This window comes from Phalacrocorax carbo, chromosome 1 (genome assembly GCF_963921805.1).
Source record: "Phalacrocorax carbo chromosome 1, bPhaCar2.1, whole genome shotgun sequence".
Lineage (NCBI taxonomy): Eukaryota > Metazoa > Chordata > Aves > Suliformes > Phalacrocoracidae > Phalacrocorax > Phalacrocorax carbo.
In genome coordinates, this window is record NC_087513.1 from 92,439,328 (window position 1) to 92,561,626 (window position 122,299).

General features: G+C 40.4%; 4 protein-coding genes across 8 annotated transcripts; 3 read left to right on the plus strand and 1 right to left on the minus strand.

Annotated features, from left to right (window-relative positions):
* Window positions 1-15,929: 15,929 nt before the first annotated feature.
* CCDC80 (coiled-coil domain containing 80) lies at window positions 15,930-38,006 on the plus strand. Its single transcript, XM_064466798.1, has 8 exons — window positions 15,930-16,586; window positions 16,962-18,868; window positions 22,808-22,964; window positions 27,869-28,005; window positions 28,644-28,792; window positions 32,048-32,151; window positions 33,779-33,859; window positions 36,591-38,006. The coding sequence occupies exons 2-8, from the start codon at window positions 16,973-16,975 to the stop codon at window positions 36,935-36,937; spliced, it is 2,871 nt and encodes a 956-aa protein (XP_064322868.1). The 5' UTR covers window positions 15,930-16,586; window positions 16,962-16,972; the 3' UTR covers window positions 36,938-38,006.
* Window positions 38,007-42,174: 4,168 nt separating this feature from the next.
* Window positions 42,175-53,958, minus strand: SLC35A5 (solute carrier family 35 member A5). 3 transcript variants are annotated; one of them, XM_064466809.1, is made up of 7 exons: window positions 53,802-53,958; window positions 52,507-52,659; window positions 51,607-51,705; window positions 49,849-49,982; window positions 46,569-46,636; window positions 44,441-45,236; window positions 42,175-43,241 (listed from the first exon to the last, which is right to left on the minus strand). In XM_064466809.1, exons 2-7 carry the CDS (start codon window positions 52,634-52,636, stop codon window positions 43,173-43,175), a joined length of 1,296 nt encoding a protein of 431 aa, XP_064322879.1. In that variant the 5' UTR covers window positions 52,637-52,659; window positions 53,802-53,958; the 3' UTR covers window positions 42,175-43,172. The 3 variants fall into 3 exon arrangements, with proteins under 3 accessions (XP_064322879.1, XP_064322886.1, XP_064322895.1); XM_064466816.1 differs by lacking the exon at window positions 53,802-53,958 and adding an exon at window positions 53,483-53,791; XM_064466825.1 differs by lacking the exons at window positions 49,849-49,982; window positions 52,507-52,659; window positions 53,802-53,958.
* Window positions 53,959-54,256: 298 nt separating this feature from the next.
* On the plus strand, window positions 54,257-78,577 carry ATG3 (autophagy related 3). 3 transcript variants are annotated; one of them, XM_064466841.1, is made up of 12 exons: window positions 54,257-54,419; window positions 57,294-57,335; window positions 60,548-60,597; window positions 61,834-61,904; window positions 63,672-63,779; window positions 65,778-65,827; window positions 67,824-67,905; window positions 68,418-68,452; window positions 69,213-69,368; window positions 70,040-70,167; window positions 76,562-76,630; window positions 78,355-78,577. In XM_064466841.1, the coding sequence occupies exons 1-12, from the start codon at window positions 54,348-54,350 to the stop codon at window positions 78,434-78,436; spliced, it is 945 nt and encodes a 314-aa protein (XP_064322911.1). In that variant the 5' UTR covers window positions 54,257-54,347; the 3' UTR covers window positions 78,437-78,577. The 3 variants fall into 3 exon arrangements, with proteins under 3 accessions (XP_064322911.1, XP_064322907.1, XP_064322916.1); XM_064466837.1 differs by lacking the exon at window positions 54,257-54,419 and adding an exon at window positions 54,542-54,670; XM_064466846.1 differs by lacking the exons at window positions 54,257-54,419; window positions 57,294-57,335 and adding an exon at window positions 58,011-58,097.
* Window positions 78,578-86,248: 7,671 nt separating this feature from the next.
* On the plus strand, window positions 86,249-121,659 carry F5 (coagulation factor V). The gene is made up of 25 exons (XM_009505012.2): window positions 86,249-86,503; window positions 89,589-89,680; window positions 91,080-91,202; window positions 92,454-92,666; window positions 95,526-95,669; window positions 96,772-96,993; window positions 97,768-97,933; window positions 99,677-99,854; window positions 100,877-100,979; window positions 101,363-101,574; window positions 102,340-102,490; window positions 102,902-103,114; window positions 105,033-106,965; window positions 108,797-108,959; window positions 110,047-110,283; window positions 110,755-110,965; window positions 111,987-112,166; window positions 113,603-113,719; window positions 114,177-114,248; window positions 115,349-115,440; window positions 116,790-116,945; window positions 117,806-117,950; window positions 118,105-118,253; window positions 119,031-119,213; window positions 119,985-121,659. Exons 1-25 carry the CDS (start codon window positions 86,343-86,345, stop codon window positions 120,171-120,173), a joined length of 5,805 nt encoding a protein of 1,934 aa, XP_009503307.2. The 5' UTR covers window positions 86,249-86,342; the 3' UTR covers window positions 120,174-121,659.
* Window positions 121,660-122,299: the final 640 nt, after the last annotated feature.

Here is a 122,299-nt window from a genome sequence, read left to right on the forward strand (position 1 = left end):
GCCACAGTAAGGACATAAACTCAGGGTGCTGGAAGACCAGCTTGGCTTGGCCTGCTGAAGTAGTTCACAAAGCAATCCAGCATCACACACAGTTAAACTTTTTGCCCAGGTAGTAAACCAAGAGAAAGGATGGATTTTCTATCAGATGTCATGATTTAACAGATGGTTCCATTTCCTCCAGAACTCACCCTTGTCCTGAAAAAGAACAAGTAAAATGAAAGAGGATCTCAGATATGTCTGAGTTATTTCAGCTAGCCAGCTCAACTGAACAGTACACCAGGCAAATGAGAAGCTACTCTCTTCTTGCTCATTCTCACTTGCATCACTCAATATGTTAATTGATACCATCACAAACTAGGAGATTTGCGCTGTGAATATGTATCTTCAGTGGCTCCTCCAAAGAGGAGAAGCTCTCAAAATGTTCCTCCAAAGAAGAGCCACAGAATCTTCTTGGGTTATTACTTATTCACATTCTGTAGCCTTCCCATTTGCCTCTTCCAAGCTCTTTATAAACACTAAGTCTTATGAATGCTTGGGAATCCCTCTAGCACCTAGTTCAACTGACAGGAAGAGCACTGGAGGTGGATGATGTCTTTAGGCATTTATTCTCACTGGCATCTGCAAATAGTCTGAGGAAGGCAGTCTGAACCCAGTGAAAACACCACAGAGGGGTTTCACTGTTTGCTCCACGTAAATCAGGTAGCTGTATCTCCCATCATCAGTAACAGATTATGCCACAGATTCAGCGTTGATTCAGCGAAGGTCCTCAGTTCACCTCACTGCTTGCAGGCTGCTATTGAAGCCTGCCAGTTTCAAGAGGTGTAGGGCTATCCCTTGCAGGCTTCCCATTTCCTTCTTCAATAGCTGCTTCCTTCAGCTTGAACCTGCGCAGTGGCTGGTCACAAGTAGCTACTACATTTTTGCTCCCTCCCCTGAACAGTTCTGTTCATGTTGATATTTTGGGACATTTTTTTTTACAGTTAGCTTTGTTCTCTCACAGTCTTTCAAATAAGCTGGAATCACATGTTCCTTAAACCACTCTGCCTTTAATTAGAGAATCGCTATGTCTGAAGAGCTATCTGTGGCCACCAAGGCTGCATATTGTACCACAATGTACCTACAAATTCCTTCTTCCTTTTCTGGTTTTGGGGACAAAACAAAATTCTCTCCTCTCTCAAATCATCTGAGATCACAGAGCTCCATAGACATTGCCAGCACCCATCCCAGTACCTTATATATATCACAGCATTCCCTGGGGGAAAGTGTTCCCTCACACAGCTGTGTGCACAATGTTCAGCAACCAAGGAAAACATAACAAGCTGTTGCTCTACAGAGGATACCAGCGATTCAGCACGCCATGCCTGCTCTGCAGGATAATGCCTGGGATGTCTGAGCTCCAGAGAAGGTTGTGGGCACAGGGTTTCCGCTTACATCTGGAATTCACATAGTGCAGCACACAGCCCTTGTCCTCATCCCTGAGTCTAATCTTTCTCTTGACCTATATAATCTCCATAGGCAGCAATGCAGACTCCAAGGTGTGATTCAGTATGGGTGCTTTTACCCCTAATATGAGCCTACATCCCCAGTATGATTTTTGAGGTTCTGCATCTGACTGAAAAAGCAGGACTGAGTTTTACATAAGGAAGAATATAATGAATTACTAGCAACTTTGGATACCCAATTAGAGATGCCATCACAAGGGGCCTAGCTTTCCAAAAAAGTACTAGATTCCCAGTTTTATGAGTCAAACATCTTCGATAATATGTTTCCTGTACAGTAAATGAATGAGGCAAACATACCCAAGGCATTTCTGCAGTTTGCAGACCTGGTCCAAACAAATGTGAGCTCTTTCTGAAGTCAATTGCTTAGGCCAGCTCTCCAACGTGCTCTTTCTCCTCTTCCTCATCAAAGCCTCTAATTTGCTAACAGCTAAACTCTGGACTTGGAGGGACAGGCTTCACACATCTGGGATTGTCATTGCCACCTCAGACGTGTCATGCTGACAGTGGGTGCTGCAGGCAGCAGTTTAAGATGTGGCCATTGCAGAAGTGGAACTGCAATGGGCAAGACAAGTAATTTGTTGACTGATCATGTACAAATACACCCAAAGAAGGTTGTTTACTTCCACAAATAAAGGAGCTGCTTACTGTTCTGATTTAAAATCAAGACAGTGGACATTTTATTTTTAAATATCACAAAGGTAGAAGCAGCAATGCATAAGCATTCATAAGCAAGTTTAAACTCCAAGAGAGAGGGAGAAGGGGGTCATATCTCATGGAAGAAAGAGAGAGCTGCCAACACAATCAGAAATGCTACTTTTAAAACCAAAGGAAGAGGAAAACCCTCCCAGCCAAGGTAGAAGTGAAGGTGCTGAGAAGGGAGGGTTTAGTGGTGAGCTGCAATTTGTATCCTCCATCCTGCCATCAACTGCCAGTCCATCAGCCACAGCATTTATGCTGTGGTAGGCAAGGCCATGCTCTCTCATTCCACTTTGCCTGGGTGAGCCTAGAAGTTGCTGCCTAGCTTTGAAGCTTGTCCTCTGCTCTCCCCTCTGCTTTCTTAGTGTGATCTTGGATCTTCATTCTTTCTGGTTTTCCTTTTCCGCGCACAGCTGCCTGCCAGGCTTGCTAAACTGTAAAAACCTTCCTTGACATCAGGGCTGCAGAGTCATTAGTATCCATGCAACATGCTCAGTAAATGGGGGCAGGACACTTGGGTTTTTCAATAAACACACAGCTAACACTGAGGCATTCTATGGGATGGAAAAACTGCATAAATGGGAATCCTATCTTTTGTGGCTAAGGACAGGAAAGGCAGAAATACACAGATGGGGTGATGACAGGCCCACTAGTAGCAGCAACAGAAAAAAAAAAATTTAAAAATAAATCGTACGTTCCAGGGTTCAAAACATGCGGTATCCTAAGGCTGACTGCTTTTAACAAGACATTATGGGTTTTTATGGCCCATGCATTTTAGAATTATAATTGTAGAACTTGTGTCATATCCTTAGGAAGCTTTTCAAGGTAATATACAAGAATGCAAGATTATCCAAATGTTTGTTCATGTACTTTTTCCCCTTTCTGCAGAGTCCATCACTTCATTGACTAGAAGAGCTGATAAGAGATACACGCAATTTCAAGAACAGCAGGTCTCAGTCCATGCCCTGTGCAGACAGAAAGGGAAGGGGAGTCAACATTGTTGAAAACTACTCCCAATAGAAGGAGTGACAGATCAAGCCACTGAAATTTCCTACACCTTTGTTTCTGTATTTGCAAACTGTGGCTAACATAAATGCTGTCATGAGGCATAGGTTGTGTTTCAAAAGTGCCTTGCAGAGGCTTGGGTATTGCTAAATGTCAGCCTTCAGTTCTAGGATCTCAAATAGAAAAGAATAGATATAGACAACATTATCCTCTAAGAGAGACCTCACAATGTGTGAAACAGGAGAAAAAATGGCATTGCCATAACATCTCCTTTGTGAATGGTGCGACAGGGACTGAGGCTTGTATTTATATGAGTCTGTACAGATCCACATATAAACACTGGCCTGAGAGGGGTCAATGAATGTACTAAATGAAGGCACCATGGCATTGTTCTGCATTGTCCCACTTGATTCTAACAAAAACACTTAGCAATGCCTAGCAACATGTATTTCTGACCTGCTAGACAGTGTGTTATTACACTTGCTTCCTGGAAAAACAGAAAGGGAACTTACCTTCTACAGAAATGGATCTGTGGGCAGAGATTGTATGACTAAAATAGGCTTATTGCATAAATAGGGCTTCTAGTTATCCATTGCACCCTCATAGCTTCTGTTCAAACTACAGGCTGCCTTCTAGAGGACACCCAGTATTTAGCACGGGTGATGGAGAATTCCCCTTTTACCCCCATGGGTGAGTTTGGCCTGTGCTGGGTGCCGCTGAGAGAAGAGCATATCCCTTAATCACACAGTCCTCCAGCTGTAGAGTCAGCTAGAGAGGCAGATGAGGGAAGAGATGTCTGTTTCAGATTAAGGGATTGTTCCAAAATTTTCTGTTCAATGCAAAAACCACAACACCAAATGTTTGCACTATGAAATGGCCAGAATCCTTCAAAAGGGATAGGATGGGAAGAATATAGCAGATGCAAAGGAACTTCGCGTTATGACCTGTCCAAGGATGGCAAATGGAGAACAGAGTAAGAATGATCATTAGAAAGGGTGGGAATTAAGTTACAAGCTTGCTGCAGGATAATAAGGGCTTCACCATTCCTCAGAATTATTACATTTTTCAAACATAAGGTTTTCATTATTTTTTTTAAGTAGAGAAAAAAGTATCAGTTCCAAAGTTAAAAAATCCAGCAATAATTCAACACTTTCCAAAATATTAAAGTTTGAAGAAGAATGGGGAAAAAATGATTTGTGGCTTTCTAGGCAGCTAAAGATTACAGAAGGAGGTTACTGGCTTTTCTGTGGCTCTGTATCATGCTTTTTCCCCTCTCATTCCTCACAGATTTATAAACCTTGGAAGCTTACCATGTAGCAGGCTCATCAAATGGGGAACTCATCAGTAACTTCTCAGCATGGCTTCCATTTTAACAGGCCTCTGATTAAGGGAACAATATTTTAATTCCCTCTAAAAGAAGAGCACCAGTATAGTTTACATACTATGTTTATTTGGGGCATGAAACATAAACGGAAGTGGTTTTTCATTTATATTAAAAGCAGAGGCAAAATCTGAACACCATGAGGCCTCACACTGAAACCTAAAGCTGGGGTAGGACTCTGAGTGACAACCCAACTTCAATACTGCCTGGGAACAGGTTATCACTTCAGTGGACAATTTTATTTTTCATTTAGAATAAACTAATAGCTCAGACTCTACAGATCAAATGCTCCTCTCATATCTGTTGGCTTGTCACTGCTGTTAAGTGTAAACATTTCTTTTCCTTTCAAAGCCATTGGCTGTTCAGTTCAGTGCAATAAAATCAGACTAAAGCAAGTTTGTATGGGTTTGAGACATCCATACGTGTCACTAGATGGCGTTGCAAAACAGTTACGGTATAGTTCAGTGGCAAATTGCAAGGTTGTGTAACAGGCTGCTGTGTAACGCCCCGGAGAAGCTGTTTATCTATACAGGATCACTAAAACTGGCTTGAGTATTAGTTCCACCTCTTTTAAGCTTGTTTAACTCACATGTGAGTAGACTGAAAGAATCAACACACAGAGTTCATCAGTTTTCTTTCTCTACAGCAGCCCCTACATGCTGCTCATTCATACCAAACTAATCCACTGAAACCAGGGACAGTGGCAAAGTTAGGGCTGTTTCCATACTGAATGAAGCCCTGACTTGGCAAATCTGTCAAGCGCGTTTCTAACGTCAAGAAGATGACTTGTTCAATGCCTTCCCTTAAAGCCAGTGGTGTAGCTGATTTTCTAAAAATGATATGGGGAGGTGTTATGTCTATTACTGTTTAAGATCAGCTCATCAGACCTTAGCAGTTTAAAAAGTAAAGGCTAGAAGTTACCTGGCCACGCTGCTGGGAGCCCTGGGAATCAAGCTGATATCCTGTCTCCCACTTTACCTGGACCAGGGCTGTCAGCTGAGTTTAGCTCTGAATTATAACTGCACTGCCACTTGCCTTCCAGGTCTGCCTTCAGTTACAGCTGCGTAGCTGCACTGGTGGCACTAGAATTGGCAGACACGAGAGGGCAAAACAATTCAGCTGCGCCTTTACAGTTTAGCTAATGAGTTTGCTGATGATGTGTGAGCCTAGCAGAGCCTAGCTCCCTTGCCGAGAGCTGTGCCTGTTCTGTAGGGCCAGTAGGTTCATGTTTACACAGGATCAAGTCACACCTGAAGCTCGGGTGGGCTCTTCCTATTTTCCTTCTTTCTGCACGGGACGCGTGTGTGTATCCAATAGTCTCCAGAACTGGAATGCCAGAATGAGATGGAGGAGATGCAAAAGGCCAGTACAGTCATCAAAGACTTACTTCCCTGCCTGCCTAGTCCAGATTTAAGTGACTCAGACACCGTGAGCTCTTGCCATCTCCCTTGAGAAGTTACTTGCAAAGTTTTAACACATTTCCTCCTTAGCCTCAAAAACCTTACCCTAGACTTGCCTTTGTCCTGTGATCCCATTGCCCCAACCTTCCCAGTAAAAAATGTCCTGCTCTTTGATTCTTCATATCACAGCCTGGTGGCTTGTCGTTTGCCCAAGCTTAATGTATCTACTTCTTTCACTATCTCCTCATAAGTCAGTCTCTCAGTCTCTCAATCTCTTGTGTTGTTCTTCTCAAAGAGAATTAAATCCCTCCCTCTATAAATAGTTCTGGTTGGTGTTCCAGTCTGTTGCTGATCTTTCCATTACCAAAACTTCTTGACATTTTATAGCCCACCATCTGCTGTGCATGATGGCATGCAGATGTTAGTCATCCAGATGTCAGAAATTTTTGGCTACCAATACAGCAATAAAGAAATATTTCTCTAACACAAAAACTTGACAACTTGCCTTAAATGAACTAAGTAATGAAAGGTTAGTTCTGTACTGAGTTCCCTTTGCTTCTTGCTGTTGACGAATAAAATCTTATTTTGCCACTCACATTTGGGTAAAAAAAAATGCTCATTCTTCTCCTTTATATTGTTCCTTAAAAATCCCTAAAGCCTCCCCTTTGCTAAGTTGTCCCCACATCACTGCCAGTTTGGCACTGGTGAACTACCATAATGGCCTGGCACTCCTGCCTCCATTCCCTCATTGTCCCTTGAGCTCTCGCATCCATCTATCCACCTATTATCTTCAGCAAAGATTACCACCTTCCTGAAGAAGAGATTTTCTTGATGTTCCAGATTTTTGATGGCAGGTCATTAGCGTCCTGGCCATCACCAGGCTACTAATGGCCACTATGGATGAAATCATAAAACCCTACTTCTTTAATGAATTCTTAGCAGTTAACAAGAATAAGATTATATCAGATGTAGTAGTATAATTCCAAGGGTGAGATTAACAGCAAATAGTCTTGGGGTGTTGGTCACAGTTTCAGCATCAGACAACTATTAGCAATAGATATTTGCAGACAGTTTTCCAGAGCGGGTGGTGGGGCATTAGTGGAGGTGTGAAACCAGTACATTTCAGTAGGTAGTTTTTGATAAATTGCAATTATATTAGTCCATAATAGGATTGCATTGCTTTCTCTGTTGGTTTCAGGTTTTTTTCCCTCTGGGATGGGTAGCAACTGTAATACTAGTAACACAAATGAAAATCAGAGAATAGTGTGTGTGGAAAAGGAACAAAATGGATTTGGCATCTGGTCATCTGCTTTGTAACCTGAAGAGATGTGATAGATCCCAAATGGTTTTGGAGAGTACAGATATGTGGCCTCACGCTTCTGGAGTTTAGAAAATCTCCAGATTTTCACTACGGCAGGTAAAGTGAGTTGGCTACTTTATAAGCATCATGCGACCATTTATTCGCCACCTCTGTAGAAAGGACACTGAAGAAAACTAGAGGTCCAAATGCAAGTGGTATTTCCAACAGCAGTGGATGTTTATCAGTGTAATGTCCTTACTCCAACAATGTGACTTTCTGAGAGACCTGCAAGAAGTAAGATATCTAAATCACCATGCCTACATCACTGTACGTTACTTGCTACTTAAGACAATCTCTTCTTGATAGACAGCAGTTTTCTGTTCCTTGCTCTCCATTTTGAGTGCATGGACACACTCACAAAATTTTGTATTTGACTAAACAATGTCTGCTATATCTTGATTCTCCCAGTGCTGACACGTGTAAAGCAGCTTTAACACTTCTGGTCATTTGTGTGTTAAATTTCCATTGCTACTGGAAAAATCCCAGGTCACCTCCCCTCAGTGGAAGCAGGAGCTTGCTATAGTAATTATGGAAAAAATAACAACATCCAGACATGAACACTTGGACCAATTATTTCACCTGGGATCTCTTTCACAACATATTTGCTTTCTCATTTCTTTCTCTCTCTTTAATTTTTGGAAGGCTGTGATCTCCCTTAAGTTTTCAGCTTAATTGTATCCTATAAATACGAGCAAAATCCATGAGTCTTCACCAAAGACAGGGATTTTGCCATTGCTTTCAAGGCAGCTGGGTTCATATATCAGGAACACATGTGGGTTTACATATAAGACTGCCTTTAACATGAGGATTAGAAAGCAAAACCAGCAATGGAAATACCAGTCCTTACTGTGTATTTCTCCAAAGAAATCTGTTATACAGATTTCCCTCTCTTGTTTTGTTCTTTTTGGAGATCATGAATTGTCAGGGAGATTTTATCATTAATGATAAAATCACCTAAGGTGAGGTGACAGGGAAATAAACACACTTCTTTTGGTCTTCCAGGTTGCTCAGCACAGGCCTCCTGCCACTCTTTCTTCTGTGACTCAGCCCATTCATTGGAAAATGCTGACAAGATTGGACTGCTTTATCCCATGTATTTAGACGGAAGCTCCTGTACTGGGAAGTCATTCTCTAGTCATACCATATGTACAGAGGTACCAAACTCAGTGGTAAGAACTTACTGCCCTATGGTAATACTAGTGCTTCTAGTACATGGGCACTAAAGTGCTCCACAAACAGCCCACAATAATGATCTACCAGAAAAGGGCAGTGACAGTTTGTCTCTGAATGCTTAAAAATAGCAATATACATAGTCTCTGTATATTGCAAAGGAATCAGATCCAAAAAATAAACCTTGAAATGCTATCTAATGTATAGCCTATCAGATGTGTCATTTCAGATGTGAGCCTCTACAGGGATATAATCCAAGAACAGCAGCAATATATTAATAAAACATGCTTCAACCACATTTTTTTCTGGCAGATAGCACTTTTGCACTGGAGCCCAAAATATATTAATGAAATCCAGATCTCACTAGTTGCTGGAATGTCCTTTGTCAATAACTGTGAAAAATGTCTCTCACCCTGCAGTGCAAAATTGAGCTGTGGAATTTATGCGCATAAGTTCTTCCACCCTTAAAAAGTATTTTTTATCCTGAATGAAAATACTGACACTGATTGTGCATGGCAGAGACCACTCACTACCTCTGCTGTATATCCTAATCTCCTCTGCACCAATTTTGTTTATGTCAGTGTATTGCCTGTGAAGTAGACTACCTCAGAAACCTCAAACCCCCAGATTTTCTATTATTGTTTGATTACAAATCAATACCAGTATTAGCAAACAGGAAAGAGATGCATATGTACATCTCCTCGGTGTGAGACACTGTATCGTGGACCAGGACCCTTTTTTATTCTTTGCTTTTTCTGCTAGTGAAACCATTAGAATACAACTAACATTGCTAGTTTTTGGCCTGGTGGAAAGCTATCCACATGGCACCTGTTTGGGTTTGGTTCTGACCTGAGCTGAGATTGGGTGACAGACCTTAAGAAAACAAAAAACAAAACCCCTAGTTCCCAAACCCTTTGGACCAATGTCATGGCTCAAGACTTCTCACACCATTTTGCACCCTCTTCATATGTTTTTAGTTGAAAGCACCAGAGTAGTCAGAACTGTTCTATTGCCAGCTGCTGACTACTGACCATCATCTCATGAATTATGGTTTGAGAACTAGCTGCCTACATCATTCTGTGCCTATTTCTACTTCCAGAAGTAGCACAAGAAGGTCACTGGATTCATGTCCCTGTAGCCTGGTTGAATGATAAGACTAAGCAAATTAGCCATCTGCCTCCTCTCCCAGGTGAGTAGGTTCTGCCAACCAAAGGGAAAAAAAATATTCTGCAAGGAAACAGGAAGAACTGTATTCACCAGCCAAACAGCGTATTGAGGAGGCTGGCATGGGCCTTCCCAAAGCAAATGAAACTCGTTAAAGGAGGCTGGGGGATTTTCATCCCACTCTACATGATTCCACAGCTTTTGACTTGGTTTTCTAAATACTCGAGTTTAAGCATATACTTGCCCATTTCTTCTCTGTCTCCCCAGTGTTCTTCTCCAAGGTTTGGGTAGTGGACACTGGTGCTGAAAACTAGTTCAAGGAAAGAACTTGAGAGCTCTGGGCTTCCAACTATTTGTACTCCTTTTCCCTGTTTTATGTCCCCTTGTACAGGTCCCTGGCCTGTGGAGCACTTGACAGTAGGAGCACCCACCACAATGGGTGTCCCCCTCCTCTGTCACACACCAAGGAAAGATTCCAAAAGTGTCTGGCAGAGAAGATCTAGTTCAGCCCAAAGGAGACGAGACAGAGCCACAGGCTACCATGAGCAAGACACAGGAGTGCCTATTCACACAAAGGAAAGAGAAAAGGGTGACTCTACTGAAGATTAAATGCCATAACGCACCTGATAGCATATAAATAAAGGGCCATGAATGCCTACAAGTAAGCATAAACAGCGTGACAAGAAGAGGGGTACATTATCTGCATGTGATAATATTCCCAGCTGTCACTTTCAGGCTTGAACTGTCTTCTGTCTAATATGAAGCAAAGGGACATAAAAGTTAAATTCTTGTTCTACTTGAGTCTTTTACCTTACCTTGCCTTGCCTCCATATGGCCATGCAAGCACCAAAGTGAGGTGAAACTTCAGTATATGCTTAAGTGCTTTTCTGACTTAGAACAATCAGAGGATTTGAATCTTGTCCATTGACTAGTAATGAATGTTAGGACAAGAATGTGCACAACATTGTAAGTAGTAATTTTTTATATTCATCCCCAAAGCATTCTGACACATAATCACTGAGAGTAATCACAGAGCACAGCCCTGTTTTGGAAGGCTCTTTTATTGCTGAACCGTAGCACAGTCTGGTTTTTAAACATGATCCTCCTCCATTCCTACCCCTTCAATTTCATAATCAAAACAAGCCTTTAAAAAACAAACAAACAAACAAACAAACAATTTTTAAATTTAAATTACAGGGTGCAAGAAAAATATTTGTAAGCCAGAATACTTTAGGACAGATAATAAGGCCTACAAACATGTAAGGAACAACCCCCTCTGAATTAGTGGGCTCTGTTTTGTGGCAGAATCTCATTGAAGTTCCTCTACCAGTGCAGAGGAGAGATGAGTCTTCCCCGATAAGTGAATGAGCTGACTGTATTGCAGAACAACTTCTACTTGATCTTCTTCCAAGTGTGCAAAGCCATAAGTGATTTCATTTGGACAAAACGGTCGTCAAAGAGATCAGACCTGGGATCTCTGCATTAAGAATCCAAGTCCTAGTATTTGTGCAAAGAGAGAAGTTGCACAAGCACCAGCTTCCATCCTGCCCATATCTGCTTTGTACTACAAACTGGGGCCATGAGAGCCAGGAGAGAATTCCCCCTCTGTTCAGAAGGGCTCAACATCTACTGGCAGTTCCCCAGACAAAGGAAGGAGAAGGACAAAGAAAGCATGCCAGAGAAAGAGGTGGCATGGATCAGTGTTCAGACCTATGATAGCATAAAGTCCTCTTGTGCAGAGATGCAGAAGTGAGAATTCAGGCCCTTGCAGCTGGTGAGTTGCAAGGCCAAATTCATGTAGCTGCGTGGGCATGTGATCTGGGAGAGGTAACCAACGGCACTTCATGGGACAATCTTGAACATCAGCTTCATGAGATGCTGGTAGTACAGCTTCTCTGTGGGGTTATACTGCTTTAAGAGAGGGATGTTGGCCCCACTCATTGATGATTTGAGCTAATCAAGTCTTCTCTTCCTAATAATTTAAAGAATTATTTCTGCGACTGACTGTCTGTAACTATCCCAAGACTATTTCTGTGGTTTTTTGAAAGCTACACCTCAGCAGCTGTGTCACTGAGAAAACAATTGCAGCATACTGCAATGGCTTTATCACTCCCACTGGCTTGTGACTAGGCAACACTGTTTGCAAGGCCGGCAGATGGCAATCTTTGTATTAATTTGCTCTCATGTATAACACTTTCATCTTAGTGTACATAACACCAGTTGCATCAGTCAGTTTGGGGTAGAACTTCTGTCAGTCCTGGCCAGAAGATGTTTTGTTCTCCCTGGCTGACGTTTCCATCACAGATGTCAACCAGATGTAGAACAAGAAATGGGTCTATGAGAGAGCCGTCCTCTCACCAGGAAGCTCTGTAAACCGGACAAGGAGAGGTGCTAAACTCAAGCTCAGCTCGAGCACAGGCCAATAATAACAACACCCAGACATCAGAATTTCACTGTGTCTCAAATTTAGCCTGAGCCTTTGGGACTGCAACCCTGTCAGTACCTAGGACGCTTAGCCTCAGTTTAAAACTTTTAATTTTAAAGTTTATAATATGAGTTTTTAGAGCCTGAAGTGCCACATTGCATCACCAGTTTCTAAGCGACATTCCTGGGGAGTCCAGTGAAAAATGCGTATTTAAAAAGTGAAGACTCAAATGAGGCCAACCTATTTATCAAAAGTGCCTTTCTATTTTAGGAGCTTGGTCTGACTAACCAGGCACTGCTCTTTTTATTATGGGTCACTGCTTTTGCAAGCCTCCCTGTACTGACTCCTTTTCCTGCTTACATACAGGGGGCTGCAGCACAGTTCCCCTGTTTACACTATTAGTTGTTATTTCCCCAGCTGCTGGCTGGGTTATGACCCCAGTCAGGTCAGTAATAATAGCCTCCTCCCTTCTCAGGAAAGCAAGGAGCCAGCAGGGTTCAAGAAACCTGTCCCTTCTTAGGGCATCAACAATGTCTGGCTTCACAGGATTCAGGTTCTGGTGCTCTCTACTCTAATAACCCCCCACCAGCATCAGCAGGGGAACCACACCTGCTTATCTGGCTCCCAGTTCCCTAGCACTGTACAAAGCAGCTGATGCCAGTTTTTCCAGCCCCTTGCCTCCTTTCACCTTCCTTGCAATCAGCTTCTCCCCCCATTCTCTGGAGGATTGCCTGGAAGCCTATTGAAAAAGAAAGCTCTTCCCACTCGCACCTCTGGCTGTCTCCTTCTTGCTGCTACCTTATTTCTCCAGGTTTTGTAGGACCAAGAAAGAATCCTAGTTCAGGAGGTAGCTGACTTTCCATTTAATTCCCTAGCAGCTGAAATAATGTAGTTGTGCACGCACCCCTTGACACACTTGATATGTATATTTTTAAGTGTGATACCTAAAGCAGAATACAGAAAGATTCGCAGTACTCTCACCCTTAAACAGATATGTATTTTTTCCCTTTGTGGACATAGCATTAACTTTCAGTTCCTTATTGAAACCCCTCTGAAAGTTACAGGGTTTATACTTTGCATTTCACCTTTCTCAAAGTGCTTGTGGCAGTTTGATGAGCTAGAGAATGAATTTCCATAAGCCTCCAGAGAGCTGCACTCTTCAGGGGTGGGTGCCATTTTGATCTCAAATTTCCCATTTAGATGTGTCCATAGGGATCTCAATCCAGCCTTTCGCCATGACTTCCAGTCCAGCCCAGAAGGTCTTTTAGAGGCTTGATTTGGAGACTAAACAGCAGAAAACCACCACATTCTTGGGGAAATTATCCCAGGGGTTAACTGAGATCATTATTAAAAAACACTGCAAGTAATTGCAATTACTTCAAGTCTCTGCGCCTATCAGGACTTCATTCCTAATCGTTGGATGTGCTTCTGCCTTCCTCTGCTGGATTAAAAAGCTATTTATTTTCAGAAGTCTCTTTCCTGTGTATGCAGAAGACCATGACCAAGGTGGGGCTGTGCCCGCCACAATTTCAATAGGATCATACCCAAACATCAGGTCACTTTTGAAAAGGTTGATGTGCAAAGGTTGATGTGCATGGTAACCACCTTACTGCTACTACATACGGCTTCATAACTTCTCATTGACATGCCAGCAGACTTTCTCCTTGCTGCAATATCACACCAAAAGCTTATTTCCAATGGCTTCTATACTGTGACTTTCAAGTATGTTACGGAATAGCTGCCTTTTAGGATATTGTTCTTTATCTTATGCATGTTTCATGCATTTTTTTGCTTCTTGCTGTACAACTTTGCATTGGCACTTTAAAATATATGTTCACTTTACCAGAAGTCCCATGTTGGTCTGTATAAATTACATACTTTCTAAGAAATTCTGATGCCAAATATTTCCAGCAGTCATTTCGAGTTTATTCCTCACCTCCGATAAAGATACTAAGAAGCTTCAGCCTCGGAAATAATCCCTGTGGCTCCATGACTTGTTATGTGCTATTCTCTCCCTACAGCTGCCTTACAATCTATCATCTTCACTGATCTGCCACTCTTTCACACATTTAAAACAGATCTGTAGCATGCTACATTTAATCAGGTTGGGAGAGCAAAGCAAAGTCCTCACAGAAATTCTTTAGTGTATCTATAATTAGATAGGATAGACAGCAGAGAGAGTAAGGAAATCTGTTTTTTTCCTTTGTTGTCATTACTGAGTGTGTTTTTCTTGGCTTCATTACACCTATGCAGATAAATGATGTTTTGCTTCTGTGCGGTTTCAAACTAGCACCAACAACAAGAAAATTGAGGTAATTTAGCTTTTAAAAAAAAAATTAAATTTACCCCAAATTAAATACTTGGCTTCAGCCTTGTAGGGTCACTTCTTTTTTAATCTTTGTAGCAAAACTGGAGGAAACATTTAAATGAAAACATTTGGAATTATATTTTCTTTAAAAGGTCACATTGAAATGTGTAATGTTTAGAGACTTTTTTTTTCTTGTCAAGGTTAATAAACCAGCTGACCTGCCACTAATTTAAGTGGAAAATGTTACTTACCCTTGCTCCGCAGAGCTCCAGTTTTGTGGTCCTTGTGAGAGGTACGATCCTCTTACTTCCCAGCTGATGCAGGATATGATATTTTGGGAGGGGCTGTGCATTTTTGCACTCATGTTAATGTGAGCACAGGCATTCAGCATCCTCCCCTACCTCCAGGGCAAACCACTGGCCACAGAATGCAAACTGTGGCCACATATTAGCAAAACCACTACTAACGTTTATCAGTGCGCTGGACAACTTAAAGCAAAAATGAAGCAAATAAGGAACGAGAGAAAGAAAATAAAGTTTTTTATCCTAGAAACATTCACTTCAAGAGAAGTAGAAGGTACACCTTTCCCCCCACCCCCACCAAGATAATTGAGGTCATAGCCAGTATATTATCATGGAAATCTAACAGCATCTCTGTAAATAAATGAAATCTTGGAAAACAGTAGAAGTAGTATTAAGGTCTTGTATGTTTTTAGGTGTTACCCGTCAACTACAATTAAGTGGTGTCTTGCACTGAATGTGCTTGACACACTGAAGCCAGTGTGAATCAGCTAAAGACCAGGTGCTGGCAGCATAGCTGTGCCAGTTTACGTCAGCTCAATAGAATGGTGTCATTTACACCATGAAGGGAGAGCAAAGGACGTGACCCTGTCTTTACCCATGTCACTTTAGGTATTTTTGCACCTTTTCTCTTTTTTTTTTACTCTTAGTGCACTCATGGAAAATACATGCACCTCTAATTTTAATACAATAATAAAGTAAACATCTCGATCTCTTTTAATACAATAATAAATTAAACATCCCGATCTCTTAAAAAACTACAAATTAACAAACAGCCATGCCTGTATGATGTTTGCAGAAAAGACTATACCAACACACATGAGGACCTGAAAGAGAAATTGATTGCAAAGTAGAGAGAAATTGGATTTCACTGGAGAACTCCCAGGAAGCAAACAAACAAGGAAAAGGGGAACAGGAGGCAGAAATAATGGGGTTAAAAAACAATAACTCTTAAACACCAGAGGTGTTATTGACACTGATGGGGAAATGTGCTTCTCGGAGGACTATTTTTTATCCAGATTGTGTCCGTTTAATAGGAGGAAAGAGAAAGCCGAGGTTGGGGAGTGCCAAGGAGCTGGGACGTGTGAAGGAAAGGGTTAAGGCTGGAGTCACCCTCTCTGAAGTGCTCTGTGATGCTGTGCAGTGTTTCAGCCCCCAGAGCCTTCCTCCTCCTCCTCCCTCCCTGTGTTGGAGTGGGGAGGAGGCGGGTTCTGCTGAGCTGTTAAATCCTGAGTGAAGTTTCCCCCATTCCCAGTGGCCACCGTTGTCTGAGGCTGGTTGGGAGCAGGGCTGGGGTTACCCTGACATTTCTGGGACCGCGGCCAGCCAAGAAGGGAAAGAGAAGAAAAGACGAGTCTTTTACAATTCGCTTTTGTCAAAGTGTGGAGAAAGGGGAAAGGGAAGCGTCCCTTTTTTTCCAGCATCGCATTCCTGTGTTTTTCTTCAGCCTGGAAAATATATTAATGCTGGTGCTTTCCTCTCTGGAAACAAAGGAGCTAAACGGGACTGAGGAAGCAAGAAGTTGGGAAGGAGGCTTGGGACATTTAAAAAAGAGAGACTCAGAGCAGCCGGGATTTCCCTTTTCTTAAATGAAATCCCTGCCTGTGCGGGTAACTGGTAGAGCAAAAAGCCAGACCTGCAGGTAAATGGAGAAGCAGAGATCCCAAAGAAAATTTCCCCTAACCTCATCTCGCATGTCAAGAAGGTGAAGAAGAAAGAAAGTTAAAAGATACACAGGGAGACAGACAGGCTCTGGGACCTGTTGGGCTGCGTAAAGATAAATCACCAGGCAGCAGCAAAGCTGTATGGCATTGCTCTCCTTTTAAAGGAAAAAGACGTGAAACCTTGCCGCTGGAAGGGGAACTTCCCTGAGAGTGTAAGTCTCAAGTCAAATTCTTGGCTTTCTGCTCTATGTACCAGACACTTTCTCTGTGCATGTTTGCATGTGTGTATGTGAGAGCGTGAGAGAGAGAGACAGAGAGAGGGAGAAAGATGCAGATCACAGTGTCCTTTTGGATAGACAGAGTCATGTTACAGATGGATGATCTCATTTTTTGTGTAAAATGATCCATTTTGTGCTTTTCCAAAAATAACTGTAAACTGTACAAAGCCACCACGTCAGGACTGAGGTGTAATCAGCACTTTTAAATCACAAAAACTAGCCCGCCTGCGCTCTGCTTTCTTTATCATTCGCGCAAGATACCATAATTCTGTTAACATCTAACTTTCTCTTTCTCCTCCTCCCTGCAAGCGGATTGCACAATGAACTGGAGGCCAGCTCTCAGCTTAGCCCTGCTGTGGGCAGCGTGGCTAGCGTGCGGCTCTGAGAAGACGAGAAGGCTAGCAGAGAGAGGGAGCCATGGAGTTAGGAAAGTGCCCCTGGCTTACAGGGCACCAAGCAGCCTCCTTAGAAGGTCTGGAGCACCGCTGAGGAATTCAAGCCCAAATCCGCAACAACCCATCACTAAGAGGGATTCTTCAGCACCTCCAAACACATCTGCCCATCTCCTGCAAGAGGAAGTGCGTTCCCAGGCCAGGGGTGTGGGGACCAGAACAAGACGGGTACAGAGACTCACAGCTGCAGCCAAATACTCCAAGTCTGAGATGATTAAGGACGAAGGGATATCCTCTGCCTCACAGTCACGAGTGGTACGCTTCCCTTCAGGGTCAAGTTCTCCCAATGTCCTGGCCAGCTTTGCTGGGAAAAATCGGGTGTGGGTCATTTCTGCCCCCCATGCCTCTGAGGGCTACTACCGGCTCATGATGAGCCTGCTGAAAAATGATGTTTACTGTGAACTGGCTGAGAGGCACATCCAGCAGATTGTGTTGTTCCATGAAGAAGGGGAAGAAGGGGGAAAAGTCAGAAGGATAACGAATGAAGGAAAAATCCTGGAGCAGCCACTAGATCCTGCCCTCGTACCTAAGCTCATGAGCTTTCTGAAACTGGAGAAGGGGAAATTTGGCATGGTGCTGTTGAAGAAAACTCTGCAGGTGGAGGAAAGATACCCTTATCCAGTCAGGCTAGAGGCCATGTACGAAGTTATTGATCAGAACCCCATCAGAAAAATTGAGAAGATGAGGCAGAAGGGCTTCATCCAGACATGCAAAGCAGCTGGGGTGGAGGGACAAGTGGTTGAGGAAAGCAATAATGGGGGCAGCACGCAGCCTACCCCTGGAGGTGGACATGTCCAAGTGTCAGCAAGGAAAGAGGAGCCAAGGAGGAGCAATAATCAGCCAACAAGGACCAAAACAGTGAGGAAACCAATGACAACCACGGTGGCCACTCCTCTGCCTACAGTAAGGACCACTACCTTCCCTCCCACCACCACAACTACCCATGCCACCGCCCGCACAGTGACAACAGCAAGCCGGTCTACAACAACAACTACACCCCTCCCCACCACGCAGAGGACCTGGGCCACAAAGTCACATTCCACCACAGAGTACCACAGGCTGCCAGTAGCCCCTGATGCCACCACAACACGAGTCACAGCATCTGAGGATTTCTACTCTCCTGTGTGGAAGGTAAACCGCAGACACCGGCAGCACAGCCACCCAGAGAAACACCCAGTGGCCACACGGAAACCAAGCAAAGCTGCCCGATATGACAGCTTCACAGAAGTCCCAACAGCTCCCTCAGTGCACTATACAAAGGCAAATATGGGTAGATTTAAAGATAACCGAACAGACAGGAAGGAGTATAACCATAGGGACCTGAATGTCACACCAGGGCAACACAAACCAACTAAGACTAAACCACCAAAAAGGAAGGCCCAAGAAAAGATACTGAGCAATGAATATGAAGAAAAATATGACCCGAGCAAGCCTGCTAGTTCCCATTTAGAGGAAGAGATTGCAGTGGGAAATACACCCCCAAAGAAAGGAAAAGAATCAAAGAAGCATGAGCGAATGGATAAATCTGAGAAGAAGAAGAAGAAGGACAGACCTGACAAGCTGCAGAAAAGTGAGAAGCAGTCCAAGAAGGACAAAGCTGAGAAAAAGAGCAAGCAGGAGAAAGACCGTAGCAAGAAGAACAAGAAAGGGAGCAGGACTGAGAATGAGGACTTCCCCAAGCCCAACAAGAAGCCTTTCCTACAGCCTCCCAGGAAATCAGTGACTGACCTCCTGGAATATTTTGAAGGCAAAAGGCGGCTCATTGTAAGTAACTTGTTCATCTGAATCTTATTACATAAGATTAATTCGTATCTCCCTCCTAGTAGGAATATGTGGAACAGAAAGTTTATGGTGGTTTTGTATTATTCTTTTTTGGTGCTTTTGTTCAAGAGGTAAAATTTCTAGACCCAAATGATCATTTCCAACAGGGAAGGTTTCGCAGCCTCATATTGGAAATCTTACATGCAGTATGAACATCAGTCAGCCAGGAACAAGGCTAAAACCTCTTCCCAGTCACTTCCATGAGCCACCATATAGCCATCAGATTATTCTGTTTCCATTAGGTGTCTGGATCTGTATAGTTATGATCGATAAAATGAAGTCCCAGTGTGGATTACATCCCTTCATCGCTTTGGGGTACTTGCCAATGTTACCACATTTTGATGCTCAGCATGTGCTGCCAGCTGGCACACCTGTTTTATATTGGTGCTGGTGTCCTAAAACTGGAAGCAAGCCAGGTGGCTTGGCAGTACTAGTGCATGTCTGTCTGAGGATATGCACAAAGGCATATGATCAGATGCCCGGAGGTAGGACTGTTACATTTGCTATTCTTTCTGCTGGGAATTTGGCATTTAAATCACCTAGACATCTTCACAGATCCCGTGCAAACTCTATTTTGTTTTGGGGTTTTTTTCCCTTTCTGTTTTTATTAAATTATAACACTATGGTAAGTTTTCAAGTCTGAGAAACTCAGCATGGTCTGGAGTTACTTGTCCCAGGGTTTAATAGTGTTGTATGTTTTTCCAACTACTTATCTAAAAAAACACTTCACCTGGGACAGGAAACAGTTTTAGCTGTAGTACAAATGTTTTTTCTGGCAGATGGCACATACCATGAAAGGTACACTTTGAAAAACAGTTCTTTAAAAATATTACTGGGGGAGCTGGTTCCTTGCAATTATTCCACTGTAAGCTGGCCTGTTTCAGTTATTGTCCAACAGTCAGTGTCACAAACATAGCTTTGACTTTCATGCCCCATATTCCAATACAAATAGCTAAGATGCCAAACTAAGATTCCAACCATTGGAATTTAATTAATCGTTCTGCTGATGATTCACAGACCTGAGCAGAAGCCAACTTTCTTCTCCCCCTCCCTGTTCCTCCAGCTGTAGGGGCTGTGCAGAGCTAGCAGACTTGCATTCCCCAACATGATGGAAATGGAGAAGAGCCGTATAGTTGAAAATTTTGAACTTGACTGAATTCTGCAAATAATGCCTATTAGTTACTTGTTAACTAATAGTTAACCAATTCAAAAGCTCAGAGAGAGAAACTGCACCGAAGTTTGCGATCTTTGAAACTTGGTCATATATCTCAATGTTGTGGCTTCCAAAATATATGCAGCATCAGAACAAATAAAAACAAATTTGAAAAAAAGAGCCAAAACCAGAGCTCACAAATGTCCAGCTGCTAACTAATTACACCAACACAGTCCTGGCAACTTAAAGGCTGGTCTGAAACATGAACCTTCTGATACTAGGCCACCTCTCAGCTGGATCTCCAAGAAAAGAGTTGCACAATCTCAGGTTGTCAGGCCAAAATTCACTGAAGACAAATGATTATGCCACGTTGCACTTCGCTTTTCCAGTATCTAATACCACCCTCAGCCTGCTTGCTCTGAAGTTTCTTGGAGAATAGCTTTGATTTGGTCATTAGTAAAAGCAGAGGCTGAACTCTACTATCTCTTTGCCACACAAGACACTTATGGAAAACAAGGAATGTCTTATGTTTCTTTGAATCCACACACACGCCTATTTGCATCCCTTCTTATCAAACTCTTCAGCTCCCTTAGGGTCAGTCCTTCTTGCTAGATGAACTCTGCCATTCATGAGTCTTCAAATTCTCTCTTTAGAGAATTTGCCCACATTGCTGCAGAAGTGGCTCTGCCTGAGTTATTCCCCATTGCTTTGCTATACTTTTGCCCTTCAGCTGCTTTAATAGACTGGCTCCCAAGGACATTGTTTCAGTCCTCTCCCAAAAGTCTTGTGAGAGAGACGTGGGTTTTTAAGACCTACTCATCGTTAAGGATTTCAGATTGCAGATTTCCGTGTGAATTTCAAACATCAAGAATTTTGAAGGCTATTCTGGGTTAAGTTCAATCAATGACAAATATAGGATCCAGCTGCAGAAACTGAAAAAACATATGGCTTTGAGTCCAGCAGTCCCACCTCTCTATAATGGGGCTTTTATTGCAGTCTTACAAATGTTGAGAAGTCTTGGCTCACTAGTTTGGGTTTTTTGTTTATTTTCTGTGGTCATGAAATGCAGACTGACAGTTTATATATAACACTCCATTTATACCCACATGCACATATATGCACATGCACATACACACGTGTGCATGCAAATGCAGATAGATACAGTGTATATACCACCTGGGTTAAAACAGTCCTAGCACAAAGCTTTGATTTTAAGTTAGCATTGCCTCTTAAATGCTCCCTGCTTTGTTCTACAAGGTTTGATGAAGTAGATCAAATTCAGACTTGACTGCACATTCCTGCTTACAGCCTCCAAAACTAGCAGGACAATACAAGTCAATGGTCTGGTTTTGATCTCAGTCCTCAAATCCTTTTCCTGATCCTTTTTTCATTTGAAGCATTTCTATGAAATTTAAAAGCATGTATGTGTTATGGACCAGAAATCAAATCCTCTTTGTGTCTGACTCTCACTCACCTTCATGTCCCAATGCTGTAGTCACGCCAGGGGGCCTTTGCATAAATGCGTGAGATCTTATAAGCCCAGAAATGCTCTTACATTTCAACATATTGATGAACTGGATTTATAAGGAGTATATAATAAAAATTAGCCTCCAGGCCCTACAAACTTAAGAAAGCAGCTAGAAGATGATTGCACCTGTTACAGATGAAAATGTAAGTTTGCAATTGAAGGATTCTGGTGATTATTTATGACCTTAAACCGTAAAATTTGGACCCAGATTTCAACTCCGTTTGTGTTTGGGGGATTGGTGGCAGGTGTTTGAATGCAGTTCACTGCTGCCAGTTAGAATGATTACATTGCTAGAGCTGTGGCATACACCTTCACCTTCTGCTGGAAACTGCTGTATAGGACCACTGCATGTTGTTACACACACACCTTCCCTGGAATATTTGCATCTCAGTCATTGATTAAGGATCTAAGTTGTGTACTTCAAACTTCTTAAAAGTTAAATCTTTGCAATTTGTTAGGAAGCTTTGAGATATGTACTATAAACTGTAGAGATTTTTATACTTTTGTTATTGCAATTGTTCCTCCTCTCTTCCCCCATAACCATGCCTTCTCAGCAAATACAAGTCCCATAAGACATCAAAGTGGCTTAGAACAAACAAAAGCTAAATCAGCAATTTTTAGATGAGGTCACAGTGGCCTTAGCAACTTTTCAAGGTCTTCTTGTATGGGCATCAGTTACATAAGTATTTGTGTAGCCCTAGCTGTACTCACCCCTTGACAGTCAAAACAGCCACGAGGAGCCCTGCCTGGACAACGGGATGAGGCCAGAGCAGCTGCCATGTTCCCAGTGTTCCCACTGTTAGTGAGTAGAGGGAATCCTAGATTCATGGCACCACTGAAGGCTGTGAGGGACACCTGGTGGCACCGACTGTGCAAGGGATGATAGGAGAGTACATGGTTTTCTGTAAAATCCAGTGCCATTTCTTCTGTCAGCACTGTAGAGAGGCAGCGGAGGAGCTGGTGCCACCAGCTGGCCGTGCTTCCTAAAGTTTTCCTGTGGCTGGTTGAACACCTCTGGGACAGGCCTGGGCCTAAAGGTACACTTCAACCACAAATAAATAAAATAAGACTACAGAGCTGTCAACAGCTCTATGGAAAAGAAAGCCCAGTTTGTGGACAGTGACTAGTTCTCCTTCAGTAAAATACTCATCTATTTAATTCCTTATACTAAACAAGCTCTTTTGTTTCTGCCACCAACCAGCTGATTACGACCCCCAAGGCGGACAACACCATGTATGTACAGCAGCGAGATGAATATCTGGAAAGCTTCTGCAAGATGGCAACGAGGAAGATTTCAGTCATTACAATTTTTGGCACCATGAACAACAGCAGCATGAAAATTGACCACTTCCAGCTAGGTTCTTTTTTTTTTTAAATAATTTCTTTCCATCTCTTGGGCACAATACAGAGAGCAAAGGGAGAAATCCCCCCAGCTTGGGTCAAGATCTAAGCAAGATCATTTGTTGTGGTCCAGTTGCATTTTCAAATCCTTTCCTGCTTCCATGCCAGCTACACCCCTTCCGTATTTACATGAGCGTCTCTGGTATTTTCCATGTTTAGGCTTCCAGTGCTGTAATTTGAGCACCCTCGGCTTTCTTTGTTGGAATTCTTAAAGCCAGTAAAACAGTGAAACAGTGAAAAGACAGAAAAATGTGATGAGGGCATGGGACAGAAAGAAGAAATTAGGCTCAGCTCTACCGATATCTTGAATACCAACCTCACTGTCTAACTGAACGGCTGCCTTAATACAATGCCCCTCCACCCTTGGTTTTTGCAGGACATCAGCCGTGGGTGGCTAGATACTAGCTAGCACGATTTAAACACTGTTGAAAGAAACTGGCTGTTGTCATAGAGCGGAGATTGGGGGCAGGAAATGCTGAAGGGAACTGTTTGAGATTATATTCAAAACTTGGCCCGAGTTAATCCTATTTTGAAGTTCAACATCATTATCTCCTCACTCTGCCATATAACATTTTCTCATGCCTTTGCACTCCTCACAAGGTCATGCAAAAAGCTTCATTTTTCAGGGGCACAGACTGGCTAAACCCAGGATAGAGAGAAGCGTGATAGTTAGACCCCTTGCTGTGAGTTGCTTTCCTACCCAGGATCAGCTTTCCTAGGTTTAAGAGCTGATTTTGAGATGTTCACAAAGTATGTATTCTCCTCCACAGTAAGGGAAGGTTCAGGAGAATTTTCCCCTCTGTACTGGTAGACAAATATTAATTTAGAAGATTTCAACCATAGCCTCTAGGTATGGACAACCTTACAAATTTGCACCAGCATACCTGATATTAAAAGGTTTACCATTTGAAGTCTTATCACCTCTCTTTACCCACAGAGCAAGACACCTATCAGTGCAATTACTTATTGCTAGCTATTGTAAAGAGGTTCATCTCACTGAAGCCAGAGGGTTTGGAAGTACTATAAATCAGACTATGAAGGACTTGAAAAGCAGCTCATTCAGCCATATTTAGTACCACCTTCTTTACATACAGATTTCCCATATAGACAGGTGACACTGGGCATCCATCTCTCTTAGGCAACTTCGAAACAACTGGTGTCCGTGTTCAAGTTCTGGGGAAGAACCCACCAAAGCCAGTGAGAACTTTTCCTTTCATAACAGCAAGGTTTGGACAAAGACTTGAGGTCCCAGTCCAGCAAAGCACTTAAGCTTACGTGTTTCTTGAATCATGTAAATAACCTCATTGCTGTCTTCGCCTAAAGGTTAACACCACCATAAATGCTTCCCTAGACAAATGCAAAGAAACAGTACAAAAGCTGCTAGTTTTGCTTATAAGTCCACCACATCTTTCCTCTGGAAGTTCATCTGGTTTTACCAGACCTTGGGAAGAGATGTGTGATGGAAAAGAAAGCTCAGGACCACACCACCTCCAGGGTATTTCAGGTCTGGCATCCAACAGGCCAGAAGACCACAGATTTGCTTCTGGCTTCCAGCTGTGCCAGGGAGAGGACCTAGCAGGGGACCAGGAGCCTAGTGTCCCTGAGTGACAGTGAGTCACGAATCCTGCCAGAATGTCCATTTGTGCACCTCCTTGACGAATCTGGAGCAGTACAGGATTTTCCACAAGGCCATGGTTACTCAAGGTCACTTTTTGTGTACCTAGACCCATCTGCCTGTCAGTGTACTGTTTAGGATTATATTTAGCTCCAGTCTGGCTAATAAACAGACATTCACTCTGACATAGACCATACTCTTTCAGCCTGTTCCAAACTTAACCTACACCCAAACTTTCTCCAAACCACACAAATGTATATAACAGCTGAATTCTCACAGAAGGAATAAACTTGTTGAAGAAAAGCAGGAGTCTTAGAAGAGTGTAAGTTAAACCTTACATGAAGTTCACCTTACTTTTTTTTTCTCAAAACACCAAATCCTGAGCTTTTTAAAAAGTTTAAATAATACAAACATTGTTCTATTCTACCTCTCCTTTTCCTCTATCCTTCCTGCTTTCACGGCCTCTTCATGGCTCACTCTGTCAGCACCAGAGGCAGCAAAAGCTCCTAAGAAATGTTTTGTTCACAGTATTTATGCTGTAGTGAGAAGCCTTAGCACCCAGCATGATGAGGTCTACTTGTAGTGCTGCATCTTGGGACTGAGATACAAATGATGACAACAGAAAAGTTCACAGAAAGGACTTTTCACTTGAAATTTCAAACACATTTAGTAGTTAATGAAAGAGAGCTCATTAACGCTGTTTGGTCAAGATCAGCTCATAGTGAAACCAAAGAGCATCTCCCAGTTTCCCACTGGAATGACACAAAAGCTGAGTGTCGCTGCAGAGGTATTCTCTTCACCCTGAGTTAGCCATGTGGTCTCTTTACCCCAGCTCATTGGAACAGGGCTTTAGTCAACTAAACACCAGCCCCAGGCTACCTACCTTACCATTAAAGCCAATACCTAATCTATTAGGCCACTGTACTGCTACAACAAAGTGCTGAACTTCTTTGCAACCTCATTTGATTGATTTGTAAAGACTAACTCATCTTCCCAGCCTGTCTAGCTGCTGAAGTTGTATGGAGAAAAGTTTCCAAACTCTTTCAGTGACCTTTCCAGAAAGAACAAATAGAGTGAGGACTTCATGGGTAGCAGCAGCCAGTCTCAACTCCTGTTTTTCTTCATGCTGATCCCAGATGTCCTTTATGAGGTGGAAGTCAGGGACAAGTAGTGAATTGGAAAGAGGTGATTAGATTAACTTATTTTTTTTATCCCTAAAAATCACTTCCAAATCTGAAAGGCAGGCCAGCCTTTGTGTCATTATTTTTTTCCCCTGAAACTTTTCTGTACCACTCGTTATTTAATTTTCTTCTTTACATTCTAAGTTTTGAAAGAAAAACCTCCTAACAATGAAACTCTAAAGCACTATCTTCACATTGGTATCTTCTAAAGCAGAAGAGCGCCTTGGGTCAGTTGGTCTAAGGTACTGCACCATACAGATGTTTTCCATCACATTTCATGCTAACATCTCTTGCATTATTCTACCTCCATACAGGCCAATAAGATAGTCTTTGCTTTTGTAGGGAATTGTTTGCAGGCACAAGTACGAATTTTTGGTCTACGTGCTAATGGTCATGCTTGCCATTAGTAACATGTAAATCTTACTTATGAAGCACTGATGCACGATTTACATATGTTTTACAAAGTGAATAGCTAATCAGCACACCCAGCAACCCACCCAATGGGGAATTTATAACATTGCCTATAATCCTTTACAAAATTTTCAACTAAGGTGCATATAACCATGTAAAACCATATAAATTATGTCTATAGCTTGATTAATATAATCAAATTTTAATGTGTGCTGGTTTGGGTTTTTTTTCTGTAAAAAGTGGGTCCAAGGTGTGAAACCTAAAGGTCACATTCTGATTCAGACATTTTCCCAAAATTTTATTTCAGAAGTTTCTTTCAGTCTCTTACACAGATTGGACCTATTGCAAAATTTGAATCAAATCAGTATGCTCCTTAAAGACTATGGATGTTTAGAAAATTACTTAAAATGCCTATTGTATAATGAATCAAATCTTTTCTCTTGCTGTGCACTCAACTGCCCCTGTGGAGCAGGGGACTGGAAAGTTGTACCTCTGGATTCTAGCTCCTGATCAGCTGTTGTGTCTGTTTGACTTCAGGCAGGTCATTTAAGCCGTGGCTGGGATTTCTATGTGATAATATGAATATTTATATCCATAGTGGTGTCACAGGGCATAAGCAAGTAACATTTGTAGACAGCTCATTAGTGCCCAGGTGCCATTTTGCTTTCTGTGTGATTTAGTGTGTCTTTAGCTTTCCAGGCCCACAGTTGCATACGGAGGCCTGTTCCAGCACTGTTGCACTTGTATAGCACCATGCTGGATGCTAGAGCTGAGGCTGAGCTGATAACACGTAGGTTTTCAGGACTTGGCCCTACACCCTGGTTCCAGGGGAAGTAAGGAACGTCAGTACCTCCACAGGCTTGTCTTGTACATGCTTCAAATCTCAGTCTTCAGAGGTCTTTTCTTCCTCCAGCGTTTCTTAAAGTTTTCTCAGGCTACAGCAGTGAGCAGGTACAAATCATTCTCAAAATTAAGTTTTTTCCTGTCAGAGTACTAGAATGGGAAATGAGCATCAGCAAGCACATGGAGGAGTGCCACAGCAGGGTATGTAGAGAGAGATTAAGAGCTAGGACTGCAGTATTCAAGACACATTAAACAGTTTCTGGTTTCTTAGATTCACTAAACCTCCCATGTAATTTTTAAAGACTGGAAAGATTAACTCTAGTGTCCTGGCCAACCTCAAGTTGTTCTAGCTGTATTTTACTGGCCCAAATTCTCTGTGCTGTTTCATCTGGATATGGTGCTTTCCATCTCCTGTCCTAAATTGTTGAACAGTTTCTATTTTCCTATTCCAAAAGTGGCTGCATTTCAGGAGCTGGGGAAATAATTAGTACATGCATATAGATGTATAAGCATATTGAAAGATCCTTCCAGGAGAGAGCAGGCAACCAAGATTTTTCAAAAGCAAGTAGAAATGTTGAATACTGAAGTGCATGTGCCCTAGGATAGACTGATTTAAAAAAAAAAATACTGGGATTGAAAACTGGACAGTTGAAAGCCATAGTGCCATACTGATGTTTTTTAATATCTTGCCTATGCAGCAGGAAGAGGGCTTCTGGGAAATTAGTTTTCCCCTTTCTTTCAAGGTGAAATTAAAGGCAGAGTGCTGTGTGATTCCATGACTATTTTAATGTCTCCTTTGTCTCACATTAAGACAATGAAAAGCCCATGAAAGTGATAGAGGATGAAGATCTTGTGGACCAGCAGCTCATCAGTGAGTTGAGGAAAGAGTATGGGATGACCTACAATGACTTCTTCATGGTGTTGACAGACACTGACATGAAGGTCAAGGTGAGGCTTCAGATTCTTTGAAAGAAAAAGCATTGGAAAAACATGAAAAAACCTGAAAAAAATTTCAGGAAATTACACTGCAGGCTTGCACGAGAGGCACATAAGAGACTGATGTAGGACTTGGTCATTGCTGGAGGACAAGAAAAAGGGCAGCAAAAGAAATTTTCAGGGATTAGGTAGCTATCTTCATTTTCTGCAGTTAGGGGAATTTGGGAATTGTGGGTTTCTTCTGGGATGGTGAGCTGACACCATAGGAACAGGACCCCCACGGGCAAGGGTTTTAATGTAGTACCTGGCATTCTAAAACACATAGTTTGTCTGCTCAATAGGATGACAGCACATTGCATATGGACAATGCGCTAGTTGAATGGCCTTACAAAAGAATATTATGACAATTCGTTGCCCACAATGGCCTGGCCTTATCACATTGGACAAATACTGAAAATGTGCCATTTCCAAAGAGCAGTCTGACTGCATAACCAAGAGTTTTTTCCATGGTTTCTAATCTGTTTTAGGCCTTGCTACTCATGTGTAAATAGGAATACTTGAATCTCTATATATCCTACAGTGCTATGATACATGCAGAAAGGCTGCTAATACATGCATCCTTTTATCCACCTGTTCTTTTTTCTTAACAGCAATACTATGAAGTACCCATAGCAATGAAGTCTGTGTTTGATTTGATTGACACCTTCCAGTCACGAATTAAAGACATGGAAAGACAGAAAAAAGAGGGTATTGTCTGCAAAGAAGATAAGAAGCAATCCCTTGAGAGCTTCTTATCCAGGTATTACCTTCTGTTCTTACCTACTGCTAGTTCTAATAATTATTGTCTTATTGGAAGAACACCCATCCAACTATTTCTGTGATTTTTAAAATATAGATTTCTCGATTTACAATGTTAAGCAAATACAGAAATGTAGCCATAGCTGCATGCAATCTTGTAGAGAACACTGGAAGTCAGGATGCACGTTGTGTTTCTTGACCGACTGCACACTCTTTGGACTCTAACCTTCTGCACCTCAGTACCCTCTTCATGACATGGAGGTAATAACACTGATTTCCATTAGAAGAACAAATAAGGATTAATTCACACATGTTAGATCAGTGTTTTGAACGTATGAAGCACAGTCTTTATGTGTTTCAATCATCAACCATCACAATCTCATTAATTCCATTCTGATCACTTCCATGTAGCTCAAATCAGTAATTAGTTATCTGTAACTTCCTCCTTACCCTGCCTGAGGTAACAGCTGGTCTTTGCCAGTATTAGTCTTGCATATTATTAAAGGTCTTGCAGATGTCTCGCAAAATCTTTGAGAAACCTTCTGCAGAAAGACAAGTTTTGTTTATGCAATCTCTATATGCCATGTTACTACCCTACCTGCGAGTCCTAAATTCCAGGCAATAAACATGTCTGGACTGTGGGAATTCAGATCCACAGAAGAGCTGTGCAGCTATAGCCCTCTCTGTTACAGGATAATTTACATGAAAATATAATGGGCTAGTCCACCACTCTAGGCTTTACCTGTTACTACTGCATCCTCCTCACCTACTATCAGAATCCATGGGAATACACTGTTAATGCCAGATGGCTATAAAAGTAACTGAGGTGGCATGATGGATTATGACTTGAGGGGGAAAGGAGCAACAGGTAAATGAGTAGGTTGTTGATTCATAAACATTTTAAACTTCAATGGCCACTTCAACAGAAAGAGAACCTTTAACAACAGCCACCCCACCCACTTCACCACCTCCTGTTTAGGTCTCAGTGATTCATCTTCAAGACCACCAAGAAGAACCACAGTTTGGAAACAGCTGACCAACACAAGAAAGAGCTTGTATGCTGGAAACTGACAGGCCCCCTATCCTTCTTTGCTTGCAAAACAGCCCTAGTAATAAACATACATTAGAAAAACAGCCAGGAAAAACATAGAATGTTGCATCTATAAACAGAGCTGCTGCTGCACAAAATGCATTTGTCATCTGTGAAACAAGCATCAGGCTTTAAATAACGGGTGGACTTCACTAGCCAAATTAACTCCTCAGCTTCCCAGCAAGATTCATTCCAGCTTTGTCCAAGATTATCTTCCCAGCTGAATAAGAGTCCTGGCATCATCTCCCTGGTGTTGCTCATTGGGGACGTCAGTTATAATAACGCAAATATTGTTCTTAACAGGCCTGGCTGGCGTGAAAGGAGACCATGAGAGCCAGAGCTGTCTCGAGTAATGCTTAAAAACCACATGTATCAGGAGAAGATCCTTGGGGGAGGGGTGGGGGTGGTGGTGTCCCTGTAACACCAAGACACTACACTGGCTGTGCCTGCTGTCTGGGCTCACAAACAAGAACAGGATGCAAAATAGGTAGAAGGGGAAGAAAGGACGCACACAGGGAAGGGCCTGGCAGATTTGTCAGGACAGCAGCACTGGCCTGTGGATTCTGACATCAGAAATAAGGCATAAATATGTACATCACTAATGTGAAGGACCAACTGAATTAATTTCTCCGTAAGATGTAGCCCCAAACAAGCATACTACGTATAGGAATTGCCTGGGGCAGGGAATAATCAGCTTGAACAGCTTTCAACCCTTTTCAGCTCTGTGCACCTCCAAAGGAGATACTCAAAAAACCAGAAAGGAATGAGAGTATCTTAAAGCAGCTCACAGATAAGATTCCATCCTGATTTATGCTCTAGGCAAAATATGATCCAATGGTTACATTCTCGGTCATTGTTTATAGGCAGCCAGGTCTTTTTGCTATACAAAATGTCACAAAGATTATTTTCCCCCATTTTCAGAATAACAGCATGAAATTTTCCCCCTTTCCTTACGTCACATACGTGATTCTTAACGCTTCTCATTCCTACTCACGTACCTGTATACACATGCCCATGTCTTTGCTGTTCCTCCTGGGCAAGATTAAAGCTGGGGAGCTTTGCTTTTTGAGGATTCACTTTTTTAATTCTAAAAATACATGCAGTATCAGACGGTCAACAAGACAAAGACATTGTCATCCCCTTTTCTTTCAGTGACTTCTTCTGTGACTTTGAGCAAGTCCCACCATATTTTCTGCTTCTCTCAAGTGGAACAGAATTGATCCATTACATTAGCCTTTATTTTGAGATCTTCCCATGGTGCTGCAGAAAGGCAGGCTATTATTATAACAGAGTAACATCTGCATCCATTTAAAAGATCATTTCCTACTATAAAAATATCCCTGCAGCTTTGCAAATTCCTTTAAATCTGATTTAGTTAGGTTTAATGGAGAAGTACCTTTATTCAAAAAAGGGGTTGTTTGGAGAGATTAAAAACCCCTACAGTTAGAAATTTTAAAGGTTTCAAGTGTCCTTATGGCATTGCCTTTCTTTGGGAGGACAAGGGAAGGTGCTTCTTGTGCAAAAGACTGGTTAGGTGGAGCATCCCATATCAAATAAAAATCAAAGATTTATCTTATTGCCCATGCATGCCTTATATAGCCACAAGCTCACACAGCTGCACACATACAAACAAGCTCAGATTTAAAGCCATGCTAAAGGTATTTTGAGCAAGTGTGGTACAGAAAAAAAGAGGCCAGTGAATATTTACACAGAAGTATGAGTTATGTCTGAAATGAAGATACACCCTAATTCTCAGACAGCCCTTGGACTGCAAAATAACTGTGCAGTTCCAGCAGTGGTGAATGATGTAAAAGCTACATGTCAAGTGAGGAATTCTACAGGAATCTTTTTTCCCCTTCAATATACACTCCACAGCATTGTTTTAACTACTGAAGGGGGCTTTGAGCAAAGATCATAAGCTTTGCAGTGTTTGTTTGGCAAAGCAGCAAAACTGCAGATGTTTCCTTGAGAGTTTTGGAGTTGTAAAATTCAAAACAGGCTTTACCCTCTCCCAGTGATGGATAGAACTGGGAAGATCTCCCACCCAGCTGTTATTTAGAAGTTGTGAGATGTATGACATATTTCAGACTGCAAAGAACAAAAATGCTGAGAGAGCTCAAGTCACATGTCATGACTGTGCCCTGTCACACTCTCTTCTCTTTCCAGGTTCCGATGGAGAAGGCGACTGGTGGTAATCTCTGCTCCCAGTGATGAGGACTGGGCTTATTCCCAGCAGCTTGCTGCTCTCAGTGGGCAAGCCTGCAATTTTGGTGAGTCAAAAGAAATTATACCCTTGATCCCCAAAACCACATCCTTCCCGGTGATGTGATAGATTCCTTTGCTCAAGTCTGACCCTAGACAGTCTGAGGAGTCTGACAACTGAAAAGTTTGCCATAGCTACTCCAAATACAAATGGAAAATACTGTGCTAAGCAGGTACAGCATACCCTGACAGCTAAGACAGCTAAACAAAATGTTCCCTGGAATCATTTGTGTGAGGCAGAAAAGATTAGCACTCTGAAGCTTCTCTTTGGGCTTGTACTTTGGGAGGTCAATAGTATTTTCTTTTTCTTACTGCACAAATTAATGACGTAAGAACAAAGCTTTAGGAAGGGCAGATCCTCTTATACACAGCTCTGAACTGGGCCAGGTATCAGGAACATGCATTGACATCAGTTTCTTTTTTTTCCTTTTCCTTCCTGCTTCATTGCCAAAACCTGTAAGAATATTCATGGAAGCCACTTTAACCCAATAAGGACCATCCCAGCCTCCTAATTAGGTACTTAAGATCCAACTACATAGTCAGTGGAGAGAGATGGGCTCCTCCAGAAGGCAATTTACAGCAAGACCCAGAAACGCTCTTCTGCCTTTCCATTATGAAACCCTGAGAGACTCATTAACTTAGGTTCCTAGCAATGCGAGTACCACACAGGGCCTAGACCTGACTCCTACAACAGACTGTAACAGGTTCCATTCAAAAGCCACTATTTCAATACACTTCAGTTATGCCTGGAGATCTGCACAGTATCACTGCTACACTGTTTATTCATAATCGCCTCACTTTCATTCAGAGCATCAGCATCATCTCATTTGGTAACTACCAAAGTAAACTGTGACATGGACCACTGTAAAATGCTTTCTGAAGAATGGGATGTAGCCAAACCAGTTAATTCTCCACACCCTTTGTTAGGGACAGCTTGAAGGAGATCCAGTTAGTTCCTGAAGTATTTGTCCTCAATGGGTGTTTTAACTAAGTGCTACGTTTCCAAGTATCTCACCTCCAAGTTGTAAAAACAGTTAAACCAAAGATTTTGTAGATTGTACAGATTCATGTTGCACAAACAGTTTCTACAGCCCCTAAGGTCTTTCTTCAAAGCAGAGGCAACAGTGCAAGCCTCTCCCGAGAAAAAGTGAAAGGAGCGAATGCCTGTCCTAAGCCATTCTCCACAGTCATTTGGAGTTTAACTGTGATAGGTAATATTGCCTCTAAATACTTTGTTGCTGTGTGTATGTATGACAAGTAAAAGCTTTACTAGTGAACAAAACACTGCAGAAACATCCTGAATTTCAGGAATGGCCTCTGTAATTTACTGGTGTGCTCGATGCTTGTATCCCTATGCTACAGAACTACACCAAATTATGTTGTCCTTGGGATGCTAGCAACAGCTTTTATGCATCTGATATCACATTTATTTGACACAATAGTTTATCCCTATGTTTTGGACAGGTGATATGACTGGCAGAGGCTCTAGGGGAATCAGTAACTCTTCTGCCTAGATGGCTGCTGAGACTGGCCCCTAATTTAGCATGTACAGACCTGGCTGATTAAACTGAAATCTGCCTGAGAACAAGCAGAAAGCCCCAGTCTGACACAAAACCTCCTTAATTTCCTCCACAGGTCTGCGCCATATAACTATCCTCAAATTGCTAGGACTTGGAGAAGATATTGGTGGTGTCTTAGAGTTGTATCCAATTAATGGTAAGTGACTGTTTCCAGCTTCTTCAGTACTACCCATGAAGGGCATTACATAGTGCTGGGTGTTTCTTTGCTGTAATTTCTTTAGAGGATATGACTGTGTTTTTCTCTTTTGTTCTGTTTCTTTTAAGAAACAAGAAGACACAAAAGCAAACCTAAGTTTTCTTGGTGTTCCTGTGCTAAACATTATATAGGTTATTCAGGACAGAAAAGCCCAAATACCACCTGGAAGTCACCTCACGTCTTTATCTCCCACTTAAACATACAGTCCCAAATACACTCCTCTGCCTGCCTTGCTGTCAAAGACAAAGGGATGTCTGTGACTTTTACATGCTCAAGAGTTTGCAGTGCTAGTAGAACACAGACCCAGCAGCTTCTCTTATATCGGTCCCTCATTCATCTTCATAGAATGGTTCAGGCTGGAAAGGACCTTTTAAAGATCATCGAGTCCAACCCCACTGCCGTGGGCTGGGGCATCTTTCACTAGATCAAGTTATTTAAAGCCCCACCCAACCTGGCCTTGAAGGCTTCCAGTGATGGGGCATCCACAACTTCTCTGTGCAACCTGTTCCAGTGTCTCACCACTCTCATCCTAAAAAACCTCTTCCTTATGTCCAACCTAAATCTACCCTCTTCCATTTTAGAACCATTACTCTATGGGCCCCGGCAAAAAGTCTTTCTCCATCTTTCTTACAAACCCCCTTTAAGTATTCCGCTTGCATCCCAGCAGGCTACTTCACATAGCTATTCTTAGGATATCTCACTGTCGGGGGGCATTTCAAATGCTACAGGTTCCTCTACTACCTAATCCCAACGACCGCCTCCAACAGTGGAGGGACAAAGACAGGAAGGGGCTTATTTATCCCACTGCCATTCCTGCAGCTCTGTACATGAAAGCATCTTGGTCCTTCTACCACATACAGACATAAGTCCATGCCTAAGAATATCAACAGCGGATGCAGATATCATACTTCTTCCATCAATACTCTTGCAGCCTCCACTTACTTTTCACTGAAGGACTTCATGACCTTGGTTACAGTTCCTATATCTTAAGATCAACTGATCTCTTTTCAATTCATTTGTCTGATCTCCCCTTGAATTCACATTAACTCCTAGCATGTGTCCTCCTGTGAGAACCTCTACAGATCTGCAAGGTACTGTTTATTTCTCCTGAACATGGCTCCTATAGCTGTTTGACAACCCTTATCTCTTGTGTGGGGACAAAAGATAAACATTTAATCCCTATCCATCCCTGCAGTGACATTCACTATCCTGTAGACCTTCCCCAACCCATTTATTTTACAGAAAGCAGTCTTCACTCACTTGGTCATTTCTCATACAGAATTTATTCCAAACCTATGATGAACCTTGTTGCCTTTCCAACTTTTTCCCCCCAGTTCTACCATATTTTTTTGAGGTGAGAGAACCAGAATTGCATGCAGTGTTCAAGATGCACACAAACAACAGATTTCCATTTTATTATTTTCCTCATGGTTTATAACATGTTTTGTCTCGGCCACTAGGGGACACTGAACTAGCCTTTCATGAAACTCTCTTTCATAGCCCTAAGTTCTCATTGCTAAGTGGTAATGGTCAGACTTCACCATTTCTTATGTGGAGTTAGTAAAATTCTCACCATGTGCATCATTTTACTTCTATCTGAACAGAATTTCTTCCATCATTTTATTGACCAGTCACACAGACTTACAAGGGACTTCAGCAATGCTTCACAATCATCCACTGCCCCTACAGCTTTGAGGATCTCCACACTGTCAACACAATTCCTCACCTCCAGGCTCATACCTTACACGTCATTCACAAACACATTGAGCAGCACCAGTCCCAGCACAACCATGGGACTTCACTGATGACCTCCCTCCACTCCAGGAATTGGTCATTTGCTCCCACCTTGTTTCTGCCTTTTAACCAAGCTATCAAAGTTCCTTTTAAAGCCTTCTGGAAATCCACATAGCCTGCATCAGCCAGACAGCCCTTAGCCACCTGCTTGCTGACCTCCTTCACAGAACCTCAATAAGTTTGTAAGGCCACTTTGTAAGAGTCCTGTTGCCAAGCCAACTATGCATATGGCTATGTGTGTGTGTATATATACATAAAAATAGAGGTGTCCACTGATCCTAGCTGTCTTATACTTTCTACTCATTTACCCAGCACAGACTTCACATTTACAAGCCCGGAGTTCACCAGATTTGTGCTAGAACATGTATTTTAAAGTGGACGTGACATCTACCATGTCCCTTATCTCACATATCAATAACAGTTCATGTGTGAGGCTCTGTACTGCTATTTATGACTGAGCAAATTCATCCTGAAATTCTTCACACTATCACACTTCAATTCCAGGGATTTCTTTCACAGTGACTGTTTTTCACATACACCTTCTGCATTATGTGAACCAGTGACCCAAGCTGCATAGAAGCCAAAGAAGTGCATGTATGTTGGGTGACAAAAAGGTGTGCCACACTCTCCTAGCTTCAGCCTAGAGAATAAAGGCAAGTTTACTCAACCTAACAAAACTGCTAAAAATACATCTTTAGCTCACAGTGCAGCAGTTTCATTTCAGAACTAGGAAACCCTGAAATTGTAAATGACAAGAATCTTACACTGTCAACTACTGGGCTGTATCCTATCCCATGTTGCCAACTTGCGTAACCTACAAACCACCATCATTGCCTAAACAAAATATCAATGCTGTTTTTATGTGATCACTTTCTAGGAAGCTCTACCGTAGACCGAGAAGATATCCCAGCTAATTTGGTGAAAGACATTCGAAATTATTTCCAAATTAGCCCAGAATATTTCTCCATGCTTCTAGTTGGGAAAGATGGAAACGTCAAATCCTGGTATCCTTCTCCAATGTGGTCTATGGCGATTGTGTACGATCTGATTGATTCCATGCAGCTTCGGCGACAGGAAATGACAATTCAGCAGTCGCTTGGGATGCAGTGCCCAGATGATGAGTATGGTGGGTATGGTTACCATAGCTACCACCAGGGATACCAGGAAGGTTACCAAGATGATTACCGTCACCACGGAAGTTACCACCACGGGTATCCATACTGAAAAAAGCAACTTAGCCTCCGACTGCCCTGTGTCTGTCTTCTAATAGCTACCCAAGCAATAGGTGGCCAGTTGCAGAAAGTCTCGACAGGCCACCTAAATATCCATGCCTTGTTCTTCCACTGTTCAATCAAGGGACTTTGGTCATTTGCCTTCTCAAAAACACAGAAGCCTTTACAGTGAAGCAATTCAGACCAGTAGTATTGAAGCTTTAAACAATAAAGACTCCTTCATATTTTTAAACCTTTATAAACAAAGGGCATCAGCAGGTGCTATTTGTATTAAAACCAAACAAAAAACCCACACAGCCCCAGTCCATGGACACTACTGTAGGGCAGGACACGAACTGTCCAACAAATATTGCAATGCTCTTTTTAGTATTTTTTTCTAAGGAGAAAAAAATAAGTATATTTATTGGAAAGTGAGATTGCATTGTGCTTGCAAAGACAAACAAAGAATCACACTTCAGGACTTTCCCAGAAAGGAAAATTTAAGAAAGAAGCATGGGCAGGCTCTTTAATAATAACTACAATAGCAATAATAAAATCCTTTTGAAGTACCTTGTCTAAATAGACAGCACCCCTTCTACCGTGCATTAACATTGTAATTAGCTGACTTTGACAATGAAAATAAGAACTTATGGCTGTGGCAGGATTTGTTCCGATACAATACAATGTAAATTCTTAACTACAAAGCTTGCTGCATGGCCATTTATTCTTTTAATTGGGGTCCCTGTTCTCTTAGGTCCTGCCCACCTGACAGTTAAATCCAAGTTAATGAGAGCTAACTGGGAACACCAAACATAGTTAGCATAGTCTGAAATACAGACAAGTGAAAAGCATTATTTTCATCAGAAAAAAAGGAAAAAAATTCTCATTCACATATATGTTAAATGAGTTGTAACTAGCTCTCTATAATATTTTTAATTAAACTACTGCTCTACATTTCAACTTTTCCTCTACCTCTTCTTCTCATACCCTCCCCTGTGAAAAAAAAAAATCTAGACTAAATGTTTATAAAACTATTTGGGAATAATTTGATCTGCTACTAAATGGTGTCTATTTCTGCCACACTTTATGAAATGGTTTTCTTCTCCTTTCTCACTGGTATCTTTGGGCATTGGATCTGTTGCACCACGCTACTCCTACTGAAATCAGTGGCAGGAACTGCATGCATAGCCATGCTTTCAACATCATTTGGGTTAGATTTCAGCAGAAAGATTCAGGAATATCCTGAAGCGAAGGTATCATGCAAGCCTTCATAGTGGCACAGTGGTCACTTCTCATGTTAAAGGCATGCCTGACCAGTCACATTGCTTTTTATAATCCATGACATGGGTGCACTTGCTGCCTATAGACAGATGCAACAGGGCACTCTTACTAGGTTTTGCCATCACATCAGTAGCACAGGAATAGGGAGAAGCCACAGCTCTACGCTGGCCAGAGCATGCCCCAGTTTGAGTTTCAGCATTTTCCTGATTTTTTTTATTTTGGCCCAGACAAAACCAGAACTGGGTAAAGCAACAAGTTCACTCAAAACCAGATGCTTTCTTTAGAAACTTAGTTACAAAAGTTCAGGCCTTGCCTGCCCTTCTGAATGTCAGAAAGGCAGACAGATGCGGAGAGGTCACAGCGCCTGGCCAGTTCTTCCTTAGCTTTACAGACCTGGTCACCCTCTGGAGCAGGCTGCCTTCCATACCACAAGGTCTAGTCTGCACAGGGTACAGCTCCTGACTTACCTCTCTCGGGTGACTGGAGTTAAGTGGGGGAAAGTAGGCATTTGACTTCTAGAACCATTTTGAGAGGACTGCTCCCTGCAGAGAGCTTCCAAGCTCTCACTAACTACAGAACTTCCACAGCTGAAAGCAGTGGACAGAGAAAATCAAAAAACCAAAGAGGAGCTACAAAAAAGAATCACAGAACTGGAAGGTTTCTGGAAGAAAATGGGAGGTCCCATAGCTCAGTTTTAGAAAATAAATGCTTATTGCATCAGTATTAAGGTCAGCTGCCTAACTTTCTTTGCCTAAAGCTAAAGCAGACAAAAGTATACCAGACATCTAACAGCCACCCACTGTAAACAAAAAGGGAAACACCTGTTTTCTTTCAGGTGTTCAACTTCTCAGTAATCTTGTTGTTCACGTGAAGTCTTTAAATGAAAGCCCTTTTTAACTCACATTACAAATCATGGAAATTAAATGTCCTGTGCCGAGCAGGAGCAGATAGTTAACTTACAGAAGAGAGTGTAACACTTGATCGAAATTGCTTCCTGCCACCCCCCCACCGGCTCCAGAATTCAAAGTTGTGCAAGCACCAAATCCAGCCTAGGCATTCTGTGGGAGCTGCATTAAAAAGACAACTCTAAACAAGTTGTCCACTTATAAGGAAGGTTGGGATGGGCTCTTAACCAAAACTACACATTCAAATATTCATAGAATTTGAGGAAGACTCAGTATTATTCTACATTCTGGTGCCGATTCCTACCTTCATTACAAACTGTCTCAGGATTACCAGAAGCTTTTAGCAGTGATTTAAAATCCTGATTTCACAATCTACCTCCCCCTATGGAAAACTTAAAGCAAAGCCTGATGGAACACCAAGCCAGAAAATCCTTTCAACAACAACATATAATTATCTTGAAGACTATAAGCATTCGGGAGCTACAATACTCCAAATTAAGACTTCATTTTGGAAAACACAAATCAAGTCCAAAGCATTGGATCTGTCCCTGCAGCATCACTCTGACAACAGACTTATTGAGACTAAGGCCCTATTTCTAGAGCCTTTAGTGGGAAGATTCCACATGATAGAGAAAAACTTTTTTCTTATGTGTATTTATGGGATTGATTCAGCTCCAGGATGACTGTTTTCATCCACAGGCTGTCTTTCAAGTGCCCTGGCTTAGTTGCTACATTCACAAAGTAGCTGAAATTAACCAAAATAGATATTGCTTTAATTGGCTTGTTATAAACAAGCGAAATATGAACACATCTCTCTTCCTGGGAGGTTTTGTGAACTATTTCCTCAAACTTGGAGGGAGGAATTTAACATCCTCAGCAGCAATTAAGTTCAAACGTTTGGGAATCTGGGCTCTAAATCTTAGCTTAGAAAGAGCTCTCTGCCCAATGTATTCATTAAAGACTACGTACCAAACTAATGCTGCTCTCCAAAAACCTCCTCATAAATTTCTCTATTGTTATTTGAGAAGAAAAATAGTAAGCTTTCCAACATGGAGTAGGTCAACAACCACACAGTGGAAATACTTCATCAAGTGGGATTCATATGATCTGTTTGAAATGTGTAAATCTATATAGAGTAGCTCCCCCTTGCTAACCAGGGCTGCTCTCCAGCTGACAATTGTTTACAGTCACTTCCTCTAACAGATCGCATGTACACACTAAATTTGACTACTGCCATGGATAGTACAGCTGCATAGAACTGCATGGTTATACTGTCAGGTTACTTTACACACCTTTTTATTGCTAAGTTGATGCAAATCCTTACCCATTTTTAGACAGCAGTTAACATTCCTGTTGCTGCAAAGGGGATATACAATTCTTCTCCATTATTAAAAGAAACCTGCCTCTCTCTGAAACCTCCAACCTGAAGACAACAGAAAGATTTCCACATGTTGGACAGGACCAACTCTACAGTGCAACAAAACACATGGATCAACAGATATATACCTGATATCTTTGTGCAATCTAAGACTTTGGCAAACAAGTCAAGCACAATAGCATCAGTGAAATTTATAGAGGTAAAAATCATTAAGAAGGACAAGAGTTGAAAGCAAGAACTAAGTGCACTTTATAGAATCTGCAGAGTCTATAATTTCCATATCTCATTTCTCTTAAGACAGATATTCCAGGCAGAAATGTCAAGCATAAGATTTTTAAGACATTCATCTTTGGTTTGATGCTCTGTCATTAGAGGCATGAGGCTGATTTCTATGTTCTGACTTAATGCAATGCAAAGCTCTCTGGAAAAGCTCATGTAAAAAGCTACTGCTCATGTAAATGCAAAGCAATCTAAAGCTAACAGTACTTTCACTCTTCTGGGAAATTCCTGCTAGAGTTGATAGCCATGACTGAAAAAGACAATGGACTCAGCCAGGTATATATTGCGAAGCTGTATGTAATGGAAAAAAATGAAAATGTCTTATTGCAACTACGTCTTTAAGAGTTTGAGGTTTGGTTTTTCGGTTGTGGGGTTTTTTTTTGCACTGAAGTTTCGTTTCCCAGAACAGGACATCATAAACCAATGAAAACCATGGTTCTGGAATTTACACTGAAATATGCTTTCTTATTCATTCTATACAGATGCAAACAACTAGGATCCTTTTTGTTGAAATGGCCTACTACAGAAGAACTATGAGATCAGCTGTAAAAATTTTTCAGCTACAACAGTAATTTCACTTTGTACAGTTATCCTTAATATATGCTATAAAAAGTTACTACTTCCAGGAAAAAAGTAAGAAATGAGAATAATAATTTTAGATTTATAGTTTATAACTTGACAGTCATTGGCCATATATGGAAACAGGCTACCCCTCTTGATGGATCAATGACAGGTGGTATGTTAATTAATATAGCAATGAGCCATCAATACAGTATGCATAAGTTAGCTGTTATACACAGAGCCTGGAAACAGGATGGCAGAGGGGAACAAAGGCAGGACTGTCTTCAGTCTACAGAGAAATGCATCACTAACTGATTACTATACACTGTGGTATGAGGCTTTGACACTGACCTCATTGCTTATCTTGTTAAGAATTCTTTTGACAGTATCTTTCAACTATGAAAGACACATTTTTGATGGGAGGAGATTATAAACCAACATCTTTTCCACTGTTCTGAGAGAAGAGGCCTTAGGAACATACCAGTAATCTCTTATCTGCATCCCTATTCCCTCCCCACTTTTAAAATTCTCTGAATTATTTGGAACCTGCTTTTCATCTCACTCAAAATACAATCCAGCAGATGCCTCAACATTGATTCCGAGATCACTATGCCTGGCACTCTGAAGAATGATTTCTCTCTCCACAAAATGAATGCACCCTATCATTCTGACAGGGTGGAGCAACACCAAACGATACTATAACCTGCACCTTCTTGCTCAGTGCTCCATATGGTGAACGGCATCACTGTAGCTGCGTAATATTTGTTTTCAGATACTGGCCTCAGTGCACACCAAGCATCTAAGCATAGCCTTCCTAAACACAAAAAAGAACCTATGATGCATTCATACTATGTAACACACTTCTGTTTTATTCAAGCTCTTTCAAAGTAGGACCACATAAGTTGCATGTAAAATTCACTATCTGCTACAAAGGCATTCCAGATTTCCATTTCTCCAGGCACTGGGAGACAGGCACGCAACAGTCTCACACTGAAAACGTGAGGAGAACTAGTGGCTGAAGTCAGTGAAATCTATGCTGTCCTCAGTCACATCAGAAAGAAAGGACTCCACAGGAGTCAGTACAAAGTTACACTGATGTAAAAACAGGAAAGGAGAAAGAATTAAGACCATTCAAACTCAAATCATATTCTAGAGATCTGCCTGCTTGAAGGATCAACATATCCTTAACTCAAATTATTTGATTTATTATACATTCTCAAGCAACAGCCTGATGAAGTTGGTTCAGAGGGACTTTTACTGAGCTAGGGATATGTCAATCTTAATTGCCAAAATACAATAAAACAGTCAGTATGCCTCATTATTTATGAGGTTATTAGTAACGTCTTAAGTCCTGAAAAGAAAAAACTTACTGGAGCAATGTACATTGGAACATTAATCAACGCTCATATCACTTCTGCAAGGTGGAGAACAGTTTTATCTCTGCTTTCCTAACCAAGGAATTCATACAGGGAGTTGCAGTGACTTGGGACAGTCAACCAAAGCTGTTTCGGTGAAAGACATATGGTTAGAGTCGCGGACTGCCTTCCACAATGCAGCACACATAATCCAGACCACTGAGTCCAGCACCCAAGCCTCTTCTTGTTTGCATCAGTCACAAATATTGTTTCTTTCAGCAGATTTTGAATTCCTGATTTGCATGGGTAGGAGGAAGAGGGAAATACAACTCTCCATACATACGGCTTGAAGGTTTTCCTTATCCACCTCTGACATCCAGCCCCAAAAGAGTCTCAGTTGCTCTGCAAGTGAGGAAAAATGACCCTTTTCTATGTTAATATAACATTCTCTCACGATGAGTAATAGCACTCCTCCGAGCCAGCCTCATGCTAGAAGGAATCTTCATCTGTATCGATATCACTGTTTGGTTTGTTCAATCTTTCAAATTCTTCTCCATCCTACAGGAAACAGAAGCAAAGAAGCAAAATGTGAGCAAAAGTTATCTTGTTACTGAGGAAAAAAAAAAAGAAGAAAAAAAAAGAAAAAAGGAAAAAGGAAAAAAGAAAAAAAGAATAAAGTTTATTTCAAAGGCATCACTTATATAAAATCACAACCCTGATTTTAAATCTCTTACCAGTGTGTTATAATCTTGCTCTAGGACACACATGCTTATAAAAAACATCCTCTGTACCTGTAACACTTTTTAGTGACTCACTCCCTAAAACAGCTTGTAGCACATTCCTTCATCAGGAAGCCTGCTCACATGCTATTTGTTTTTACCACAGCTGCTCAACTGTAAGTGCTAAAATAGATTATGCCTGGTATATCAAAAATATATGACATTGTGTTATTTACTCCTCGTTAAACAACAGCCTAAAAAGGTGCCATGTGGCATTTCTGGAAAACACCTCTCCCAAGTTTAATGTTTCTTAGAATTAAATGGGGACAGCACTATCTGCTGGTTGCCACGTGTATTACAGAACACATCTGTACAGGCAGACTAGAAGTACGAGACATTAACCCTTGTGCCTTTGACTGACTGCTCAGCTCAACTGAATGACATATCTAAGAGCAAGCCCTCCCTGCCATGTTCCAGTTAACTAGATTATTATTTGCATTAGGACAAAAAACACTAACAGGCCTGGAGGAAATATTTTGTAAGAAAAGAAGTGTTAAAACTCTGTTTTTAAGCATTACCTTTTTGTCTTCAGGTATCTTTGACTGTCAAGGTAGAACGAATCTTATCAAATACATTAACTTCTTCATGATGTGGGCTCAGCTACACAGATTTATCAGTTCTACTTAACTGCAGTTATTTCCCCAGTATCAATTCCAATTTCTGGACATCCAGGGCCAGTAAAATATTTTGGTTATAAAGGTTTCAAGAGAGGATTTGTAAAAAGCTGAAGTTGTTTACAGAACTGCCTGGAGTCACAGCAAGAAAGCAATGCTTATCTAGGCTTCATGAATTTAAAAAGTGGAACGGTGAAAAGCAATACCCAACCAATTTAACAGATTTTAAGAAATACTGAGGAGTTTTGATGTTTGAGTTGAGGGATGAGTCCGGTCGCATACAAAATGAATCTTTCAAACATTCCATAGCATAAATGGAGGTGAAACAGAAAAGAAACCAGAGACAAGTACTGAAATGCCTTACCCCACTTGACCTCTCCCATGCATCTCCTTTGCCAAGTTTGCCCCTTTCCCGCAGAGTGGCATATTCCAGGCCTCTTGGTTTACTGGCATTATAGATGAATATGGAGAGAAGCACTACAGGAGCTTCCAAAAAGAACTCTACAGAAGGCCTGAAGTCAAAGATGATGAACGAGACAGTGGTGATGATGACAGTGGTGATCTGAGCAGTCATAACATGGAACATATTGTCTCGGAACTTCAAGATGAAGGCTACAGACAGCCCCAGGAAAGCTGTGACAAATATGAGTGCCACCGAGAAGACGTTGTGCCCATAAAAGAAGCCACAATTCCTTATCTGCCTCCGGTCCTTAGCCCGCAGCCCCAGCATAAGCCCATTGAACAGCACCCCAAAGGCATAGAGTTTGCTGTTCTGCATGAAGATGCTTTCAGCAAGCTGATCCCCATCTTTCAAGATCTTTTCATTGTAGATGTTAGCCAGGGCAGAAATGAAACACTGCACCAGAATAAGCAGATGGCCCAGGCTGAGGTGGAGAGGTTTCAGAGCTCCTGCCATGGTACTGGTGACATTCCACTGGAAGCTGGGAAGAAAACTTGGTGCTACGCAGTTGCCCTTTTCCAGGCATGCTTCCTCAGGTCTGGCATAGAGAAGGCAGTGGTTAGATGGACTAAAGAACATATTGTGATGGAATCCATGTGCAGCCAAGCTTTGCTGATGGCCTCCAGTTCCTAGAGTCAGGGCAACGATGGACAGGAATAAAATCACCAGAGACGCCCACTGTACCCAAGAGAGTTTTCGCCTAGGAGTAGACAAAAAAAGCCACCAACTTTAGAAACACAGTGGCACAAATTAAATGACAGGAGAACAAGCTCTATAAAACACATAAAAGACATCACGCTACAGATAAGGAGACAGAGACAGGTACAGAGAAAAACCCTGGCTTTTCAGAATTGACAGTAAAATACCAAAACACAGCATGCTTTTCTGTGGCATCACAGCCTGGTGATCACAGAAATACAAAATGGAGTATTCTGTAGAGATAATTTAAGGGAAGTCTTTCAAGATCATGTTAGTTCTAGGTATTGACTGCCTGACAACTTAAAAGTAACTGTTGTCTTCATGGGAACACAGGCTTGATGGATAAAAAGAAATCACAGACATTCAAATAATTACCCTCTTTCTTTGGTAAGCTTTCACTACATTTCACTTTTCCCCCATGATTTTGTGCCCTTTTCTAGTATTTTATGATGGTAAATCATATAAATCTATGAACATAATTTATAAGACTGTTAGATCTATTTATATTACTTTTTCACTCAAGCAAAGCCTGTTTATCTTGGGGAAAATCAGAAATTTGGAAGATTAAGTAAACTGTGACATCACAAGAGACATAAAACTAAACAACTGAGAAAAAGCATTTCAACTCAGACTATCAGATGCTTTTTTGGTATATTAACACCTGTAGAAAAGGCATCTGTGCTCCATGTTCAACACAAGTCACTTTTTGAGTAGAATGTGAAGTTAATATCCATTTCCCTGTCAGTCTTTTCTGAATCTAAATCACACCATAAGAGCACAAATAAGGCGAAGTGTAACACATAGGACAGACAGTCTGGCTTTGTCACATGAATAATGAAGAAGGCAGATATAATTACTCTTTCAAACATACTATGCAGTCGACTAGAAACACAACAGGGCTGGCATAATATTACCAATCACACCTTTATCTTTCACTCTTACACATATCATCCCCTCTTGTTACATTACATTTACATTCAATTAAGAATTACAACAGACTGGAAAGAAGTACTGCTAATCATGAAATATGAGATTTAATGTACAAGTGAAAGCACACAAACCTTAATTCTGACCATCCAACAGATACATAATCATGATTTCAGTTGCTTTCTATTACAGTTGACCAAATGTGTAGAGATATGTAGGGACTCCTAATAAGTTATTATTTCCTGCACCTTCAGATGTAGAAAACAAAGCCATCTCTCCAAGTTGGTACAGCCACAAGAAATCAAAATTACTGTTCCCATCAGATAAAGAGAAAGAATGTAGCTTAACTTCTTCATCAAGGCTAGGAAGATACAAAATTTCATTTGCTTTAGTAAATACTACTTACTTAAGCACTATCCTGAAGAGAAGAGCTGTTGTTATAATGACAAAATTTGAGAACAGTACAGCCATTGCCTAGAAAGAGAAGAAGGTGAACAATGTTATACTCCAGCCACAACGTGGACATCAAAAGCCCACCAACTTCAAGAGTTCACCTTTCTGCAAGGTGCCACAGTGAAAAGTATCATCTTGGTACTGAACTTTCTTCCTTACCCAAACGGTAGAATAACACACCCCTAAAATGACATTTCAAAATCCCAGGCAAACCACAGGGCTAAGTTCTGTTGTAGTGGGGAAAGCAGTACTGAAATAAAGATGTGAGGAAACCAATCCAGTGGAACACTTACTTAACAAAAGAAAAAATTGTTTAGTTTTCTGTCAGATCAGTTCCCCAACCAGGCTGACCACTCAGCTGCAAAAACAGCTGCCTCAGCACAAAGGAGGAAGTTGCTCCAGAATGAAAATAAGATTAGAATAATGGAAGGTGAGGCTGCTTCTGGCTGCAGAGCCAGCTTGCAGCATTCATGAAATCCCAGGCTTGGACAAGGCACTTGCAGAAAATAAACTTCTTGCATGTCCAGTGCCTTTGCTGTATCTTTTATCAAGGGTAAGGAGGTGCTTGGCTTGAATTTTCAAGATGGAACTCTACAAAAAATTCACCTATTTCAAAGTACAACTGCAGACAACTCTAATGTTCTTGTCTAATTCCATCATTATATAATAATGACAGTGCTTGGAATCCACGGCCATGATCCCAAGCTGCAAACCCCTTGTGGCAAGGATTGTCTTTTTGGTCTCTGTTTTAGACACTCTATACTGGGACACTGGACCGAGAAGAGGCTCTTTACGGCACTGCAGTTACCATTAAAGATCAGAATTTTCCAGCATCAGTAGGGAAAAAAAGGGTTCTTTTTGGGGGGTGGGTATGTTTCCCAAATTCTGCTTTATTCAGGACTGCCCTGTGTAGTCAGCACATGTACAAAAATCTAGGCATCTGAACTCTTTCCTCCAATCCAGCCTTAGAGTAAGATCACTTTTTCCGACAATTTTACACAAAACCGTGTATGGATTCAGAAGTGCAGAACACAGACTTTATCTTGAACTTTCTCACCTGCATTTCCACTTTCTCAATTCTGCAACAGCAGAGCCTTTTCCATTTACCACAGAAAAAGCACAGGGCCTTTTCCCACTACCTTAGTTCACCTCTATTCCAACATACTATCTGCTGAATAATAAATCTCATGAACCAGCATGATGCAGGGTCTGAATTAAGCTAAAGGCTGACACATAAGACATCTGCCGAAGAAACCACAGCTTAATTTTCCACTTTGCAAGATTACAACTCAATAAACATTCACGTTAGCTGTATGCTGTGGAAGGAGAAAAGTATTGAACAAACAAGTGAATCTGGAACTAGTAGAAACCACTCTGGAAAAGAGGCTTGATGCAAGACATGTAAGTGTTCCATGTATACTCTGGTTTTGCCTCACAGTCAAAGCCCCCATCCAACACCTCTGGTAACAATACGATCAAAATCTATAGCAGGTTAGTTACAAGGAATTAATTTTGAGTTGCTTTGTTCTCTGAGGCCTCAAGGGACCTCTGTCCTAGATGAATAAAAAATTAATTCACCATAGATCACCAAGCCACTAACTGACATGTCACAAACACAGCCTCTAAAATGTAAGTCTTATCATTAGATAAGCCACTAAAGAGTATCCATAGTTATAGCTGAAGCTTCAAGAAAAAGAATCTCACCAAAGCAACTCTAAACTTCAAGCAAATGCTCACCCAGGTACTACTTAGTCCCAAACCTACTTAGTTTTGCAAGTCACATGAAACGAAGCTCAGTCAGGTATGGCCGCCCTCTTTCAAGCATCTTGCCTTCGCCTTTTCACTCTCACTTGTGTGTCTTGTACACTGTCAAGGCATTCTATCTTATAGGAATTTAGTTGCCTGTTTTAATACCTTTTTACCACGATAAAGCTACAATTTCAGCTACCCCTCATCAAATATATCCAGTTAAAAGGTAGAAGATGCTGGGAGTTGTAAAAAAGAGAAATCTTAGAGCACATGTTCTGAGGGGAGAGAGACAAGGTGTGTGGAGGTGTATGTGTGCAGAATATCAAAGCTGTGCATTTTACAAAAGATGACCTTAACTGAGCCAAATCAAATTGCTTAAGAAAGCAACAGTGTTTACGTAACCTTCTGAGTATCAGGCTTGCTACTGCAAACATTATAGCTGAATTTCCTCCCTGAAGTAAAAAAACCAAACCAAAACAAAAATCAAAACCAAAACAAAGCCCCAAACACCATAACCCCCCGCCCCCTCCACAACAAACCACAGAACCAAGCACCTGTGCCTGGTATTTTAACACATCCAACTCCTGATTTTAATCAGATTTTTCCAGCCAGGTCCTATTCTAGACCCTGGACTGTCCATGACAGAAATGTACACCTAAAAGGGCAATATTTTAAAGATAAATTCAGAAAGAGAAGGAACAGAAACATTTATACTTATTTTCCATGTCAAACAGGGGCAGCCACAGTATTTTATATCAAGCACTAACCATCTGCTTCCACCTAACTTCAAGCATAGATGCTCAACCAGAAAGAACCCTAACACAAAAATAAAAGAAAGCACAAAAATAAAAGAAAGCACAAAAATAAAAGAAAGCACAAAAATAAAAGAAAGCACAAAACCTGCGCTACTTCCGGAGCATATGTAGATTCATCCAAAAGGCTGAATGTAGCTAGAAGAAAGTACCAATTAAATTTTGTGCTTAAACATAACTAATAAAAAAATGCAAAAATTAAGATTCATACAGTTTCCTTCCTCCCCTCCTCTGTTCCTATTATACTTACTCTTTTTGTGGGATTACATTTACTCGCTTTTCTTTGGAGTCAGTGAGCAAAGAAAACAAATCATAATGTGAAGTCACATACATGAAGTGGTAGAAACCGCACAGAAAGAGCAACTCAAATACCAACAAGATGAGCAAAACCAAAGGAGGGAAAGCGCCAAAAACCTGCCTAGTACTTAAGCAATTCAGCCTATTTCTAAATTACTTCGGACAGAGAAAACACACAGAGACTCCCCTCTGCTGAGAGCTGTACAACACTGACCAGCGGGTAAGAGAATAAGAAGGTCTGGCTGGTCAAGTAACAGATCATTCTTTTACCTGCAAATGTTGCCTTGCCAGTGTTACAACTGTAGATAGCCTAAGTGCAATGTTACCTACCACTAAGACATTGGAAGATACTTTATTCAGTATGTGTGTACTTACTGGCTGGAGGTAGGACAGTACATAGAAGACAATCAAGTTATCCAAAAAGTAAAGAAAGGCGGGAATTGACCATTTCATGGAATTACAAAAATTCTTCCAGGAAAGACATTCAAAGGGATGATCCAAACAACCCTCTGAAAGGAAAAGAAATCAGTAAGACAGACATCTTATTATCAAAAGCCCACTCCTTTATAATAGAAAAGGTACCACTGTTCTGTTTTCAGGAACACCATTGAACTGAAAAAACCACAGCCCTGTGGCAACAGAGAGGACAGATCCAGGGCAGAACACACAGCTAGAGCAGCAATCCTGTGTCTACAGGCATTCACCTCTTTGCTTCAGCAGAGAAAACATCATGGAACCTTCTACCCCCGTCAGAGTGTGTGTCCACTGGGAGCAAAAATTCAATTATCAATCATTCTTTTAGGGCCAAAAAGTACCTGAAAGTCCCCACAGAATAGCGACATCATTACTCAGTATGATTTTCTGATGATTATCAATCAAATCTAGAACTGAAACAATGACACAGACAGTGGATCTGCTCACATAGCACCCAAAGGGCAGCCAGTAACATCAGAAATACAAAATAAACCAGAACTCAGTATCTGTAGCGCACAGCACATGATCTGGGTAAAAAGAAAACATATAGGAAGAAGGAAGAAATAAATGGCAAGGCACAAAGAATGACATTTACTTATGTATTCTAGATTCCTCCAGAGCTGGTGACAGAAGTACTTTGTTAGTACAGATTTAAGACTACGCAATGTTATCTAATCCTCTTCTGAACCACCAACACATCATTTCAGCAAAATTCAGACATCTGGAAGGAATGAAAAAAAAAAAAAAAAAAAGAAAAAAGCGGAAAAGACAGAAACCCAGAAACCATGCAGTCAGAAGTAGCCAGTGATGGGAAACATTGACTGAATATATTTACTATCTTAGGTATATCGGTACTAAACGGTAGAGGCAGAAATTTCATCAGCTTGCTAGAGCCACGACTGCTACATGGAAAAGTGGACAAAACTAGCACTTCAATTTAACATGAATCTCCAGTGCCTGATAATTTAATGTCTGTTCTCCACCATTTTGAAAGGCTACGAAGTTAACCTCTCATCCTTTTTACATCAGGATAGAAAAGCCAAGAAAGAAAAAAAGAAAAATAGCCTGCAATACAAAAGCAGTAGCTAGTGAAGCCTGACACCACTTTTTCTGAACAGCAACCCCAAGACTTGTCTTCACAACAAAGCTACCTTGAATTATAACACTGACATGTTGCTTCTGACTCAAAAATCACTACACACACACAAAGCCCCTTCAGTGGAAGGTGGTGGTGCTTTTAAACAAAAGTGGTCAGAAGAACAGAACGTTAAGGCCAATCCTTGAGCTGGTGCAATTTACAAGCTTCTGTTCAGCCATGACTTCACAGCGAGGCGCCTCTTATCCTGGCATGATGGCTGTGTTAAAATTCTGAAAATGTTAGACAGTGTCTTCATTACACTTTCTAATTCAACTTACCTGTCCCCATTTCAGCTAACATACACACAACTCAAGAACATCTGAATTTACAGCACAAAGTAGAGATATATATGTAAATTTTAGTTATAATTCTGCATGGAAGACACAATTCCAATGAACTACTCCATACTACCACATGTGAACCTATCATTTAAAAAAACAAACAAACAAACAAAAGGTATTTGAAATACAGCGAATCTTAGAAAGTCAGCACATTTTAGCTATTCAAACACAGGTACTTACCTTTTTTCTTAACCCATAGTGCCAATACCACACACAGGACCAGCTTTACTACTTCAGAACATATGTTCACTGTTGTAGGGAGGTAATCATATTTGTTCTCTGTGGGATTCAGCAAATCATAGAGAGTTCATAATCAGATTCTGCCTCCTGCATTCATAATTAGATCAATAAACTATTTTAACTGCTCCAGTCAGAATTTTAGCCACTTTCCATAAATGCAAAACTCAATGTCAGCATTTTGATCACAAATATTCCAATTTTTATGATATACAACTTCCTGAATAATCTCCTTTCTGGCCTGAAATCTGTCTTAATTAGGTCCCAGTTTATAGCAGAACTTTCTGGAAGAACTCAAGAACATCACTGTTTTAAAAAAAATATGTAGAAATGTTTTCGCCAAACAGCAATATGCTGGTTTTTCCCCTCACAAAAAACCAGCTTCCAGGATGGACAGAATCTTCTTCTAGGACTGTATTTTTTCTTTGTTAGCATATTTTGCTAATACTTGGCAAAACAAGCAGCAGCGACACTAGCCAGTTATAGTATGCCCACTACAATATCTACCACATTTCTCCTGTTATGAGACAAATATTTCAGTCAAGACATGTACCATTGATCATGCTTACACAACAATCTTGCCTTTGAAAACCAGCTATAAAATAATTCCCTGCCCCATCTTTTAAGGGTGAATCTCCACCTTGCAACCCAAGTGATTATTTTATGTTAGACCAGCAACTATATAGACATTTTCCAGTATATAAATACGTGCCATTATTTATATAATAGAATGTTTATGCTAAGAACTCTGCAGGTGGAGAACTAGGCTTTTGGGTATCCATGTTACCCCAAACATCAACTCTTTCTTATTTGAGGTATGTTATGTTTATTCCCCAACAGCACCTTCATTGGCAGAATACTTCATCAAGAGGATTCGACTTGAGCCCAACGCAATAAACACTCCTCCAAGCAGAAAGGTATAGATGGTTGTCTTGGAGCAGAACACAAATCGACTGCAGCACTTGGCCTTCATTCTGCTGTTGTATTGTCAATGCCCTTTGGACGACAAGATGAAAATACACTATAAATAGTACTTCCATAAACTGGTTAAACAAGGTGAAGCGTGCGTATTTTACTGCTTTGTGTTATCTTAAAGATTGCAAGCCATGATCTTATTCTACAGTTAATTCTTTATTAAAAAAAAAAAAGAGAGATTAAAAGAGAGAGAAGGATGTACTATGAGGACGAGCAAAGGGGGATGAACAATGTATACACAGTGACTCAGAAGGTGGCACAAAGGGTCCAGTTTGTCAGAGGAGTGCATCTATGGAATACTGATTAACTAAGAGTTAAATAAATTAACTCAATTATGAATTAATAATTAATTTTTCTTAAATATTTTTAAAAGTGTTTTTGTTCCTAATCCCAGGAGGAAACGTTTTACAGCTGTGGCACGAGAGCAACATCGCAGAGATGACCTGCGGCTTACTCAGCACCGGCTTCTGCCCGGGAGACCGGGGAGGCAGGTGGACGGGACGCCAGAGGCAAAGCCCGAGCTGTGCCCATGTCCTCCGGCTCCTAAGCCATAATTGCGCCCCAAGTGTGAAAAACCGGCTAGCAGCTGGCCAGCACCGGCTCCTCTGCCGGGGGAGGAGGAGAGAGCGGGGGCGGGAGCCCCTGCGGGCCGGCTGCCTGGCGGGACCTCCCCTCACAGCCGCGACATGCATTAACGGCCCCCGCGGCTCGCGCCGCTCCCCCTCAGCAGGGCCGGCTGCAGCACGGCGCCCCGAACGGGCCCGGGAGCGGCAGGAAGAGCGGCTTCCACCAGGCCCCGACTGCCGACTCCGCCAGCCCGGGGAGACACGGGGCGAACACCCACCTCGCAGCAGGTGGCGGGAACGCGGCCGGTAAGCGCCGCCGAGCGCTCCCCCGCCTGGCTTTGCTGACCGCTGTCCGCCACGTCGTTGCCTCAGGCCGAGGCGCGCCCGCAGCCCGAGGAGCGGGGCCGCGGCAGCGCGGGGTAAGCCGGGCTCCCGAGGCGGCAGCGGCCGGCGGTAAGGCACCGCGGTCCCCTTCACCCCCGTCAGCGCTCAACACTGGGCTCCCCGCACCAGTCCCTCAGCGTCCCGCACGGAACTCCCCACTGCGCCGCAAAACGGGGGCACCGCCCGGCTCCCGCCCCGCCCCACCAGCCTCACCTGCCGGAGCGAGGCGGGGCCCTCCCGCTCGGCGGCGCGCACCCCCTGGCTGCCCTCCCCGCGCCGCCGTCCTGCGCGGGCACGCGCACCCGCATCCTCTGGGACAACCGGCCCCTCCCCGCCGCTCCGGCCACGTGACCGCGGGGGAACAGCTTCCACCCCGGCGCTTCTGCCTCTCGACCACGTGAGCCGCCCCCGCCCCTTCCCACGGGTGGCGGGGATGCGCATGCGCGCCGATGGGTCCTAGGCATCCCGCCCCTTCTCTGGCAGGACCTCCCCGCCTCGATGCGCACACCAGCTGAGGGGCGGGGCAACCTGCGGCGCGGGGCCGGCGTAGCGATGCGACGGTGTCTGTCGTCACGTATGTGCGACGTGGGGTGGGCGGGATGAGCCCAGGGAAGGGCGGTCGGGCGGTCACGTGACTAGTGGCGGCGGAGAGGGGGTGGGAGGGCGGGGGGCGGTGCTGCCGGGCCGGCCGCCGACGCGGAGATCGTTGGCCGAGGGGCGGGGGAGGCAGTCGTCCTCCTCGCGGGGCCCGTCGGCAGCATGCAGAACGTCATCAACACGGTGAAGGGGAAGGCCCTGGAGGTGGCCGAATACCTCACCCCCGTGCTGAAGGTGCCGGTCGGCGCGGGAGCCTGCTGGGGGGTGGGGCGGGGTGAAGCGAGGGGAGGTGCGCTCTGCCTTAGGTGGTGGAGCCGTTAACGGGGCGGCGGGACGCGCCCGCCCTCTCGTGGCGGGGCGAGGTGCCGCCGGGGTCGCAGGTGGTGATGGAGCGGCCCCGTCCCCCTGTCCCCCCCACGCACCCCGGAGGTGTCGCCCGCAGCGCGGCCACCGGCAGCTCCTTACGGCCTCTCCCGCCTGCGCGGGTATTTCCCCGCTGCCGCGGTGGGGTGTGAGGGGCGCCCGGCCGCCTCGGGAGTCGCTCCGCCTTGCCGGAAGCCGCCCGGCGGCTCCGGTCGTTCGTCCGGGCCCGAGGAAGTCTGTCGTTGCGGTGGCTTTACGCAACCGGCGGAGGGTTTCCGAGGGCACGGTGCTCCCGCGCGGCTGAGGGGGAGGTTGTGCCGGGGAGGCCTTGCGGCAGCAAAGTTATCGATCCCCGTCCTGTGGCGGGGCCTACGGGAGGGAGGGAGGGAGGCTGAGCTAGCATCCCATTAGGGGTGGGAGCGTTCACCTGGGGAGGTGTAGGCCTTCCAAGACCAGGCGTTGCTGGTCGTACAGCTCGAGGAATAACTTATTTGTTGCTGTTTTCTGTTAAAGTGTCTAAACTTTAACTGATTGTGTGACCCGGAATGAGAATCCAAAGGGGCTTATGTACTGATAGGCTTAAGCCTGCTTTCAGGAATGCATTGCAACGGTTATTTTGGATAAGAGTGAAACTTATTCAGCTGAAATAAAAAAAAAAAAAACCACAAACGCATAGTCATGCCTTCATTATGTGAGCAGGTATAAAGTTAGGTAGTGTAGCTTCTCTCTGTATCAGCATTCCTATATTAATACAAGCCTCTGTGCCCTAAAGTAACTGCAAGTAGTAGAAAAGCACTCTTTGCTTCTTGAGAGTGGGTTGTAACAATTCGCTTGTGAAGGTGGGCAGCACATTTGTTATAATTCCTGCTATTGCTTATTTAGGTAGAAACAAATTGTGGTTTTCTGCAGTTGTTAAATGACATCCTATTTCCTGTCTCCTATTTACAAATACCTTTTTTTTTTAATGTAAAACCCAACTTTGTGTGTCAGTGCTTGTCAGCAGTTCTTTCACTATCAATTTTCACGTTCTTTCCTGTTTTTGGAAAGTTACTTCTACTGTAATTGTTTATGAAAGCAACCTCTCTGCCTGTGGTTTTATGGTGTGACCTTCTGTATGGCTTGTACTCTGCAGCTTAGATATTTGGGCAGAAAACAGTGATATTCAATTGAACTTTTCCCTCTGTGGTATGTAGTATGCTCTTGCCTGGATAGTGGGCCTTTCTGGAGTTGCTCACCAGTGTGACATATGTGGGCTGCAGTGAAGTGGTGGTGTGAAAAGGTGAAGTGGTGTGTTTTTACCATAGTACAGTTGCTGTTGCACAGCTGGGGTAATAGTGGAGGAATTCTTGTGTCCAGCTGTAGTATTGGGAGGCGGCAAAAGTAGAACCTCCCGCAAATGGGAGGTGACAATGTTAGGTGTATGTGTTCCCTTTACAAGGGGTTGAAATAAGTGCTTCAACTTGGTAACTCTAGAAAGAAACTAGACCTGTGTCTCTCACTTGCTTACTTACCACAGAACGTAGAGTTAAAGCAAACTATTTACCCTCAGGGAACAGAGGAATGATATTTTACATATTTTCCTTATGTAATTCCAGAAACACACATTTATGCATGTTGCCTACTACTTACAGTTCATTTTGAGGTCAAACAGTAAGTTGCCTGCACTGTGGTGTTGCATAATGTGTTATTGACCATTCTCAGTTTTACAGTAATCCAAATTGCTAAGTTAGGGTTTTTTTGAGTTTCTTTGATTTCTGTTTGCTAAAATATAGTGATGTTAAGGTGTTTGTACAACTGCTGTTTTGCTTATGTTAATCTTGTTCTTAAATGTCACCTCTTTAGAAATGAGGGAGGAATGATGTAATTGGTATTGTATGAAACAGGTGTGCTCACTTCTTTTTACATAGCACAGGTGATAGCATGCACCAGGATGAAGCATCAAGAATGTCCAAGTTAAGTAGATGTCCTTGGTGCTTGAGGCTTTTCTGAAGAAAAAAAACAGAAACAGAAGTCTGAAACAAAATACATTTACTCTAGGCTTGAATAGGCTAAAAACGCTGATCCTTAAACTTCATAGAAGTCATCTTTAATGCAAAAGTACTTCATTTCTTCATGCAGAATTAAATAGTGTTGCTGCTTGCCATCTATTCTCTCCTCCATAAAAAAAAAAAAAAAAGACAAGGTGAGAAGATCAAAACCATTTCAATTGGGGTGCATAATGAAGGCACAGAAATGGGTACCAAAAAAAGATAATTACTAAGTCTTTCTACATAATGTTTCCTACCACAGAGAGAAGTTTGGTCATTCATTTAATGAAGTTTCTTAACTGCAAAACATTGCACTGTTGTTGAGTGCCTAGAACAGTCCCAAAGCCCTGACTGTGGCAATCATGGATTCCAACTGGTTTTCTGTCTCTTACTGGCAATTGTAATCCTAACTGCTGGGGATCTTTTCTTCATTATTGATATAATTGGCTGTGGCAAAAAAAAATTACTTTGTATATGTCATCATCTTCATAATACTCCGCATTCTGCCACAAGTAATTTTGTTGGTCCTTACGTTGTAGGATATGGGAGTAAGCTGCATGTCAACCCTGGCAGAGGTTGCCTTCAAGCTGATTCACAGATCTGTGTGGACAGAGCTAGTTACAAGACAAAAGTAGAGCGGATGCTTTTCTTTACCAGTCAAGTGGGGTACTTTGGTTTGTCAGCAGAGTTCAAAACTTCTAAACTTTCTGTATTGCAGGAGTCCAAGTTTAAAGAAACTGGAGTAATTACACCAGAAGAAGTAAGTATTTAGAAACATCAAAATGTATTTTCAAAGCAATGATTAATTTTACTCAAAATGACTATGTTAAGCAATTCATGTTTTTGCAAACTGATTCTTGAAACAATTTTTACAAAGTGGAAGTTCTAAAAGCTTTCTACTCTACAGATGAAGTAGATTGACAGCAGAATTCCTGTTGACACTTGACATCCAAATGTGGGATGCTTTTTTCCTGTATCACATAATGAAAAGCTTGTAAGGAAGCTCTTGCTGGGTCAACAGCTCTGTTTGTCATAGGAGTTAAGGACTAAAACAGGAATATATTGATTTCAGTAGTCTTTCATGTAAGCAACTCAAAGGGGAACTTGTATCTTGTTAACAGTCCTTGCTTTCCTCCCTTGTTTCCAAGGCTCTGGCTAAATCATTACACATGCTTGTCCACACCAAGTATCCAGTGATTCCCCCCTGCCCCTCCCACTTCTCCATAAGCTGCTCCAGGCTGGTTTTCTTTTGGATTGCTGCCAAGCAGTTGTAGTTTTTTAGAGAATCTGCTGCAAAGAGAAACAAACAGGATTTTTTTCTACAATAGTAAAAACATTGTTTGTACAGTGCTACTTTGACTTCCCTGTTTTGCTTTTTCTCATGTTGAAGTGCTACTGTTCTGAAAATACATTGTCTTTACAGAGGTTTAAGAAAACAATGTTAAGACTGTTAGGTAGAAAGAAAGAAAAATGACGCAGAATGCACAAATGTGAAGAAGAGATGGAATTATCACTGATACAGGTAGATAATGTGGACAGAAGTATTTTTCCTGACAATGATACCTAGCATTTTTCTGCTACGTTGCATGACAAGCAAGCGCTTATGCTTTCTATGATCCAGAAGATTACTGCTCAGAAAAACAGGCTTAGCAACACTGTGTTCTGCTGTTCTGATAACCATACATAATGTATGTATATAAATGTTTATATATTACATAATATATTTATGATCTATCTTGTAAATAAAACAAATATAACTCTTTACAGAGAAAGTCTAGACAAATGTTCTACTAATGCTTAAACCCTTCTTGATCTATAGGAGAAAACTTTGCAATAGTTCTGAAAGAAAAGGTACTTTCTACAGAACATAGCAAGAGCCACACTATGTTACGTTAAACAGTCTGCAGAATTTAAAAACCAGTGAACAGTATGTATTCTCTGTACAAAGTTAGGATGCTGATAGGATGTATAAATTGGAATCTTCAAAGCAGTAGCCAGGGAAGCAGTTATACTGCAAGATTTTTTTTTTGTTAAATTTATATGGGACTGGAGCATGTCTATGCTGATTGTCCCTTTAACAGTCTTTCATTTTCCCTGATGATTTTGGTCTTTATATAGTTAACGATTGCTGAAGAAGAATTGAAGTAATCTATAATGATGCTAGGATGTTATCTTCACATGAGTTTGGATTTTTGGGTAATGAATCTCAATTTAACTGCATCTCAGTCTGAGGTGTTGACTATTTTATAGACTTCGTGGGGTTCCTGTGGCTTGCCTCTGAACATGAATCAATTAGCTATGAGGCTAAAGATGACTCATTAATCAAACACAATACCTACTCCCTCTCTTCATGTATCTGTGTACTTGATTTAATTTCAACAAATTCTTGCCTGTCGTGAGTTCTTACTAGTTAATACCTCAGAAAGATAACACCTGTTTTAGTTCTATATGTAAGTACAGGCAAATCTTAAAAATAATTCTTCCCAGGAGTAGAAATAAGATTTTGTCGTAAAATTGATCTCTTGCCACTTTTGCAACATTGATTCAGGTATGAGATAGCATTAGTGCTTGAGAAATAGAAAGTGAAACCAGCTAGATCATTTTGCTGCCTCAGCTGAAGAAAACGCAAGTGAAATTTCAAGCATTGTTTTAGGTTTTTGCATCTGTCAGACCCACAAAGAACACTTTAAATTTTTTTCATCTTTAATAATAGATTTTTTTAAATGGTGCCACAGTATTCCAGTTCCTGGAACAGAGGACTTTAAATGGTTCTGGAGTTTCATGTGTTATTTATAATTATGTAAAGGGTAATGAGTTGTTTTAAAACTTTCATGTGTGCTGTGAGGGATTACTGTTTTCTTTGAAGTGAAGATTTCACTTTTGCTAGAGGCTTTTATTGGAAAATGGTGAAATAAAGCACTTTTGCAGAGATTAAATATGTTAATCCATATGCAGAGCATGTTGTGGCATTTTCCACTACGCTGATATGCTGTGCTTTGGAGGACATGGTGAGAAAATGGCTGCCACACTGCAAGCCTGTTGTGTCACTCTACAACAGCTTCTGGTCAGCTGGGAAGTATGTTGTTAAAAACTGGTGTTTTAAGACAAGAAAGCAACTCTATCAATAGGTATGCACCTTATTTTCAAAAGTAACTGGTGCAAAGACCACAGAAATTACTGTTCTTAAATGCAGGCATGCCTTCCTCTGTTTATGTGTACAAAAAATAAGCCCACTGGGTTAGACTTTGGGTGAATTTTGAGCTCGTACGCAAGTCTATCATGAGTTGTCCAATATCGCTTTGAAATAGTGATATGATTTTATAAAAGCTTTTGATACTAAGAACAAGTAAAGTGAAGATTTTTAAAAGCTCTTTCTTCAGAACAAAGTTATACGTAAGTTTTTTAATGTACTAAGTACTTTGTTGTCCATATGTAGTTAACATCGGTGGTGAACTATCATAGAGATGGTCATTATTTAAAATGTATCCTGTTTATTCCTCTGTCGAAGTTCTCTCACTGGTTCAATTAATTGATGTCAGTCTCCCTTCTTGCTGCAAAATTGTTTTGGACACCAAAAGAGAATTAATTTTTCTTTTTACATTAAGCTCTTCATTGTCTGTAAAACTTTGAAGAGTGGCAAATAATAAAAGCTTCTTCATCAAAAAGTAAACAATGTTCCTGGGTCTAGGAAACTTTTTTGCTTGTTACAAGACTTTTGAAACTTTATCTGAACTTGCTACTGTGCTTAGGATGCATTTCCTTCAGGTGAAGTCGATTTAGTCTTTGAGTTTTCATGGTTAGCTGAGAAATGGAGTCAAAAGAAAGCATCAAACTGATCTAAACGGTTATTAGTTAAATAATTAATCTATCAAAGGAATATACAACTGAAATATTAATGGTGAGAAAAATTTGAGATTGTTTTTTTACACTATATTTAACAGGACTTTTAATTTTTTTTTCCTGCCTTAACAGTTTGTTGCAGCTGGAGATCACTTAGTTCACCACTGCCCTACTTGGCAATGGTAAGTAAAATCAAAAGAACTGTAGAAAGCTAACATCCCTATCTGCTTTGATGTGTTTCCATTGGATGTAACTACACAGTTGTCTCCTTTCAGTATAGTACATGGACTCCTGCAGTAGAACTTCTGGTTTTATGATGAAGCTATCTTTAAGTCAGGTGGGACTTATTTATTGCTCTGTGTAGCAGTAGTTGAGATGAGGATTTATTTTGGGACTATTTAGTTTTGTTTTCATAAGGCCATGGGGAAATAAGCTGGTGCATACTGTGAGTGCTTTTGGTGCTTAGCTGCAGTAGCAGTTTGCCTCCCTGAGCTTGTCATAGTGTTGGTGGTGGAAAAAGCAAAGGCCGTGTCCAACTGGAATTGCTAAGAACTAGTTGTAATCAGGGTATTTTAAACAAGCATTTGCTAATTACATTTGTTCAAGTTGTCCACATCAGATCACTTTGTGCAGTGCTTGCCCTCAGAAATCCCTTCTCTTTCATGTACAATAAGGCTGCAAATAACATGCTCCCTCATGGTTTGCTGGCATCCAGCATTATAAAACAGATCAGTTGGTGCCTACACGGGCAGTTTCTGTGCAGTTGGTATCATCAGGATTCTTGGCTCGATACTGGGTCAGGAAGAGCTGAAAGAGGAATTATTATCCTTGAATCGTTTCTTGCCTTTTTACTGTCTCCTTCAGAGGAAGCAAGAAGTTGAGTCTGGCCTGCATGCCAGCAGTTTGGAACAGGATATTTAGAATGTTAGGCTCTTACTCCAAACTGAAAACCACTGAAGGTGAAAGCAAATGCTTGAGTAATGTGAGCTTGGCAAAGGTTACTTGAGCTCTGGTGACTCTGGGCAGTTTTTATATTTCTAGAGGTCTATTTCTTGCTTTTTCTGAAGTTGCTTTCTAGAAACACTTGGGACTGTGTCGTTGCCAATCCTAGAAAATTTTGTGTAGACCGGATTGTTCTGTCAACCCGTCTTTGCTTGGCTATCTCAAAGTGAAAGTAGTTTTTGAAGCAGAAAATAGATTTTATCCAAGACTCCATAGTTTAGGGATGGCCAAACTTTTTGACCCCGTACCTACATCAAAGTCTTTTTATAGGCAAAAGTAAAGTCACAGGGAACAGATTCTGAGAATAGGTCAAGAGGAGTATGTAAAATGTTCCTGATATAAATTGAAAATGGAAAGGTTCTTTTGTTTGCAGATCATCAAATTCTTGATCTTTTATGGTGCACTTCATTTTGCAGGGCTTCAGGAGAAGAACTAAAAGTCAAGGCTTATCTGCCAACAGACAAACAGTTTTTGGTAACTAAAAATGGTAAGGCTGAAATTTACATATAAGTGTTCTTAGGATTGATAGCATGGTTGAGTGTGCTATCAACTCTACTGATTGTAGTGACAGGGGAAGCAAATATCTTGCAGTTTGGATGCACTGGATTTGCAATATTTTAAAAAACTTTCTCCTGCACGTCTAAAATCTTTTCCTTAGACCAGTTACTAGTAGGGCTTTACTAATAATGCAGCTTGCCTTGCTGAAGTAGAAATGAAGCATAAACATTATAAACCTCATTTCTGCCTTTCATTTCTCCTGTCCTTCAGTTCATATTCAGTTTTGAAGAGGAAAATATGTTTGTTTTCCTCTTTCTTTTGGAAAACTTGGGCTATTGAAATGTTCCTGAAATGTCTTTTATGGTGAGACTGATGCTTCTAGTTCAGATATGTGACTAATGTCACTATTCCTTTCCATAACTATAATATACAAGACAATTTTAATTTAAAATTTCATCAAGTTCACAGTTGTGTATGTATAATACTTGTGCAGGCTACCTTTTTAATGGATAAGAAAGCTAACATCTTGGAACAACCACAGGGAAATAATTTTCTCAAGAGATCTTGTAGGAAAATGTGTTAAGTATAATGTCATTAGATAAACCTTCAGTACTAAGAACAGCCTGAGGAGATTTTTACCTGCACTGGATTGTATTTTATGCTTTGATTTCACTTGCTGGCTTTTGGAGTCTAGCAGTGAGCTGTCATGGCAAAATGCTTGTAGTAGTGCTGGACAGACTTTCCTAAGATGGTCTCGATGGCTGGATGGCCAAGTGATCTACTTTATTTCTCTTTTCTCCCCTGTTTCCAGGGTCCCACATTACTCTGACCCTTCTAGATCACATTTCAAAATTTGTTCCCTGCTGATAGGGACACATTGGCCTACTGCTTGTGTAACAGTTGTGGCTATGGGGGAGGCCAGGAACTGTTCTACAGATGTCATTTTCAAAGTCTTTGGACGACTTCACTGTGACTTTCATGCATCTCTTCTCCCTTTCTGAAAGATCTAAGAACAATTTACAAATTCTGTGCTTCGTGCAGCAATTGCTTTCCCCACATTAGTAGAAAAGGAGCATTTTTTACATAGTCCTTGTTTATGATATTGGAAAATGTCTATTTTGCCTTAATTGGATTCACATTTTTTCTTTGGCTGTTTTCAGAAAACTTTGAATCTGTATGTGAATGGCGCTGTAATGCTTATAACTGAAGTTATTCTAAATAACCCATTAATTCTAACCTCTTCTAAACTTCTAGATGTTAAGTTATACTTAAACATACCTAATACATCACATAAACAGCTGATGCAAACTTTTAGCAGAACTCTAAAGATTTAGTTCAGTAAACCAATGCTAATCCAAGCAAAGTTGTACTTAGACTAAAAGTTGCTTAGCATTGTGAAGAAAACTAGCAGGTTGTCTCCAGTTGTTAGCAACTGGATAGGCAGTCTGAGACATGAAAAGTTAATTCTATTCTAATCCTTATGAGTTTGTGTGAAAATACTCTAATGGGTAACAGAAGAATGAGCTTTTAAGGCCACTACAAGTGTTGTACTGAACATGAAATAAAATATCGGGTACAGCACATTAAAAAATGTTGAAGGTCAAGCTTTTGTATTGAAATATAGCTCTAGGATTCTTTAAATAAAGATATATGAGACAGTACCACATTTCAGAAGGCCTTGTAGGATAGCTTCTTGCTCCAGTCTGGTTTTGTATAGGAATGGGTGCATTCATTTTGTTTTGCAATTTTTTTGCAGTGCCGTGCTACAAAAGATGTAAGCAGATGGAGTACTCAGATGAGCAGGAAGCAATTATAGAAGAAGATGATGGTGATGGGGGATGGGTAGACACCTTTCACAATGCAGGTATTCAAAGTCTTGCTTCAGACTTTGCGTTTGGTAATCCAAAAGATTATCAGTTTCCAGTCTTAGAAAGTAAAATGTTTCTTATATATAGATGGCTGTGTACTAGTATCTAATCCAGAAGAAATAAGTTACGTTGCCAGCTACCCAGTTGATTGGTATATGACTGCTCAGGTGTTTAACTGTATGTCTGTGTATGCCTGAAACAGGCTGCTTTTTAGATATATTGGCAATAAATTATTTCAGTATTCTCTTATTAAAGTTCTAGGAAGTTATTTTTAAAAAATGAGCTGTCTACTGACTCATTCCTTAGTAAGGAGATCCTGTGAAGAGAATGCTGGTTTAAATTTTTTCTTTGAAGAACACACAGATTTCTGGTTTTTTTTAGTAAGATTGCATGGGAAGCACGTTGAGATCTTTATCTTAATGATGACCTCAACTAAATTATTTCAGCATTTCCTATTGTGTTGAATTGAGCTAAAAGGGGAAACCATTAGAAAATAGCTATTATCTTAGTACCTGAAGGTCACTGGGGCAAGGCGGGAGGGCACTAAAGAAGAAGAAAATATTGTAAATACAGTGAGTGTGGGAGATGATCCTTTTTTTACACTAAGTCCTTAGATGATCTTGTGCTCATAAATTCTAAAAATTACCGCTTACATGAATTTATCTCATTGGCTCTTCTAGCACAGCCTCTTATAAATCCTTCTGTTCTTTTCTAAGAATTGGCAGTTTTATTTAGTCTATTTCTTCATGTTCTATCATAAGGTAATAAAATTCTGTCTTTCAATGATGTCTTCTCTACTATTTCCAAACCAGGGAGGTACTCCACTCACTTTCTTTGATGTAAATTTTTTGGTGTAATCTGAAAGAAGTTCTCTAAACAGTTTGCCCAGGCTGGGGAGAAAAAGGGTGGGAGAAGATGCCTTTTGTTTCTGTAGATGTATGTTTTTAATCACTGGCAATTTTTAAATGTATTGCCGTTTGTAACTGAACATGTCACACTTAAGAAATAGTTTGACATAGCTTTGTCATATACTTGAATTAAGAATGCATTCTCCATCCCTGTTGTGGATAGACTCCTCTGCCAAGTATTTCTTTTTAGGGTTGACTGGTTTGGGTAGCATGCTGTGGTAGCACAACTGTAAGACTCCTACTAGTCCTGGCCAGGTCTCCAAACACTGTCAAAGGAGCCAAAAAATAAAATCTGTTTCTGCCCATCTGTATAGATGTCCTTTCTAACACCACTTTTTCTGGAGAAAAAAAAATATGTAAACAATCACACAGCCACTAGAAGTGCATTGTTTCCAAGCAGTATTCAACTGACATTCCTTTTCTTTAGAATTATTTCTGCTGAGTAGTTACTTGATTCCAGGTTCATTCTACATAACGATGTAACTTATTTTCAGCTGAAGAGTTAATTAGATAAATTTACTGTGTCAAAGCAGAATCTTGTCCCAAAGAGTACTGGGTGAGAGCTGCAGAAAAACTAGAAGGCTAATGGGGATGAACTCAAGAGCTGATGTTACTGTGACTTAGGTTGGTTTTTACCCCTACTTAAGCTCAGCTGAAAGCATTGTGTGTTCATGACTGCTTTGTCATGAACACCGTAATTACAAGATGCTCGAAATATTCAGAAATGCATGCCTTGCTCATGAAGTTGAGTTCCATTATTGTGACATGAATGCCTATCCTGAACTCACTTTTATGCAAAAATTCCTTAAAATAAAATCCCAAATTACTTTGCAACATTCCATCAAGAAAATGTGTATGACATACAAGAGCTGTGCTGTTGTGCTCCATGTTACTGGTATGGTTTTTTATGGATGTCCAGTACCAAGCATGCTACCAATACCAAGTAAACAATCCTTCAAATATCAAAGTTGTTATGAGATGGAAGGATCATATGCTGCTTTCTGAAATCTTTGCAACCTCTTTCTATACTATTCTGTAACAAACAAACAAGGTTTTTTTAACACAGACTTCTTGTTTGATTAACAGGTATAGTGGGTGCCACAGAAGCAGTTAAGGAGATTACACTAGACAGTAAGGTACTTGTTTCTAAATTTTTCTCATGCTTGATTACAGGATGTAAAGGTAACAGAAGTCTTACCCGCAGCAATGTAATGCTGCCTATGAAAGATAAAAAACATACTTTGCCACTAGGTGTGTTGCAGAAATACATTGACCCTCAGACCCCATGATATTAATCAAAGCACGTGCATCTCCTTATTACTATGTGTTTACTGAGGCAGTGTTCTTTTGGGAATGTGTTTAGTTCTTGTGCCAGGCTTCTACGAGCTAAAAAATGAAATTCTGTTTACAGTGATACTGCACCTTTGTGTCTCAAGAAATTAATGGTTGGAGAGCCAGTGTAAAGAAATTTTCATATGGAAAAATAATGTAGGAATGTAAAGTATTTCTTGGTAATCTTTAAATACTGCAAGCAGAGTTTTAAAACATTTGATCTTGTTTGACAGGCTTGTGCCCTCAAGTTTAGAAGTACTAAAACTGTTTAAATGTATATGTCTTACAAAGACATCAGTTTCTGCACGTTTCCAAAAAGTCACTCTGCAGCAGGAGCCAAATCTGAAACTTAAGTCCTCATGAAAACTGAGAACAGTTGGAAGTACTTGAAATGGAAATGTGCTAGCTAACATGTTTAAAAAATGTGGGAAAAGTCACAGAGGAACAAAATGCTTTTGAAGATGAGTTGGTTGCTGAAGCGGGGCTCTGTCTGTGTGCTATGAGAGTTTGTGAAACTATCCAAGCACAAAGCTTCGGCTTCTGAAAATTAGGGGGAAAGAGTATGGGCTGCTGCTTGCTACCACACAATTGTTAACAGCTCAGAATGCTGCTGATATGATGAACTGTGAAATATGTGTATTTCAAGTGAGACTGTGCTGAATGTAGTAAAAATACTGCTTTTTCACAAGTCAGTAAAATAAAGGTGGAAGAAACACTCTAAGGAATACATGAAGGTGATCATTATTTCTGAGAAACACAATGCTTGCAGAATGTTATTGTGACTCATAACTGCTGTTGCATGTTATGAATTGGATTTTACTTCTACCATATTGTATGTAGAAAAACTTCTTGTACAGTACTTCATTTCTTGAACCACAGGCCCAATCCAGAAGGACAACTCTTTTTTTTTTTTGCTAATGTTCTGTTTGCCAAATCACTTCTCAACTTAGTTTCTTACTGGTTTTGGTGTTTTGGTTTTTCTGATGAGGAATCCAGCCACCTGATGCTTACAATTAGAGCAGCTTTTAATTGTAATTATTATTTGGGGTATTCTTCTAAAGTCTTCATGAAACCCACATAAATCGAGACCTCCCCCTTCTGAATTTCACTGGAGTTGTCTGCTGGGTTCAAATGTTATGCATAGGTCCACAATGCCCAAAAGAAAAAGTTGGGTGAGGGCTTGTGCTGTATTAGTTTCTGTTGGACCATGCTTCCTCAGGCAATATAATCAAAATGTGATATCTGTTGGGACGCTCTTGTCTTCTAAAAACAATTACGGAACTAGACAATGCTCTTAGTCATACGATTTAGTCTTAGGTAGTCCTGTGAGGATCAGGGAGTTGGACTTGATCATCATTATGGGTCCCTTCCAACTTGAGATATTCTATGGTAACTGCTGGACAGTTGCCTGTGGGTTAGGGCACACAAAATCTTAACCTACATTGTTTGGTCATAGCTGTTTAGTCATTACCATTCATTTGAGATAAGTGAGTTTTCTGAGAAGAAATTATGGGCTGTTTAACACCATATTTATTCTTTGCTGAAGAATTAAATCATTCCAGATTACCAAGTCAAAGGAGAACTTTGTAGTGGATTTTTAATATCACACTAGGACTTTCAAACTAAGTTTGGTTAATAAGCAAATACTTGAGTTCAGTATAGTCCTTCTAAATATTGCAGAAATTATTTTTCTGTTTTGCTGTATGTATTGACTGGACTTATGCCTTAAATTTCCTGGGGCTGTTAGGCTGTGTAGATGCAGCAGTCTTTAAAGCAGTGTTTTCAATTTAACTCCTGAAGGATAATATAAAAATACCACAATGTTCTGCATCTTGTGAAGATGACGATGAGGAAGATGAAGGAGAAGCTGCAGACATGGAAGGTATTTCCTTAAATTGGGTGGGGTGTGCTTTATTTCAGGCCTTTAACTAAAGCAGTACATTCTTAAGAAAACACTATTCTTCTCATAAAATGCATGCTGAAGACTTCAGCGGACATATGCTCTTTACCATCATTTGTATGGTCTTATTGATGCATGTTTACTCTAACTTGTGTACCAAAACCTGTATGAATGTTAGTAACTGGGAAATTAATTTGAGTAGCAGAACGGATCCAAGCAAGTATAAATTAGGAATTTAGCACAGCTTCCTTGCTGTTTTGTAGCTACACTTTAAACTCAGTGTGCCTACTTAAAGCCACTTAAGGATTGCTCATTGTGTACTTACTGTAGTCTTGGTCAAGAAAGAAAGAATAGTCTGGTTTGGGGATTGGGAAGTCTACCTGAAAAAAACATATTTAGATATATGTAGATTGTTTTAAAGGAGTTGTTTATGAATGAGAAACATGATGACTAGCTACAATCTGAGCACAGAATTTTATGGGTCTTCTTTTCAGAGTATGAAGAAAGTGGGCTATTGGAGACAGATGATGTGAGTGAACAGTTCTCTATCTTGTCTGTTACAATGCTTATCACCAGTATGAGCACAAGCAAAGTAAAAATAATAATAACAAATGTCAGCCATTTGCTATGAGCAGTGGGATTACCGAGCCTGGTTTCCTATGGATTCGTCTCTTGCCCACCTACTGCAATAACCTTAACTCTTAGGTCCTCAGAGATTTTGATCTCAGTAATTTTGCTTCTTTTGCTGATCCTTTTTGCTCTGCTTACACACAGTGCTCTATTCATAAGAGGTAAAAAATGCAGGGGTTGTTCTTGAGACTTGCATGTGGAGGATGAGTGGCTTATAAGTTCAATAGATTACACTGATGCACCAGACTGTCATGAGAAAAACCAGAGGGCAACATTATTCGTGGTACTCTGCTAAGGTCTTCATGAACCTGCATAAACTGAGACCTCTGTCTTCTGAATCTCATTGGAATTGCCTGCTGGGTTCAGAAGTTATTGGTGAAAGAAGGGAGGGGGATGCGACAATGTAGTTGCATGCTTCTGTAAGAAATCTGACCTTTCTTAAAAAACAAAAAACCCCACCAAAAAAAAAACCCAAGCTGTCTTGGTGGGAAACTGATACTTCTAATTTAAAGATAAAAACAAAACCCAAAAGCCTGTGGTTTTTAATGTTCACATAAGAACACTAATTTCAGTTTTACAGCTTTATGTAACTACTTAGGATGGGAAAGGAGGGAATGCAAACAAGATTATACTAATGTTGTCATTTTACCTTGAACCAGGCAACGCTTGACACAAGACAGATTGTAGAAGCTAACAAAGCTAAAGTTGATGTTGGAGGGGAAGATGCTATTCTACAGACTAGAACTTATGATCTCTACATCACTTATGACAAATACTACCAAACTCCAAGGCTCTGGTTATTTGGATATGATGAGGTATAGCTATGTTGGTTTTTTCCCCCTTCTGTGAAATTAGACTTGCTGTGTCCAATAGCGTGGCTGTTTTGTTGCTTATTATTCACAGTAGAAATTTAAAGGAAAAATGGTGAGAAAACCCATTATACGGTCAGGGTTGTGGACAGGACTTATGGTACTTGCAGGAAGCAGCAATAATTTCACTGAAAATTGTACTTGGTAACATTGGAAGGCACATTTGGAAGGAAGGAAATCATGCTCTGTCATTTGAGTTTCTGTTAGCTCCGTAGAGCTAGTAATAACCCCAGTAAACTTAATGAAGTAAGGAGGTATATGTTTTCATGATCTTCAGAGGGAGAGGATTAGATAAATCACTCTTCCCTTTAATGACTAAGTTTCTTGAGTTGAAGTTGGTATGGGCTTACGGCTCAAATATCTAGATGGGAACCTAGGTGTGGTTCTCAGTATATTGACTTTACCATTCACCTGGTGCATTTGTGCATTTGTGCAGTTCTGTTTCCACACCATATGGATTTTAACACACTTTGTTCTTTCAGTGCACCCACAGAGCTGTTGTATATTAGATGCTTATAATTTATGGTACTTCATCTGTTAATGATGCTAGAATTGCTGAGAAGGAGCAAAAGACTCTTTGTAATGCTTTTGTTCTCATGTTCCTTTTTCGCATATAGCAAAGGCAGCCTTTAACAGTAGAGCATATGTATGAAGATATTAGTCAAGATCACGTCAAGAAAACAGTGACCATTGAAAACCATCCTCATCTTCCTCCACCTCCCATGTGCTCAGTTCATCCGTGCAGGTAAGTCTTTTTCTGGTCTGATTAGGCATGTAGACACAAGGCGCTTCACTTGTCTTATTAAGGATTTGGTTCAGGTTTTCTGGACATATTTCCATAGTTGGCTGCCATAGTGGTCTATTAGCTTCTGAGGCAGTTGCAAAGGAAGATACCAGTGATTCTCTGAAACCATTCTAGTGTTCACTGCTGCAAGTATATTCTGCAGTTAAAGCCGTCTTCTCTGTGCTCAACTTCCTTTTCCTCCACTTCCCTATGGACTCCAGAAGATGGCAGACTACTCTATAAAAGTATATACTCCTATAAAGGTTTTATAAATATATTTATATATCTATAAACTATATATATAAAGTATTTATAGAATATAAAATACTCTATAAAAGAAAGTTCTCCTGTACTTTCATTCGCTGCTTTTTGGGGAGGGTAAAAGTATAATGTATACCTTGGGAGCAGAAGCAGCTATTTGAACATGAAATAACTCGTTCTTATTTTGTAATAACCACCTTCTGCTTCCCCAAAGTCCCTGATAAATAGACGTCCTTTAATGGCCACTCTAAATATTTGTTGAGTACAAGTGCAAAACACAAGTGTGTTTTTAGGGTCTCTTCTGTTGCATTTTCCTCACTTCTCACCCAAGACACAGGGAGTCTGTATTTTGACTAGCTGCGCTGATGTTTTTTCTAGGTCTTTGAAAGGTACCTTTCATCTTAGATGTAGGCCCTTAGCATCTTTTTAGGTGTCTTAATGATACAGAGCCAATATCATAAGCAGTGTAACTCCTTAGCTTCTCAATAGTATGAAGTTCTTAGCGATGTTAGTTTGGGCTTTTACCTCACTTTAAAAAAAGACACACCCTTTGTAGTCTTGCATAGGTTTTAAAAGAAAAAAGAAAGTCCAGATTTTCCCTTTAAGTCTTGTAGTTTCTTTTGACTTAAACACCTCTGGGATCCATGTCACTAGCTGATGTGTCAAACGATCAGCTTGTCTACAAGCTTGTGGTAGTTTTTGCAGACTCTGGTTTAGGAATTATTTGATCATAAGATTAGTCTTGGGAAGGGTCTACCATTCTTTAGAGAGAGAGAAAGGGAGCTTTGCACGAAGTAGTTTATGGCTACTTTTGATCTTATGAGAATGTATATTCATGGGCTTTGTAAGTCTGTATCTCATATTTCTTCCAGTTCTTTAACTACTGCTTTTCAACAGTCTTTGCTTTCAGCAAGCAGTCAGGCTTGTATCTGGACAATATTGAGCAGAGAAGCCATTGTACAATTGGGAAATAGCTTTTTCCTGAGTTTAGCTCTCTTGTAGGAAATTTTAAAGCGATAAAGTTTATTATTGGTCTTTAAATCCTCAGGTTTAAGTCTACACTAACACAATAGACCTGTGAAAATGTCAGCCTTGGTGCCCAAGAGTAGTACAGGAAGAAGACCTTGGAAAACTGTTAGGGAAAGAAAAAAGAATAAACAGAAAACAGCATAGGGCCTCTGTTAATCTGTGGGACAATCCACATGTTGAATATTGCAGTACAGCTCTGGTCATCTGTTCTGTAGTCTGTGAGATGAAGGAAGACTAAAACTGGAAAAGATACAGAGGTATTGTCTGGAATACGCGAGGTTATGAAGCTCTTTCCCGTAATAAATGACTGAATAATCTAGGACCCTTCAGCTTTGGAAAAGGCAGCTGAGGACGGAGTTACGATTTCAGTGACGTTGATCATGAATGGCACAGAAGGTGAAGTAATAGGTGTTCAGTTTTTTTCTATTAGTAAAACTGATGGCATTGAATGCTACTTACTGCAGGCTTCTTCAAAGCCAGAAAAAGGATTAAACTCTGCACACAGCACCTAACTAAACTAAATATTTAAGCAATGTCATGTTAATGAGAGAAAAATTTGTCAAGTGTTGTTGAAAGTGAAGTTATCAGAATGCTCTGGAATTAGAAAGTCCCTGGGCTGCATACTGCTGGAAACTAGTAGTACCTAGGAAGCGTTCCTAGGTGCTTGCTATGGCCTCTTTCTTGACCACGTGCTATAAGGTAGTAAGCAGGGTGAGGTAGACCTTTGGCTTGATAGAATAAGGCATTCTTGTACCTTACATGAACATATCCGTCATAATATGTCAACCTGTTAGTGACTTTGATTGTCTTATTGTTTGCTGTCTGCAGGGTTTTGGATGAAAAATGGATGCAGCTTTTTGTGCAGTTCATGTTTTTGAGGGAGGGTCAGCTGGGATGAATGTAGGAAGGCTTAACAGGCTGACTAGGAGGATGATTAATAGAGGAAAAGGAGGAAAAAAGCCTGAAGCCAAGGTGTAATTTAGTGATTATTGGATGTCCAGCTAATAAATTGGTTGGGAAGAAGCTCCTGTTCGATAGATGCAGCTTGGGAGGGCACTCTTAGAAGACACAAAGACGACCAGATATTTGAGCATGACAGCCATCGCTGACTAGGTAGATCTGTGGATTTTATGCTGGGCTGTGGCTGCAGTGTTATCGGCTTAATTTTGCAAACACCTTTGCAGAGTAAGAACCAATTTAATGTTAGTCTGTGAATTTAGATTGAGAGTCTTCATGGATGAGAGCTCTGTATGCATGTTGTCACTCTCAAGCCAGTGAAATGCCAGTGCCTCTGTTACATCATCCACATCTGTGCTCGAAGAAATGGTTTGTATCATGGCCCTTGTTCCAGTTAGTCTTTTAAGCATGAGAGGTGATTGATATCACAGTTGGAAGGATGGCATCTTCAGTGTGGAGGAAATTGTCTGGTCCTTCTCAAAAAGCAAGCTAGTTGACTGGCAACTGCTTAACCTTGGAAAGGTTTGAAAAGATCATCTTGAGGCTGTGAAGAAAGAGGCTAACAGCGTATCTAAAATGGAGGTTTTAAGTGTGTTCTCTTACTCTCTGAGGTGAGCTATTCTGTTTTCTTAAATTGGAAAGGCTAACAAGGTCTGGGCTTCTGAGGTGAAAAGTAATAGCTGAAAATGTTGTGTTGTTTCTTCACTTAGCTAGGAAGTACAGAAGAGCTAGTTAAACACTTGCTGTTGCTTCCCTGCACATTACAAGAATTGTGTAATGTAGGGTATTTGCATGGTCCTAAACTTACTTGGCAGTTTCTCGTGACGTGGGTATCCCTATGCCATGCGTCAGAGAAAGGAAAGAAGTGGTGGTTGGGTACTGCTGTTAGCTGCTTGAGAATGCTTCTATTTTGAGTAGTTAGCTGAAACTGTTCAACTTGCAGCTCTGCTGTAAGCTGTATTTCTTGTCAGCATTTTTACGGTACTGGGAGGAACATAGTCAACTTCCTTATTAATTACTGCAAACTGGTTTAATCACAATTTTCAACTTTTTTTTATGTGGGTGTTACGAAGGGACTATCGAACTAGTTAACTATTAAACACCTTTACAATTGGATCTGAATTACTTGCACTAATTCCAAGGGCTTTTCTCTGTTTCAGAATAAATGGTGACAGGCTTCTGAACTCTTTTTTTGTACTCTAAATATCTGCAGGGAAGCAACTAGAGGCAGCTGCAAGGATTGGTGAATTGTAGATCCTAAGGTTAACTGACTATCGCAGGGTCTGAATGTTTCTCCTAATTATGACATTTGTGGTTTTTTACACACCTGTCTCGTTGCATGAGAGCAGTTACGGACACTGAAACAAATCCATAGATAATTTATTTCTTGAAAGTACACTGTCCTAAAAAGTCTTGCATTTTACATCTGTTACAGAAGCTTATAGTTTTTTGTCTGCTATACTGAAAGTCCTGGAGAAGGCCTTTTATCTCAATGAACGGCAAGGGGCAGGAAGGGGAAGAAATCATTTCCGGTGTTGGGCTTTTTTCCCCCATATGTCAGGAAGGTGTTTATTTTTTACTTTTACTTTCTGATGGTATATATTTCCTTTCCAGCTGATACTCCGACAATGTCAGTGTGTCAGCTGTGCTGAATTCCAGTGTGAAGTTAATACCAAATATTTTGACTGACAGCTTTGGTCAGTTACAAAGCAGGAGAGGGGTTCTTCATCTGGAAAGTGAGCATTCCTGATGAGAGCATAAAGGGTCATCTAATCAATCTAAGAAATCAGTTTCTGTCAACTTATTTTTAACTCCTTAATGTATGGTCTTAACTGAATATCTCAATTTAATTTCAATAGGAACAGCAGTATTTCTGACTCAGAATATGAATAGTAACTCATTTGTATGACTTGGACCACCTCAAGAGTTGGTTAATATACTGCAAAGTAAATTAGGTTATCTTAGTAGATGTTTTTGATCTATTTGATAGCTCAGGTGATCTACAAACAGGTCCTGGAAAAAACAGGCACTGGTAAGCATGTTGTGTATTTAGTCTTGAGTTAGAGAGTTACTTCTGGGGGACTTTTATTCAGAAGTTTTAAAGAAAAAAAGATTTCTAGCTAGCAGGATATCTTAAAGGACAATTCTCCCAAAGTTATCTTATTCTCTCCTTTGGGAGGTATACATACTTCATATTAGTTCCTCAAAATTTTCTTATCAAAGGAAACTGGAAACAGGAAACAAGCTTTTGAAAGTTTATAAAGCGCCTGCAAAGCTTTTAATGAGTAATTGTATGACAGTAAGAATGACTGCTACTGTGGCCATGATGGAATTCCAGATATCTAATTAGTCCTTATGAAACAGAAAAGAACGAATGTCATTCAGATGCATGAAGTTGAGCCAGTATCCTCTTAAGGACTTCTAATAGATGTAGGGTGATGTGTGTTCTGTGCCAATACAAAAAATAGTCCACCATTAAGTTTTGACAGTGGCCAGGTTCCTATATAGAAGCAACTGGCCTTGGCACCTGTTACAGCATGCTTTGTGCAGAGGTATCATGAGGATCCAGAATTGGAATCAGCTGTGAGGGTTAGCTCATTTGCAGAGACCAACAGCACAGCAAATGACAAATGCTGACCTTTAGTATTTCCCCAGACTTGCGTGTTCCTGTTAACTCTGCAACAGCTTCCTTCCTTGTGTTTGTGGTCGCTGGCAGCATGATTAACCTTAGAGGTAACTACTAAACATCAGCTACTGGTTAGCTATTTAGATTTGCATAATGGTATCAAAGCATGGTCAGAAAGTTAAGCAAACTCTGCTTACGGCTATTCCTTATTCTCAGTAGGCACATGGGTTGTTTCAGGACGGGTATTTTAAACTACTACTGTTAACTAGCTTGCAGTGTTGTATAGGTGGATGCCCATAGCCCTGTGTGAACTCACTGATAGATTGCCTACAGAATCGTGAATTTAAAATAAAGTTGAAATATAGTCTTCACATAGATAAAAGTAAGATGAGTTATACAGCCTGGGAGTTTGTTAAAAATATACAAAACATGAATTAACCATACAGTGGTTCTCCCCTCTGATTTCATATGTGCTTCATCCTCTGGTTTATTGGGTATAAGAACTATCCTGAACACAAAACCATTACTTCTGATTCATAACTGATCATGGGAAGATTTGAAGCCTTTGTCACTGGAGATATTCAAAACCAGACCAGACAAGGTCCTGAGCAATCTTCTCTGGTTTACTGCTCATTGAGCAAGGAGGATTGGACTAGATGATGACCAATCTCATCCAACCATAGCCGTTCTGTGATCCTGTATTGTGTTCCCAGGATCAGCTTTGTACGCAGATGGCTGTGTGGTTCATAGTAGGTCTGGTATGTCACTGATGATTTAATGTCAAAACACAGTGACCTGAGGAAATGTTTGTCCTCCCCTGTAGTGCTTTACAATAACAGAGTCATGAGAGAGAACAGCTAGCTTAGAAACTGTTGATCTGCCACAGAACCCAAGGTACTGCTGTAGGCAGAGAAAGTTTCCATACCCTAAGTCAGTCTGAGAGCCACAGTTCTTAATTTCTGCAGGGATGGTTTAGCCTGCCTTTCCTAGGAAACTATGCATTGTGTAAGTGTTTGATACCTTGTAAGTTCTCCAAGTCTAAGAGTGCAGCAGAGGCAGCTAAAAAAGTTGCAGCAGTTTCTAGGCATCTTTTTCAGGGGTCATCTGGGAACTTCTGGTGGCTTGCTGCTGGTGAGGATTACCTTCTGGGGACTGGCTTCTGTGGCATTTAGCAATTAACAATTACACTAATAATAATCAATATGTATTGACTCTCATTATAGCACTCAGTCTACACAGTAGCATAGAACATCCTTCTCTTTCCTTGTGAATGTAAGCAGCTGGCAAATGATGTTACATTCATCACTTAAACTTTGTTATTGTTGAGGTTTTTTTTCCTTGGTAAACTGAAAGCTTCCTCTTGCTGCTTCTGAAGCCAACAGTCCAAAACTATTTAATTCGCACAAAACCTAATATTACTGGTATTAAGAGGGAGTTACTTTTTCCTTAAAATAATTTCACTGTTTCTGATCTGTTTTTCAGGCATGCAGAAGTGATGAAGAAAATAATCGAGACTGTTGCAGAAGGTGGGGGAGAACTTGGAGTTCATATGTATCCTTTTTCATTACTACATGCTATTCTTAGATTTCTTGCAGCATAAGGAGCTGTTATCTCAAGGTTCCTAAGCTGGAATGCAATTGTGCATGAAAGCAGTAAACAACTGTTTGTGGCAGCGCTTTCCAGAGTTCTGGGTTGAGCTCCTTTGTGCAAACAAACTTTTCAGGGGTGGGGGGGAGGAGAGTGGCAGAAGCAACGGGGAAAGTAGGTAGGATTGAAGGGACAGGATTGAGCCCTGGTTTGTAGGTGTGTGGAGGAGGTAGCTGTGACTATGAAATGGAGATCCCAGTGTAGGATAATGAGGCTGGAGGTTCATAGACTTTGGCCAGAGTGTAATCACTCCTCTTGGTACAGCAGCTTCTGTATTGGATTTGAATCTGAGGCTCATTTCTGAAAGGTGTAGAGATCCCATTATTCTCTACAAGAATAATTCTCTAACAAGCAATATCTTGGTAAACTGTTCAGCTGAGAAAAAAAGCAATGAAAATTACTGAAACATTTCTGAACATCAGTATCAAATGCCTCGCAATTAGGATTTTCTTTTAGTGAGGTGACTGATTGTAGTTATGCTTTGTAGTGATTCATACTGTGTTTTCACAGTAGTAATTCATACTGTGTTACTGAAGTAACCTCCATGTTAGAAGCAAGTGTGTCCATCCAGGATAGTGTTCTAACTTCTTTTGCTGCTATTAGGCAAGTAAGGGGAGATTGCTGAGCAGCTATGGGCCTGAATCAGTAAAATTCTCTCTCACTGTATGAGTTGAGACTTGCTTAATTTGTGCAGCAAGCAACTGAAACTGAACTCAAAAATAACGTTTCTGGCAAGGTAGTTCAAGTCTTCTATACCTCAATAGTTACAAATAGCTTATTTTCAAGATTTTGATTACTCTCTTTTCTATTGCTAGCAAATTGAGGGGTTTTTAACAGGCAATTTCTTTCCTTATTATCATATAGTTCATGTTTGTCAAGAAATAGTCCGTGAAACTGACATGCCAAAATAGTAGGTTTTACTTGTATCTAGTACCAATATAATTTCATTATCAGTTGAGAGTAGTGATCTATTTTTACTCTTTCAGTCCACTATCTGCCTCAGTCTCAGGTGGATAGACACTTCAGTTTATAATTATTCAATACGCTCCAGACTGCAGATTCATGCCCAACACATGTTTGGAGATTATATATGCAAGGGATATGAGGAAGGTCTCCCCTGCAAATGCAGACTTCTCAGCTTAGCAAAGCTAATCTCTCAACTTTCCCTCATCAACAGAAGGAGCTCTTTCAAAGGATGGTTCAGAACAGGAACCTGTTTCTCTTTCTGAACCACTGAAACGCTGAGGGAGGAGCCTGCTTTCCCTGCAACTACAGGAAGGTAGCTAGGGGTTAGCCTTGCTAGGTGCAATTCACCTTGGCATTTGTTAATAATAAATATTAAGTATGTAAAAGGGATTGTAAATGTCTGTGTGGTGTTTGAAAGATTTATTGAAAATAACTCTTGGTTCCCTGCATTAACTTAAAACAGGAAGCTCTGTATGTCTGGGCAAGCATCAGATGTCATTACTGGCGTTCTCCTGTATTAATTTCCCAGCCTTTCACTGTATAATTGCTAGGTGTTATTTTCCTATTACCAAGAAATACTGTTGACAAGATCACACATGTGACTTCTGCTTTGTTTTACAGGATTTTTAGCTATTGCACATTTTCCTTAACAAGAAACTCAGGTATCTTCTTATTTTCTTGAAATTTGTACAGGCAGTCATTCCAACGATAGAATATGACTACACGAGGCACTTTACGATGTAACTAGAATAAGAGATGTCCTTCTCTAATTATCAAATCTTTTTTTTAAATAACCCATCCATCTGACTTATACAACATTATACACAATTTCTGTAACTAATCTTTTATCAGGTTGATGCATTAAAATAAAATGTTCCATTACCAGCCTTTTTAATAAATATCTTTGTGTGTAATATAAATAAATCACTTCCATTCCTATACAGACGCTGCATTAAGAGGTGGGACTTTTTCTCCATAATTCCCTCAATTTCCTTTCAACAGAAGGCTATTTTTGTCTATATTGGAAGCTAAAATCTACTTTCCTAGTAGAAGCCTAATGCTTTTGTCTTCATTGCTGATTCCTGAACACGTGAAATTTCTTTTTTCCTCCCTCCCATTTAAATTCATTTGAGAGCTATGTGGATTTTTCCTAGTTATGAATGGTTATGTTTCCTCTAGCTGGAGGAGGATTTTGAAAGCTGAAAGAAAATAAGTTGTTATCTTGTTAGGAAAATTGGACTACGTCTTAAACTAAAATAGCCGTGACTAACCAGTCTTTGAAAGGTGATTTTGATTTACATATGAGCAAGACTAGTGTTTTGAGATGGAATTTTTTGGGAGACAAAGGAGGAATATTAGCATGTAGCCTGTTCATCTTGTAATAAAGGCAAGAAGAGTCTTGTTAACAAAATTACAGTTTGGGGGTGAAGGGAGAAGATTGCTATGGTAGAGGAAAGTTCAATCTTGATTACTTGTCTGCCTCAACTACACTAACTGGTAGTCTAACAGCATTATTTCCTTTTTGGGGTAAATATACGTGGGGTGGCTTATGAATTGAGATATTGCAGATGCATCCAGGCTTTAGCAGCCACTTTCTGCCCTGTAAAGTGTTTTTCATTAATGAAAATGGGAAGGAAGGACAATCATATAAAAATATATTTTTTAATATATATACACTTATATGTATTAGGTTCACTTAAACTCTGTTTAGCTTTCGGGACAGCATCTTTGTGTCCCCAGCATCCAACTTGCATTCTGCAAGGTAATCTGAAGTTGGGCATCTGCAACTGACTGAATTTACTGTTGGGTAGGAAGGTTGGTCCCTGTCTTGGTACAACTGGTCCCCATCTTGGCTGTCCTCTGTACCATGCTGTTCCTCACATGAGAGCCTGTAATCAAGTTCTGTGTACTATGCTTAAATTGGCTTTCCTCTTTTGATATCTATCTTCACTTCCTCTTTCTTGGACAATATCTTAAGAAATGTCTGCATAGTGAAAAGTAATGCTAGCTGAAACCTTTTAAAACTTAGCCACACCCACTGAGTCATGCCATAGGATTTTCCTGATCAGACTAATTTCAAAGATATTTTGGGGGTTTTGGTAATGAAGGAAGTACCTGTTCTCCACCCAACAAATAGGGGGTTTTGGAGATGAACAAAGAGGGAGTATCACTTAAAACCAGCAGTGATGTATGTTTCTTTTTTCCTTTGCTCTGTCAGAATCTTATGAAATGTCCTTCGTAGATGATGTCTGTTCTCCTCCTTTAGGAAAGTGACTTAGTCTTTCACTGTTTTCCAGTGTGCTGAGTTAACAAATAACACATTCTTCTTTGTTAGGCTGTTGACAAAAGTGGTGTGATTTTTTTTTTTTTAAAGTATAAACTGATGCAGGCCTTTTTCTCTGACCATAGCAGAAAAATAGAGGAACAGCAGAACTGAAGAGAACTTGCTAATGGCTTCCATCAGCACTGTGATATTTGATGTCTTATGGCATTTGTAGCACAGAAATATCTAGTATCACAAAACCCGGTGCTTGGTGACTAATATGTGGTGCTCTGCTTGGCTGGATATCAAAGTGGCTGTACCTGAGCAAACAAATTTGGCCTGGGTACACTTGGAGCAGTTGTACTGTGCATTAACAATTTTCTTCTGTTTGGGGCTAGTATTAAAAATTCCTGTTAGAAGTGAAGATGCTGCTGTAGGAACTGCTATAAACCTATGCAAACATAGTAACCTCAGTTATAGCTTCTGGCAAATCCTATACGGTCACTAGTTGTCTGAATTTTCCCCCTGCATTAGAATAGCTCCTGAGAACAGTTCTGCTCTGCTGGAGTCCCTTTCCTACAGCACATCTTACAGTTCTTGTGGCTCTTTACTTGCTTTCTAGATCTTTATCTCTTGATCTTGGACCTGGAGTAGGTTCTAGTTTACAGGTGCTGCATGCAGTGAAGATGTGGGTGAAATTTTGATTCCACTGAATCTGAACCAAAGTTAGGCACAGGGAATGGTTATGATGCAAAGGGAATAACCTTACAAAGATTTAAAATAATGGCCATCACAAGCTCTGTTGTCAAATTTAAGATACCTAGTCCTCAACTTACATGAAATACTTCTAAAACACAAAAAAGAGTTGCTTCCAGTAAAAATAAATACAGAAGAAAAAAAACTCAAAGCAGTAACTTCTAAGTAATACATGGGATATGCACTTCTGTATTTAGTCTTCTAAAAGTCTAATCAAAGTCTAAACTGCAAATAGTGAAGGGTGGAAATAATTAAAGACTAAGGGCAATTTCAACTTTGTCCTTCTGTGGCTGCATTTTTAGGTGTGGGAAAGTGGAGCTTGTTTAACCAGTTTGCTAACAAACAACCTGATCCGTTGCTGGAGAACTAGAATGCATTCAATTTGTCTGTGTGTTGTAAAGTCCTTAGGGACAGAAGTGATTTAATGTCTTATTGGGCTAAAAGCTTACTGATTTAATGTTTCTTTCTGAAACATACCTATCTGCTTTCCTATTGGAAAATAACCTTCTCTGCTGGTAACTTGAGAGTTGTTCTAGGTTTACTTTAAAAAAAAAAATAAAAAAAAAATCCCTGAATGTAGAAAATGCAACCATATGAAAGAAGAAAAAGTTACTTCAGCCAAAGTATCAGACCTATTGTTGAAAGTAGGTATGTGTACAAAACAGCTTGATGCAAGAGGATCTCTTTTTTTAATAATCCGCTTTCAGTTCCAGCAAGGGTTTACGATGAAAAGATGCACATCTTCCTAGTTACAAACTTGCAATCCTGTACTACCTGGTTAACATCATGTTGTGGGTGCTGGTATTCTTAGTACTTCTCTACAGAAAGAAAGCCAAGTGGGGTTTGCTGCTAGTCTGCCTTAGCGTGTGGGCAGCTGGTCTGATTCAGCGTATCGGTTGTAAGCCTGGGCAAATAACAAAATCTCTTACTAAAGACAACAAACTAGAACACACTCTAAACAAACATGGTTTAGAGTAGGAGCAAAATTCGTTGTGCAGCCAAACTGGAAAATTTTCTGGCAAAAATTAAATGGGCGGGGGGAGGGCTTCTTTCAGGTCAGTCCAAAATTTTAAGTCAGATGTTATGAATGTACTTTTTGAACAGAGGAAGCTAGTGTATCCTTCTCTCTCTTTGTTCCTTAAAATTATTTTTTTTTCAGGCCAAAAGCCAGTGGTCTTAGATTTGTTAAAGTACTGGAATTAGATTTTACAATATTAAAAAAAACTCATATACTTCTTTTTCTCTGAAACTGTTTATTGAATTCAGCATTTCTGTGCAAATAGTTTTGGGTCCTGATAAATAATTGGTTTTGGCAAGCATATCAACTGGAGAAACAGGTTCTAATCAAGGACACTTGCTTTTCTCCTAAGGAAAAATACAGGTTTAAAACACATCAATGTGTTTAGGTTTAAAGCAACATGATTATGTATGTTCTGAAGCCTGTAGCACCAGACTAGTCTGAAATGCTGTTCTACATTCTTACTGCTTTGCAGTGTGTGTATAACCACACCAGTTACGTGGCCTGCCTGCCTGTAGGAGTTACACAGAATGTGTTCCTGTATGAGCTGCCGTCAAATACAAAACGCATATACGTATTCCTGTTGAATAAGTTGTCTGAAAGAAAGCCTAAGTTTCTCTGCCATATTTTCTTTTTGCCTATTCATGTGGTTTTTGACACAGTACATCTACTTCAAACTTCTGAAATCAGCCATTTCACAGATTAACCTTTCTTGGCTTTAGTGCCTTCTTCCAGAAGTGAAGATATTTATCTGATGGCTTCTGTTCTGAGTTGTGCCTGGCAGATTTGGTAAGTGCCCCCTCTTTTTACCTACATTCAGAACCATGTGTTCACTGCTGGTCAATAATTAACTCCTTGTTTGCTCATGAAATCCTTTCACCCTGTGCTAAACAAAGTGCGCTTGCTGGACCATTGTGCATCGATTTGTGTGTTTGAATGAGAGCGAGAGAGATGTTAGGGCATTATTAGCAACCAATTCAATAATTGCTTTACAACTTTTTCTTCTCTATACTAGCTCCCTCTCAGTTACTGTAATACAATTGTTAAAACTGATGGCAGCCATCAGGATATAGCCACCTGCTAGCATTTAGGACAGCGTTTGTGACGAAGCAGAACAAAGTTTATGGTGGGTCCTAATCTATGATTTGCAGAAAGTTGCAAATCACCCCTTTACAGCTCTTTTTGACTTATCTGCTCTTGATTGCTTAGGCTTGGTTTAGGCTGTTCTGGGTGAAAAACTGGCAATCCCAGCTAGTTTTAAAGGTCAGCCTTAGAGCAGTACTGTGGGTCTACTCTTTTAGTATGTTTTCACACGTAGCACAACAAGAATCCGGGACCATAATTACTGGGTGACCAAATAGATGGTAATCTTCCCCAGTTAGAAGTTGCAGAGCTGCTTTTAGTGTTAAAAAGCATTGCTTATGCTTCTCTTTCCATGCTTTCTTTTCATCTGGCATTTCACTGTCAGTACATCCCCAAAGTACTGCTTAGTTTTGGGAATAACATTGTTCATTGTGCTGCAATGATTGTCTTGCCAGTATGGACTAGACCTGTGCTCCTCTGTGCATGGCTTTTGCCCGCAAGATCATTTGATGTTGCTGGTGACCAAATGTAAATTGCATTTGAACATGTGCATAAGCAATGAGGATAAAATATGAAGTTTGCTGCATGTGCAGTGTTGTGAAGTGGAAGAAGCTAAGATTATGGCTACATATATGAGTAGACAGTGAAGTGGCATTGTCTTGTAAGACTTCAGCCTGAAGAATGTATTCTGTAGTCACTTGTCATGTGACTAATAGTAACAGCTTGCAGGCAACCAATGCTGACTGAAAAAATTACATGCATATATTAGACTTATATCCTGTGTCTGACATGGTAAAATTGCAGATACTGGAGGTTAATGGTCAGGTGACAGGGAGCAAGGTCTTTGGATTATTAGTAATGATTTTCAGAACACACAGAAACTTCCCAAAGCCTAGAGGAGACAATGTGATGCAATAGCTTAAAGAAAAAAAAAAAAAGGGAAAAAAAGCCAAACAGGCTGACCCAGATAATTTCAGGCAGCTCAATCTTATATTAATCCTAAGAGGTGCAGGAAGGAGAGAAAATAAAGGAATAGCCAATATTGGACTTCTTAAAGGATTAAAGAAGGGTAACACATGCTAATCACTGTAGCTTAATGGAAAGTATATCTGGTCTAATTTGATACTCCTCTTTAAAACGATTAGTATTATCAGCCACCCTTGTGAAAGTAATTTCCCTCATGTAATGCATTTTTAATTCCTTTTACCATTTGATTGGTACTGCACGATTCATTGGCTAAGAAACTGGAAAAATACAACACCCAAATTCATCAAAATGGATAAAAGAGAAGTAACTAACTGATGTCAGCTTTGATGATTCCCAGCTCACAGTCACAAAGCAAGGGGTTTTAAGCAGGTGTGCTGGTTATTAATTTTTAGGCTGCAATATTTTAGCTTTTATTACAGGGAAGAATTAAGTATTAGAAACCTATGATGGAAGATTCAAATTCAAACACTGAGTTCATTGAACATAATTACAGGAAGACTTGCTTAAAGTGTATTTTAGTTTCACCTCCAGCCACATAAGAATATAAGAAGTTCCTCAAATCCCTGTAAGGGAGGGACTTTTAGGAACAGCATTGTGGAGACTGGACTCAGACATGAATCGGTTCCTGTTCTGATAAGGATGCACAATATATTTCCTGTGTGCTTCCGTAAGAATGTTGAAGACCTTGAGATGAGACTGAAGATGGCTTAGGTTTAACAGAATGTGCCAGGAACTTCAGCATCAGCTGCTTCCCAACAGATTTGGATCGCAGAAAGGAGTTGGCCATCTGCGCAGAGATTTCTTTCATAAAAATCTAAATTACAGGCATTTTCACACCATCTATCAAACTCAGCACCAGCATTGAATTAGATCCTGAGTCAGAGATGAGATTGGGACCAGAGTAGAAATGAGACAAATGTTACAACTTTTTACTTTAAAATTATAGAAGTAGTTTACCAAGGTTTATGGTGTGTTCCTTAATCAAAACAATAGTCAGTGAGTAATTAAATACTATTGGACTGTGTTTACCTAAGATTTTCTCTTCAATATCAGTGCACATGTTCTGGTCCAACTTAATTGTTGCTGGATTTGGGGTTTCGAATCCTTTTCATACATAATGTATGTGTCAAAGCTGCTCATGGGAACAAGTGATTAACTCCTTGCAGATATATGAGGAGGTAACCGCCTTGAAACTGTTCCATGATGTCTGTAGTCTTAGGCTGTCAAAGTGGCCCTTGGACACCAAAGTCATAGGCACCAAACTATCCTGAAGTTTGGTAGGGAGCATTAGCTATTAATGGTCTTCAGTTTCTTTCCAACCATCTTCCCTATCTCTTCTAAGTCCATCTGGTACCATATAGCTTGGATATAATTAACCAAGCTGCCAGCTAGACCATTCTGCTGGTGAACAATCAAACCTAGAATTGATCACATTTTCTTTTCAAGTAGCCTGAGGAAATGTCCTTATTTTTGTCTGCATCTGGGGTGGAATTATTTTTGATTTGGGGTTTTAGCTATTTTTGCATGAAAACATTAGCAAAACATTATTGAAAAAGGTCTGATCTTCTACCTTTGAAAAAAATAGGTAGGGATTTTTCTTTTCCCAGTAATACCAATGTACAGGAAACACACTTGGCAATTTTCTCGGTTTTTTGGCACACTTCTCAGCACCGGCAAAAGCAGGGAAACATTTTTGGTGATAACAGTTGTCACTGATAATTAGCTCATCAAAAGGTATTTTCCTCATAGTTTCTCTTTTGATAAATGCCTAAAATAGATCCTAATCAAGACAAGATGAGAAGGATTCTGACTATGGGCAAGTCTTCGGGCTGACCTGTTAGCTGCCACTGAGAAGGCTGTTCATTATCCATTACCTGAGATACCTGAGGGTGTAGTGGGAACCAAACTGAAGCTGACAACATGTTTGGAAAGGTTACTAACTTACTGTTATGAGTATGCCATATATGGTGATCTGAACTAGACTTGAACTAGACTTGGCTCTGTATCCACTTCAGGTCTCCACACTTAATCCCTCAGCATTTTGCTTTCTAACTGGGAATGCTTTCTTAGGAGGTGGAGCATCTAACTGGGAAATTTCCATTAGTGCCAGGCATGTGCTGCGTTTCTGTTTTCTGGCAAGATAGAAAATATGCCCCCCTTCTTCCTAACCATGCAATTCAAGCATCCTGTAATTTTAAGTAATCTAAGTAATTGTTTTCTGCCTCTGATATCCTGCTGCTTCAGTAGACAATGACCCACCCAGTCTGTAGTGGGGCTGAAGCTGCTTCTCCTTGGTGCTTGGCTCTCACTGAAGTTGGTGTGGAGGAGGGGAAGGAAGGGAGTTCAAACAGTTTTTTTATCTCTATTGGATCCCTGTCAGTAAGGGGAGGAGGAGGTGAAGAGCAATGACCTGAGCATAGCGAATTGCTGTTACCCTCTTGCATCACGATTATTTCATTTCTGAGGGGAAGTTAGAAGCAGCAACAACAATAAAAGCAGCAGTTTCCTCGTCTTCCAGAGCAGCATCAGCAGGCATCTGTAACATGGCACTCCACTGCATGTGTCTTTTTCTCTTGCTTCTGCTTGGTTCATGGTGGCCAGACTCAGAGAAGCATGTGGTGGGAGCTATGAAGGTCAGGGAGCACTATGTAGCTGCCCAGATCACAAGCTGGACCTACAAACAAGAATCTGAGGAAAAGTCCAGGTAACAACGTACAGGATAGGAAGGATGAAACTACTTTACTCCTGTGACTGAAAGTGTTTTATGTCTCCCCTCTCCTGTGGAATTCTAGAATCTGATCTGTTGACTTCAGAGGAACTTGTGTGACCTTAAAAAGCATGATCTGAAGTGGAGCCAGTGAAGTATTAAAAGCTCCTTTTTATTTACTTCATTGGTGGATAGAATTAGTTTTATGTTTGCAGAGCACTTTTGTTAAATATGTTCAGGGCTTGCTTAAATCATCTTCTGTGTGGGTTGGTGTTCCTTGTTTGTTTCTTTTAATGTAACTATTTTAGTATATGGATTTTAAGCAATGTTAAGTTGAGCCATGGTTTGGTAAGATCTCAAAAACTTCCAGACTTTGGAACATATTTATTCGTTCAGCAAATTCTAATTTGGATACTATCACTTTCACTTAATCCAGAGCCTGATGAACTTTGGAACTAGCTATGTTGTTTCTGAGTTGTTCAGTAGTTTTTGTGAAATGTCCATCCTGAGTTCTGACGAGTAAAGGTTGTAGGATCAAGCATTGCCATACTTTATTAAGTTAAAATTCTAATTTCAATTGTTTTTTTCTGATAGCATTGCAGAATGGCCAGCCTACATGCATATGCCAATCAAGCAATTAAATATCTTCTTTGTATTACCACTGTTATCCTTAAGATTCTAAACACTGCAAGTGCAATGCTACAGATGAGAGAACTTGGATGTAATTTAGAATTCTTATGCGATGTTCACTATAGTCACCATACACAGCTTTTATTTGTTCATGAAGTGGCATGAAACAGTACAAATTACTCCTACATTCAAGGGTATATTTGGATACTACTGCATTTTTATATATATATATTGGTGGATTGCTTGTTTTCTTTGTTTTTCTTTAGCTTGTGATTATTTTTAAGTGTATTGCACTTCCGGATGTTATGGAAAGCACGCCTCCAGTTCAGATTTAGATTTTCCAACTAATATTTTTTTCAAGATTAATTAAAACAAAGTTTCTGTATTTCTAAAAGCCCCCTTGGAAGTTCAATACAACTGGTATAAGCATAATGTTGAACTGGAAAGACAGAAGAAAACAGGATTTTAATGTAGGAATATGAAGCCAAATGCTTTTATGTGTTGACCTGGGCACGTGAATTTAGTCATTAGAACTTCATTCTCATCTGCACTGGCTGCATCAATATAAGCATTAATTGCTGTTTCATTAAACGTCACACTGTTGATAGTTTTCATGCAGTAGGGACCCACAGACTGCCCCAAACCTCAGCTGAAGTACTGTGATTAGCTAGGAGTTTTTCATGCACAGTGCCTGTCGAGATATCTCATGTATTTTGAGCAAGTCACATCCCAAATGGGTCTGATGAACTTTGTAGACCTTATAGAAATTTAGCTTGGGGAAAAAAAAACAAATCTCAAAAAAACCCAAAAACTAAAACACCCAACACAAACAAACAAAAAAACCCCACAAAGATACTCACTAAGGAAGAGCTAATGGCTTGGATCCCAAATGCATGTGGGCGTGTAACTTGCTCTGATTTCAGTAAAAGCTGAATATCTAAATACAGTATAAGAATCTGATACTTTTCTGCTTTTGGCTGTAAATAACTGAAGAGAGGCTGAAAAGAAAATGGGTTCTTCCTGAACGATTTCCTTAATTTTCCAATCATACAGGCTAGAAGAGGACACTTCACTTCTCTGAGTGTCAGTCGTCTTATCGTAGAGATTTGTTACCATGTGCAAGTGGTGTTTATAAGACACTTCAGAGCAAAATGAAACTATTTTCTGTGCGTGCAGTGTTGCTGCTGCCATTCCTGAAAGTTATGTAACGAGACCTGCTTGCGTAGTCTGAGATTTCTGAAGGGTTAGTAAGCTACGTATTTTGTTCCTTCTAGCTGTACAATTGGCATTGATAAATTTCCTCTTCCACCCCGTAGTCTTACGTGCATATTCTATTGAACATGGCCACATTTGGGTGGCACTTGTCAATGAAGCTTATGGATTGGGGCCTTCTCCTTAAAGAGTGAAACAAAATTTTATCAGTGAATTTAAAAGAAGGGGAATGAATTGAAACATGAACCGCTTCTGCCTGACTCTTCTGTTGTAAGAGAGCGTAGCAGAGGGATTTACAGAAGACCTCTACAAAAGGAGATCTCCCCCTTATGGACCCTGGATGTCACTGAAGCAAGCTCACCGCATTATCTCTGCACAGCCTCTCTATGCTTGAGCAGCCCATCAGCTCCCCACTATCATTGTGCCTGAAAGGGCATTGCAAAAAAAAAAGCAAGTGGAATTATTGTCAAATCCAGTCATCATACATACTATAAGAAATCAACCAGTAAATGTGAAACTAAATACAGGCTGTTATCTCTCCAGCCCTCTTATCATCATTATTTCCATCCCAGACGTGTTGTGTGCTGTTTTCCTTCTGCTTGCCTAAATGTTTTCTATGAAAACATTGTGTGGTCTCCTGGGTGCCTGATTCATTTACATAACAAGACTAAGATCACTTGCAGTGTTTCTCAGAAAGCAATCTTCTGCCTTGCTATGAGATCCTTAGTTGTCAGGGAACAGTGTTGTGCTTGCCTCCAAGGTCACTGCTGCTACAGGAGCTTGCTGTTGATTATGTAGAATCCTTGTGGTGAGTCTTGAAGTTCAAGCATGGGGCTGAGTAAAGAGAAATTCAGCCGCTTTGTTTTGTCGGATGCTTTCTAGGTTAAGCGTGCTCAAGATATCTTCCTCTTTGTCTTAAATGGGCAAAACAAAGACATCTTCATTGCAGAGTCAAAAGTACCTATAGAAATCACCAGCAAAATCAGGGCTAAGCTGTGTTAGGTACTGTAATTGAATGTCTAATATGAAATGGCCTGGCTCAGGAACATCATAGGTTCAATAGAGTAAGAGGGAGATGGGAAGACACTACAAGGATTTGAACTGTGTGCCTTGCCTTCAGCAAAATGTACAAGTGATTAAATGTAATTCCAGGATTCATCCTCTGAGGTATCTGTAAAGAGCAGTGGCATCTCTGGGAATCTGTCCTTTTAATTTTTGTTTGTAACTCTCTTGGTTGCAGATTGGAACATTCAGATCCTGTGTTTAAGAAAATTTCTTACAGAGAATATGAAGTGGATTTCAAAAAAGAAAAGCCAGCAAATACATTTGCAGGTAAATAGGAAGGAAATCTTCTGAGTATTTTTTTTTTATTCTTTGTTATAAAGCCAGTAACAAGCTAAGCAAGCTTGTATTTTTGTGTCCACTGTTTTGCACATAAACCAGATAGGCACAGGGGATGCGGTCTTTACAGTGCACTGTGCTTTCAAATGTCATAGAGAGGTTGGATTTTCAGAAGCTGGGGCTCAGTGCTGCCTGCACCGTACAAAGTTGTTCTCTTTGTTTCTCAGCATCTGATGAGCCTTCCCGTACACATTTAGACTTGTATGGCACAGTCACAGTGGTGACAACATAAATTCACATGGGAAGAGCCTAAGGCTAAATATGTTTCTGATAGATCAGTGAAAAGGAAAAGAAAAACTATGAGGTTGGGTGTGAAAGATGTCCCCTTGCCTTTGCGTCTGTTACTGCTTGAAGATACTTTAAATGGATGGAGGCAAGTTCTCGTACTTATGCCATACATAAGTATGGTACTTGTGTTCTGATACTTACACAGAGTACTTACATAGTCTGTTTGCACTTCATGTTAATAGGTAAAATAACTTCAGATGTTAGGTATTTAGATTTCAAAGTAAATGTGCGTGAGGTTGGTGACATTAAATTTCTGCAAGTTGCTCTGAAAGGTCTAGTCTATGATCTGATTCCTTCCAGTTCTGTTTGTTCTCCTGTGCTTTCTGAAACTGCTTCTTTCTTTTCAGAGAAAGAGATTTACAAAATAGTTTACAAGGAAAGAGATTAACAAGCCAAGGATTGTCTTAGCAGGTTTCTTCCATTGCTTATTTTTGCAACATGGGGAGCAGGGATACAAGCACCTCTTGAAACCTTTTGCAGGCCATGCCTCAAGAAATTCACAGCATGGAACTGATTTTCTTTAGATAACATTTTGGGGTCAAAAGATTTTGTTCTGTGGCTTCTGGCATTGTGAGTGCTACTCAAAGAAATGTGCTTGTGAATGCCTTTCTCTAAACTCTTAAGCTATAAAATGTCTGCCTTCCTAAAACTGTTTAAATTGTATGTGAAGAATTCCTAGAAATTCCCAATGAACCTCAGCATGAACCTTTTGATAAATTTTCTGTATCTGGAAATAACTCCCCGCCACCACCACACCACCACCAACCCCCGCCCCTGGCAATCTACCATTTTTCCTGTGATTTATAAGTGCTGGTTGCCAGATACACAATTTATAAAATTTCTGACTGAGCTGCAGGTTTTAAATCCCCATGTGCCTTTTACAGGTAGATCTTCATTGCAGTGGTATTGCATTCTCTGCCTGTATTAATTTTGCAACTTGTACTTTGAGAGCTCATGTTCTCTAATGGGGGAGAGAACTCTTTGTTTCACTAAACATAGTTTTGCTCACATTTTCCTTTCTCTTTATCTTGAAAAACTGCAGGACTTCTGGGACCAACTCTGCGTGCTGAAGTGGGAGATACTTTAGTAGTTCACCTTAAGAATATGGCTGACAAGCCAGTCAGCATTCATCCTCAAGGCATAGTTTACAATAAAAATGCAGAAGGTAAATATTGTAAAAACTCCGTGTTCATTTACTTCTAGACTACTGCATGAAAAATTGAGATGGGCCCAGACCAATATTTGAAGATATGTTTAACACAAGTATCTGTTGGTCCTGGATTAAAACTTCACGCCCATTATTAGCTCCATTCTGTTTCATCAGTGTAACACTAGGAATGTAAGTGTCATCTGACATGCAGTCTCCTGACCAGCTGCCTGTGTGCTAATACCGTTTCACTGAATCAGAGTTGTTGAGGTTGGAAGGCACCTCTGGAGGTCATCTGGTCTAAGCCCCATGTAATTGCAAAATATTCTATTTCAGGACACACAGACTCTTAAACACAGGTCTTCCCCAAATCCCTTGCCGTAGCGTACATCAAGGCATTATTGGTAAAGGCAGTTGACAGTGCTGATAATGTTGTTCTGATACTCAGCATGTCATGCTCAGCTTTGTGGTGTTTTGTTCCTGGAACCCTCATGAGACTAGCAAAAAGAGATCATAAACTGTGACCAAATTGATGGTTAAATGTCTGCACTAGCACAGATTGAGTTTGATTGCCCATGCTTCTTGGATTGCCCTGCCCTGGGTGCTCAGCCAGAGCTCTGACCCACAGGCTACAAATTTATTTAAGGCTTTGTTTGTTGTGTTGGTACAAAAAGAGTTTTGCAACCCCATCTCATGGAGTTGAACAGAACATGTTATTGGAAGTGATAGGCAATTCAATTTGACTATCTTATTAATGTGCCTTTTGGACCTAGGATTTTGATTCTTTGGCTCCCCTTTATCCATGCAGATTTGCTGGATATGGTAGGCATATATATGAGCCATCACTGCCATCTGGATACGCAGTGCACAGAAGGTCTAAGGCAGCAAGGCAATGCTAGCCTGCGCAATGGCTTTATGAGAGACAATTAGAAAGTTGACAAAATGGGTGGTATTCCTCCACAGAGCATCAGTGAGCAGAGGCTGAAGCTTCATGCTGTCCTAACCCTAGTCAGACTGATGAAGAGCCCTACTTTTTGGCAGTGATGACAGTTCTAGGAAACCTTTAATCTGTAAGAAACAGGATGGTGGAATAGCTACTCTGCCTGAGCCATTGTCCACAATGTGACAGAATCATGAGTTATCTCTTTGAAGCTGAAGTATCATATAGGCAAGAAACAAACCAAGCTTCTGGAATTGATCTGGAGGACATTCCACATGCTTCAATTGCTCTTTGTCTTCATGCCATCCAACTGACTCTTTTCTTGGCAGGCTCCCTGTATGATGACAGAACATCATCTGCAGAAAAACGAGATGATGCTGTACTTCCAGGCCAGGTCTACACGTATGTGTGGGACATAACAGAAGAAATTGGTCCAAGAGAAGCTGACCTTCCTTGTCTTACTTATGCGTATTATTCCCACGAGAACATGGTAATGGATTTTAACTCTGGTCTGATTGGAGCACTGCTTATCTGTAAAAAAGGTAATGAAATGCTTTAAGACTTCTATAAGATAATAAATACAGCTTCATTTCTTAATAAAGTTAAGGTTTTATGATAATGAGGGAAGATATATTATTTTCCTTTCCACATCTTTACATGCAGTGTAAAGTAAATGGATTTCAACATCTTTCTTTTAGATGTTAATGTCTTAAAATCCAACTTTCATGCAGATCTATCCTATAACTATAGCATCCATCCTATAATTATAGGATGGACAGACACTATAAATAGATGCATATGCCTGTACTGGTTCCATATATGACCTCAAACTTCCTGACTTAGAATAATGTATTTTTTACAGCTTCATTCAAAATGGTTCAGCCATTCCAGAGAATAAGGCAGGAAATAATTGTTTTACCCATGCCTTCTAAAGGCTGTCTGATCAAGAGGCTGTAGCACTCCCTTCTGTAACAAGGGTTTGAAATCACAGAGCAGTGTCTTTTGCTATTCATTTGAAAATATGGACAAATTTGAACAGATTATAAGTCTTTTAAGATTGCTTTGTATGTGATTAGGGACTTGATACTTTGGCAGTTTGAGTCATTGAATGCTGTCTCTGCTAATATGAACAGGTGTCCTGTAGGATTTGTAACTAACTGCCAGGTACATGCCACTGATTTGAGGGGAGTTCAAAACAGCATACTACTGTGTAAGCTACTTAAACTACTTGCTGATCCTAAATTTTTCCAAGTTGATATATGCTTCTTTTAATGAAAGTTCTGTGAGTTATTTAGCTTGATTCTTTCCCTGCAGTTTGACTCTCACTTTTTGTATAGACTGCAGACTGCAGGGACGTGGACTTCGAAGCTTTCCTGAAAGTGAACATAAAATGGTTCAGTGTGGGTTGTACAAGGGCACTCTTCTCACTGATAGATATCCATTTAATTGCAGAACACACCTACTCGTATCACCTCAAAGGAGTTGCATTAGTATTAATGATGTTCTTCCTGAAGTTTTTTGAGAATTAGTGCTTTTAGTATTATCTAGGACATGTTATTTTCCTTATTTTCTTCAGTTTTCTTTCTCTGTGTTCATGTGTATGTGTGCATTTAATGGAATACTGGTGGAGTTAATCTGGACAAATCCTTTGGAATGACTTGCTTTCCTTCCTTCTCAGGCTTCTCAATTTCATGCATATATTGTGGGCTAGAGTTGGTTGAGGTGGATTGGTTTGCTACCTTCAAGACAATTTGAGCATATGTTTCTAGCTAGAGCAAAGACAAATGACTAGTTACTCAAATTTTTAAGATTTCTGAACATGGTTTCTTTGACTGTGCACTGCATGTGGTAGGTGTGCAACATGCCTGTGTATTTGGTCTGGCTGGTATGGAGTTAAGTTTCTTCACAGCAGCTTATATGGTGCTATGTTTTGGATTTGTGGCTGAACAGTGTTGATAATACACCCACTTTGTAGCTATTGCTGAATAGTGCTTGCACAGTGTCACGGCTTTCTCTTTTTCCTGCTCAGACCTCCCCAGCTAGAAGGCTGGGGTGGGCAAGAGGTTGGGAGGGGACACAACTGGACAGATTAATCAATTTGGCCAATGGCATATTTCCTACCATATAACATCATTCTCAGCAATAAAAGCTGGAGGTACAGGAAGAAGACACAGTGCAGGGGAATGAGGGGTGTTGACTCCCAAGGTGGCTGTTCCTGAGAGACTGGCTGGGTATCAGTCTGCTTGTGGGAGATGATGAGTGATTTTCCTTCATGTTGCTTGGGTTTTTTCCCCTCTCTCCTTCACCTGTTGAACCATCTTTATCCACCCACAAGTTTTCTTACTGTTGCTCTTCCTGTTCTCTCCCCTGTCCAACAGGGGCAGGGAAGCACTGAAGTCGCTGTGTGGGTGCTTGGCTGCTGGCTGGGGTCAACCCACCACAGTCTGACACATTTGGAGCAGCATAGGTGGTATAACCTGGGAAGGTAATAAGTGGACTATTGAGTTAAAGCACTGACTGAATGATCTTTGCATGACAAGCAGATAAATTCCTCTGTTGAGCTGAGACTTCTTTTGTGTAGGAAAACAGGACTTTTTAGCCTCTCGTAAATAAAAAGGATTATAGAAAAGATAACTGCTTCTGCTGCCAGTGCCTCTTCCTAAGTAGAATAACGAGCAAACTCACAAATTTTTAGCTTCTGCAGTCCAGAAGGACATCTATTTTAGTCCTGGATTATGTATCGAAAGTAGCAAATGGAAGTTTTTGATGTGAGCAAACTGCAGAAAGAATCAGTAAAATCACACCAGTTCTGTGTGGGATGTCCAGAATGAATTCTACTTGTTGATAGAAATCACACCTGTATCACAAACTCATCTAGATGGTTTCTTATAACTGATCAAATTCAGCAGTATTTGACAGTCTTTTGTATGTAAAGGTGGTTTGCCAAGTGGTCGTTGTTATGCCTTTTGAAAGAGCTGATGATCTCAGTGTAGTGTTTGAAAAGGCAGCGTTCACACTGCAGCTGACTCTGCCATCATTCTTCTCCTTGCCTCATGGCGCCAAAGAGAGGGCAGCAACTGATTGTGGACAGAAGCCTGTTAGGCACTCCCATTCATTAAGGCAATCCCTACAACACGTTGCCGGAATTGTCTGAGACAACTGATTGCATGTTGTTTAATCTCATCTGTGATATTACAGACTTGATTTCATGGTGATCCAACCCAAAACTACTTTCAGAAATAAAATCACTTTATGAGCTTTCTTAAGGTCTTGTTTTAGTCAGGCTTAGCCAGTACATGCTAACAGGAGAAGCAAGCTCATTAAATCACAACACCACTACATTGATGTGAAAACTGCTTTACTTATGCTTCGAATTAAGACCTGTTGTTTCTTCTTCATAGGAAGCCTAAATGAGGATGGGTCACAGAAACTTTTCAACAAGGAGTATGTGCTGATGTTTGGTGTGTTTGATGAAAACAAGAGCTGGCAAAGATCGGCATCACTCAAGTACACAATTAATGGCTACACTGATGGAACATTACCAGGTATTGTTCAGGCTTACATGAAATGAAATTAACATTGATGAAGACTGAATATCACAGAACAGTAGGGGTTGGAAGGCACCCCTGGAGATCATCTTGTCCAACGCCGCTGCGTGAGCAGGCACACCTAGAGCAGGGGGCACAGGACCATGTCCAGGTGGGTTGTGAATATTTCTTGGGAAGGAGACTTCACAACCTCCCTGGGAAGCCTGTGCCACTTCTCTGTCACCCTGAAAGTAAAGAAGTTACCTTTGTTTGGTTTTTATGCAAGAGAACAGGAATGTGGAGGAATGGGGTACAGCCTTTTTTAGAACATGTCTGTGAGCATCTAAATTCTAGAGGAGAAACTGTGCTGCTACAAGGAAGTTATGCCATATGGTTGATAAGAACCACAAGATTACCTCTAAGAAGAGTTCTCCTCTAGGAACGGGATTACTAACTTGAACAAATAAGAAATCCCTGATGGGGAGAGTGTGATGTAGTTAAGTGAACTGCTGGTTTTACAGCATATAGAACATAATAGGTGAAGAACTTCCTGAAAGTGGAAAGTCAGTCACCAATAAATTAGACAATTAAGTGGGAAGACTAAGAAGGTGATAATGGGATTATTCTGTTGCTAGTGTTTTCCTCTTGTTCTCCTAAGGAATTACTTTCATATCTCTGTCCAATCCATTGAGCAAATACAAAAGATAGTCTTAGGTGGCTTTTTTTAAACAAATATTGGATAGGGTAGTTACTGTCAATAGATAAAACCTCATTCTTTAGCTTAGGTCCCTGCCTTTTTCTTCCCCCCCCCCCCCACCCCGACAAGGACAGATCAGTTTTCCAAAAGAGGCTACTGCTTTTCTTCCTTCTTCCCCAGCTCACTATAAGTCAGGTTGTCACTTGCATGTAAGATTTAAACACCTATCTTCCACTGATGTACAGGATTTTGGTATCTGTTCCATTTACAAGCTTCTGAAATTGACCTCTTGTTGCAAACACTGATCACAGGAGTCAGATTTATTTGTAATGTTTCGAGCAAAGATTCCCTTCAGACCTAGTGTGCGTAGGGAACTTGCATGATTTGCCTGTATTCTGAACGCTACTCTCATTTCTCTTTCAGATTTAGAGGCTTGCGCATATGACAACATTAGCTGGCATTTGATAGGAATGAGTTCCAAACCAGAAATTTTCTCCATTCATATCAATGGCCAGTCCATGGAGCAAAGACATCACCGGGTTTCTACTGTTAACCTGGTGGGAGGAACATCAACCACAGTAAACATGACAGTGAGTGAGGAAGGAAGGTGGCTGATATCTTCTCTTGTCCAAAAGCACCTGCAAGGCAAGGAAACATCTATTTATTAAGTGACTGTAGAGCTGTCCTCCTCTTTATGTCCCAAATGTCTTCTACTGTTTTGCAATGGTATAGTTACTGTGTTTCAGATCGTTGTCATTTCGCTAAGAAACGCCTGGAGAACAGGGCATTCTATTGGAATGAGAAGTGCACAGTGAACTAAAAGGTGTTCTTATCTGCAACTTTACTGCTGTGTGCAGATAAAAGAGCAACAGTGAATCAGTACTCCAGCATCTTAGACTCTGTGAACTGTTCAGATAAGCGCCGTTATAAAATGAACCACCTATTCCTGAGAAACCGAACACTTCCAGCTAAGGGTCACTCAATCTGATGAAATATTTGCTGTTCATCATTTGAAAGTGGGTATCTCTCTCAGCAGTGATCAGAATTCTGTTTTAAAGAACAAGAGAAATGTCTCTCTTACAAGAGCTGGAAGACATGTTTTGGGGAAAAAAAAAATAACAAACAACCCCCCACAAAAAAAAACAAAAAGGAAAAACATAGCTATTATCTGTTCAGCTGGTATTGTCGAAGAGGGCTAGTTGGGAGAGCTTCTGTATTCCATTTGATTAATGTGGGCTCTTTGGAAGGCTGCCAGCCTATATATAGTCTACACACGCGCAGCCTTTTCAAGCCTGAAAAGATGGCAATCAGATGAACAAACATCTGCTGGCAGCCTTAGCTAAAGAAATGAGAAATGCAGCCAAAGTAGTAAGGGTTCATAAATGGAAAATCACTATGGTACTCTTTCTTCTCACTTAGCTGGAATGCACGGTTACCTCACTGTAAGAGACTGTGGGGACAAAATGGTGAAGAAGAGTCGTCTCTCCTATAAAGAACGTCTTATGGTCAAAAGCTGGGAATATTTCATTGCTGCAGAAGAAGTCACTTGGGATTATGCCCCAAATATTCCAGACAGCCTTGATAGGTAAAGTAATACTTCGTCAGCATAATATGGAATGTTAACATGAAATCACAGAATAATTCAGGTTGGAGAGGACCTCTGGGTATCCAACGGCAAAGCTGGATCCAGTTGTACAGGGTCTTATCCAGTTAGGTTTTCATTATCTCCAAGGATGGAGACTCTTCAACTTCTCTGGGCACATTTGCAACCTCACACTGAAGTTTTTTCCTTATATGTAATCAGACTTTCTCATGTTGCAGCTCGTGTCTATTGTGTCTCACCTCTTCACTATGCAACTCTGAGAAGAGTCTGGTTCTGTTTTCTCTATAACCTAGCATTTCATAGTTGAAGCTAAAAGTAAGATGCTCCCTTAGCTGTGTCTTCGCATGACTGAATAAGCTGAGATTTTGTGTCTCTGTCATGTGCTCTAGCTCCCTAATCACTGTGGTGGCCCTCCACTGGACTCCCACCAGTGTGTCAATGACTTCCTTTGCTGAGGACCCCAAAAGTGGATACCTTCTTTTGCATCTCACAGGGAGCCCAAAATATGAAGATGACTTAGGAAATGCCCTAAGTAGCAGACAAGCCTATTTTCTAAATTACTTCCCAAAATGAATTCTGCTGAAATAAACAATCCTTAAGAGGAAGGGAAAGGGAGGGAGGGAATATTTCTGGAGAATAGAAGTTTTTAAAAGGTCAGTAAAATGAAGTGTTTACACAGTGGGAGAAATGACCTTTGCATGGCACCAATGTAGATGTAGTAGAAGTTTTAATAAGTAAGCATGTTGGGCTATTTTGTTTAACTTAGGGTAAATAGAAGGAATTCTGTAACATATTGGAGGTCACAGTACACAATGCTGCCAGTGCACTGCAAGATTAAATTTGCAATCTGTCAGTTCCCTACTGCTAGAGTACTGCTGACTTTACAACCTGATGTTCATAAGAACCTTTAAGGTTTTTAGCAGAACAATACAAATTCCTTACCCTGTATGGGGTTACAGTTCCATATGACTCCTTAGAATATAGTATTCGCATAACTCTGAGTATTCTTCCTTCATTGGTATGATTTGCTTCCCTTCTTATTTGCTCTCAGACTGCATGGAGCAAACTTTTATATCTTTCCCTGCTAGTTACATGGCGGCATTACTTAACCACTTTAGTGCTCTGATTTTTCCTCCTTTGTTCAAAATTAGAGTTTATCCCTGTTCAGTAACCTTTTTTGAAGCACAAGTGACATGACAAACATGTTACTCTGTTTCTTCCCAGTATTTATCTTAGTTTTGCTCTCAGCATTAACAATTCTAATGTTTTTAAACCTGAGTATAACACTACTTATTGTGTGGTGCTTCACCAGGATTATCTGTTCCTGTCTCTCCTAGAGTCTTTGCTACTACAAGCAAATTTTTTTTTTTCCCCCTATGGTCATCTGTGCCTTTGTAAAAGGACAACAGTGATTTCTGCTAAATTATCTTGGAAATGTAGCTCCTGCTGAAGTTTGTTTCCTTCTTGCGTGTATACCCCATTAAATTAAATGTAGACCCTGATACTAACTGGTCAGATATGATACTGAAACACAAATAATGTTCCAAGCTGCTTCGTACCTAATTTAGGTTAGAATTTCGGGTGAAGAGCATAAGGTTAGTTTAGAGTTTGGATTTTTTTTCAAGCAGTGAGGTTTCTACCAGTTGCTTGAGTACTAATTCTGTATTCTAGTAGATGTAACTATTCAAGTTTTGTTGATCATTTGTCTTTTCCTTTATTTTTAAGATACTATAAAGCACAGCACTTGGAAAACTTCTCAAATCTCATAGGTAAAAAGTATAAAAAGGCTATTTTTAGACAATATTCTGATGCCAGCTTCACTAAACGTCTGGAAAATCCTCGTCCCAAAGAAACTGGAATCTTGGGCCCTATTATCAGAGCTCAACTCAATGACAAAGTCAAAGTAAGTAACATAAATTCAGCGATTATTTATGCTATAGCATAATTTTCCCTTGGGCAGAGGTGTAGAAGAACTAGTTTGATTTAGATTTTTTTTGGTCAAAAAATATAGCTACTGTTGTAAATATTGGCCCTATTAAAAGTTACAATGATAAGTGACGGTGTTTAGCTTAAACTTTTCAGCTTTCCCTTTATAGTTTCCATGATTGTGCTTTATTCCATGACATAAATGCGCTTCACTCACACTCTTGTAAAATATATGTTCACACTGGTCAAAAATGGAAAAAAGCTAGACCCAGGTGAACTTCTGGGGGGATTTAGATATGAGGCCAAACGTCATGAGCTCCTCATTCCTTATGTTATTTTTTTTCTGTCTGTTTTAGACAACGGTACTGAGTTTTCATAGTTAAACGTTCTTTCATGGAGTTTTGTAGTTTCATAACATTTGCATTACAAGCTTGTGCTGCTGTCACCTCCACTTGTCTTGCTGTTGTCACTTAATGATGCATCACAAAGTCTCATGACCTTTAGTTGCCACCATGACTCTGAATTTGAGTTTAGCACATTTCTTCTTTTTTTTCTGATTTTATCAAGAACAGGCAGGACACTTTGCCTTTTCCTCCCATATCCCTTTTGGGTCTTGGAATCTGGGACCAAGTTTATTTTTAAATCTGTTTAAATTTGTTTTCTCCCATATTGAAGATTCTTAAGAACTTTAGTCAATAGCCTCATATTCCCTGAGGTAGTGTGTGCCTAGTAGCTGGAAGAAATGTTCTTTGTAGATTTGCCAGAGACCAGGTATAAGAAGCTTCACCTGATAGGCTCTACAAAGCCCAGCAGCAGGGTACCAGCAGCATTTAGACTGTGGGTTTATATTATCAGACAATATTTAAGACATCCCCTTGGCTTTCCAGCACTTCCTGGGCTGAAGTCAGACAAATTCTGCTGTAGTTGAAACTTTTATGTATTCAGACAAGGATTTGCTGAACACTAGACTTCTTTTTTCTCATTTGCCTACCAATATAGATTGTATTCAAAAATAAGGCCAGTCGACCCTACAGCATTTACTTCCATGGAGTGACACTTCCAAAGAATGCAGAAGGAGTTGATTATCCTCTGGATCCCACAAGTAAGAAATTTGTGACTTACATTTGCATCCACTAACTGTTGTGGAGGGTTTCATTGTTTTGAAGGGGATGCTGTGGCTAGGAATGTGCGTGACTGGGAGACCTCAGTTCTGTGCTCTGCTTCTGCTGACCTGTTGTGCTGCCTTATAGAGAAACCAAGTTATTACTGCAAAGCATAGACAAATACCCTTTCTTGGATTCTTAGTTTTCTGCTCTTGTTTGTGAGTTTAGAGACAAAAGTTCATGCTGAACTTCCAGTCATCTCAGAGGCAGCTTGAAATGGCATAACTGCACCAATTTTGTTAAAAGGTGCAGCCTGGTGTTGTATAAAGATCTGGCTCTAAGTTTGTATCATTACTTTTCTCCTTCTTTATTCTTCTTTTAGGCAATGGCACCCAGAGTAGAGGAATTGAACCAGGGAAGACATATACTTATGAATGGAAAATAGCTAAAATGGACCAACCCACTGCACAGGATGCACAATGTATAACAAGACTATATCATAGTGCTGTAGATATTGAGAGAGATATAGCCTCTGGACTGATTGGCCCACTTCTGATTTGTAAAAGTGAAGCATTGACACAGAAGGGTGTGCAGGTAACATGTTTGGCAACTTCTCAGAGACAGATTTTGCTCAAATAATAATATTTGATCCACAGTGAATTTAGTTTTCGTCCCCTTAGAGAACTGTCAGGTAGAGAGCAATTAAACCAATAGGGACGTAAAGAAATGACTTGAAGAAACAGTCCTCTAACTGCCCACAGCAGTAGAGGAATTATATTCTGATTTTCTTAGCACGAGCAGCATTTCAACAAAAGGTTGGCCTGACTTGAAAGTCTATTTCTAGACTTAATAAACTTTCCTGCTGCTGTTATACCTTCATACTCCTAATACATTCAGATCTGAGCTGGTCCTTTTCTGTAACAAACATAACTCAACAGGGTCTGACAATCTCAGGCATCGCTGAATCCAGAGCAACCCAAACAGCAGGGGAGAGTTCTGGGTGAGAGGTTTTCTTTGCCATCTGTGGCAAAGGCTTGAGCATCACTTGGGAGAGCAAAATGTCAAAATCTTGTGCTCAGGTCAAACCAGGAGGCTGGTCCTTTTGCAGAGTCCAGTCATATACCATCTGCATATCAGCAGTGCTAGTGGCTTGCTCAGTGCTCCACCACAGGTTGGTTGCAGTAACAGGATTCTCACCTTGAAGTCTTGACTCCCTACTCCCTTTCACTTAGCCCTTCGATCACGCTTACCACAACTCTGGTGAAGTTTATATTGCTTATGTAGTAAGTAAGAAAGATAGAAGGATTGAGTCCTTAATACATGTCTCCTCTCATAAAATCCAACTGCTATGTCTTTCAGAAAAAGGCAGATGTGGAGCAGCAGGCAATGTTTGCTGTGTTCGATGAAAATAAGAGCTGGTATATAGAGGATAACATCAAGGACTACTGCAGCAACCCTGCCAGTGTTAAAAGGGATGATCCCAAGTTCTATAACTCAAACATAATGCACAGTGAGTGAGATATCAGTGTGAATATAATGAAAGCTCATGTGAACCTGAGCGTGTGGTGATTGCTTGTTCTCAAATGTAGTGCTATCAGGGAATTATCTAGAGAGTAAGTGGACCTCTAAAGGTGCCAGGTGGCACTGCACAGAAATATGCAATATTTTAGGGACCAGGCTGTCTCTGGACCCTGAAGCTAAGGCAAGGATTATTTAACTTTGATGCAGCACCCTGCTGACTTAGAGATACTATTTCCAGAGCTGGAATCTCCATCAAGGTTATTGTGGTTTCAGCCCTGTGCCAGCCTCTTTCCAGGTGTAAATGTGAGTCCAGTTCAGTGGACCGACATCAAAGAACAGGAGGTTTTAAAAGTCTTACTCTGAAAATATTGAGGCCATTTTTATTTTGCTTTCCTTTTAGCAATAAATGGCTATGTGTCTGACAGCAGTGAAGTCCTTGGATTTTGCCAAGATAGCGTGGTTCAGTGGCACTTCTCCAGTGTTGGCACTCATGATGAGATTGTCTCTGTTCGCCTTTCTGGGCACTCTTTTCTGTATCAAGGGAAATACGAAGATGTGTTGAGCCTTTTCCCAATGAGTGGAGAATCAGTTACAGTGGAAATGGACAATGTTGGTAAGTGGTTATACTATAGTTTTTGACAGCTCTTGTAAGACATTGTTATTTAATCTCGAGTCTATAAGGACTTAGCTAATTGGAAAGAAAGCTTTTTCAGATAAACATAGTGCTGGAAAATGTTTAATAGTTCCCCAATGCAACTGATGTGTATGGAGTTTTGTTGGCTACCCAGACTTGGCACATAGCATAATTGTATGCTGTACTTCGGCTCTTTTTCTTGGTTTTTTTTTTTATTGTGTGTTGCCTTTTTTTTTTCCACTTCACAATTAGTATTGGGATTAGCAATGACCATTTTAAGGTAATTCTAAGATTGTCTTTGGAAACAATCCAGTATCAACACCACTGCATGATTCTCAATTTTGTCACATACTTGTCCATCCTGACTTAGCTAGAATGGATCAAGACTGTCAAATCATGCTAGTCATTATTGGGCAAAGTGGCTACACCTCACCTTAGGCTTGTGGTCATTTAGCAGCAGTAAAGTCAGTCTGACTGAATTGGATCACTGGTCCTTCGGTATACATCTCAGTGTCTGACTAGGATTAATACCATATCTTGAAAAGGTGACACTAGAACACATGTAGTCCACACTTACAGAATTACCTGCAAAAGGACAGAGATTATTCCTCATTGAAGGTGTGAGTGTTTAGTGGTTCTCCTAAAATCCCACAAGGTTTAGGTATCCTTTTCCTATCTATTATCTATATCTTCCGTTATCTATTTAAATAATGAATTATTTTGTTTTCAAAGCTTCTTTTTAGTGATTGCACAGCATTAAGATCCTATAAGTTAAAAATACATTGTGTGTTAAGTGTTTTTTATGTTCATGGCTAGGCGATCCTTAAAACTCCATCAGACTTTATGGAAACCTCCCCAGTAATGAAGTTGTACTCTTGCTTGATTTTGCTATGTGATCTGTTCTTTCTGTCTAAGGCATGTTTTCTTTTGTAAATATGCTGTTGTTAGAAATAAGGAAAGTTACCCAGGTCACTTCAAACTCTAGTAAATACAGAAAAATTGTATGTGACCCTTTTAACAGAGCTTGAGAAAACCAGCCTTTTTTTATTAATTCTATCTATTCTGTCATTTCTGCTTGTTCCGAAATCAAACTGTAACAAGCAAAGAACTTGATTTGATACCCTTTAGGGAAAGAGATTGTTCTCTGCAGACCCTAGTTTCAAATGGAGAACTTATCTTCTGAGTAGGTTTTGGAGGAATTATTAAAAATTTTAAGTTAATCTAAGGTGCCTCAGTTCGGCAGCCTAATGTTTTGTGTCCAGATTGGAATCACAAATTACTTTTTATTCTTTTAAAGATCATACTTCATGTATTCAAAAGCTTTTAAAATACCATGTTTGTCAGATGTTTGTCAACATGGCCTCAGAATGTATTTGTTCTGTTCTGAATGCTGCATCTGTGTGATGAGTTTACAACACTAAGGACAGGACAAAATTAAAGCTTTATCTCAAAAGATCCCAATCTTGGATCTAGATCTAAACACAGGATCCTTTATATTGTTTCTTTCTTTTTCATTTCCGTGTCTTTCATGGGCGAATTTTGGACTCAGGTTCTAGCTGCAGCTTAATCTGTGGAGAAGAGCTCCAGCTCTTTGAATCATAGAATCATAGATTCTCTCTGTATATACTTTTATATATTCTATATATGGTTTTAGATTTATTTATATTATGTATATATATACTATACATGTATTTATATGGGCTATTCTTTATTTACATTTATTAACTTTTTTTTATTGCAATGAGAGCTCATGGAAATCCTAGTTGAGGATTAGCACTCTGCTATAGCAAGTGCTGTAGAAACAAACCCAGCAACTTGCCCTGACCACTTACGAGAGCGGACATTGTCTATAATGTAACTACTGCATCTGAGAAGAACACTTTTATTTCATTTCCAGGTACCTGGCTTTTAGCATCCTGGGGTACCCCAGAGATGAGTTACGGCATGAGGCTGAGATTCAGAGATGCTAGATGTGACTATGAGGAAGATGACGCATATGATGTTATGGATATCACTTACACCAAGACTGAGAAAAAGGCTGTTTCGACCTCAGTTGAAGAAGATCTTCAAGAAGAGGGAGATAAGGAGGATTTGGATTATCAGGATTACCTGGCAGCTTCTTACTCTATCCGAAGCTCAAGGAAGGCAAAAGGCGATGAAGAAAAACAAAACCTTACAGCACTGGCCTGGGAACAGTATGAAGGCACTGATGCCGTGAGTTCTGAGGAGGCAGTTGGCTCAGATCTGGCAGCTATAAATAGCAGTGAATCCACAAATGCCTATAAGCTCTTAGAAACTCATATCGTTCCTCTTCCCCCAGTCAGGGCTGAAACATTCCAGTCAAATCACACATCAGCCACAGCAGAAGAGGGCTTATTTTTAGCTAGCACAAGAGATGGAAAGGCTGACTTGGTATTTGAGAATAGAAGCCAAAGCAATTATGAAATAGATCATGGGAATATGTCTGCAGGTGAACACTTGCTGAGCAATGGGGAAGGCCAAATGAACGTTGCAGAAGAACTTCCAACTGATGGAAAGGACAGTAAATTTATTTCAGAAAACCATCAAGAGGAAAGCACAGGAAGAGGAAATTATAACTTGAACAGTAAAAGGAAAAGGCGAAGCTCACTGGCCATTAAGTTTTACTCCATCCAAGAGATGAATGCCCTTCTAAATCATGTACGAAATAAAAATGTCTCACTTTCTGACAAGACAAGTGCACCTCATTCTGTGCATCATGCAGAGAACACCTCCGACATGGTGGGAACTGGCCAGCTTCCAAGTGATTATGATGATGAACTAGAAGAGGTGGAAACCAAGATGGAAAATGCCCTGCATGCAGTTAATTTGACGCTTGCTTTGGACCTCATTGTAGGAGATGGGTCTAATGCGTCCAACCTCTCTGAACCCAAGCTATCCAAAGATAAACAAGCAGGCATTTTTTCTTTAGATCATACATTAGGCAATATTAGCCCTAATTCCAGCCCCGCACTAGTGAAGAACTTACCAGAAGCATCATCGACCAAGGCTGGGAAATACTCATCTAAAATGACAAATGAGGAATGGAATTTGGTGTCTGCAAAGGGGGGTCTGGGATCAGAGGCAAATTTAGATAAATCTGCTAGTGCTAAGTTAAATCATCATGGCAGAAATGGTACAGCATTCATAAGTAAGAAGCATAGGAAGAAGTATCAAGGGTTCTCACATCTAATGAGAGAAAAACAGAAAGGGAGCCACATGCACCCAACCCTGAAAGGAAAGGAGGGGAACAAGAATGGTACTTTGAGTACATCTGAATCCTTCATCAGGATCCGAAGGAAAAAAAAGGAATATCCAAAAATGACCCACTTGCTGAGCCCAAGGAGTAAAAAGCCCCCCAAAACCACCGATTCTATGGCAGGGTTTGGCCGTACATTGTTTGCGGTTGAGACAATTAACACAACAGTGCTATGTTGCACTAACACCACGGGGGCACCCAGTGAGGCCAACCATACAGTGGATCTGAGTAGAGCCAGATATGTAGAGTCACTAAATTACACACTCACCCCACGGCAGCTTAAGCCATTGATCATGATTGGGCTTCCCCAAGAAAATGGAGACTATGAATATGTTACAGAAGAACCTTACAGTGAAGAAATATCAGGTGGTGAATACGAATACCATTATGTGCACTTTGATGACCCATACATGACAGACCCAAAAGTGAATGTCAACAAACAACGTAACCCAGATGACATTGCTGAACATTACCTGCGTAGCAAAGGGAACGAGAGGAGATACTTTATTGCAGCTAAAGAGGTCTGCTGGAACTATGCAGGGTATAAAAAAAGGTTTGGCTAAATCTTTTGCTTTCATTTTGCACACAATCCTGATACACACTAGCAGAATGTTGATTCACGTGCTGATAAATTTAAGAGCATCTGTTACGTGCAATGTCACTTCCAACATTTCCGTTGCAGAACCCTAAGAATTTTCCATGGGAGGCTGAGACCCCCCCTAGAATGTCATAGAGATGACTATAATCAAGAACAACGCTACTAAGAACTTTCTTTTTTTTTTTTTTTTTTCCCCTTATCCCCTTTTGTAGACTCACTAGAAACACTCTTTTTCAACTTCTGTTTTAAACTGACTGTTAAGAGGTCAAGGGAAACTTACAGTTAGTTTTGTTATACTTGAATGACCTGTTTTACTTCCTCCTTGAGTTCTTGAATTCTGTAGTAGAGACAGGATAGAGACCTCCTTGTACAAAGTCTTTCCAGGAGTTTAATGGACTCAGTAGTGTGATGTAGACAGGATGTTCTTATAGGCAGGATGAAATCACAGTTTCTAGCACTAGAAAGAAGTGGTTCTGGTGTCTCAGTTCTTTATTGTGAAATAGGATAATAGCACATTCCAGCTTCACAAGGCTGCAGTACTGAAAACTATATAAAAGATGCAAAATTATTAACCACACTGGTGACTGCCTTATATTTAAAATAAAAATAAAGCTACATTTTGACAGGGAAGACTGGCCATTATGCCACAGCGAAGATTACATGTGACTTGAGAAAAACTTTGTACTAAAAATTCATTATCTTAATTCATACAAATTAGGATCAATGATCACCCTACAATCTGTAGAATTCCTAGTCACTTTTCGTCAAAAAGCTGAACTTTGTGGCCCTTGAGATGAACAAGACCAGAACTGCCACAACTTCAGGTTTTTAATCAAAAGCAGCAAAAACAGGAGCAAGAAAATTTTCATTATACAAAATTCAGCTCCAAACATATATTATTTCTCAAACTGAATTTCCAATTTATTTGATTGATATTTTTTCCCCCAACTTTTTCAGTAGTCTCCAGGTTTACTCCTCCCTCATCTCAGTCTATATAAATGGCACTTGCAAAAATGGCAGAAACCATGGACAGTTTCTTTGGGCACCTGCAAAATAAATCCTTATGCTCAGAGCTCTGTAAAGATCTCCCGAGTGAGGTTCATCCTCAGGTGGTGTGAGGTGCACAGTTCCAGTGAAATTAACAGAATCCATGCCATATAATGTCGCAGTGTGTTGAAGAGCTGAAAACCAGTCTTTCTTCCTACTAGATGACTTTGGATAAGCTTCCAATTTTTGCAGAATTGATACTGAGGCAGGTTTGTTGGGAATGAAAACATGTTTTATCAGAATAATAGCATTTCGGTGTTTCTATTTAAGATCTGAAGAATGGTTTGAATGCCTAAAAGCTTATTTTTTCTTACCAGCTCTGTGTTGCATATTGCAGATATAATCAAATGTAAAATGTGTTTCTGTTAGCTTTCCAGAGAAGGTATATCTGTGAGACAGTAGGGCCTAGGAGATAGGCTCACTACACTCTGCGCTAAGCTCTGATTCAGATTATTAAGGTTAATGGTAAAAAAGGAAAATGGAGCTCAAGTGGGTTTTCAGAGACTAGTTGGGAGTTTTTCAGTCATAGCTGACCAAATCTTTGAATGACCTCATACACAACTGTAGAACTAGAATTGCTTAAACACTGCAAGTCATGATTTTCAGAATCATCTGACACTTATTTGTTGTGTTTATTCTTTATATTCTAAAATGTTCCTGCTCTATGAGTTCCCAGATTTCATCAAAGCTATTATTTCTCATGCACTGTGTGGGTTTTTAATTGGGGATTTCCTTTCAGTACGATGAATGACGAAACCTGTAAAGACGGCACCACATATAAAGTGATTTTCCAAAGCTATACAGACAGTACCTTTACGGTTCTTCAGGATGAAGATGAATACAAAGAACACCTTGGCATCCTGGGGCCAGTGATCAAGGCTGAAGTGGACGATGTTATCCTAGTAGGTCAATGTTTTGAATATGTGTGCGGGATAAGATTCTTATGGCAATCTTAGTGTGACATAGAATAGGACTAAAAATACCACAAATGTTTGAAAGATCAAAATGGTGGAAACAGTTTTCAAAGCTGGAAATTGTGGTGTGGACATACGAACACAGTGATATGTTTTTTTGAAACACATAATTTTTCTCTCCTACCCATGGTAAATTAATTTCTGTTTTTCTTTCTTGTATTTCCCAACATTAAATACTGGCTTATCAGTCTAATGTAAAATGAGATTTAAGTTTAACATTAAAAAGGTTAAGTAGTATTATGATTAAGTGGTATATTTGCATTAGGAAGCACATTGCTATAGAGTTTCCCTTCTCTCGTCCTTCTTCATCCAGTCTTCCACCACGCAGGGACGGACTTAAATGGGGAGAGTAGATCTCACTGCTTTCTGCTTATTTCAGTAGGAGTAGTGTGCAACAGGAACGCATTGAGCTACATTGAGTTTTAGCTTGGAAGCATCATTCTCTAAGGAGAGGTAAATATGTAATCTCCCTATCCTCATGCTTCTCTGGGACAAGTGAGAAGCACTGATTTCAGTGAAAGCAATACGTACAGAGCTCTAGTGTTACTGTTTTGTGCCCTTCCGCAGGACTATGTGGCAAAGTATAAGAGGTAGAAACTCCCCGTTTCCCTGCTTGCTGTAACTAAGCATATCCAGGTGTGAAGGGCAGCAGTAAAAGTCCTAGGTACCTAGACTAAGTGGAAGACAGAGTTAGACTCATACTTTTTAATTAACTTTTCTACTTTTTAACTAACTGCCCGCATCAAAGAGCGTGACTGTGCACAGAGATGTCAAAAGCTATCCCTGCCAGCTTTGCCATGCACAATGTAGCCTGTAATCATTACACAAATCCTGACCCTGGTTTGAGGTCTTGGGAATGTATTGTGTGGGGACTTTGTTCAGCAAATTCAGGGCTAAACCAGAATCTATTTCTTCGTTTTGGTTTCTTGTTTTGGGGGGGGGGGGTTGGGGTTGGTTTTTGTTTTGGTTTTTTGTTGTTGTTGTTTTGGTGACTGTCTTGTTTTGTGTTTTTTAGGTTCATTTTAAGAATCTGGCATCCAGACCGTATTCCCTCCATGCTCATGGACTCTTCTATGAAAAGTCCTCTGAGGGAAGCCTTTATGATGATGAATCTGATGCTTGGTTTAAGGAAGATGACGAAGTTCAGCCAAATAACAGTTACATATACGTATGGTATGCAAACAGGCGATCGGGACCTGTGCAGTCAGGAGCAGCTTGTCGGTCCTGGATCTACTACTCCGATTTAAATCCGGTAAGGAAATAAAAATAGAAGTGGTAGTGTTGCTGGTACTGATCACAGAAACATTTATGTTGGAAGGGATCACTAGAGATCGTCTCATCCATGCCCCCTCAACTCAAGCAGGGTAGATTGTCCAGGACCATGCCCAGTCAGGTTTTGAATATCTCCAAATGATGTTATTGTATGGCTGTAGAAAAGTAAGCTGCAGAAAACGTTTTGGATAGCTGTCCTTTCTTTTGGGCCTGATGTTCCCATCTGACACTTAATCTCCTACACTCAGTTAAAAGAGGATATAAGCTGTGGAAGAATTCAAATGGGAAACACTTCGGTAGACTGAGAAGCGGAAAGTAAAGATATAAGGCAACGGCAATTCTGGCCTCTGCTTTAAATTTTTAGGGCCTGATATATTTCTATAGAAAGCTATAGGGTTTTTGACATCATTTGGGAAAATCCACTTTTACATATGAGTTTATTACCTTCTAGGAGAAAGATATTCACTCCGGTTTGATTGGGCCAATACTGATCTGTCAAAAAGGAACCTTCAGTAAGTCAGATAACAGCAGAACATCAACACGAGACTTCTTCTTGCTTTTTATGGTCTTTGATGAAGAGAAAAGCTGGTATTTTGACAAACGTTCCAGAAGGCCTTGTACTGAGAAGACTCAAGAAATGCAGCAATGCCACAAATTCTATGGTACTTATTTCATTTTGCCAATTATTCACTTTACTGGGGTAGAGGGAAAGGTGTTGGGGGAGGTGTCTCAGCCCACAGTGCCTTTGAACACACATAAAACCTACATGTTAATTATGTTAATGGTTTTTTGTTTTTCTCCATTGTACCCATAATATTCATAGTCTCATATGTAAAGATTGATGTTGACTGGAAATTTGTTATTAAAATGAAGAAAGGACATATTAGACTGAAACTTTAAACAGAAAACTCTCACACTCACGTACATCTACCACCCATATTTAAAAAAAAAAAGAGCACCAAAGTCCCTTCTTTCCAGTAAGAAGCTAATGTCCTGAAAACCTTTTTGCAAGAAATTTTTAAAACATTGTAATAATTTGACAAATCAGCTAGTTCTACTGAGTAATTTGAAGCAGCTGAAGGACAGCCTTTCGTATACCTCTCTGGATACAGAGATTTTAGTCACGTAGAGTTAAGTAAGTGGCTGACTGTTGAAAGGTAACCCTTTTTTCTCTTTAGAATAATGGTCAGTAATGAAGCACTCTGTTTCTGTCTTTGAAAGTCTGATGCTTGTGTGCTGTAAGCGATCATGTTTGAAAAGGGCATGTTGAAAACATGTGGAATCCGCCTTTTAAAAATGTGGTCTATAAAATCAGTTATTAATTGAAGGTGTCAGTTGTTACTGTACAGCTGTGGAAATGTAAGCTGCAGAACACGTTTTGGATAGCTGTCCTTTCTTTTGGGCCTGATGTTCCCATCTGACATTTAATTTCTTGCACCTCTTTGTTCTGCTGGCTGCCATGTGTTGCAAGCAAGCTGTGCTCAAACCCTCTGGTTGAGGTCCCTGGATTTTCTGAATTGATGTATGTATACTGTAAAGTGTGTACCACTTTGAATTGGAAAAATTGGTGTTTCTCCCAAGTGCATTATTTCATTAAATATTTTACTTATTTTAATACTACATTCTAGCACTTTGAGACCTGTTTTGGGAGCAGTTTTCCTTATTAAAAGTAATTTTTTTCAGCCATTAACGGGATTACCTACAATTTGCAAGGCTTGAGGATGTATGAAGGTGAACTGGTCCGGTGGCATTTGCTGAATATGGGTGGCCCAAAAGACATTCATGTTGTTCATTTTCATGGACAGACCTTCACAGAACAAGGAGAGCCAAAGCATCAGCTTGGTACATACACGCTCCTTCCAGGTGAGTATCAGAGGAGAATAAGTTCTAAGGGGTGACCACTGCAGTCTGCTGTCATCATACGAATGTAAAGGTGAAGAGAAGTTGGCTTTAGGCACAGTAAGAAAGAATTTGAGAGCACTGACAGTTCATTTGCCTATGACGGGCAGAAGAAAAATCATCACTTTGCACCTCACTTGGCACAGGGCGGGGCGGGGGCAGGGGGGGGAAGGAGATATAACATTGTCCTCTAAAACTGGAAATATGCATGTCTTTTAGTATCTGCAACATAGGTCATAGTGCTGGGCTTGGATTTGGAAGGTGCTAAACAGTAAAGGTCAGTACTGGAAAAAGGAAGTCAATTGTATAGTGTCAGCCGCCAATTCCTTGTAAAATCACACATGTACAATAGTGCAGCAATCCCGTTCGTGCATCCCCAGGCTTCAATACCACTGAAGTCTCACTAATGTTTGCTGGGGAAGGCTATTGGTGTCCGGCTCAGTATGGTGAGGGTTTATTGTTATAATATCAAGATGAGTGTGATACAGGAGAGAAAGAACAAATGTGAGCGCCTTCGGAGAATTCTTAGGTCCAGAGACAAAGGAAATAGGCTAAAAGTGTGCATTAGGCTACAGGATATACTCCTTTGCCCATCGCTGTCAGCAGTGCGAGTGTGCAATAACACCACTTATGTATTCCAGCTACAAGTGTTGTTTTTGTTTTTTAAAAAAAAAAACAACAAAAACCAACAAAACAAAAAAGGAAACGAGATCAAAATAATGGGATTGGCTTGGAATAATAGTTTATTTTAGGGAAAAAAAACACCTACTGTTCACTATTTAAGCTTTGTAAGGTGATATTTTTCACTATGACACTTCCATGTTTTTGTTGAAATGGGAACCAGAATTACCATTTCTGTACTAACTAGGCATATAAGAAAAGAAATGAAGCATGTATTGTGCTTTCTAAGGAGTGCGGCAAGCAGCCTAAACCATATCTGCTTCCTGCTCAGTCCTTGGCCCTACTGGGGCATGCAGAAAGTGAGGAGAGGGCCCATACATCTGATTCTCCCACATTTACTTCTGGCTTCTTTACACCCAGCCTTTACATTACTTGAACAACACACTGGGGCAGCAGGAGTAAGAACTATAATCAGCACCACACACTGTATTTAATGTGCAGATATCGTTGTTTCATACAGGCATCCAAGGTTTTGTACTTTGCACCAGTAGCAAAGGTTAGGTTTTGATCTGGACACTTAATTCTAATCTCAGTCTCCAGCTGGAACTTGCTTGACATGGTGGTAGTTATTGCTCTCTCTACAATGTGTAGCAACGGTTATTTAATTTTTCTGGATTAAGCCATAGGAAGATCTTTGGTTTAACATCCAGCCTTGCTAACATCAACCTTGAAATGCTCATGTTTCTGATATGTTTCACTTCCTTTTTTTTTTTTTCAAGGCTCGTTTAGAACAATTGAAATGAAACCACAGAAACCTGGCTGGTGGCTTTTAGATACTGAAGTGGGGGAATATCAACAAGCAGGAATGCAGACATCCTATTTGGTTATAGAGAAAGGTACTGAACTAAGGTGTTTTTTGACTGGGACAGTCAAGGTATAAAGTCTTGTATACCCTTTGAGGATCACTAAAAATAAATTTGGGAGATTGTTCTGCAAAAACCCAAAGCAGATCCTCTGTGCTTTCAAGGAGAGGGGGTGGAGTGGTTACTGTAAATTTATCCTAGAAGAAAAATGTTTAGCCTCTAGCATACTACCTTTGAATTACTTTACATGCTACTTTTATTCCTTTAGCATACTAGCTTTGAATTTGAGGTTTCCTCACAGCAACCAGTGGATTAATCTGCTGAGAGAAATTGCAGAAATTAATTGGCCTTCTCTGGGAAGAGTGTGGTGATGTTACAGTATTACTAAGAATTGTTCTGAATGATGTTGTCTTAGAATATTCCACCAGCATATATCTATTGGAATGGCCCTCCTTTCTTTAACAACAAACTTACTGTGCTCTCTCTTCAGAGTGCAGGATGCCAATGGGTCTAGCAAGTGGAGTTATACTCGATTCGCAAATCGACGCTTCAGATCATGTAGGTGAGTTCATACTTGAAAAGGTCCAGGCATGCTCCTGAATATCCCCAGCAAAGTATTGCATTTCCATATTCTTTTGGCATCTCATGGTACATCTTACAAGATCAGTTCAGCAGTGAATCAGCTGTCAGGTTAAAAAGTTCTCCGGTGCTGCAAGCAGAGACTGTGAGCTGTACTAGGTAGCCCTTATCACTGTATTTTAACAGTGTCACAGGTCTACTGTCAGTATCACAAGCCTGAGAGTCAGGGAGTCCTCCCTCTGTGGTACACTGGATGATCTGGAACAAACCCAGCTTCATCTTTTTGTCCTTTGGGTTCCCTGCTTGAAAATCAACTGCAAGTGTTGACAAAGCTTTTGAGATTTGTATGTGGTATGAGATATGAAAGGAAAAAGTGTATCTGTTACAAAAGATTTGGGAACCTGGCATCCAGAGCGATGACGGAGTCTTTAATTTATCAAAGTTTATTCCTGGTATAAAAGTGGGATCATTTGATAGAGAAATTGATAGAATTTTACATGGCCAGTGGCAAACCAAGGTATACAGGTTACACACACATGCAGGAACACACATTCTTTCCCTCAAAATAACAAGTAAATCACTTAATTTGGAAAACTTATTTTTATGAGGATTTCATTTTCTTTCTTCACTTCCCACCAGAGTGTTATGAAGGCATGAAAGCTGTGTTGTCATATATATTTCATATCAGTTGTTAACATGGAAACCTCCTTATGCAGAGGGAAGCGCTCTGCCATGAACGCGGAGCACACTTTGTCTGATCCTGCTGGTGGCCAAAGCTCGTTTAGCAAACTCTAGACCCTGGTTCCAAATCAGCAGACAGTTACATAAAAGGCTGTTATTTTTGAAGTCATTACGCCAGATATAGAACTTTGCAGGGTAACAGCTGACTTTCAGTTGTTGACCATGTCCACATTATCCTAGATTATGGTTTTGGAGTCTATTGGTTGGGTTTTTTCCCAAGACAGATTGGAAAACACCTGAAGCACTCAACATCAGTAGCTAGTTACAGACACTTTTTTTTTCTCCTTTTTTTTCCCCCAACACCCTCTTTAAAGTCTTGCTTTATTCATATTTTCTGTCTAGACTATTGGGACCCTAAGTTAGCCAGATTAAACAATTCTGGAACATACAATGCTTGGAGCACTACAATGAAAGAGCAACTCCCTTGGATCCAGGTATGGTTGGTTCAACATGTGCTTGACCGTCATTGAGCTTGGGTATGGCCACACAATCCTGTGTTGTGATTTTTCCTGCAACCTGTTTTAAAAGGTCAAGCTGTTCTTGTTTTTGTTCTTGCTGAGAAGACTTCTGGGGAAAACCAAAAAGGTGCAGCAAGCTTGATTGGTGGTACTATAAAATGTCCACCTCCCCTGGAGTAACAGTCTCTACTGTTATTGAGACCCAGTGACTGGACAGTTACCCTCATAATTCAAACTAACTGTTTTGTAGGCAAATGGAGTCATTCTTTCTGTTACTTCTTTTTTTCTCTGTCTCTACCTAACAGTATATATTTATATTTTTCTATGTATGTTTGGGTAATCATTTAAAGTGTAATACACTCAAACACTGCTTCAGATAGTTTTGTGTGTGCTTGTTTTTGATGCTTCTATGTCTAACTTGGCATAGCACAGTGTGGCTTCACAGGGAAATTAAGCTTATAATTCTGGCTTCAAGCACTGTATCATTCAGTCTCCTCACTTCTTCCATCCCAATCAGTTTTGCACCAGATAGCCAATTTGCACCCAAATCTAGAGAAGATAGTAGTTTTCTTACAAATCTCATTAAAATTGGCAGTTGGGAGAAAAGAAAGACTCAAACTAGCGCTGCAGTGTGAGTTCAACAAGTGGCTGTTATTTTTGGCTTGGTAACATTGACAGGCTAGCAGGTTAGTGGAGGTGAAGTAGAAGGAGAAGGTTGAGGGATCTTATGTGGAACTGGAAATAATATTGGTAAGAAAAAGAATTTGATAGGGGACATGGTAGCAAGAAGTAGACATTACTACAGTAAAGCATGGAGAGATGTGGAGGGCATATCCCAAAGAATGAGGTTCACTGCTGACTTGATCTTACGTGTTAACTTTTTGGATCTGGTATCAGCAGGAATGGTGACTTTTCAGCATGTCAGCATGTCACATGCCTTTTCTCAGCCTGGGTATCCAAAACTAGGTGCAGCTTATGAAAATGTGATCCTTGAATTTCTCTCTACTACTCCTACCTATCTACAAAATGAGGATAGCAGAGTTCTGCTTAGCATGGAGACACAGATATTTTTGAAGTGTCTTTGTGGTGCTCTACTGAACACTGTAAAATGACCTCTGAACTTAAATGCACACACAAGTAAATACACAAAGGAAATGAGAGAGACAGCATTAATTTGGCCTCTGGTATCTGCTTGTATTGCTCCTGAGAGTCTTAGTGTTGCGGGTTTTAAAATGCAGGGCTCAGAGCTATTGCATAGATGCCAAAGAATGAAATGGATATTGCTGTGCATTATTGGCTTTATGAACACTGTTTGCTGTTCCTAGGTGGACTTTCAAAGACAAGTTCTGTTAACTGGGATACAGACTCAGGGAGCCAAGCAGTTTCTAAAGTCCATGTACATCCAGAAGTTCTTTATTCTTTACAGCAAAGACAAACGGAAGTGGAGCACCTTCAGAGGAGACAGCTCTCCACCACAAAAGGTCTGTATGTACCATAGGGATTGTGACAACCTAGGTAGCATCATTGGATGATGCAGTGAGGTGACAGTTTTATCATAAGACATAGTGGAAAAAATTATGACCTTTAGAGACTTAATAATACAGCTTGAGGCCCCAAGGGGCATTTACCAATATAATAAAATTTAGACCAGAAGACAAATTGTAAGGTGAGGAACCTCTCAGTCTGGGGTTTAGATTGGTCCTGTGACCTTCACTGTGTAGAGCCTGGCTTTCTCACAAGCATCTCTCCCTACTTTTATTCCTAAGCCCATGTCAGCTTCTTGAAGCAAGCAGGAAGCAGAACTAAAAATTGGGCCCTACCTCATTTGGGACTAGATCCTCCTTCCTCTCCCTCCTTTCCTGTTGTCACACAGGTGAATGTTAAACTGCCTGAATTGCCAGCAGAAGGCCTGTGTAATAAGTGTGGGCATAGCCTGCAAGAGGTTCATTTTACACCCAAGCTCTCCAGCCCTACCAATGACAGCTCCCTTCAGTTTACCCTGAGGTTTCTACGGTACAACTCCCAAAACAAAACCCTCTTTTTCCTTAGCTCTCCTTTTGCCTCCTTACTAATGTCTTCTTACAGACTTACATAATGCATAGAAATGGGTTGTTTATTTGAACTGAGGCCTTCAGGCACTTCCAAATATGCTACGATGGGTCCATGAAATACTTCCAAGTTGCCCTGCAGCATAGGGCACTCCATCACAGTGGATGGGGGATAATGATATAAAAAAAGACTACTTTTGTACAAGAGCGGGTTTTCAGCATCCAAGCTTGTTGTTTGCATTAAATTAACTCTGTGTGGATATTTTTCTGTTTTTTTTTTTTTTTTTTAATAGATTTTTGAAGGTAATTCCGATGCCTATGGGGTAAAAGAGAATATCATTGATCCCCCTATTATTGCTAGGTATGTCAGAGTCTACCCAACAGAGGCCTACAACAGGCCTACTCTTCGCATGGAGTTCCTGGGCTGTGAAGTAGATGGTAAGAATGGGTTGTGTGCTGGTGCTTCATTTCTGGCAATTTTTTTACCTAATTATTGAATGGAGCTAAAATTGTGAGTTCTCAATTCCAACATTGTTGCTTAGGCTATGGCTACTTGGATGAAATGGAAGTAACGTGGTGCTTCTCTTAATAGGTTGCTCTTTGCCACTTGGAATGGAAAATGGAGAGATCAAGAATACCCAGATAAAAGCCTCATCTGTTAAGACATCCTGGCTTAACACATGGGACCCTTCACTTGCTCGTCTCAATCAGAAAGGAAAGGTGAATGCCTGGCGAGCCAAGGTAACAAGTGAAAAATAGGGATGACAGCAAGACAGCTACCATTAATAAATTTGTGCTGCCTGTGTGCTCATGCGCTTCCTGCATGCAGTGTCCAGTGCCAGGCATAATAGGGTTACTTCACAGCATTTTAGCCATCCTTTGGGAAGAAGCCCATTGAACTCTTCAAGTAGAAAACTTGTTGAACTCCTGGCAACATCAGTGAAATCATACTTTGAGAGATGGATGGTGTCGTCTGGGCCAGAGCCTGCAGCACTTCCCTGCAGAAATAGCCCTTTTAATTTCAGGAGGTGAATACCAGTTGAATATTTGGCTCCAAGTGGTTAAGGAAATCCTTTCTGTGATTGTTTGTAGGCAGTACTGCTTAGTGGATGATGGGGCTTGATGACCTTCATCAGGCATGTGAGCTTCTATGTCTTCAAAATGGAGCTACATTTCTTTACAAAGCACCTTGAGATTTGCTGGAAGCAACTGTTTTATATAAGCCTTTGGCATTAATTTTAATAGTTGGAGATAAATTTGTGTTATTTTTCACTATGTATTGGGAATTAATATGGAAATCTTAAGACACCAAATACACCATCTGCAGTGAAGGTGTTAATTGCAGGGATCACCAAGAATGCTTGTGACTTTTGCCTCAGCTTTACTCTTCTGCACTTCTTTGATACAGTTTTGGTGCATTTTGATGTAGTTTTAACTATCTTTAAACAGGATTTTTTACCTAAGTAAATAAGGACATAGGCATGTTTGCTAATAGACCACCCTTTTTATCAATTGTAGTTGAACAACAACCAACAATGGCTACAAATTGATCTCCTCACAATTAAGAAGGTAACAGCTATTGCCACCCAGGGGGTCAAGTCCATGTCGTCTGAAAACTTTGTGAAAACCTATGTTATCCTATATAGCGACCAAGGCTCGGAGTGGAATTCCTATACAGATGGTTCAAGCTCGATGGCAAAGGTATCATCCTCAGCTCAGACAATTTTATCATAGCTTGGTTTTAGATGCTGAGCACACTCAAGGCCCAAAGGCAAAATACCCAGCCAAAGAGATATTCTCACAGGATTTTAAAATGCTAGAGAGCTGGGATTACTACTATAGATAATGTCATAATATCCATCTGATTTGGATCATACTAATTAACAGTAATAAAAGGAAGGAACTCCAAATCTGTAGAGAACACAGTCAACATTGTGGTAAAAGGAGCTGACACTATTTGTAAAGGAGGACATGTAATTTGAATGAACAATGGATTTCCCAAGGCCTCTTTTCAGCTTTTTTTTTTTCTGCCTTGATTTTATAGTGAAATTAATGTTAGTGAGCAGTTTTGCTGTAACAGAGTTGGAGAGCTCCAAATACCCACAGAGTGGACACAGTACTTTATATTGTTGCCTATATCACCTTACACCAACCTAATCCGCAAGGGCTATTAGCAGAGGAAAATAACAGAAGTTTCTTTTCCTTCAGTCCATCCAAATTGGCATGGCAAATTTCATGGTGTGGATGGAGACAGAGGCTATTTAATTCATTCAGACTCAGATGTTGCCAGCCTGGACTAGCTTTGACCCAGCGTTTTAGGAAGAGACTGGATGTGATCACATATAAAATCAGAAATAAGCCAGTCCATCTACCATGGATGGCTAATGCAACAGCTTAGAACAATTTTAAGAAGAAAAAGCAGGGTTTTCTGAAGGCTGCCTTTTAACTAATTGTGCATTTGTGTATTTGCAGGTTTTCTTGGGTAATGAAAACAGCAATGGGCACGTCAAGCATTTCTTTAATCCACCCATCCTGTCCAGGTTTATCCGCATTGTTCCAAGAACATGGTATCATAGTATTGCCCTTCGGGTAGAACTCTATGGCTGTGATTTTGGTGGGGGTCTGGCTGTGGAAAGGACTGACAAGTCTGGGAGGTCTTAACCTTTCAGCAATCATCATGCAGAACAAAAAAAATTTTTAAGAACCCTTGAAACAGTCATACTTAGCAGTTTGGATGTGTGCTTCCTCAAAGGACCTTAATGTTTTGCCATCAAGAATTGAGAGAGATTTCTCTGCCAGATGTTTCATTCCTACAAATATACACTTTAGAAAAGAGCTTCTTTTCTCTGGGAAGAAATAGCAGTCCCTTCTGATTTGTATATCGCTTCTTCATTCTAATCAGTACTCTGTCTTACTTAATTTTAAGTTCTAAATCCCTGGGGCTGGAGACTCTGGCCTTAATGCTGAGCACTGATTATCTTCACTTGGTAATGCTTCTGCAGCACAGAGGACGAATAGAGAGTTACAGGTGGATGTTCTCCATACACAGGGCTGAGGGGGAAAACCAATGCAGATATGAAGCTGTGGTGCTGCATTCCAGCAATGCCTTGGTAAGAAGTGATTGTAGGGATGGCCTCACCTCCACGTGTCTTTAGTCTACACTGTGACAAAGGTAGAATGCATCCCAGCATTGAGATGTATGCAACCTCTGCCTGGAGAATATGGGTTCACATTATTGATTTGGTTCTTACACACCCAGCTCACCTGGAATGCTGTGGATTCCACATAACAATTCATCTTCAGTACTCTGGCAAGGGGAGGGAGGGTCAGCAGTACCTTTCTTTCCCAGAAATGAGGAGGGAAGTAATTTAACCCGGATTATGGTAGATCATGGAATAGCAACAGTAGAACCAAAGAGAGAATCCAGAACTCCTGGCATACAGTCCCATACAAACTTTTAGACCGTGGGGAGGGGAAGCTCCCTCGAATAGGAAGGCATTAAGAACCATAGCTGTTCAGTGAGAATACCACCTGCGGGTGGCAGAGGAGGGTTAGAGGAAACTGGGTAACAGAAACATCTGCATCTTCTCTACCGTTTAGCCCCGAGAGTGTTTTCATTAATGGAACTACTCTTGTGCATAGATCATAATGGATTTTTTCCCCAGGATGAATACATCTAGTGAAATATATACATAGTCCATGAACTCATTATTCCAGCAGTCTTTTAACTAAGCTTTCTGTAGTGTCTTTGGTTTCTGTCCTGTAAATTGTTTCATTGCAGAACATCCACATATCATACTAGGTACCCTTCAGCAGCCTGGATTTTTCAAAGTAGTTTGTCTTTGAACCTTGTATGGTGTTATCCAAGTTATTTCAGTAGATTTTCAATTCTTGTCTCTTACAGACCATGCATTTTAAAATGAAGGTATAGAACTGGAATTAAAAAAAGTACAAAAACTGAACAGATATTTTCTTTTATGGGTTTTTTTTACTATGTCACAAACTTGTCATTTTTACTGGAAAATAAAGATAATATTGTAGCATGAAAAACATCAACATTTTATTTTGTATATTTGCCTTGACAGTAGTACCTCTTTGGCAATAATTAGTGAAATTTTGCATCATAAAAAAAAAATTTTCAGCTTGATGGGGAATTTTCAGTGCTAAGTTTCAAATGGTGAAACTGGATGAATAATTGCTTCATCTTGAACATAATTTTCTTAATATTTTGTAATGGTGCTTTATTTTTGTTTGACACAGCCATGAAATTGCAATACAAGCCATATTCACTAAAAAGAAGAAAAAAAGTAAACTTCGGAGTCAGGTTTTACCCTAGAAAACAGATAATAAATGCTTGCTAACTGCAGCAGAATCACAATTTTGTGCAATAAGTGCTAAACAATTTGTTTAAGGAGGCCATGATCTTAAAGCTTCTACATAAGTAATTACATAGAATCATATAAATATATACAAAAAGATAATAAACTGAAGTTAGACAACTGAGAAATTGATTGCAGGAGCATGACTCAATGCATATGCATTGATTTTACAAGTTGGAGATTCTGCCTCTACTTGCTAATGGATAGGACTTTGGGCAGTGGTCCTGGTTGTGTCCCCTCCCCAACCTCTCATGGCTGGGGCAGAGTGGGAAAAAGAAAAGGCCTGATGCTGTGCAAACACTCTTCAGTAACAGCTAAAATATTGATGTATTGTCAACACCACTTCAGTCACAAATCCAAAACACAGCATCCTAGGGGCTGCTATGATGAAAATGGACTCTCTAATAC

Coding starts and splice junctions, on each gene's coding strand:
- CCDC80 (XM_064466798.1), top strand. CDS start 16,973: ATGAACTGGAGGCCAGCTCTCAGCTTAGCCCTGCTGTGGGCAGCGTGG. Junction 18,869..22,807: donor AAGGCAAAAGGCGGCTCATT/GTAAGTAACTTG, acceptor GCCACCAACCAG/CTGATTACGACCCCCAAGGC. Junction 28,006..28,643: donor ACACTGACATGAAGGTCAAG/GTGAGGCTTCAG, acceptor TTTTCTTAACAG/CAATACTATGAAGTACCCAT.
- SLC35A5 (XM_064466809.1), bottom strand. CDS start 52,636: ATGAAGGCCAAGTGCTGCAGTCGATTTGTGTTCTGCTCCAAGACAACC. Junction 49,983..51,606: donor ACTATGGGTTAAGAAAAAAG/GTAAGTACCTGT, acceptor TTTTCCTTTCAG/AGGGTTGTTTGGATCATCCC. Junction 45,237..46,568: donor CTCTTCAGGATAGTGCTTAA/GTAAGTAGTATT, acceptor GTCTACTCCTAG/GCGAAAACTCTCTTGGGTAC.
- ATG3 (XM_064466837.1), top strand. CDS start 54,572: ATGGAGCGGCCCCGTCCCCCTGTCCCCCCCACGCACCCCGGAGGTGTC. Junction 54,671..57,293: donor GGCCTCTCCCGCCTGCGCGG/GTATTTCCCCGC, acceptor TCTGTATTGCAG/GAGTCCAAGTTTAAAGAAAC. Junction 70,168..76,561: donor TGCTCAGTTCATCCGTGCAG/GTAAGTCTTTTT, acceptor TCTGTTTTTCAG/GCATGCAGAAGTGATGAAGA.
- F5 (XM_009505012.2), top strand. CDS start 86,343: ATGGCACTCCACTGCATGTGTCTTTTTCTCTTGCTTCTGCTTGGTTCA. Junction 96,994..97,767: donor TGTCCAAAAGCACCTGCAAG/GCAAGGAAACAT, acceptor CTTCTCACTTAG/CTGGAATGCACGGTTACCTC. Junction 102,491..102,901: donor TAACTCAAACATAATGCACA/GTGAGTGAGATA, acceptor CTTTCCTTTTAG/CAATAAATGGCTATGTGTCT.